This window comes from Eleutherodactylus coqui, chromosome 2, assembly GCF_035609145.1.
Source record: "Eleutherodactylus coqui strain aEleCoq1 chromosome 2, aEleCoq1.hap1, whole genome shotgun sequence".
NCBI lineage: Eukaryota > Metazoa > Chordata > Amphibia > Anura > Eleutherodactylidae > Eleutherodactylus > Eleutherodactylus coqui.
The window spans coordinates 92,808,870-92,953,048 of NC_089838.1; the positions used below are offsets into that span (position 1 = coordinate 92,808,870).

The window sequence follows — 144,179 nt, forward strand, 5'->3', positions numbered from 1 at the left end:
AAGAAAAAAAGATAAGTGACAGGTATGTGCAGACGCCAGCTGGGCACATGGTCAGATTCTGCTTCGGGATCCGACCCATTCATGTGCAGATGGCCTTGAAGGTGTGATTTCGATGTGTTTTTTTTTTTTCATACTTTACCTTTTTATTTTTTGTCCCACTAGCGAACTTAACTATCAGCATTTATCACTCTAATGTAGGGTTCCCCAACTCCAGTCCTCAGGGACCGCCAACAGGTGATGTTTTCAGGATTTCCTCAATATTGCATAGGTGATGTAATTATTGTCGGTGCCTCAGACATTGCCACAGGTGTTCTTACTATACGAGATCCTGAAAACATGACCTGTTGGTGGTCCCTGAGACCTGGAGTTGGGGACCTTTGCTCTAATGCACGACTAGACTTCAGTGTAGTCGTGCATTGGAAAGCCTATGCGGTTAGCCAGAGGCTGAGCCTTATAATAGACCACTGCAGCTGGAAGACCCAGGAGGTTATATCCAAGTCTCCTGGTGCCATAGCAACCCATCAGGACCCCGTGATCACATCGCAGGGGTTTGATGGGTGACAGAGGGAGCCCCCTCCCTCTGTCAGCCTTTTACATGCCATGGTCGTACTGTAAAGGGGTTTAAACACTGGGGATCTGAGGTTTCTTTGGTCCCAGGCGTTTAGAGCAAGTGCCTGGCTGTTATCCAACAGCCACGCACCCGTGTAGGGCTTCTAATGCAGGCATGTAAAAGCCCCTTAACAGCCCCCGTTAAGTAAATTTACCGCTATACTTACAAATCTTCACAAAATCTTTAAGGCTTAATAGATCAAAAACATTTGTGTCCAGTGAAAGGGTTAAAAGGCAAATTTCTCTTGTGGCAACCCATTACAATGCGATAAACAAGATACCATAATGCTTTGTGTTATAGGCACCAGATTTAATGAAAAATCAGACAATATAGCAAACATAACTGAAAATTAGTACATCAGGATTTGCCCATCAGGCAACTCACAGTTTCAGAAAGTTTTATGAAAAAACATAAGAAATAAATACAATGTATTCTACAACTTAGCAAGAACATAAAAAGGAGGTCACATCTGTGAGGAAACAATAGCCTGAGCATCCTGTGCATGAGAAGACCTCACCCCCCGGGTTGTGGACCGCGCTGAACAAATTGTCCATCTGAAGTCTTGTAGCCACTAAACCACAACTTTACCTAAAGGATGAGGTCTTTCTTCTGCACCCCTCAAAGTTCTCATAACATTGAAAACAAACAGCTCATTTTATAACCATTTCATTAAAAAAAAAACAGAAACACACAACAACTTTATACAACATAAAAAGTAAACTAAAAGCCAAAATCACATCATTTATACACAAGCACATAAGGATAAAATAAGTAGCTGCCCAAAGAAATAAAAAGGTGCAAGACGGTCATGTGACAAGTACACTTCACTAGCAGGTCTTAATAAAAAGTACTTAATCCGTTACAATAAAAGAATATAAAAGTAACAGTAAGATAAAGCAAAGACACGCTGGGCCTCATCAGCAACAATGCTAAGAAACAAAACAAAAAAAAATAAATCAGTGTTGCCATAACAACCAAACCTGCTGTCCAACTCTTGCAATGGGCGACACTGACTTTGTTAAAACAATGTATATGTATGAGGGCCATTATATTTTGGCTGTGCCTATAATAAAATATACGGAAAAGAAAAGGAATTAGTATTTTTAAGCAATACTTTTGGGTTTAGACATCTTGGAGTCATTTCCCACAATGAGGACAAATTATTATTCAGCCTTATTGACTGACAATGGTCATGCCAGCGAAGGGCTGATACGGAAAGCAGTAGGAGAGATCAAAACTGGTAGAAAGAAAAAAAGCGGAGTACTTGCCCGTGGCAGCCAGACTCTACCTTTCATTTTTCAAGGGTCGCTTAAAAGAAATGAGAGCAGTGAACAGATAGGCTGTTCTGGACAACTACGCCACTTTTCCTTTGTGCCAGTGTAGTTACATCCCTTATTGTATGATTAAAGAGGTTGCCTGCTTACTGGACAGCTCCGCTTCCATACAATTGCCTGCATAAAAACAAACAGACTTATACTTGCCCCTCTGTGGCTGCTGGGATCAAACACTGTAGCCCCACTGTGGTCCCAGTGATTGTTGACACATTATGTCACAGGAAGTCAGGTGACTGTTGCAGCATCACATTCTTGAACTCCTGGCATCATGACGCTCAGGATGTGAGCGCTGATGCCAGGAGTTCAAGAACGTGATGCTGCAGCAGTCACCTGAATTCCTGTGACAATGTGTCAACAATCACTGGGACCACAGCGGGGCTACAGCGTTGGATCCCAGCAGCCACCTGATTTCCTGTGACATATATTCCATAAGCCTGAGGAAGAACCCCAAGTAGGTTTGAAAGCTTGCTATAACATCACGTTTTTTTTGTTACCCATTAAAAGGTATCATATCTACAAGATAACTTGGTTTCTCTTGCTGAGAACAAATCACATCTGTTACAAGAATCACTGTGGCCGCAGTGCTGGATCCTGGCGGCCGCGGAGGGACAAGTATAGATCTGTTTATTCTTTTACTGCTATTGAATTAGAGTTGTCTAGTAAGCGGACAACCACTTTAACTCTTGCTCCTAGACGAGAAATCCCTGAGTGTCAACTTCCAGCATCAAAGCCAAAGTAGATGAAAAATACTCAGATGAGCACCTCAAACAGCATCCAATGTGATGCTGTGAGGAAGCTAGATGGTAGACATCTGGATACCCTTGCAAACCCCTATCCAGGAGGAGTATATGGACATCATTGAGAGGGCTCTGCACTATAGACCAGAGCAGAGAGCCACCAAGCAAGAGTGGATATGTTCTGGCAGACTCCTCCCAGCCCTCTGGTCCCAAGATGAAATTTTGTGCCGAAACCAAAGGCAGCGGTTATTTCACCTGCTGTTGCCCTTCTGCTCTGATGGTTCAGTGTCCTATTTTCAGCCTACAGAATGGCCAGCGCAATCCTCAGACTACCTAATCATCAAAGTGCACTGATAGTGTTAGACTACCAATGCACTATACTTGCTTTGATTGGCCAGCACTGCTCACGTGATCAGCACTAGCCAATCAGAGAGCAGTGCAGTGTGTATTAGGTAGGTAGAAAATTGAAGTGGTCATCTTGGATAACTGAAAACAGGATCCTGAACCTGCATTGGTAGAGAAGAATGCCAGCAGGTGATACTCTTTCTCCTTTGGCCCCAGAACAGAGAATTATCTCAAAACTGGAGGCTCACTTTACTAGTCCTCCATTTCTGTATGGCGATTGCCTGAGATTCCAGAAGCCGGACCTGTGGTGATACAGCTGCCACGTTATATGAGAAACTGTAAAAATAAAAACCCTCAGTCCTTGCAGTGTGCCAGACTGCTGGAAGCGGCCGGTTCATGTTAAACATGTTCTTTAGCGCAGATCTGGACGTTATATAATGGGAATGGAAGGAGGAACAAACTTGCAGTGCAATACTGGCACATGTCAACAGCTGGCAGCTTAAACTTTAGTTTGGCAATACTAGTTGACAATGTGCCACGCTTGAAGCTAAAGAGAAAAAAAAATTAAAAAGAATGTTTCCGACGCACTCACACACGATATTGCTTTGGCATCAGCAACTTGCAGGAGGCTTTTACAGGTTGCCCATTACTCCAAATGCGGGCACTGTGAGCAGGGGACATAGCCCACTCTCTTCTGCCAGCATCTGTGACTTTTTGCCCATGAGAATTCCAGTCATCTCCACGCGATCTTCACTGTACAGATGTTGAAACCCATCATAAAACTCATCTGTCTCCATGACAAGTGTGGCCTCGTGGACAGGCTTGAAGTCTTGTGTGACAGTCTGGTCCCCTTTCACAGTTACAGAAGGAAGACAATAAGAGACTCGGTCCCCAATATGTGTCTGAATGTCATTTTTGGCAGGAATGAAAATGTAGACGGGATTGGATGGCGTTTCAAGGCGTCGATCAACCAGTTCCTTACAGCGGATGAACTTGGCGTTGTCCACCTGTAGAACACGTATACTGATTAGTTCCCAGAACTTCATACGGTTACAGATTTTTAATAGACGGATACAAGCACAGAAAAAGCTCAATATTTTGCTAGACATGTAAGCAATAAAGGGATTGACAATCAGAAAATTATCTATTGTTTATAACAAGTTTTTATTTTAACTCTTTGGGATTTTTTTTAACCCTTTCCAATCCACTGCCTGATGTCTGAAGACATTCTGATTGAAGGCTGAACAGCTCCGATGTCGGAAGACGTCCGCCGGGATATTCTTACTGTATATTATTGGCCGCTCTGTTATCGGGGGCCTCTCCAGCATGTCCCATAGCGCAGTACTAGCTCTAGCCAGCAGATGGCGCTATTGTGTAATGGCAGAAAAAGAGAACCCCCTAGGTAACCCTGAATCTAAAATTGGATTGCAAAGGGTTAATGTCCCATGTCGCCATATATAGTTTTTTCTAAACCCTAACATTTTGCAGTTTTCATTCTGGCCACTAGGCTCAATAATCAGCGAATGTCCCTTTTACACGGGCTGAGAATCTCATGATTGTCGTTTGCCTGACGGAACAAGTTGATCCTAGATGAAACATTGAACAATCAGTGTTTAAACGGCACAACAAGTGCCTGAACCGGCGATTATTTTTATGCCGGCTGAAACTAAACGACGAGCGAGAACCTCATGATTCTCGCTAGTCAGTCGTTGGCTCGTGTTTATGTCTACTTGCTTTGTATGGCAGCCTCACGGACCACAGAAACAGTAGTGGCAAGTGTTTTTTCATTACATTCCCCTGAAGTAAGTGAGGTCTGTCAGAATCCGTGACGAATGGAAGTCATGATGCTAGCGTGTGCAGAGCCATGTAAGACCTACATTTTGTACAATCTAGTACCGGGCCTACTTGTCAACTTTGCAGTGTCAGAAGTTAAACTGGTCCAGTGTTCCCCAACTTCAGTCCTCAAGTAACCACAACAGGTGATGTATTCCTTAGAGAACATCTAACATTGTTTTTTTCCAGTAATCTGTACATATGAAGACATGAAACTGTCTTAAGGAGAAACAGACATACGTCTCATCTTCCAGTAACCCCAGTCTACCTCCTTCCCTGCCTGCGGGCTGTCTGGAAGGGTTGAGAAACTTCCATAGTCTTAATCAGTAAGCAATAATATAGTAAACAGAAGAAGGGAGGCGGCGGAGCGGGGAGACATGCGGCTGTCTCAGACTAGTGTGTATAGTACATTGGTATGTGGGGACAGCAGGAAGCTGCCCTAAGGTAAAGGTGAGCAGGCAATACTTCTACTGACTGCATGGAACAATAGAAAAGGAAAAAAGTATTAAAAAAAGAATAAAAACTTCCAGCTCCAAGTAATACACACTGCAGCTGCCTGACGAGTGACGGTCTCTTGTGTAATAAATATATTATATTACCAAGTAACACAAATGTGAAGAATATTATGGTACGTTTACTGGTGGATTTTCTTAACTTCAGTTACCCTTTAATCTTAATACACACATGCACACTTTAAAAGGGGATGTCCAGGGTTAGAAAAACATGGCCGCTTTCTTCCAAACACAGCACCACGCTTGGCCACAGGGTTGTGTGTGGTATTGCAGCTGAGCTCCACTGAAGTGAATGGGAGCTGAGCGCCAATAGCAGACAACCCACGGACAAGGGTGATGTCATATTTGGAAGAGAGCAGCCATGTTTTTAACCCTGCACAACCCCTTTGAGGAAGGCGCTACATGGAGACATAAGGCGTTGAGGCAGAACAATTATCATTAAATAGATGAATTGAACCACGATCATTCAGTCTAAACACAAGCAGATAATCGTTCACTTTTTGTTCGTCATTCATTTTCTGCAGGCATACAAGTCGTTGGCTCGTTCATTTCTCGTTCGGTTTAATCAGCGCTCGCTCACTCTTTCTCAGTCACTTATACAGCGAATGTGAATGATTTAACGATGTGTCTGCTCATATGAACAGGCTGCATGAGAGCGAACGAGCTAGCGGTGACATGACTGACGCATTCAAACGATCTGACACGATCATCTGTAGAACCTGAAGACTGGATCAGATTTTATAAAGTCTTCTTTTTCTTCTTCTCATACCCATTTCATCTGCCAATCTAGTGTATGGTTGTGATCGGTCATGTGACAGAGGCCGACAAGGTCGTAACTTTATTTTTCGTTTTATGAAACCCCACAATTACCATCTAAAGTAAAAATGTTGTTTTTTGATAATGGAGGTTTCTACCTACCTTTATTTTCTTCAGCAGTTCCATCATAACAGGGAACCACTCGGCGGCCATCCTCTCCAACTCCAAGGTGATAATTGCCAAGGCCAGCGTGGAGCCTCTGAACTGCAATAACTGGTGGCACGCCATGCAGTGCTGCAGCTGCCTGGTCAAGAGCGCTACGTGGAGGGAAGGATTCATCTGAGAGAAGCCACCAAAGAGATGAGGCCAGTTGGACATCACCATGGCATGGAACTGTAGGGAAAAAGCAAATGTCTACATGTCTAGGTCAACTGTCTTCATTTTTGCACTTCTGATGACCAAATGTGGCAAAAGCAACACGCAGCTCACATCAGGAAGGCTGAAATGTGGCCACCATTCACGTGTTCATACATTGTCATTACCCATTGGACTACTAAGCTTCTAATGAATGTAACTACCATGTTCTCTGGACACAACCAATTGTATGTGTTTCGTTCCTTGGCTACATTAGTGATCCTTGCTTATGCTCCGATTTAACCCACTAAATCCAACATTATCAGCAGGCTGCTGCAAGCAGATCAGGACGCGAGGCGAATAAGAGACGCCATGTTTCAGTTATTACTTAATCAAAAAGTTCTCCCTTTATACAAGTAAACTTACTGCCTGGGGAGGGGGAGAGGGGATTTAAAAACCAATTATCCAAACTGTACACCCTTGTACAAGTGAAGCAGGAATTGTGTCATTGTAGCCAATGACAATCAGAGAAGACACTAGATTCCCATTCCTTCAGTCTTAGAAATATGTAATGTATGCGCACAGAAAGATACAGGGATATATAGTCAGGACCACGCCAAAGCTTTCCAGCTATGTTCTTGATCAGGGTATTCTTCCACCATACGCCAGGCCAATCTACACATACCAGCATGTCTCCTGCTCAGAGAAGCGGGTAAACAAATGGAAGTTCTGCCGCCGCATGAAGAGCGCCGCCCCTCTAGATACAATTTTGCCTTAATAGTTTTTTCTGCTTGAATAGGAGTTACTTTCCAGCAGAGAACGAGTCGCAGACATACATTCGGGCCTCCACCCTCCCATGAGAATACAAGTGCCGGTACAAGGACACACTAAGCTTCAGGCCTTCTTGGTGACAGATGTATAATGTGTTGAAAAAGCAGACAGCTTTGTATGTACAGTGTTATTCGAATGAAAAGCAGAGACAGAAATATTTTTGCAACATGTTAATATTTCAATAAGTAGAAAATTTAAGAAAAATTTAGAGAGTGGAATAGATTTTTTTTTAAATTAAAAAGTTTTATTTTTGTCCAACTAAGTCAGTGACTTGCAAAGTAGCTTCTTCAGTCTAGACCTTGAGTAGCAGTTTGTGCATACATGTGTTTATCGTGTACAATCATACTTCTTTCAGTTACATATCCTTACAGTGTTCAGGAAGTCCACTGGGGTGGATGTGTACAGATCCCACTGCAGTTTATCCAGTATGATTCTCTCCATCCTTAAGATCTCTGCAGAGGAGTACATGCAGCCACTCTGCACCGCAAGCTTCTTCACTGATGGGATTAACTACAAGAAATAAAAGTTGAGACAAAACGTTTTACTCTCTGTTGTATTATTGAAAAAAAACAAAAACAAAAAAAGGTTTGGTACCATGTTAGCCAGCAGAATAAAATGTGATCATTCTCAGTAAAGAAACCAAGTAATCTTGTAGATATGATACCTTTTAATGGCTAACAAAAATAAATCACGTTATAGCGAGCTTTCGGATCTCTCAGGACCCTTCCTCAGGCATTAAGTCTGAGGAAGGACCCTGAGAGGTCTGAAAGCTTGCAATCATGATATATTTTTGTTAGCCAATAGAAGGTATTGTATCTACAAGATTACTTGGTTCGTCTTGCTGGGAACAATCACGTATCATTGAAAGAAACAGAGTTGAGAGCTGCAACGCATGCATGGTATGGAGACCGGTCAGAAGTAAGAGTTACTAGAACGTAATGAGACCTATTCTATGGAGCACGGTGCGACCCATACACCACTATAGGGTGGAAATTAGAGATGAGCGAGCGTACTCGGAAAAGCACTACTCGCTCGAGTAATGTGCTCTATCCGAGTATCGCTGTGCTCGGGTCTAAAGATTCGGGTGCCGCTGCGGCTGACAGGTGAGTCACAGCGGGGAGCAGGGGAGAGCGGGCGGGAGAGAGGGAGAGAAAGATCTCCCCTCCGTTCCTCCCCGCTCTCCCCTGCAGCTCCCCGCTCCGTGCCGGCACCCGAATCTTCAGACCCGAGCACAGCGATACTCGGATAAAGCAAATTACTCGAGCGAGTAGTGCTTTTTCCGAGTACGCTCACTCATCTCTAGTGGAAATATGAAAGTTAAACATTTGTGTCTGCAAGTTCCTCTGCTCTGAGGGTTTTATCAGCACTTCCTCCTTTATTTCCGCAAGGGTTTCTTCTTATCTCCGTATCAGAATGTTCAGCTACATTGTAATGGCCTCTGAAAGTCTCAAACTGCCATCATGCTCCTCCTCCACTCATTGTCCAACTGACTAGTCTATTTTCAGCTTAAACAGGATTAGTTCTTGTACAAATGGGATGTCCAAGCCCGAAAAGGTTTCTAAAAACTTACAATGGAATAAAAAGACTTAATTCCCTGCCGCTACCATGCCTACACTCCCCCCCCCCCCCCCCCTCCCCAACTATCTGTTCATTCGACTCCAGCAATGATCTGCAATATCATGTGCCCACTGCAGGCAATCACTAGCCACAGCAGTGACCCTAGTGGTGTCGATGCAACACCACCACGGCCAGTGACTGACTGCAGTGGTCAAGTGTCAGCACAACGCAGCATTGCTGGGGACTGGTAGCCAAAGACGGACAGGACCACAGAAGGGGCAGCACGTGGATTGAGAAGACATTTGTTAGGTTTTTTTCCCCCCTTTCTATTTTTACTTTTGACAGTCTGCATTAATAGGATGTTTACCTTTTGGATCGGGTCACACATTGCTGATTTGTGGCAGATTTAGTTGCAGATCTGCAGCAGATTTTACCCTTTCAATTTAATTCCAATTAAAAGGGGGAAATCTGCACCAAAATCTTGTGTAAATTAGTGACGTGTAAACGTACCCTTAAGGTGCAAGATATGAAAACACCAAATACCGTCTTATAAGAGTAGAAATACAACTTGTAGAGTCCTAACAGACAGTATGAAAAGATCTAGTCATACCTCATCCTCTTCATTGGTTTTGGCTGCGAGGTACAAGCATGTGATGGCGATGCACTGAAGATATTTCACCTGAACCTAAAAGTGGGAAAATACAAAATCTTACAAGGCGTTTGCGTGTGTCAGCCTAGAAGGGCTACAGTAGGCTTACGCCGGAGTGCGACTGATTCCTACTAGGACTGTCTATTAGAAGTGACTGTAGGATCCGGCAATGTGAAGGGCACTTGGGGCTCAGTATTCACCTTTACCGATGCTAGAATGCGATTTAGAATGCTGACAGCCAAGCCAAACGTTTCCGGGTAGAACTGGAAGCGCAACTTCATTCCTTCCATCCACAACACGGTGTGTTCATATTCTGTGGGAGAGATATCTGTGCCCTGGAGGGACAAAATCAGATTAGAGAACCAGCATGACGAAACTGTACGAAGACGACAATTACCAGTCCCAACTGTAACCACATGGCCTAGAGTTAAAAGGACAATGTCATCGCGGAACTAGGTTATGGTGCTGCTCTAGGTGGGGGGGAATTGTGGTTTTTATACTCATCCATTTCCCATGGTGTCCTCCCATAAAGTCCATGCATAGTCTGAAATTTCAACTTTTTCAGACGGCTTTGTGTGTGTTCTCCTATAGGGGTCTATGGGAGGGTGGGCGCACAGTGGGCTGAGAAGAGTCAAGGTTTCAGACAGTGTACAGACTTAGTTTATGGTGCAGTTCCGTTGCGACACTGCCCCTTTAAGGCCGTGGTTGGGAACTACTCTAGGTCGCAGATTGGTTCAGGAAGCAACAGGGACATTTTCAGTATTCTGGAATTTCCCAGCAGTGCACATACCTTGATAGTGGAGTATAGAAAGCATGGCACTTTCCACTTGCTGGCTTCTATGAGAAGTGCATTCTCCAGCAGGATTTCCAGGCGCTGGCCTTCCGACAGCCCCGTACACTTCATGGCTGCTGCTGCTGCTGTCAACCAGTCCAGTTTCTACCCCAAGCATAGGTACCTGGAGAGCAGAAATGGTAAAGGAAATAAACCTTGTTATTTGTATAGCACCAACTTATTCCGCTTTCAGGTCATTTATTTATAACGCCCCCCACCAAGCTGGGTACTCATTTACCAACCTCGGAAGGATGGAAGACTGAGTCAACCATGAGCCAGATACCTGCACTATGTGGGGATTGAACCTGCAACCTTCAGGTTGTGAGCGAGAGCTTAGGAGTGCATCAGAAACAAATCATTTGTACGTTCCAACACGTGCATATCAGAGACCGCTTAGTTCTGCCAGGTCTGCATCACCCTTGGCATAGCTTCCTAAACTCTTCTGGTTGGCTTCCATGATGCTCAGAGTTCGAGTCAAGAGACCCGCAGTCAGGCTGGGACCCCCATCCATATTACTGATGAATAATCCGCCCGGCGGTCATCAGCCTGAGTAGTGCGGATGGGAAGTGTGTGGCAAACATCCACTGCATCAAGTGATATACTGTGGATTTAAAATCTGGGTTGCACCTAAAACAACACCTCCCATCTTATCATGTGGGGAGCGGATGTTGGCGCTACGGCAATAGAGTTGGACCTTTTCACCGATATCTGGTAAATTTGTTGCCATGCGACAGAAGGCAGCAGAGAGGCTATGTGACAAAATGGCGTCTGCCACGAAAGTCCGTGGTAGGATATAGCTGCAGACCAGATCAGCTCTGTTAGCGACTACTGTACCTACTGGGGGAGGTTTCCCCTCTAACTGGGGCTCCTATGGATGCCCCAGCTACAGTGGAAAAAAGTGTACAGCCCCATTTACATGCAACGATTATTGCTCAAAATTCATCCAAACAATGGCATAGGAGCGATCATCGTTGCGTGTAAACGCTGCCATCATTTACTTTTCAGCTGAACTATGATTTTAAGGCGATTTCTGCACAGGAGCGCTGATTACATTGTATTCAGACGACAGCCCGTGCGAGAACAATGGTGTTGTGTGCAGAGCTCAAACCGCATGCTGGGCTCTGCAAACAGCTCCCAGGGGCTCATTTACACGCAAATGAAGATTATAAAGCGCTAATTGACATTAGTCTCCATTAACACTTTATGCAAGACGAGCGCTAAAACTGTCAAGGCCTAACATGACATCACGGGGGGCATAGACATTAAAAAAAGTTAAAAAAAATAAGTAAAAACTAAATATTCATATATCTATCCCATCGCTGATGCCAACCTAAACCATCGCCATACGCACCGCTGAAGAGAATACAATAGAGCCATAATACCCCCACACGGGTAAAATCCCTAACACTCTGGTCCTTAAGGGGTTAAGATAATAAACGTCCCGCTATCATCGCCAAGTCCCACGGTACAATTGGTTTACACTGCATACATGATGCGCCGGACTTCCTGTAAGGCTCACGGAGAGGAGCTGGTATGGTGTAGGACCCCTCCAGCGCGGATTCCTGAGTGCTCTGCAGCGCCCCCACAGCTGCGCGGTGCTGGTAGGCGCGGGGTCTCTGGTGCCAATCGACTTCTCTGCCGATTACGCCCATTGAGAACAATGAGCTCTCATGTAATATACGCCAAAATAACATCCGTTTTTTTGATATGTGAGCGAGGCAGCGCAATATATGTCCTATAGGAGCCTACGGGGCATTACTGCACACAGGGGCAGCGCCATAACGTCCTGTATACCAGCTATACATCCCGGGGCTTCATACTTGGAGGTCACCATGACAACAGCATCACCTGCTGAAGGGGTTACAGGAGGGTAGCAGCCCGGGCACACCTGTGTATGACCCGCTCACCTCTGCAGGGCTCACAGCACACAGTCCATGGCGCCCATCCTACTCCGTCCAGTGCACGGCTGCCGCCGCCCCGCAGCACGGCGCCTCCTCAGTGGGGCTCATCAGCCGCGGCGGCAGCTCCCTCTCAGCAGGCCGGGACCGTTTTGTTTACCCCGGGGTTTGAAAGGCACAAACCGCTCCCGGGACACGCCTCCGGGCTGACGTCAGAGCATGGGCGTGCCCTGGGAGAACGTCACCCTGTTATGTAAGGACAAGCAGGAAGCAGCTGCAGGCCTTGCTGCATCCATAGTGCCCCTAGCGGCGAGCTGCGGTGCTGCACTCTTCACCAGACCTGCCGTTATGAGTATCGAACAGGGATGTCGAACTCATTTTCTCCGAACTCATTTTCACATCACCCGTGGGCTGGATTCACACGAACGTATATAGGGTCGGCGTGAAAACCGAGCGATATACGTTCGTGTGAATCCAGCCTTAGGGCAAAAGCACACGTCCGTATGCACAGCTACGCTTGCTGATACGGAGCGCAATTACCTCTCGGAGTATTCAGACGCCTCACTATAGCGGGCAGGGAGATAGGTACGAGCTGTCCCGCAGGCACTATTAACAGGCGAAAATACCGCTAGTGGACACCAAACCATTGAAATCAATGGCTTCGTTTCGCCCCGTTATGGGGCCGTGATTATCACAGTTGAATAATAGGACCAAATCACGCCAATGTTAAACAGCCCTCAGGCGACATTCTCACGAGCGTGAATCTCGCACGAATATGAATTCCTTTCTTTTCAATGGAGTCATACACCGAGCGATACCATGTCCTATTTTTTCGTGTCCCTTGGAACACATCGCTAATTGTTTTCAATGGGGGGGGGGGGGTCAAACACATCACATGCTGTGCGACGCAAATGTGATGTGAGGTTTCCAATGGAAATCAATGGGAAATACTCGCCAATCCTCCGATGTGCGTGAAACAAGCGCCGCAGGAGCAGAACTTCAGAGAAGCGATCGAGGCGTTTTTGCATGATAAACATCTTGCATCTACGGGTAAAACGCACGTTGACAAGCGCAATATCTGGCCAAGTGCCCGACCCGATATCGCTCTCGCCCGTGTGAATGAAGCCTTAGGCACGATATTGTGCTTGCAAACGCGCAATTTTTACAGCTATGAAAAACGGTTTTGATTTTTTAAAAACCGCATCGCTCCTGTGAAGTTGTGATCCTGAAATGCGTGTTTCACGTGCGAAAAAGGATCACAAGTGTTTCCATGGAAACATCGTATCACACGCACACACATCACACGGCATGCAATGTCTTTCAAGGTCCCAGTGAAAACCATAGACGAGGCGTTCCGAGGGCGCCAAAAGATAGAACACGCTGTGATTATATTTTCTTCGCAGCAATGATGTGAGAAAAAAAATATCGCTCATGTGACTGAATCCATTCGTAGAAATAGACTTCATATTCGTGCGAGTTTTCTGCGCATCCCACAAAACTGGCGAGAGAATATCATTTGTGTGAATGCGCCCCCTGATGTACGGGCCGCACGCCTGGAGTCTGACACAGCAGACATGCAGTGTATATAGATGCCCGCACCGCCGACAGCAGTGATAGGCTGGTGAGAGACATTAGATATTTCATGGTGGACTCTCATAATCTTCTGTCATTCTTACCTACTTAAAGGGGCATTCTTGTTAGACGTTAGAGGCCCAGAATAGCGCTGCAGCCCCCTCCTTACCATTCCCATCGGGAGGAGATAGCTGCAGCACCGCTCTGGCCCACTACATAGCGGACAGAGTTGTGCGTCTTACAGGCACCACAGCCCCTTGACATCAGTTGATCGGCGGGCGTGCTGACCATTAGACCCCCGCTGCTCTGATGGCCTATGCTGAAGACCGAAAACCCCCTTAAAAGGTTATTCTGATACATTTTTAACAGGTCATCAATAGATAATCGTCGAGGACCCACCACTCGGATTTCTGCTATTTGATGATTCCTGGTCCTGCTGTCGCTATGGTCAGCAGAGGAAATAGAAAGCGCTGACCATAGTGCAGCGGCCCGTGTTGGTACTGCAGCACAGCGCCAATTGAAGTCAATGGGAGCAACGCCTGCAATACCAACCTTGGCCACCGCACTATGGTCAGTGCTTTCTTCTACCTGACCATAGAGACAGTGGCACCAAGAATCAGCTGATTGGCAGCGATCCGAGCCGGGGTTCCTCGCCGATCATCTATTGATGACCTGTTAGTCATCAATGGCAAAAGTACAAAATGTATATCCCTTAACCCCTTAAGGACCAAGCGCAGTAAATATACAGCGGTTGGTCCTGGGCTTTAAACCCAGTTGATAGTATAAGTACAGCGTGAGATTAAAGCCACTGCTCCTGCAATCAGGGACAGGTCAGGTTCTCGGCTGTCAAACACAGCCAAGGACCCAGAGGAGAAGCAGTTTGTAAAAGTGAAGCATTGTTTAAATAAAAAATGAAAGTGTTTGTTCCATTATGCCACCAGGCGATCTTAGCAGACCCAGATCAGCTCTGTTAGCGACTGATGTCACCACAGGGGATGTTTTCCCCTGTAATTGGGGTTCCTGTAGATGCCCCAGCTACAGTGGAAAAGTATGAAATCCAAAAAAATAAAAAAACTATGTAAATGACCCCCAGAGGTCTTGTATTATGTAATGGTGGACACAGATGGTATAAAAATAGCTACAAAAATAAGTCAAAAAATTAAAGAATAAAATAAAAATATATTACTAAAAAAGAAAATGATCTAAAGCCGACGCCAACCAAAACCGTTACAGTATGCGCCCTGTAATCCGAAACTATACATATTATACAAAACTAGACATAGTAACCGCTGCCACTGGTCAGTCCGCGGTCCGCTGTAACCGCTGCCACTGGTCAGTCCACAGTCCGCTGTAACCGCTGCCACTGGTCAGTCCGCGGTCCGCTGTAACTGCTGCCACTGGTCAGTCCACAGTCCGCTGTAACCGCTGCCACTGGTCAGTCCGCGGTCCGCTGTAACCGCTGCCACTGGTCAGTCCACGGTCCGCTGTAACCGCTGCCACTGGTCAGTCCACGGTCCGCTGTAACCGCTGCCACTGGTCAGTCCACGGTCCGCTGTAACCGCTGCCACTGGTCAGTCCACGGTCCGCTGTAACCGCTGCCACTGGTCAGTCCACAGTCTGCTGTAACCGCTGCCACTGGTCAGTCCGCGGTCCGCTGTAACCGCTGCCACTGGTCAGTCCACGGTCCGCTGTAACCGCTGCCACTGGTCAGTCCACGGTCTGCTGTAAACGCTGCCACTGGTCAGTCCACAGTCCGCTGTAACCGCTGCCACTGGTCAGTCTGCGGTCCGCTGTAACCGCTGCCACTGGTCAGTCCACAGTCCGCTGTAACCGCTGCCACTGGTCAGTCCACAGTCTGCTATAACCGCTGCCACTGGTCAGTCCACAGTCTGCTGTAACCGCTGCCACTGGTCAGTCCACAGTCTGCTGTAACCGCTGCCACTGGTCAGTCCACAGTCTGCTGTAACCGCTGCCACTGGTCAGTCCACAGTCTGCTGTAAATGCTGCCACTGGTCAGTCCACGGTCTGCTGTAAATGCTGCCACTGGTCAGTCCATGGTCTGCTGTAAATACTGCCACCGGTCAGTCCACAGTCTGCTGTAAATACTGCCACCGGTCAGTCCACGGTCTGCTGTAAACGCTGCCACCGGTCAGTCCACGGTCTGCTGTAAATGCTCCCACCAGCCAGTCTAGTGCAAACTATTTGATTGGTCAGTCCACAACGTAGCACAAATGCTGCTGCTAGTCAATGCACAGTCTGAAAACTGCATCCCATTAATCCATTCTGAGCATTGTACTTTACGAGGATATTGTGGCTGTAGATGCAATTGAATCCAGGATGTTGCAGGGTTGGCATCCAATCTGCGGATCCACTCTTATGATTTACATATGGCTGTGGATGAGCCTTAGAGAAACCAGTCCAACACCGAGTGTGAGGGCCCCGACATAGAGAACCCTATATCTCAGCATCATGGACCATTGTCAATGTGATATCAGGGGAATATTTTGAGAAAATATAATCAAAACCAGTGACCAAGAAAATTCTAAGCAGTTATTAATAGAACTGTGCTTTCCCAATAAGGGTGGCACCCCGTGCTGAAAATATAGATGGACAGCCTATTGCTAACATGCTAATGATATGTGAGAATACTGCAGGCTTGGGTGTTGTTGCATTTAGAATATTTAGAACACTGGATTGTTATCAGCAGTGTCCTGCCCGTGGGTGGTGGAGAACTTGACATGCATTAATATATTATTATTACTTCTTTAATGTTTCATGTCCTCCTGTTCCTTGTATACTCATTGGTATACAGGCTCCATATATAAAAGACACATAGAATTGTCTCTTAAAGTGGGACTACAAGGGTACTGTGAAAGTGTTATAAATTAGTACCCATTGTACGGATCTTTGCATGCAGCATTGGTGTGCGCTTGTGTAAGGGGGAGGTATAGGTTATCACTGTTTAATGATAGTATGATGTAATTTTCATTGCATTGTACTGTCTCTTTAAAAGGGAGCAGGTACAGAGGAACAGAGCAAAGCAGAAAGAAGAGACAGGAAACATCTGAGGGGCTTGGTGCAGGACAGAGGTTGAAGCAAGACTCTCTTATGGTGTAATGCAGTGTCACATATACTAAGTATCTTCCAGGAGAAAGGGATACAGCCTAGCAGGGAGTGCCAAGCTATTGCAGAGACATATGCGCTGTCTCTGCAATAGATCGGCATTCCTACTTAGCCAGTGAATGCTACGTCACAGTGACGTAGCGTACATTGACGGGCAGGAAGAAGAATGTGAGGAGTGCATGCTTCATAAGAAGGAGAAAAGGATCCAGCTGACCAGAGGTGAGGTGACCCGGGGAAATGGAGAAGATCAGCGAGGAGAAGATGCGGTAAAGAGTCTGCCAGGGAAGGAATAGGTGAGTATAGAATTTTTGGTTTTAATGACAATACCCCTTTAAGGCTAATTTCACATGGGCAGGCGCTACATTAGGCCATGAAACTCAACCCGAAATCTCGCTTGGAGCTAGGAAACGTGCGATGTCCTTGTGGATGCAAGACTTTTATGTGTCAAAACGCCTCTCACCACTTCAGGGAAGTAGCGAACCTCCAGCTCGGCTTGCAGCTGCACTGGAGGATTGGCAAGTGTTTCCTATTGGAAACCTCACATTGCATCGCACTCGCATGCATCTCGCATGCCTTGTAATGTTTTTTTTCCGGCCCCATTGAAAACATTTGCACAAGGAAAAACTACAAGCAATGGGATGAAACTGAAAGGAAGGAGACACAGATTAACATAGTATGTCAGGCAGATATTAGAAAAAACTTTGACAGTAAGGGTGATCAATGAGTGGAACAGGTTGCCACAGGATGTGGTGAGTTCTCCTTTTCAAACACACTGGACAGACATCTGGCTGGGATTATTTAGTTAACCTACACTGAGCAGCGGGTTGAGCCCGATGACCCTGGAGGTCCCTTCCAACTCTACCACTCTATGAATGTTGCTGTGCAGCCCTAGCCTTATAGAAGACAGCTAATTTCCATCAGTGTGGAAACTGAATACAATTTCTATATGAATTTTCTCCCATAGTTAAGATCTCAATCATGGGACTGAATATATACAGTCTCTACAGGGACAGTACAGGTGAGTCGTGTATATAGAAGTCTTACAACAGTCCCCTAGCGCAGTCCCCCAAATCTCTGCTTGAGCTATAGTACATAGAAGCAGGCTCATCTACACAGCTATATAAGTGTAACAGTACTCTTACCTCTCCACTCAGTAGAGCTTCTTCTCAGCTGGCAACATATTCAATAAACCTTAACAAAGTATCAGGACCGAAGACACCATGAGAGTGAAGACAATACAGAGCGAGGATGTGGGAGTGAGTAACATGACAGGCATCAATGTGATGACATTCTCCATTAGTTATTAGCTTTGTCCACACCTATTAATCATTCTCCGCTGAGCAGATGACTAAAGCACACACCTGAACACTGACATTCCTCCATATATATATACCATCATCATGGTAAATAACATGGTCATCTCACAGCAGCCGCCATGTCTTTATTGCATCGTGTCATAACCTATTTGTTACTAGGGCTCATTCCCAGTGATAGATGAAACACAACTGACCACATATTTACAAAGTCACTTATTATCCCAGTGCTAAAGTGACAGAAACAATAATCACCTATCCACTGGGATCCACCCTTCTGGTGATTGGTGGGAGTCCCAGCAGTCAGATCCCCATGATATAGCATTTATGTCCTACCCAGTAAATAGGTGATAAAGGGGTATTTTATTCAGAAGAAATTAGCGCATTCCTGAGTTTCCTGATAACTTTTCCGAATAAGCTGCCATGTGTAAATGAGAAATAACACTATTTCTGACTATTATATGACTTCTATCCTGTATTCTTCTCTCTGTAGGGTGTACATCTGATTCTTCACCCGCTCAGGACTGGTGGGAGGAGCCTCTGCTACGCCATGTGTGCTGTGTTCTATAGACTGTACACTGAGAATTGCAGCGATCCTGATTTTAAAATGTTTTCATTGAATTTTTTTACATTTTTGAACAGAATTACCAATTAATTTCATGACATGTATATGTCACATCCATACAGTACGCGCTGGTTCCGTAACCAGAAATACTCACACAAATACACACACGGAACACCAAGAGAAAGTGAACTACCAACTGGACTCACGGGCAGACATACACAAAGACTGACAAACACCCAAAACACTCACCTAGCATACTGCACACATAAACAGATGGAATAGATACAGTATGATGTAAATGATCCAAGCAGACAGGACATAGTTCACATCAACACACCAAGGAATGCACAACACGCAGAACAGAACTGTTCATACCCCATGTCCGGCCAGCTGCTCACACACACAGAACACGTCACTGCTCACACCATACAGAACACCATGCATGGAATTGGTTTCTGCGAGTGTGCAGGAAGAATCGATTTCCCATAGCATGCTATGGACAGTATTTGCTGCGAATCCACGGTGCGGACGCCCGCCACGGATTCCGCAGCAAAAATCTGTTTGTGTGCAGGCAGCCTAACCCTCTTACCTCTAGTTTATTGTTCAGTCAGGGCATGCAATTAGGCCTCCTGTCCATGGGCGAATTTTCACTGCGTTCCCCGCGATGATATTCTGGCCGCGGGGAACGCAGTGAACGCTTTCCCCGCTGTCCACGAGTGGAGAATCATGACGATTTTCCACTCATGAGATTTAAATCGCAGTATGCTGCGACTTGCCGTGATTCTCCACAGTGAGCCCATCTGTCAGATCACAGCTCTCAGCCGTGCTGCATACAAACTAGCATAAGGCAGCTGTAAACCCCCTAACCTTCTCTTAATCATGATACTGCATCCGTTTTTTGTATGTCCACTTAATAATCTGGAAAGACAGCTATACGATGACATTACAGTTAATGCTTCCATTTCTCTTGCTTTAAAAAAAAAAAAAGTCTCAAGGAGTTTTATGCAGACGGTTCTCGGCATGGCACCAGGTGGAGGTGGTTTATCAGGAACTCTATGAGCCCTTTACACAACAAAGAAAGATGACAAAGTATCTATCCCAATGGTTGATTTCATCCGTTCCTCAAGAAATTCTCTTGGATACAATCCACCTATTCTGTTTTCCAGATTATTTGCTTAAGGGTGCATTCCCACGAACGTATATCGGCTCGGTTTTCACGCCGAGCCGATATACGTCGGCTCTCTCTGCGGGGGGGGGGGGACCTGGAAGAGCCAGGAGCAGGAACTGAGCTCCCGCCCCCTCTCTGCCTCCTCTCCATTGCTAACACAATCCTATGGCAGCTTCCAAGGGCGGAAATTCCGTGGGAAATCCCGCTGCGGAATTTCCGCCCGTCTGCAGGCGGCCTTAGACTTTTAGTAACTTTCTGCAAATCATGTTAAAAATCCAACATCCTCTTTCAGGCTACCAACCTGAGCAAATAGGGAAGCCAAAACAGTTCTGCTTTTAGTCAAAGAAAGCGAGAAAACCATTACATTAATGGTTACATTACATTAAACCATTACATTAATTTTGTGCATCATCTTGTATATCCAGACCACTAGCTTGTGCTGAAATGGTCTGCATAGTTGTATTCGCAGAGGTAGATGAAGCATATAAAAGAGGGTCATTCTTACCCTTCTCAGCAAAGTGAGATAATGTATCCCATCAGAGGAGGCAAAGAAAGCTGTAGATGTTTCATGAGCATTTCTTACCAGGGTTGCAGGAGGAGTTGAATTGGCGAATTCCACCAACCTCTTTGCTGCATCTCTCAGTAAAGCAATCAGAATGGTCAGAGCATTCCGTGCATTCCACCCAATCACTAAGCTTAATATTCAATATCACTTCCAATGTTGCACAGATCGCTTCAAAGTGCAAAGTATTCGCAGTAGTGTTCGTAGATTCCTGCACCTGAGCGTCATCATGAAGCGCACATGCACCACTGGTTTGTTTCCTCTTCATCATTGCAGCTTGGTTGAACAACAGTCAGGCCTCACTACAGACCAGACTCAGCTATCACTGCTCCTCCACAACAGGAAACTTGGTGCAACACAACCAAGGGCCCATGGACCAGGAAGGCAGCTAGCACAGTACAGTTAGGCCTCCTACAGACGGCCGGGATGATGGGACTCATGCTCCTGCAGTGACCCAGCGCTCACCTGCTCTGCAGGCTCCTCCGCTCTGCTCTGTGCTGGCGGCCGACCAGCCGGCACATGCGCACAGCGGAGCTGTCGCATCACTAGTGACGTTTTTGTGCGGACCTCCGTGAGGCTCACACAGAAATCAGACATGCCGCAATTTGTTTACCGCGTGTGTTTTCGCGTGGTCAGATCACGACTGTCTGCATAGGATTTCACTATCTAATGCAATCCTATGGCAGCGGGCATGAGCTCAAAATCTGCGGGAAATCCTGCCGCTGAATTTCCACCCGTGTGTATTTGGCCTTAGAAAGACCGCCTCAGGAAGAAAATCAAGCTAGCATAACAAGTGGGAGCCCCCCTGGTGCATCTCCACTGGTCACATCACACTGCAGGCTTTCTGTCTATCTGTAAAGGTCCATTCACATGGACGTACAGATACTCCCCTACTTGTGAACAGGTTCTGTTCCAGGAGTCTGTTCGCAAGTACATTTGTTCGTATGTCCAAGCAAATGATTGTATGAAGCAGGATCGCGGGTGGATCCCGCTTAATACAGCGTCGGGTGCTGGCTGTTCTTACAGCCGGCACACAGCGGCACCAGTTCCGACGAGCCGCACCGCTCATTGGAATTGTTAACACTTTAAATGCCGCTGTCAGCGGTACTTAAAGCGTTAATAGTTCTGACGAGCGGCGCGGCTTGTTGGAACTGCTGCCGCCGGGCGTCCGCTGTAAGAAACAGCCTGCACCCGACGTTCAGGGGGCCCGTACAGCGTCCCACGATGAGATCGCGGGATGCTGTGCGGTTGCTTGGCAGCCGGGGACCTCCTGAAAGACCCCAGGGCTGCCTATGCAGAGTGCCTATCAAGCGCACGGCTTCATAAGTGCTCTGCATAGGCAGCCTTAGGGCCTTTCAGAAGGCCCCCGGCTGCCTAGCAACCGCACAGCGTCCTGCTATCTGACTGGACAGGCTTGATTACATCATAGTGTGCAGGACAGATTGTTCGCATCTTGCGAAGTTCGTAACTCGAACGTTCACAAGTAGCGGAATAACTGTACATATGCAAATCTTCATTCATATGTGTGCTGTGCAAAAAAACCTGTTTTTCCAAAATGACACAATTGCCACCCTAGATGAATTCGTTAAGGGGTCTAGTTTTCAAAATGGGGTCACTTGTGGGGGTTCTCTGTCGTTTTGGTCACTCAAGGGCTCTACAAGTGGGCAATGGAGCCTAAAACACCTTCAAGCTAAATTTCTGTTCTGAAAGCCTCCGGCTGCTCCTTTTGGTTTGGGACTAGAGATGAGCGAACGTACTCGTTTCGAGTAATTACTCGATCGAGCACCGCGATTTTCGAGTACTTCCGTACTCGGGTGAAAAGATTCGGGGGGCGGGGGGAGGCGTGGCGGAGCGGGGGGTAGCAGCGGGGAACAGGGGGTAGCCCTCTCTCTCTCCCTCTCCCCCCCACTCACCCACGGCGCCCCCCGAATCTTTTCGCCCGAGTACGGAAGTACTCGAAAATCGCGGTACTCGGGCGAAAAAGGGGCTTGGCCGAGTATGCTCGCTTATCTCTATTTGGGACCCATTGTGCATAGAGACATACCCATTGTGGCCCTATTACAATGTTTCTAAACACAGGACAACAAGGGGATCCATTTTGGGGTGAAAGTCTTCATTCATATTTATGCTGTACAAAAAAAAAACTTTTTAAAATGACACAATTGCCAAAAAAATGAAAATCGTAATTTTTTCCTTCTGCTTTGCTTAGATCAATTTAAAAACTTTGGCGTCAAAATACGCAGCACACCCGTAGATGAATACGTTGAGGGGTCTAGTTTTCAAAATGGGTCCATTTGTGGGGGTCCTCTATCGTTTGGCCGCTCAAGAGGTCTACAAGTGGGCAATGAGGCCTAAATCTCCTTCAAGCAAAATGTCTGTTCTGAAGGCCACCGGGTGCTCCTTTCAGTTTGGGCCCTGTTGTGCATACAGAAATAATATTACACAACGGATATGTTTCTGAACACAGGACAAACAGCGGTATCCATTTTGCAGTGCAAATCCTTATTTTCATGTGCACTATAGAAAAAAAAACTGTCCTTAAAATGACATATTTGCAAAAATATGACATTTTATTTTTTTCCTCTAAATTGCATTTAGGCTCAATGTCCACGGAGAAAATAGATTTATTAAACCCATGCGGGTCTCCCGCACGCGTGATCCGCGCCCATAGGGAATCATAGGGCACCCGCAAGTAATTAAATATCTGCGAATGTCATTATTGCCCAGTGTGTGGATTGTATGCGCAGGAAAACAACAGCAGCATGCTCCATTTTTGTGCGGTCAGCCGTCTGGATCCACGGCACAGATGCAGCTGTAACTGCGTCTGTGCCACAGACCACGAGAAAGCAGGAGTTTAAAAAAAAAAGACAGCAGAGCGCCTGTGCGTGGCTCGTGCTGGCATCCCGAGCACATCCGCTGTGCAGAAGACAGAAGATCCGGAGGAGAGCTGCGCAGCGTCCGGACAGGTGAGTATAATGTATTTTCTGGTCTCATGACTGCGGGCCGGGTGGAATCCGGTGCAGGATTCTGCTCGGGGAAACCGTGCGGGCCCGTGTACATGAGGCCTAACTCCTTAAAAAACGTGGGGTCAAAATACTCATGACAACCCTCAGGAAATATATTAAGGGGTGTAGTTTTTAAAATGGGGTCCTTTGTGAGGGCATCTATCATTCTGACACCTATGATCCTTTGCAATCTTTGCTTGGTGCAGGAAAACAAAGTGTTCCTCAAAATGTTCAGAATTAATGTGAAACTTATACGTCTCCTAAATGGTTAAAAGAAAAATTAAGTTTCTCAAATGTGCTTCCAGAAGAAAGTTACCAGATTGAAAAATATATCTTATCCAAAAATGTGTACAGTATCTTTGCACATATTTGAGATGTTACAGTTGAAAACGTAAAAAAAATACAATTTTTAATAAATATACCCAAATTCTATTGGTCTATTTTTACCCCCTAAATGAAGTACAATATGTGGCAAAAAACAATGTCAGAATCACTTGGAAATGCAAAACCTTTATGGAGTTATTCTATGTTTAAGTGACACATCAGGTTTCCAAAATTTGCCTTGGTCATTATGGCGCAAACAGGCTTGGTCACTGAGGGGTTAAAGGAGTTTTCCGAAACTATTTTAAAATTCTCAGGGGGCAAATAAATGACTAAAAAGAAAAAAACGTATACTCACCTCTTAAATGTCCCTCTGATCTGGCATATGGAACAGAGCTTGCTCCATATTTGGTGGGAGCCTGCTGAGTTAAATAGCTGATACCTGCCAGCAATGGCCGTTTAACCACTTAGATGCCACTGTGAATACTGACTGTGGCATCTAAGCCGTTACACAGAGTGCAGTCCCCCTGTCCCCATGTGGATGGGGGATGTCAGTGGGAAAACCCCTTTATGCCGGCCTCCCTTACCTGGCATCTCTGTGGCATCTGTACATGCTGGTAAAGCAGATGGGTACTACTGTTTTTGATAAAGCTCAAGAACAAACAGAAGGATGAATCCAGCAAATACATAGATGGGAGGGTTAGTCTTTGGGTTTAGGATGCCTCCCTTCTGCATCACGTGGGTGGCATGGGACAGTGGCATCTGGTAGGGCATCTACCATAATGCTGGGTTCCCACAGGTTGGTTTCACCGCGGAAATCTCGCAGTTTTGCCGCAGCGAAAAACCGTGAGGTTTCCGCAGGATAAGTACAGCTTCAAAACCCACGGCACTTGGTTTTGGAGTGGCTTCACCACATGCTTTTCTGTTGCCGCTGGCTCTCCCAAAGAGAGGAGCGAGGGCGCAACGGAAAAGAAAAAAGAATTGACATGCTGCGTCCCAGGAATCTGCGCCATTTGATGCCGGTTTTGCCGCGATAGATTGTCCACCCCGTGTGGACGAGATTTTTGACAAATCCTGTCTACATGGCTGGCTAATCCTGGGAATAATGACCGCAGGGGAAAATGACGGCTGGAAATTCCGCGGCAAATCCACCCTGTGTGAACCCAGCCTAAATGTGCCAACGCTGAAGGGAGGGGTGTTGGTCACTTGTCAGGTTTTATTTTATGAAACGATCACTTTTCATTCCCAATTTTAGGGCTCGCTCACGCAAGTGTATTAGCGCCGCGTATTATGCGCACAATACGCATAAAATATAAGATCGCATGAAGGCGCGGCGACATCTCCTATGTTGGTCCGTATTACATATCGTAGAAACCGTCTTACATCAATGGGCGTGCGTAAAATATAAAATCAATGCAGTGTGTGTTTTTGCGTGCGTAAATGCGTAGTGTATTTGCACACACAAAAACAGGAGGGGCCAATATACGCGGGCGTGTGCGATTTTCAGTTGCATAAATACGAAGCCCATTTTTGCAGCCAAAATGCGCTTACCCCACTGTAATTAAGCCTGTGGCCGGCCCTACATTTGCGCGCGCCTGAGCGCTGCATTTTTGTGGAATGAACAATGCTGTTTTGTCACGCATCGGCGTATTTTACGGTGCTTTTTGCATTCGCATTTACACACGACAAACAAAGAGGCACCAATTAAAGTGGCTAATTAGTTTCAGATGTGTTCTTTTTCCAGTGGAATTATGTAGTTTTGCGCGTCACCTTGCGCATTGCGAGCACTTTTGCACGTCCCAATGTGCAAATTACAGAAATATTAAGAAACCCAATCAATGTGTTCTTCTTTCCGCATTTTTTGCGTGTCCAATTACGAACATGTGAAGCAGTGTGATGTCACATTTATTAAGGTCACGGTACGGCCATGACAGCCTGGGCCAGTGTTCCATGACATGAAATTATAGACTGGAAGGGGTTAAGATGACGGTTCACTAGTGGCACACCGACCACCCGGCCCAGTACCAGGGAGGTTCGGGCCTTCACGACGGTCACCATGACAACTGCTACACCCAGCAGCTTCCAGCAGCACAACACTGATATCCCAGGAACAGACGGCCCGAGCTGCCTTCCTATTGGTCGGCTTCGTGCCGTCGCTCACGTACTCGCACACATTCCTCCCTGTGTGTTTGCAGTAGGAAGAGAAGCTCTGTGATTGGACAGTCGTATCCGCAGCAGATAGTCATCCTTCTCAGGCATTGGACAGAAGTCTTGTCCCTCAAATCAGCTCCGTGAGCTCGGCGCATGCGTGTAGCGAGTGGCTGAAGTGCTGGTCCAGGGATTTAGCAACCCCCGGCCACGGTGTTTGTGGAGCAGGAATCACGTCCAGTGCTCGCGGGCTGTCCGGAGCCACCGCAGAGATGCCGGTAATGAGGGGCCGGGGATGTGACTGGGGGTCTGGCTTTGTGTAGCTGAGGTAGCAAATCGTCCATTCAATGCAAGGCCTCCCCCTCCCTGTACATCTCTATAGTGATAGGGACACCTCCATAGGAGGATGCCCCAGCATGTTAGTGCCAACACAGCCTCTATGGTACAGGGTATGGGCGGCCTATCTATGTAACATTGTGCAGAGTACAAAGTGGCAGGAAGGCGAGGGCACCGCGCTGCAACTTGGGCAATTGCATCACGCGTGTAATCGGGCGATTATCTCAATGAAGTGTGATGGATTTTAGGAATAATTAAAGGTCGCTGTGAGTGACCCCGCGCTCCCAGGTCTCATCAGTTTTAGGAATAGTTAAAGGTCGCTGTGAGTGACCCCGCGCTCCCAGGTCTCATCAGTTTTAGGAATAATTAAAGGTCGCTGTGAGTGGCCCCGCGCTCCCAGGTCTCATCAGTTTCCTGTCACTGTTATGTTTTATCCGCAGATCAACAAAGCCGAGAAACCAGAGTCCTGCGACAACGTGAAGGTGGTGGTGCGATGCCGCCCCCTCAACGAGCGCGAAAGGGCGATGGGTAGCAGGATGGCCGTCAACGTGGATGAGATCCGAGGGACTATCGCCGTCCACAAGGTGGACTACATGAACGAGCCTCCAAAGACGTTCACGTTTGACACGGTGTTTGGGCCTGACAGTAAACAGCTGGATGTCTATAATTTAACGGCCAGGCCTATTATAGATTCTGTGCTGGAGGGGTATAACGGTACGTGTGTGGGGGGGGTTACCTCCCTTATGCCTACATGGTGACTTCTCATCCAAGTCCACTCATTGTGAACACGACTTTGATGTTTCTTGATTTACGGCCATTTTTTCCCTTTTTTTAATGTTCATAGCATTTGGTTCTATGCACTACGGCACGTTGTACTGATCCTATTTCTGATCGGCAGGGTCTAGCCTTAAAGGGGTTGTACTACGTCTAGCTGTTTTTCTGCAGGAAGTAGACAACTTTGTACATTGCGGCCCAGGCTGGTCCTGTTGATGTGATTGGGACTTAGCCTGCAGTACCAACACAGGCCACTGCAGAATGTACAGTGCTGTCTACTTCCTACAGCTAGAAGTTGGAACACCTTTAAAGGTCATTTGGGCAGAAGTTCTGCATTTGTTGTGATCTTTATTTTCTCTTAGTCTATCCTGGTAGAGCCACGATGAGTCTATGCCAGGCATGGTTAATGCCATGTGAGCCCAGTTGATGCATACGATTAGCTTGGAGTACTCTGTCAGTTAAAGGGATTGTCCAGACTGTTACTATTGTTTACCTATTCTCAATAGTTGATCAGCGGAGTCCGATGTTCAGGATCCCCGCTGTTCGCCAGGCCCACTATCTGCAGACAATGCTGAAAGCAGATAGTGCTGTCAACTCTTCAAAAGCAGTTTGGTACTACAGGCACAGCTCACATTGAATTCAACGGGAGCTGTGCTTACAGTACCAAACCAGGGTGCAGCAACACAGACAGCGCTATCTTCATCCAGCACTGACAGCGGGCCCAACGATCAGCTGATTGGCGAGGATCCCAAGCTTCGGACCCGGCTGATCAATTATTGATGACTTCTGAGGAAAGGTGGACAATAGTAACAGTCTTGACAAACCCTTTAATTTACATATAATGTCGGAAAGGGGAAAAATAGGACACAGCTGTAAACACCCATTCTCCTTAGGATAGGCCAAAAATATCACAGCAGTGCAGAGACCCCTTTGTTGTTTAGCAGGTACAGCGCCGTACATTTAGTAGTGGCTACGCCTTAATTGTGACTGAGCTGCATTGAGCAGCAATACCAGGTATAGCCACTACCAAATGTATGGGGCTGTACCTGCAAAACAATGAATGGGGCCTTCAGTCAGCTGTTTTATGAGGAGCTATACTGTACTATACTAGGAAAGATCAGCCAATTGTGTTGGTGAGCGATGAAATGCTCGTTGGTCAGCTTTATATCTCCTTGTGTAAATAGGGAAATTTGCAGCTGGTCAATGACAGCTGTATGGGGACAAACGATTGTGTTACCAATCAGTCGTCCCTATAGAGCAGATAATCTGCCCATGTACCATCAGCATCAGCGGCCGATAGTCATCCCAGTGACTATTGCTTTCAGGGCTTATTCAGACGACCATATATCGGCCGGGTATTCACGACGGCTGATATACGGCGTACCTCTTTGCAGGGGCAGGAGGCTGGAAGAGCCGGGAGCAGTGCTCTGAGCTCCCGCCCCCTCTTCGCCTCCTCTCCACCCCTCTGCACTATTTGCAATGAGAGAAGGCGGGGCATGGGTGGAGCTAAGTGGCGAGACTTAGCTCACTCCCGTCCAGCCCCCTCCCATTGCAAATAGTGGAGAGGGGGCAGGAGCTCAGAGCACTGCTCCCGGCTCTTCCAGCCTCCTCCCCCTGCAGAGAGGGACGCCATACGCCATATATTGGCCGTCGTGAATACCCGGCCGATATACGGTCGTCTGAATAAGCCCTCACACAGTGTTGATGGTTGTTCAGTGAAAGGAGAAGGAGCACACTGGAGATCTCTTCCGCCACCCGCCTCCATTCACTATGAACAGGTAGTCATTCATAGATGAATAACTGCCTGTTTACACCAGCCAATGGTCGCTTAGTTTTTAGGTGGGCTAAAAACCAAGCAAGCAATTTCTTGCTCAGTGCCCTGTTGGTGGCTGTGTGCATAGATGGAAAACCGTTGTTTCCTGCGATTTCTCGGGCGACATTTGCCCCATATAAAGTACCCTGACATGCTCATTATAGGCCAGTGGTTGTAAGCACGGGCAAATCATCTGGACCCTTACACCCCAGCAGTAAACCAGCAAACAGTTTGTGTGCTGTGTCATATGTAATGTACCCCCTAGACTCCTAGATGCCTCATTAGCATACAGGAGTATGCTAATTTACTAACTAAATCCTCACTTACGCACAACGATTATCGTTTAAACAAACGAAAAACTGAATGAATTAACAACTTTTTTTGCATACAAGTGCTGAGCATTTAAATGTCCAGATAATCCTGTGAAAACCTCTCCATGTCCCTTATTAGCTATGTAAACACTGTATATGTTGTTTGCTCAGGTGGGTGGGTGTTTATGCGAGGAATCTCTCAGTGGGCAGGTTTTTAACTAGTGTGAAGATAAGCCATTGCCTTCTGCCAGCGGGGTAAACAAGTAGTCATTGTGTTTTAGTAGGGCAAACAATCGCCCCTTCCTGCAAGTCCTTCAGTCTTTCAAAGACTAAACAAATGGCATTTAGACGAAGCGAAAAGCAAACAGACTAACGACCATTTTTATGCAGGCTGAAACTCAGCAATAAACTATAAATGAACGAATAGTGCATGATGGCTGCACGTTTACACGTAACGGTTATCACACAAATTCGTTTGTTTCAACAAATTTTGAGCGATAATTGCGTGTAAACGGGCCTTTACTGCGGTGAAACTGAGTTGTGGGATGAGAATTACATGTTTGAAATCTGCGGCTCTTTAGTCATCCACACATTATAGTCATGGGGGGGGGGGGGTTATGGTGATAGACTCCTTTCTTAAGAAATAAATTGTGAAGTTTATGCTCTGATCAGGTGATGGTACATTTTATTTTTATTGATCTCAAGGAGCCTGACCTTAGGGGTCCTCCGGTCTTGGATGACCTAGGGGTCCTGAGATCTCTCTGCATCAGGTGATGTGTGACTATGCAACACCCTCTGTAAGACATACCTAGTAACTTATGCCCATGGTGTCAGGCCCTAGTACTTGGTTTACCTCCCCTTCTAATTCCCTCATGTTAATGTGTATAGGTAAATATTGTTCTCCTAAGATTACACTCCAGAAAATGATAGCACGGTCATTCCAACAGAAACAACGTTAGATTAGTATTGCTAATTTTTAAACCAAAGATCAGGGTTAGGCCGGCTGCACATGGCCGTGACGGGCTCCGCCGCGAGCCCGTCACGGTGCCCCCCAGGAGACCCCAAACTTACCTGCGGATCCGGCGTCCTCGCTCCCACATGACGCTTCCCCGCCCACCTCCGCCGCGTCATGTGACACGCCCACCGCGGGGAAGCGTTTTCACGCTATCTTCCGCTGTGCTACAGCGAGAGATAGCGGGAACAGACGGCTTCCATTGACTGCAATGGAAGCTGTCCGCGCGTACACCCGTGGCAAATAGAGCATGCCGCGGGTGAGGACGGGAGATTTCACGGTGCGGAATTCCGCACTGTGAGCATTGTGCTATTAGGTTCAATAGAACCTAATAGCAGCGGGCAACGCAGCGGATTTCCGCCACAAATTACGCGGCGGAAATCCGTTCGTGGGAAGGAGGCCTTAATATTCAATATAAATACAGCTTTAACCCTTTCCAATCCAATTTGTATCCTGGTTTTCCTAGGGGGCTTACACTTTTTCTGCCGTTATACAACGGTGCTATATGCTGGCTAAAGCCAGTACTGCATGAGGTGAGACGTTGGATAGGCTCCGACAGCAGAGAGGCTGGCAATATACAGTAGGAGAACCCCGATGGACGTCTTCCAACATCGGAGCTGTACAGACTTAAATCATAATGTATTTAAACGTCAGTGGATTGGAAAGGGTTAACCTCCTCTCACGTTACCACATCCACATACCTGGTGGGAAGGGTTACCTAATAGGACTAGAAAAAAAATCGTAAAAATGTTGAAACAGAAGGAAAAAAAACGTAATAAAAAAAAAATATATTGAATAGTAAAAAAGCACACATGTAATCCGCAACTAATTATGACATGTATAATAGAATTATTTTGTTGTTCATGGTCAATTAGCAGTGGACCCCCAACGATCAGCTACTGTTCAGTCCTGGAAAGGCCCTTTAAAGATGGAAGAGGTTATCCAACTTCAAAAAAAAAAACAAGACCTTAATATGTATAAAACACAAGGAGATACTCGCCTATTCTTTCCATCAGCAGTTTAGCCCTGGAGCTCCTCCCAGTCTTTGTTTACAAACAGAGAACATGTGACCACTTTGGCCAATCATGTGGTACTACTGGCATCACCACTCATTTCTGCAGTCACATGCTGTATGGAGAACTGCTGGAGCTCCAGGGTGAAGAAATGTGTATATAAATATTGTTTTCTTAACCTTTAGGGCTCATGCCCACGGCCGTGATGGACCCCGCCAGCGGAATATCGCAGCAGATTCCGCCACAGCGCCCCCCCGCCCTCTTAAAAAACCCCCACATACTTACCACTCCGAATCCTCCGTACATATACCGCATGGAGGGCTGGCACATATGCGCAGTACACCTCCTAACGCGCCGGCAGTGTCACGCGATACTTCCGCTGTGCTTACAATGGAGGTATCGCATGAAGGACTGCTTCCATTGACTACAATGGAAGCCGGCCGCACGTATTCCCGTCGCATTTAGAACATGCCGCGGTTTATTTCACGTGGTGGAATTCCGCAGCGTGAACATTGAGCTATTAGGTTCAGTAGAACCTAGTAGCTGCGGACAAGTTGTAAACAGCTATGTATGCATAAAGTTTAAAAAAGTTATGCCAATAGACTGCTGTGAGATATATATTTTTTAAAAGCCTGTGGTCCTTAAGCGGTTAAATGAGTGTTTGAAAACAGATCTTTGTGGTCCCCTATGGCAGTACAGTCCTGCCAGGTATGCTGATATTGGGGAAGGTTGTAGGTCTGTTACTGTAAAGAATCCAGATGCCAATAGGGGTGTTTTTTACTAGTCAGTGGGATTCCATCTGGGGTTCAGTAACAGGTGCCAAAAACAGCATTGTGACTGAACCCCTGAACAGGTCCAGATAGAGCCACTCACTGTTATTACTGAAACTTTGGTGTCCGTTTCACAAGCGCTCCATTCATTTCCTTTATAAGTGGAGTATAAAATAGCGTAGCCAACCACTTTATTCTGTACTCCAAATATAACGGAAGCAAATGGAGCCCCTATAAGACAGGTGGCCCCTGGTTCAGGAATGACAGTGAACAATGCCGTTACAATGCTGTCTCAGCACCTGTGATAGAACCCCCAGATGGAAACGCTCCCCTAACTGGCCATCAATCTCACTAATGACATCCATTCCCCGTAAGCCATGCTGATGAGACCTCTGTAATGCGGACCAATTCCCTGTCCTCGGCTCTGAGCCGCTCCCTGCATCCGCCTCCTGCAGGATGTCTGTAGCACATTACTGCCTGGACATCAATGTCACTATTGTAGCGGCTGAGCGTCCTCTACTCCATTAGAAGTCTGCGCACAATGTGTGCGAGTCGCTGAGCTCAGATTGTGTTGGTGATGATGCCCAGACAAGACACAACTATTCCCTTTGTTTCTGTGGTCTTGGCGGAGAATATTCATTAACCCTCGTTTATTCTATTTCCCTTATTTTTATCAGAAGTCTCAGATTTGGGTGCTGTTTGTTGCAGCCGTCCTTCATGTATAGAAGACAAACTATAGACTGTTCTAAAACAAGGCAAAGAAAGTGGAATGAGCCCAATAGACTAGTACATTCTCCTCGGACTGTCGCTACGATGTGTACTGCACGGTATGTGGCACTGCGGTGTGTAACGCTTCGGATTTTGTTTCCTAGGTACGATATTTGCCTATGGGCAGACTGGTACAGGCAAAACCTTCACAATGGAGGGGGTGCGAGCTGTTCCAGAACTAAGAGGGATCATTCCGAATTCATTCGCTCACATTTTTGGACATATAGCAAAAGCAGAAGGAGATACCCGGTAAGAGTCGCTTGGGAAGGTTTTTGTTTTTACCTAATGCCTATTCTCATTTATTGCAAGACATGAGCATGCTACAGACTGCCTGAAACTGGTCTCTTGTGGGTTATAAGCCTGCAGTTCAAATATTCCCATGATGCCGAGCTTTTTTACTGCTCGCTAAAACTAAACTTTTTTGTTTGTTTTTAAACGTACAGAATAGGCAATTCTAAGCATTTTTGCAGTAGGTTTTATTAGCATGTTTTGTACACTTTTTTATAGAACACCCCTATTTAGTTATGTAGCTAGGTGAAGAAAGCGCTGAGAAATCCATCCTCTCCTAACTATATAGCAGAAGGGGGCGCTCCAGCTGTGCCTGCACTGTTGTCTCTACCGCAGCTGCAGGCACAGCTGTTCCCATATAACACATTATTAATAAAGCCTGCTCTATATATTTTATTGATTCGTACAAACCTACTTGTATCTGGCCCCAGCACTGTGAGACCTGACAGCTTTCTCTAACCCCTTCCCACCCCAGGACATAAACTTGTGTCCTGGATGGGAAGATGTTCCTGTAAATAGACGTAAAATTACATTTTATGGATGGTGCGAGCTAGGAGGGTGAGGCTGTACTATCCGCAATGGGAGCTGATGTAATTGATAGCCAGCCTCCTGCTGTTAACCTCTTGCATGCTGCAATTTATGTTGATCGTGGCATGTAAAGGGTTCATAGAGGGATAGTGCTCCCTCTGTGAGGATCTGCCATGGCCTGTGATTGCTAGTGATTAATCATTTCAGTACAGAAGTACCACAATGTATTATAGGAGCGATCCTAGGATTGCAGGTTCAAGTCCCCTACAGGCACATAAAAAAATAAAAGAAAAATGGTTATGAGAATAAAAATGTTTTTGTTTTTTTTGCATACTTTCACCTCTTTAACAAAAATAAATAAGCAAAAAAAAAACCATTTGGTCTCTTTGTATCTGTAATGGCCCCTGTAATGAATTAAACACAATTTTTATCCTGTACGGCAAACGCTATTTTAAAAAAAAGTGAGCTAAAATGCTTTGTTTGTTCATTGCGCCTCCCAAACAAAATATAATAAAGGGAATCAAGAAACCCATATTAGTCCCAAAATGCTACAAATAAAAACTACAACTCGTCATGCAAAAGACAAGCCCTTATAGAGCTGTGTCGATGGAAAATAATAAAGTGATGGGACTTTGAATGCAGCGGTGCAAATAAAAATTTGCAAAAAAAAAGTTCTTATTGTGGAAAAACCTTAAAAATATATAATTTTGGTATTATCGTAATCGTACCAACTGACAGAAAAAAAATTATCATGTCATTTATGCTGCATGATTAACGCTGTAAAAAAAATCTAAAAAAAACAATGGCAGACTTGCCCTCCCAAAAATTTTTTTTATAAAAGTTATGCAATGCACAATATGTACCCACAGAAAAACGAGCCATCATAGGGCCATGCTGACCGAAGGTTAAAAAAGTTATAGCTTTCGAAAAGTGGAGATTAATATCCCTAAAAAATGTTGTGTCCTTAGGTCTGAAAAAGGCCATGTCACTGAGGGGTTAAAGAAAAAACATAACATTTTACTCCATAAGTCTTTCTTCACACACTTTTTCCGGGCATTTTCCATGTTCTAAGAAGAATCCTATTCAAAAATGTTAGAAAGATAATGCCAAACCCACAGCCTGCTGCAGCTACAAAGAACGCCACTGACTCTAAAATAAAAACCACGAGCTGACTGCAGCACATAGAATACTTCCATATGGCTTTCAGCTGACATCTGCATCTGACTGCAGTGTTTTTACCTAAAAGAAAAAAGTGTCAAAAAGGAACACCAAAGACGCAGCGTTTCTTTTAAAGATGCTCTGTGCGCAGTCACCCTGTAGAGGATCAGTCCACTTCTAAGGGAGATGAGATACATAAAATGTTACTAGGACTTTACTTATCTTGAACCAATTTTAGCTTCGGGTATTTTTCAGACTGTAGGACGCCCCTGATTGGCACGCAAACGGGCTTAGATAACAGAAGATAAAGGAAATCTAGTTCATCCTGATTAACTTCCCTTATGGTCTAAAGAAGTGAAGGTGTCATGAGTTTTAGAGATCTAAGGCTAAAGAAGAGTTCTTATATATTGCCCTGCTGGCCTAGTGTAAGTAGGAGGTTTCTACCAGGTGGTTTACTTATGTCCTTGGGGATCCAGCAGTTTGTCCTGGCTGAAAACTGATTGGGTTTAGCTTCCCTTTCTGTCCTGGTCTGATAATACATGCAGAGAGGACTGTGCGAGTGTGAACAACTGGACAGTTCTCTCTGCGACATGTTTAGCTTCCCTTTCTGCTTTTGCAGTAAACCTGTAGTTCAGTGCCTGTCCAGAAGAGCAAGAGGACTGGGGGGCTATAAACAGTCACACAGTGGTGAGCTCTGCTGGTTCAGTAAGGAAGTGATCAGGGGGGTCTGGTGTTGCTGGACCACCTTGTCTCTGGAGTATGTAATGCAGGAACTTTTTTTTTTTTTTTGCAAGATTTTTTTTTTGCTTGCTAAAAAATAGGTCTGAAAAATACACTGCAGGTTTATTATTTTTTCCATGCATGCTCAGAGCTCAATTCTGCTGAATTCCAGTTTGGAGAGCCTTGTAATGTGGGAACTCGAGGCCTGTGTACTACATACAGTTGTCTGTTCCATCAGCTGCAGTGTAAGTTGTGGTTTTCTTAAACTGAGTGCTTGTATTCTAGGTTCCTCGTCAGAGTGTCTTATTTGGAAATTTATAATGAGGAAGTACGTGATTTACTTGGGAAGGACCAAACTCAAAGATTGGAGGTAAGGATAGCGTAAAAATATACAGGAAATAACTTTTCTTTATGGGATTCTGCAAAATGCTTCAGCTTAGACTCAGCAAAGCTTGCTGTAGACAGCCCAATGCTGGTTAAACATGTATTGCCTATCTGCAGGATGGATGATAGATGTTTAATCATTGGGGTCCCACCACTGGTACCACCAGGGATCACAAGAATAACACATCCAGAAACTTGAAGGAATGGACTGGCTGTACACAGGCTTGACTGCCACTCCATTCACTCCTGTGGGACTCATCTGAGCAATGTCCTCCGCTGTCTCCTTGACCTGCCTTTAAAGGGAACCTGTTATCAACCATCAGCACCGTAAACTAAGTTCTGGTACTTTATAGTTTAGATGACGGTGAGTCCGGGGAGCCTCCTTTCATACTCAACCGGTCTCTTGTGGAATGAATAAGCAATTGGACAGGAATAGTGTTGTGCTTGCTGGGTCCTCCCTGGGGAGTTCCTCCAGCCTGGTGATTGGGAAGGGGGCTCACTGGACGGGAGTTCATTGAGTGGAACACAGATTATTGTTGAAAATGTTTATTTTATATATACACAGGAAAGAGAACTATTTGTTCTGATGGAGGCAGACATTAAGTCTGGTGATGTTAAATATGTCTCTGTTCACAATGCTTTTTTGTTACTGCTTACAGTTCAATATTCTTTATTTAAAATCTGATTGTAATTTTCGTGAAAGTGTAATGAAATCCGTGTAATGAAATGCAGGCAGCGAATTGGGCACTTCGCATTTATCATTTAGTTTCAGCAAGACTAAAAATCCTCATTGCCTCGTTCACTTCTGGTTGCAACTAAACACGTTTCTCGCTTCATGTTTCACAAATGAATGTGAGCACATAAGCCCCCTATCCACGGCGTTCCGGTACCCGGAGGCGGATCTCCACCGCGGGAGCCGCCGCCCGGGAGCAGGAACTGGCAGACGAATCTCCGCCGGTCAGCCTATCTCAATGATTCTCTGCTCGTGAACACGGGGACGGCGCTTTCCATAGCAATGCTATGGAAAGCTTCACACGGCATTATTCGGCATAGACAGGGGGCCTAAGTGAGAAGTGAGCGATTCTCAACAATGATCTGCCTGTCTAAACAGGCTGAACGGGCTCGATCGAGTTGGAGGTGACGTCACCTGCCTGTTCAAACAAGAATTGGCTCTTCTAAAAGGCGTAGTGATCTTTTACTCTGGTGGCTTACCATTTTTGCCCTCTCTGCTATTTGCCCTCTCTGCTATTTGTAACATTACACCATGTAGTACTCGGTCCCCCAGAGCAGCAGCCGCTTCTCTCTGCATTTTGCCACTCTGACTAATAAAGCCCCCTTTGTCCACAGGGCATATAGACAAGAGTGGTCCGGATGGGGTAACCCCTAAAATAAACTTAGTTGGCGTACTGTCTTTTGTTTCCTCGTATGTGTTTCTGCACAGTACTGAATGCCATTTGCCATTGATTTTGTGTTAGATTTTGTTTGTTGCTGGACAGTTTGATACGCTGTAGCGGTAGTAGATTTACATGCCACCATTGAGCTATCTTTTACTACAAGCGTAGCAGTTACTTATTATGTTGAAGTATGTTGATATACATGACCTATTAATAAGAAGCACTTTGTCTTAGGTTAAAGAGCGACCTGACGTTGGAGTTTACATTAAGGACCTATCTGGGTACGTTGTAAATAATGCTGACGATATGGACCGGATCATGACTCTGGGGCACAAAAATCGTAAGTTCTACCTGTGAATACCAGCTTGATTGGAGCTACAGCATTTTGAAGTATTTTAATATAGATCTTCTATGTGATTTGTATGCGAGGGAGAAACTGCCATGTGTGATTGTGCCTGTTCAGGTTTTTCTTTATTGTAATGCTAATTAGCACATCCTATAGGGTGCTAGATTGTTGATCAGTGCAATTAGCGCTAAGCTGTATGCCCGTTAGTACGCACTGTGCATTGGGCATAGAGGGGGTGTAGCACAGTCATGTATGTACACTGAATGATCACAGCTGGGGTGTGACATCTTGTGATCAGTAAAGAGGTACAACGTGATGATCTGCTCTCAGATAATGTGCTGACCTCTCCTCTGCGCATCCGTCATGGATAAACGTGGGGACTTGAGTGACTTGGACTGCGGGCAGATTGTTGGTGCTGGAGGTGTGGGGTCCGTATTTCTGAAGCAGTTGCACTTGTTGGCTGTTCCTGAACCATAGTATCAGGAGTCTGAACCATGGGCAGAAAGCCAACAGAAGATCAGTCGGTGATAGGCCACGTATGGTTGATCCTAGAAGGAAACGTCAGATGGCACGTCTGGTATCTCAGCTATAGTGTGTCATAATGGACCAACTGACCCAGCAGTACAGCAGGGAAGTTGCGCAGATTTCCACAATGCCCATGCGGTGTACCATGTGTTGACTGCGGTTCATTTGCCAGAGACTGACAGGGGTGCCCCTGATGACGCCTCACATGGGCCCAGAAAAGATGTCGGTGGATCTTGGACACATGACAGAAAATTGTCTTGAGAGTGACAGGTCCCGCTTCCTGCTCAACCATATGGATGGCCAGCTCCACATCTGTCATTCAGACCATGAAGCCATATTCCCGGGGTGTACTCTTGGGTTACAACAAGCTGGTGGTGGCGGAGTGTTTTGCTAGCATGGCCTAGGGCTGTTGGTTGTCATACCACAATCCTTGAATCACTTAGCTGTACAAACTGGCCATACATGTCCAGTGACAGCGGGCGAAGGGCGAACAATCTTTCTGTACACTTTCTTTCATGAACAAAAGCAATTTATCTTCAGAAAGGCCTCCTGCAGACCGGCGGAAATTCCACAGAGGGCGGTATTTTCTGAGGGATCCGGAGGCGGACGCAATGTGTATAGGCAACTTAACAGCATGACTAGTATTTCCAGACCCCCGCACCCACAGATCTGCTCCTCCTCAGTACATTTTCTCATGGTGTCTTTATTCTGCGGAAGTGCTAAGATATAAGACTATATACATTTGGTATTGCTTTAATAATATCCATTCACAGAAGATATTTAACGCATGGTTATTATTGCGCAATAATAATGAAACTAAAAAAACGGTACTCTAATAATTTGAAAATTGCTGTTTTTTTTTACATTGCCCACACAAAAAAGAAATGCATGAGAATTTTTCCCTGCATTTCATGTACCCCAATATGGTGCCATTAAAAAATACAAGTCCTCCTGCGAAAAATTAGTCCATATACAGCTAAATCAAAGGAAGACCTCAAATGGTTTCACACTTGGAACCCAGAGATGTACAAATGTGCTGTCACCTCGAGGCCCAAAATGGCCGTGACCTGAAAGGGTTAACGCTGTGCTTATTTTTCTTGCTCATTAACAGTTTGCAACCCAATTTTGGATTCAGGGTTTCCTAGGGGGCTTTCTCTTTCTGCCATTATACAATGGCACCATCTGCTGGCTAGAGCCAGCACTGCGGTATGGGACATGCTGGAGAGGCCCCCAACAACAGAGCGGCCAGTAGTATACAGTAAGAATACCCTGCCGGATGTCTTCTGACATCGGAGCTGTACAGCCTTCAATCAGAATGCCTGAAGACGTCAGACAGTGGATTGGAAAGAGTTAGAGGGATTCCGTTGTGCTGCACAAACTACAGGCAGCATGGATGTGAGACAGATGTTTGTTGCCCCCGTGTATGTTTTATAGTGAAACTCTGCAGAGTTTCAGAATAAACCCACTTTGAAGTTTGAGTTGGAACAGAGCTGCAGGTCATTCAGCCACCCCATCCTGCTCCTCCCCACCTGCTGTCCGTCGACTGACCGCTCTCTCCCCTTCTGTGTATGGGAACAGAGCTGTCACTGCATGATGCGTGCATGGAGAGGCCAGCGCAGCCCGTCCCCGTGACTCAAAGCTGAGTCAAATTTCAGAAATTTTTTTTTTTTTTTTTTAAACACTGAGGTGTTTCAAAGAAAGTATACACATTGGCAATTGGCATATCTGCCCCGGGTTCCTGTGCCTGTGGTTGGAGCAGCATGACCTGACGATAAAATCCCTCTAATTGTACCTAGCCATAAACTGTTGTTCTCTTTCCACAGGTTCGGTTGGAGCCACAAACATGAATGAGCACAGCTCCCGCTCACACGCCATATTCACCATCACTATAGAGTGCAGCGAGAAAGGCACAGATGGCAATATCCATGTGCGAATGGGGAAGTTACATCTTGTAGACTTGGCGGTATGTAGAATCCCAGATTTGGATAATTCTTCAGTTTACTGAATGCACGGTTATATTTACAAAGGCGAGTGCGCTACCAGAGAAAATCAGACCGCTATCGCACTCGTAAACGGTTTGTTGTTGTTATCGTTGCTGTGATTGTGATGCATTGCTGTAAATGCAATTTTTCGGACCTGTGAAAAAAATTGCATGTTGTTCCAATTGTTAAAATGGGGGGAAAAACGCATTGCACTCGTATGCAAACTGCATGGCATGTTAGTGCATTGTGTATTTTTTTTTCCTTTTTTTTTTTTTTCTATTCCCCCCCCCCCCCCCCTTCATCCAACTTAATGGGCAATTCATGAACAGAATTGCTCAAAAATCGGACATGCTGCGCATTGGTTTTTTTTATCTCGTGCGGAAAAATAATTTGCTTACCTAAATTAACCCATTAAAAACAATGGGTTCTTTTCACAAGCGACTTCTGTGCATCTTGCAATGCACATAAACTGCGTGTGACCCTCGCCTGTGTAACATCGCTACAAAACGCATGTATGTGAAGCCCATGGTTTCCAAATGGTTCTTTCTTATGAGAGATGTATTGTAGCCTGGTACATTGCGGGAATACAAAAAATGTGGCCTGCTCTATACAGCTGCGATCTGCTATTTTGTAGCCCCTGTTTCCCTATGGAGCCTCTTTGTTTATCGCATCACGTAGCACGAACTTGCGATTTTCGTGCAATGCAATTTTAACATTAGAAAGTCCTATTCACTTTCTCACTATAAAATCGTAGCGACGCAATGCTACGTTTCCTAACAAAAAAAACATCATTGATGCTACAAAATCATGTGTACATAACAGCGATACCGCAGCGATTTTGTAGCAGCGGTATCACTGTCACCTGTGTGAGAGAGGCCTGAAAGCCAAGATTTGACCAGATAGAACTGGAGTTACAGCCATTTGAAGTGGGGTGAGGAATATTGAAAGCTGTGTGTGGACAGCTGCATCTACGTGTTTTTGCAGAAAAAAAATAAATTTCTTTTTCCCCATTACGCAATGCTTTAAATATTAAAAAAAAATAAAAAGAACCAAAAAAGCCACATGATTGGTATATTCGCATCTGTAAGAACTAGTACTATAAAATATTACATTATTTATCCAACACAGTAAATTCCATTGGAAAGAAAAAGGATTTTCCCATTTTAATGTGACTGTTATATCTCAATAACGTATATATTTTTCTCTTGCTTCCTCAGGGTTCAGAAAGACAAGCCAAGACAGGAGCAACTGGACAAAGACTGAAAGAAGCCACAAAAATTAATTTGTCTCTTTCCACACTGGGCAATGTCATCTCTGCTTTGGTCGATGGAAAAAGCACTCATGTGCCGTACAGGAACTCCAAGCTCACTAGATTGCTGCAGGATTCTTTGGGTGGAAATTCTAAGACCATGATGGTAGGAGTCGTTGACTTTGCTTACAGACAACGGATTCAAGTAGCACATAATATCCAGGTCTAGCGCAGTGGAGTTTATTGCCTATCCCTGGTGGTCTAGGGTAGTAAAGGGGTTATCCAGGCAACCTTTTTTTTTACCCCGGATAACACCTTTAATTTCTAATCCTGCAAGGGAAATGTAGTAGTTAATGCCAGCATCCTTAGTGGTCTGTGGCAATAAAGGGGTTAGTGTCATCATTTCAGATTTATTTTCACCTTCCATCTGACCCATTATCAGCACAATTCCATTGAAAAACAAACTGAAATCTTTTGGGGTGGAAAAATAATAACAAAACTAAGATAATGTGGTTGTATAAGTGTGAACATCCTTTATATTTGGGGATGGGGTTGTGTTCAGAAGTAGCCAATCACATTTAAACTCCTGATAAATAGTATTTATCAGGAGTTTAATCAGTTTTATCAGTTATCTGTCAGTACTCCGCTGCCGTTATTACAGGGATTCTGATCTACCCCATATAAAGTTCAGCTCTTCTAGGAGGATTTTCCTGACATTTCTTTAGTTGCATTTTTCAGTAAAGGCCGTAAAGCGTTTACAACACATCAAAGGGATTTGATTGTTGAAAGGTATCAGTCAGAAGAAGAGGATCAAAACCTTTCAGTGGCCTTACATATACCTGGGAACACCGTGAAGATGGTCATCAAGGATTGGATTACATTTGGCACAAGGTGCATTACCAAGAACTGGATGTCTCTCAAAAATTGATGAAAAGACCGAAAGAAAATTGGTCCGGTAGGCTGCCAAGAGGCCTACAGCAACATTAAAGGAGCTGCAAGTATTTCTGGCAAGTACTGGTTGTGTAGTGCATGTGCCGACCATCTCCCGTATTATTCATATGTCTGGGCTGTGGGGTAGAGTGGCAAGATGGAAGCCTTTTCTAACACAGAAAAACATCCATGCTTTGCTATAACCTACATCAAGTCTGCTAAAAGTATGTGGAAGAGCAAGTCATGGTCTGATGAGACCAAGGAGGAACTTTTTGGCCATAATTCCAAAAGGTATGTTTGGTACAAAGTCAACATTGTACATCACCAGAAGAACACGATACCCGCAGTGAGGATGGTGGAGACAGCATTATGCTTTTAGGGGCTGCTTTTCTGCTCCTGCAACTGGGGCTTTAGTCAAGGTGGAGGGAATTCTGAATAGTTCCAAATATCAGTCCATTTTGGCACAAAACCTTCAGGCCTCTACTAAAAAGCAAACCTCCAAATCAACAAAAGGATGGCTTCGCCAGAAGAAGATCAAAGTTTTGGAATGGCTCCTCCAGAGCCCATTGAAGATCGGTGGGTGACCTGAAGAGAGCGCTACACACGAGATGTCCTCGTTATCTGACGGATTTAGAGCGCTTTTGCAAGGAAGAGTGGGCAAAGATTGCCAAGTCAAGATTGCCATGCTGATAGACACCTACTGAAAAAGACTGAATGCTGTCAAAGGGTTCATCAACAAAGTATTAGTTTAAGGGTGTGCATATTTATCCAACCACATTTTAGTGTTTTGTTGTTTTTTTTTAAATTTTCCACTCTAAAAGATTTGATTTTGTACAGATAATAGCGGGTCACATCGGAGGTGGAAATACATCGGAAGTGAATCATCTTTGAGAGATTTTTAAACGTGACATTTTAGCGGGGGTGCGTAGACCTTTTATAGCCACTGTGTATAATATAGATATATATTTTTATTATAATGTTTTTGTTATTATATGTATTTTTTTCATCCTGTCCTGCCTTACAGTGTGCAAACATTGGCCCAGCAGATTACAATTATGATGAAACAATCAGCACTCTCCGTTATGCAAATAGAGCGAAAAATATCAAGAATAAAGCCAGAATTAATGAAGATCCCAAAGATGCACTTTTACGACAGTTTCAGAAAGAAATTGAAGAACTTAAAAAGAAACTTGAAGAAGGTAAAAAGTAAATTGGTATCTGAGAATGAATAACGGATATTGTGCTAAAAAGTGAATGAAATATCATTCGTTCTGCTTGTTTAGGGGAGGAAATCTCTGGCTCTGATGAAAGTGGTACAGATGAAGATGATGATGAGGATGGGGAGATTGGGGAAGATGGAGAAAAGAAGAAAAGACGAAAAGGTAAGATCCCAACAAATAAATCCACATGCAACTTTCTTTGTATCACCTTTGCACTTGTCCTGACCTGTGAAAAAAATGAGTGCTATCATGTTATCTTGCAGCATATATCCAACTATTTACATAATGGGAGAACTCCAGTCAAATCTACTTTACTAACTAGGGGATCACCCACTGACAGAGGTGTATTTTCCCTCGGGTACATTTAGACACAAAGATGATTGCTCAAAAGATGGCTTTTCAGCGATCATTTAGCATAATCTACAAATTGGTACTATTGCCTATTAGTACCAATTAGTAGTGTCTTAGCTGCCAGGAGCTGAATGTATTCAGATGACCGCCCGCTCTTCTCTGAATAAATTCCTTTTGTTCTGCTGGCGGGGCTGACAGCTGACACAATGTAGTCAGCAGTTCTCAGTGGTATCTGGGCAGAGCACAGCATGTGGTCCATCTTATCAGCTGTTCTGCTGAACTGAAATTCATCGTTTGGCAGAAAACCGAAAGATGGGCTCATTTACACGCAACGATTATCGCTGTAAAGACGGCTTTTGAGCAATAATCGTTTTGTCTAAATGGGCCTTTCCTTTCGACAACCATAATGATTTCTTTTGGTTTTAATTTAAAAATTCCGTGCTGGTAAACGGTATATTCCAGCCCTTCTTTATTATATAGGGAAAATGATAACTAGTCTGTTATCTGTATGCAATATACACTCTTGTGTATTTAAGTATTGGTAGCTATTAACAGGAGCAGGCCCCTTGTGTACTACATATATAATACAAAAGGGCCCTTTATGCTAATTGTGATGGTATCCAAAAGAGACAACTCATTTTTGATGTTCATTCACTTTAGGACATTAAGAGTTAGTAAATGGGGAGGCGAAAAGCTATAAAGATAGCTGACTGATTTCACTGGTTGTTGGGTAATGGTACAGGACTTACTAGCAGCTGGTCCACTGAGAAAGCTACACTCATAGCGGGCAGGTCCTATCAGTCAGTGTTATATTTGGGCTATGTCCACATATTCCATGTCGGCACTGAAACTCCACTACAAAGCAGAATACGGTGCAAGCAAATGACATTTTAACAAGCCCCATTCACAAACAGTGTAAATAATCTGCTGCAGATTCTAGAGCAGTGTTTCCAAAATCCAGTCCTCGGGGACCCCAACAGGTGCACAGGTGATGTAATTCTTGTCGGTGCCTCAGACATTGCCGCAGGGGTTCTTACTATAGGATAGCCTGAAAACATGACATGTTGGTCCCTGAGGATTAGAGTTGGGGAACACTGTTCTAGACATAGGGCACACTGCAGATTTGAAAATGTGGAGTATCTGCATTTGGTGAAATCTGTGACCAAATCTGCAGAGAAATCCACTACAAAGCTCTTTTACAGCTTCTGTTAACTCTTTGCTGCATACTGACCTAGCCAAGACATTAGCGTTTGTTCCCTGTAGTCAGTATATTAGGTGTGTGGAACTCCAGAGTTGACCCTGATTTGGAGATTAAGAAGTAATACTCCTAATGTTCCAGTGACTGTAAACTGGTTGCTGCCTACACATGGGGATGGTGCATATGTCTGACTGAGTGAACTTTGTCTTATGATCTATCTCTTTAGACTTGCGTAAAGGAAAGTTTCACCTTAAAACAAAAGTAAGAACACTGATGATGATATGACAGAATCCGATACATCTGTTAGTCTCCATAGTTTAAATTCTGACAGCGGAATTTAAATTCCATGATCAATGTTCAGGGGTCCCGAAGGGTGCTGTGCGGTTGCCATGGCTGCTGGGGGCCTTCTGAAATCCCCCATGGCAGACTGCCTATCAGATCATGGTATAATGTAATGCCATGATGCTATTGCATTTACATCCTACTGCAGGAGCGATCAAACCACCACAAGTTTATGTCCCCTATTGAGACTAAACAAAAACGAAAAAATTAGTTTAAAAAAAAAAAAAAGAAGTTATAAAATTTGATTATTTTTTTTTCTTTTAATCTTTTAGACATATTTCTAAGAAAAAATGTAATAAAAAATTATCAAAAAGTTGTATGTACTCCCAAACCGTACCAATAGAAATTACAGGACATCCAGCAAAAAACAAGCCCTCGCACAGCTAAGTTGATAGGGAAATTTTTTTTTTCTAGTTAAGCACAGATGCAATTGAATGGGTGGGGTTTACCTGTGTAACGCCCTCCTCCATTGTATACACTCCCATGTTATTAGGTGTACGTTTATTGTATACATAGATGGACTGAATGTATGTCATACATCTGGATTCATCTGTCCACTGATTGCCGCTCTGTAAAATGGTGTATACAGTATAAGTTTCGTGGTGGTAGGCATTCAGTATCATGATACATAAACCTGTCACAAGTAGACTTTGCCATTTGTAGTAACCTTTTTGTATACAAATGTGTAAGTCTGATGTATAGTTCACAGTTGAGAAGTCGGACATCGGCTGCAGGTAAAAAGATGAGCATGAATATACTCCCTGCTTAATAATTAAATTTTCCTTTTAGAATATGTCATTTTAATTTTTTTCAAACAAACCGTATCCGGTATATATTTACAGCTGGTGTCGTTTGTGTCAGCTGACCTATTTAATTGTATCACTTCCACAAATATTCTGTTTAAAACCTAAAAGTTTTTTTGTAAATTAATGACTGAGCACTAAAGTTACCATGATATTAGATTTTCCCATAGGTAACAAGAACTACGGTGCATGGGGAATGAGCCACACGGACAAAGGGCAGATACACACTGGGTGACACTAGAATGTATGGGAGTTTTCACTATAGGCTGTATGTCTCTACTTTTGGTTAAATACTAGAATTCCGTGTTAAAATCTTCCGCATTGCTGTTAATTGGGGTATGCAACCACAGAGGTGTCCACTTTTTCAATTGATCCGCCTCAAAAATCTTGTAAAAATCCACACAAAAATGGTGTAAGCTATGGCTGTTTTTGGTTCGGATCTGCACTAAAAGTTGCAGAAGGGATTATGCTGTGGATTTTGGTTCTGATCCGCAATGTGTGAACGTACCCTTAGGGATATGTTCACATGGTGAATTTGCCACAACAAATTCCTTTGTCTGAACATACCCGTAGAGGAGACGCTTTTGTGTTTTCTCTTCTTTTCTGACTGTTACAATGTAAAAATGCTCATACACATTAGACTAAAGTTGATGAAAATAGATGATTTTGACCAAAACGGTCATTCCTCTGGTGAAATGTAACAATGCCTGATGACTGTCATAGTCTGGAAAGAAGTCAGTCACATTTGAATTTTTCATCCACAAACGATTTTTCTGTGAAAGATTGTTTCTGTTAAGGCCCATTTACATGTAACGATTATTGCTCAAAATTCAATCAAACAACCCAAAATGAGCGATAATCGTTAAACGTAAACGCAGGCATCATGCACTTTTCATCTGAATGATGATTTTAAGGTGAACTTAAAATCCATAGTTCAGCTGCAGCGAGATGAAATGTCTCTCAATAGACCGCATGCTGTGTTCTCCACAGTAGTCGGGAGATTAAATTGTAACCTGTTGGCAACCCCTATGAGAACAATGCAGCTGTGTGTACAGCTGGGTGTGTGATTAATCACAAGCTGGGCTCTGCAAACAGCTTCTGGAGGCCCTTTTACATGCAAATGAAGACGATGATAAAGTGTTAATGGCAATTTGTGGCCATTAACACTTTATGCTAAAAGATCGCTAAAACTATCAATCATTTTAAAGATTATCTTTGCGTGTAAATGGGCTTTTACAGTGTCCTCTAATAAACATACCATTGAAGAAAATCCGGAGTCAGAATGAGAAATTTGTCCCATTGTTTCATTAATATCATGTTTGATTCTGACAGCTGCTAATGTTCCAGAAAGATTCCAGAGCGTTTTTGAAAAAATGTGCCTAGGAAAATAGTTTTTCGTCCAGCATCATTGGCCAGCTTGAACAATTCTAATGTCCATTATGGACTAAAACATGTGGTGTTGCATCCGTGAAATGATCGTTCACGAGACAATGTTGTTCAACCATCAGCCTACTTCTATCTAATGTGTATGGCCACTGTAAGATGCTGGCTGTTTCTTCAAGCATATAGTAGTTATCATTTAAAATATTATTTTTTAATCTACAGAACAGTTGATTTTTTTTCTAATATATTTAACAGCTTTAGGATGCTTTTAATTGAAAATCACTATTGCACTGCTGCCGACTCATATTTAGCTATGCAGCTGAGGAAAGCTGGTGGGAAAATCCATTTTCAGCTGAATACAGCCAGTTAGGGCTCATTCATGTGACTGTGATTTTGGCATGTAACTGAAACACGGTGAATGGAGTCAATGAAAGTCAATGGAATTTTATTCATCTGTTCACATTAGCGTGTAAACCCTGCCTGTGGGTACACACGAGAAAAAGGTCACAGCATTTGCATAACACGCAACGTTGGCCCCATGCTTTTATATGGGCAGCATATGCAACACTGTATATACGCAATACATTGCGGGGTTGCTTATGAATCGCTGCTTGTACACAATAGATTGCATATGAGCAGCGATTCATAAGCAACCCCGCTATGAAACAGAGCAGGGAGTTTAAAAAAGTCACACTGCACATGACCGCGTGCGTGGGATATGCAGTCATGCGCAGTGCACTCGCTGCCATAGGCGGTCTCTGCCGGCTCACACTGACCGGTAAAACGTGTGGTACTCCCTCAGCTTTTTACAGATACACTCGTGTGAACTGCATGCCTGCAGACTGCTGTCTCTGTTATCTTATCTCTCTGGCTGTGAAGAAGAGCTGAACATGTCCAGGTATGAAATCCCTGTGATTGCTTCCTCATGGAAGAAGGGGCGTACACTTTCCTACAGGTTATAGAGCAAGACATACTTACCTTGACATTGTTTAACTGTGCCTAAAAGGTGGAAGTTGGCTTCACTAAACCCTAAAGATTCCATGAAACCGTTGCTTTCCATTGGAGATTGCACACTCTTGCAGAAAGAAGGTCGCCTCACTTTGTCATCTGGTTTCAGGGCTGTAATAATTGCAATCTGTAGGGTTAACATCGCAAACATTTGCGCAGAATCCCCCACGCAGTCCGCTGCAGGATGTTTAATTCTCTGTTTGCTGTGATGGTGGATTTCTGTGAACTTCGTATTAAACTTGCTGAATTATTGCAGTATATTGTAAATACAATATACTGTAATACTGAAGTACTACAGTGTATTGTATAAGTGATTGAACACTCAAGTTTAGGTCCCCTATGAGACCTTAAAAGGAGGGGAAAGAAGTAAAAATAAATAAAATAAAGATTTTTTTTTTGTTTGAGGCCCCAGAAGCTAAAGTTTGACAAGCCATGATCGAAAGGACAAAGTGATAATATAGTGAATTTGGAAGTGTGTGCAGTGCCCCTACTGTTTACCATCATATGGGATTTCACCTTATTGATGACATCTAGTATATCCCGCGACATATCTTTTTAAAGGTTAAAGCCTGGCTGCTTTCCAAATCAACCATAATTTATGATTATTTGTGTTTTGAGGTGACTTAAAGGGCCACTCTGGCGAAAAAGCCTTTTTCCATCCCTGCCTCATCACTTAATTGGCTGTCACTCTCTGGATGCCTCCTATGTATATTGCAATCACTTCCATGCAGTGCAGACTCCTGTATGATGCTTATCAGGCACCATCTTGCTGCTTGAATTTCTCCCTACTTTCATTTTCACTATTCTCTGCTATCACATGCTGATGCATCAACGCAGCATTACACTATCAGCTAGACGCTGTACTATCTCTCCCATGCAGGTAGGACAGTTTCATTATCATTATCTTCTATATTCTCCTAAATAAGCTACAGACCATAAGTGTACTGTCTGGAGGATGAGCTGTAACCTCCCCTACTATATCTGTGTAACAGGACCCTTTCATCATCCTCATCAGTAACTGTCGCAGTAACTGTCTGTTATCCTCTGTATGAACAGCATGTATGTTAGGGTCCATCACTGGAACTATACTAACTGCAAAACTGACTGGTTTAAGAACACCCAAACCCAAGTAAATCTGAGTTGGTCAGAATTGAGATCACATGACGTTTTTTTAGGAGAAAGAGGCTAGGAGTTTCATATAGGTATAACAAGCCAAGATAATATTAGCTGATTTATATATAACTGGGGGGCTAGTTAAATAATGAATGCAAAAAAATATTACCGGAGTGTCCCTTTAAAGTGTACCTATATTTTTCAGGTTGTTTTTCAAAATAGGCTGTTGTCCATGTCCATGAGAGAGAAAACTTTTTCTGGGCACTGTATGACCTTTTATATGGAACTTTTTCCAGTTTTCCCATCTGAAGGGTCTATATCTAATTGTCAGTTTTTCCTGAGCTGGTGGGTGTAGACTGGCTGCTCTGATGTCTCCATACCCTGCATGCAGAGGAGAGGAGATTTTGCTCCCCTGTCACTGTCATATACAGAGAAGCAGCAGCACAGAAGACGTCTTAGGCTGCCTCTCCACGGGCGATCTTGCATTGCGTTACTTGCGGCGATAATCCGGCCGCGAGTAACACAGTGCACGCTTTCCATAGCGCAGCCCCCTGTCTACGAGCAGAGAATCATAGCGTTTCTCCGCTCGCGGGATTCAAATCGCGGCATGCCGCAAATTTGCCATGATTCTCCGCGGTGAGCCTATCTGTGAGATAAGCTCACCGCAGAGAACTGACAGTTCTCCCCCCTGCTCCCCTGCTGTGGAATAGCGCTAGCGATATTCTGCAACGGTCGTGGACAGGGGGCCTTAGACAAGTACTGTGCAACGTAGATGTAGCTGTGAGACAAAAACCACTGAGAGCTTCAGGAGCACATCCGTGTGAGTCTCTGCTTCTGTCTCTCTTCACCTGTGTATAGACTTCTATGGGCAGCATGAGGCGCAGCAAACAAGGACCTTTTCCTGTAATTTACCATTTCTGTGAAAGACGGACTTTGCATGACAACAGACAGTGGACAGGAAATAAGGGAGAATCTTACAGGCCAGCACTTTACAGTGATTTTATCTATCAGCAGAAAAACAACATTTTATAGAAAAAAAGTGAATTGCGCTTTTGCTAGTCATCACATTTGCTGTCACATAAGCACCACTTTGTTCAAAGTCCAGGGTCATGACCAGCACAATAGCAAGATGTTTGGACATACTGTATGTATGTACGTATTGTTGCCGTCTTGATCTGCATCTGCGATGGTATAGCATTGCTCCTGTCTGTCTTCTCATGTGTGATCATCCATTCTTCTGGGGCCATCTCTCTCTTCCAGGCAGCAGCAGCAGTAGCAGCTCAGACTCCACAGTGATAGAGAGACCAGTGGATAAGTACTTACCTAGTGAGTGGCAGCTTCTGAGCTATTGCTTTACCAAGCCCCGTGCATCCCCTTGAGTTGCTGCACTGCTGCCTGCATTTGATGCAATAGAGATGAGTGGAAACCCTAACGCATGCTGTCCTACCGCAACCACTTTGTTTCACATCCTGAATTTTTGAATGCTGCGCTATTAAATTGCTCCCTTTTTGCCCCGATTAATGCCTTCTCCCTATGTGGCTTTTAGTTTTTAAGCATCTGTTTACCCTTGAATACTGTTTTATATATTTACATGATTTTACTATAATATGTCAATGGAAAGCAGAGCAATTACTTTGCTATATGTATACTGATCTTGAGTTATGAGCTGTATAATAGTCCAGAGCTTGGCTGCTACAAGAATCAATCAATACCATTTGACTGACACCCCCCTAAGTGTTAAAGGGGTTCCCTGGGATTATAACATTCATGTTCCATCCTTAGGATAGGCCATCATTGTTATAGTCCCAAAATGATTGTTATATGTAAGCTATGCGGCACTGTAGCTGCTCAACTTAAAGGGGTTGTCCGGTTATACACTATTGATGGCATATTCTTAGTATGACCCGTCTATAGTAGATCAGTAGTGGTCGGACTCCCTGGAACACTGCCATTCAGTAACTTTTTCAGTGTCCTGTACCTCTAAGAATGCTACATTATCCCCTTATTTTCCTTAGACCTGGTATCATGTACCCTTTGTATTACATAGACTATCAGGAGATGCTATCCAACAATCCTTTCTTTGCCCTAGGTCACCTGATATTTTGCCAGTAACCCCTTCTCTGCTATAGACCACCATGGATATAAACAAGAACCCCTTCACTGCTCTATATCTCCAGGGGTTGTATCATTAATCCTTTCTACAAGCCTGGACCATCTGGGATACTAATATCCCCTTTTCTATGTCCCAGAATTCTGGCAGTAACCGCTTCTCTCCTACTGACCACCAGGAATACAGGCATTAACCCCCTTACTTCCATAGATCACTAGAGTTGTAGACTTTAAAGGCGCTGTATACCTTTCCATTCCTTTTTTTCTTTTAATTAATGTGTTCTTGGAAATTAAGATTTTTTTGTAATTGGTTTTCATTAAAAACTTCTGATTGTTTTATTGCTATGCTTGTATTTTTTTACAAGGCACTGCAGACTGAAGGGCTGAAATCCTAGCAAATTCTGTCAGTCAGAGTAAACTGATGGGTTGCTTCTCAGCTCCTTCCCTGTCCTGCTCCCCTATGCATTCACTGCTTTTCCACTGAACTATTACAGAGGGCTGTATGTCAGTGTTGGGGAATGATGGAGACCTGGAGGACAGAGAGCAAAGAAAGCTACTATTACAGAGGGCTGTATGATAGTGTTTGTTGATAGTGGAGGAAAGCATGGAAGATAAAGCTACTATTACAGACGGCTGCAATTCACTCTAGGTGAATTTTCTACTCCTGTCAGCAGTGAAGGGAAATGATTTCCATTCAATTCTGTCATTTTAGGACATAAAAATGTAATCAACTACATTTTTCCGTCCTCTGAAAATGACAGAAGCTACATCCAATGGAGACCAAAGCGATTTGCCTCAAGTCCATGGTTGTATCCAGGGCTCCATCTGAATACAGTTTTCAGCGATTCAGACGGAACCCCAGGACAGAAAGCCACAAAAGAAACAATAACGCTGTGTGAAAAGTCCCTAACTCTGAATTAGTAAAAGATTAGTAATGCAACGTATTTACAAAATAATGCCAAAGGTGAACTAATTTTTGGAAATATTTGTTCCTTTAATCAAGTGAAATATTTCCCTAATGGGACATGTGCTTGGAATTAACTGGCCTTCTAGATGAAAATTCAAGCTTATCCAGACTGGGGGAAAACTCATACAAATGTATAATGATTGGCGGTGTCTCATTGTATGTGTATCACTAGTATCCAGATTAGGGTAGCTTTACACGGCAAACTATGCCCAACACTCGGGGCGGCTGGAAATTTCTCTCCTCACTCTCCCCTGCTCCTCTCCATTCACTTAACACAACGGCCGGTCAGTACTGAACGGCTGCTGTTTATACTGAATGATTATCGTTCAGGATTTTATGCAGCCTAAACGATAAATGATGAGCGTTCAGTGTAAACAGCAGCATTCAGTACTGAACGGCCGCTGTGTTAAGTGAATTGAGAGGGGTGGGGTAGAGCCGGGAGAAAAATCTACTGCAGCCATCCCGGCCTTCTGCTGGCCACACTGCGAGCCAGTGATAATCACTCCTGTGTAACAGCGCGGGAGCGAGTACCTGTGGGGACGAGTGTTGGGCATCGTTTGCCTAACATTCGCCCCGTGTATATGGGGCTTTAACTGCAAACCTGTTATTTATGGTGTTAGTCACCTCACAATGGAGCATTCAATGCAAATGCCCCTTTATTTCCTTAGACTAAAACTAAAGGCCCATTTACACACAAATACAATCTTTAAAACAATTGAAAGATTGACAGTTTTAGCAATCGTTTTGCATAAACTGCTAATGGGCACTAATGTCCATTAGCAGTTTATTCCCTTTATTTCCATGTAAATCAGCCTTGAGCAGCTGTTTGCTAATTCCAGCATGTGGTCTGGACTTTGCACTCAGCTGCATTGTCTTCGCAGGGCTACTGCGGGTTATCAGCTGAATACAATGTAAACAGTTGCACACATGGAGAACATAGCATGCGCTCCCTGTTATCTCTCTCCGGCTGAACAATGGATTTTAAGCTCACCTAAAAATCAGCGTTCAGCCGAAGAGTAAAAGCTGGAAGCGTTTACACATAACCATTATCGCTCAAGAGCCATCGGTTGAACAAATTTTGAGCGATAATCCTTGCATGTAAAAGGGCCTAAATAGGTGTCCTATGATCTCAGGGTGAAGCATGGTGCAAATGTTCATGTTTAATGTATCACAAATTTTACTGTATTCTTTAACTAGTTTCAGTGGTGTGAATCAAATACAAAATGCCATAATTAAGCGGGCAGCTTATTTTATGGAATTCTTCTGGTGATGGCCAACCATCTTCATCAATGTTCATCGGACAAGGAAGTCGGTATACATAATGGATCACTTTGCACTCTAACAGGGAAATCCATTCAAAATGATGACGCAATATGTCATAGATACAAGTTGGGTCACACTGACTTTTTGGAACGAAAGGGCTTGAACTCCTTGGCACTCTTCTAGTACTGAATATCGGACAGTCAACGGGAATTAAAGAGCCTTTTTTTTTCATTTGAAAATCAGTTGTGGTCGGAGATGAGACTCATCTCTTGTATGACTTATCAGAATATCATTTTGCATGAATTTCTCCTTTAAAATAGCTGAAATATCATCTGCTTTCAAGCATCATTTCAGAAAATGGTAATGTTTAAGGAAAGAAGATAGTTGCTAACCCACATCTGCGGTTTGAAATTTGTGACTCCTCTATGCAGGATACAAATTTACCATTTGAATTGTGAGTTACAGATTTTCTTAGAAATTCTTGCTACGTGCACAAAAACACGTCCTATGCTGGTCCCTTTTACTAGGTGCATGGAGTCCATGTAATTGTTTGCTGCCTCTACAATGTAGGTGCAGTTTTACACCAGTGTTTCTCCATCAGCAGGTCATGATTGGATGAAGAACAGCTGTAGCCATTGCCAAAGCACTGCCAATAATTATATCGCCTGTTAAGTATTAGTCCAGCTGTACACGGCTGGATTTAAAGTGCGGAATCTGTGGTGGGCATTTGCCAACACCTTCTGCAGCAAGTCCAACGCATAATACGCTATGGAGATTAGCTTTTTCCTGCTCATGAACAGATATCGATTTGTGATTTTCCACTCGTGGAGGAAAAATCGTAGCATGTTCTATTTTTGTGCAGGCTCCACACCGACGGCTTCAATTTGAAGTCAATGGAAGCCATCCAACCCGAAACCCTTCCGCAATGAACATTGCAGAAAGGTCACAGGACCCGCCTCTTTGCTTAGCAATGGCGCGGGAAATTCTGTACTGCACATGTCTGATGGCTCGCATCCGGACCATCTGCAGTGCAGAAGAAAGAAGACCGCGCCAGTTCCGCAGGGTCACCAGCTGGGCACAGGGTCGGACTCCGCTGCAAGTTCCCGCATCTGGAATCTGACCCGGTCATGTGCAGCCACCCTAAGGAGATCCTGAAAACATGACCTGTTGGGAGGGCTTGAGAAACACTGGTTTGTAACACTATGTAAGGCTGCGTTTACATGTGGCGTTTCTTGTTGCAGTTTTAAATTGCATCAAAAAACTGCATGTTTTTTACATTTTTTAAAACATGTATTGTTTAAAAACGCCTGCGTTTAAAAAAAAACAAAAAAAAAAACGGTTCTAATTGCAATCAAAAACTACAACAGAAAACTCCACGTGTGAACATAGCCCAAGTGCCTCAATCACTAGTTAACGGGTAATGATTATCCTGCGGATGTCAATACTTGATAGCTGCTTCTCCACATACGGCTTTATGTTGCAGACATCTGTTGCAATCTGTGAGCCAACCTGGCAGTAAGCGTTCAGTGTCCCTGAATTTTTGAATGATAATCGTTCCTTATGAACGACGGCCTGTTTAATGTGAATGGACGTCGGTGGGCCGGAACGATCCCCAGCATTTCCAAGTGTAAACATACAGTACCCCCACTTATCTGCTTTGATTTGTCAAAAACAGAAGCCTAAACCCCAACCAGTATGCGCTACAGATATGTAAATAACGACTGATAATCTTATATAATGTACTGTATTTTTGGAACTGTGTTCAGCAGGAAGTGATTAATAACTGTCCTTTATCTATTGCATCGTTTCCAATTTGCATTTTGTCTATCATCTAATTTTCCTTTTTTGGCATTTCTACATAATACAGTAAATTACTACAGCCTTCCGTTTAGGGTGATAGCATGCTGATAAGATAAATATACCGCAGTCGCTGTCCAAAAAGTCTTTATGACTTTGTATTACAACAAGGGGCTTAATTCTGATGCAAAAGTTTAAGAAAAATGTGTTTTTGCATTAATGAACCCAAATGCATAAAAATTGGGTAGAACTAGATTTTCGTAAGATCATCCAAGGATCTAATGTGAATGGGGGAGGGTGGGGGGAGTTAACAACTGCCTCTGTACTAACAGAAGTTCCCACTCATAGAGGTGACGGGTTAATTCCCTCATTCTATTGAAGTAAACATGGACGTTCAGCAGAGCATGCATGCTTTAGGGGGGGGGGGGGGGGTGAAAGAAATAACTTTACAGTGAATGAGCACTTGCCACATTTTGGGTTATATTTTCAGCATTACTTTAAAAAAACAAAAAACGCCATTTTTATAATAAAGGAACAAAAAAGCGCTCTATAGGGCAAGATCAAGAGATCACCGACAAAGAATAATAGGACAGCATTCGTCTTTAAGGGTTGCTCTGACAGCGTTCTCGTCTCTATCGTGCTGGGATGATCGTCCGGGGGCCACGTACAATCCAACCCCAGGTGAACTGAAGGAAGAAGAGGAGGACCATGGCACTCCTGCACAGGAAAGCCCAACAGGATGAAGGAATTGCGGGATTTGATGAAAGCAAAGTTCCCGCACCGAAATGCGTCATCCAAATAAAGGATTGTCTTTCATCCCATTTGGCTTTCCTGTGCAATAACACATAACACTGTGGTCCTCCTGCTCCCTACAAAACACCATATTTCTCACAATTGTTTTACTTAAAGGGTTATTTGCAGCTTATAATGTTTGGTGAGGGTCTGGCCTCTGGCTGTTTTCTTTGTCTTTTCCTTTCTGCTGTGCAGAGAATTACAACTCAGACCCCATTCAAATGGTCTGTGTTGCAGTTTTAAATACAGTATGTTTGGTGAAATATCCACAGCACTTGGGTAGCACTGCAGCCCCCTTATTCAGATGAGCTTTTGGAGTTCCAGCATTTGAACCTTTGAGATGAGTGAGTAATTTTATGCTGTAGCGATATTCCTTCCCTTACTACAGCGAGAAACCCCTTTAAAATTGCAGTTATCTACCAAAATTTAGGTTGTATATAAAGATATGTAACTATTAGAGATGAGCGAGCGTACTCGGAAAAGCACTACTCGCTCCAGTAATGTGCTTTATCCGAGTATCGCTGTGCTCGTCCCTGAAGATTCGGGTGCCGCTGCGGCTGACAGGTGAGTCGCAGCGGGGAGCAGGGGAGAGCAGGCGGGAGAGAGGGAGAGAAAGATCTCCCCTCCGTTCCTCCCCGCTCTCCCCTGCAGCTCCCCGCTCCGTGCCGGCACCCGAATCTTCAGGGACGAGCACAGCGATACTCGGATAAAGCACATTACTCGAGCGAGTAGTGCTTTTCCGAGTACGCTCGCTCATCTCTAGTAACTATAACTATGCTGGCTGGATACGAAACAGCGGAACTCTGCTTCACCTTTAGTAGTTGCCTTTCCTGGATAGTAACAGTGTCTCCCAGTACTCAGATACAAATGTAACAAAGTTTAACTTAAGTGTTAACTTTCTGTAACAAGTTATCTTAATACAACAAAATCCATTAAGAAACTATTGAAACAGCAAAAACTGCGGCACAGAACCTAACACGTTAAATGCTACTAAATCTGTACCCCTGGACAAAAAAATGGCTTAACAATTGGTTGCCACAATAAATATTTATATGTATATATGAAGCAAGTAAAAACGCAGATGCAACTAGTGATTCACTTTTAGGTTACAGGGTCAGAGGCTAAAGGTAACTGGATGAGGATAACAAATATAATAAAACGGGCAATGGAGACAAGAACAGATGGTATGGAGCAGTAATAACAACTAGAGAAATGCTGATCTTCACACTTTCTCTTCTTTCTTCACTCTTTGACACTGTCCCTAAACACCAGACTCCACTGTCCCTAAACAGTTCTAAGTTGTCCCTATCAATGAACATGTATGAAATGTTCCTAAGGGCAGTGGGGCCCTGAAAAAAAAAAGCTAAAGCAAATGCTGAAATGAACTAATGGAGACCAAAAATTGCTTTGAGCAAACTATAATTAAGTGGATTTCTCTGGGATTCCTGAGACTACATTAGAAATATCAAGCGTCAACACTGATATAATTTTACTTAAAGTAGGAGTGAGGGAGATGATGCATTAATTTCTCCATGCTGCAGAAGAAAACTATGAAAGAGAGAATCAGCTTTAAGATTTTTGGACTGAATGGTGAGAACAATCTATCCTAGAAAAGAACAGGGCCTATCTAGCCTGTCTGGAGTTGAGCATCTAAAGGCCTATTTACACCAGGCTAATCGGTGATCGCTTTAGTGATAACCGGTGCGTGTAAATGTGCGCCCATGGTCCGCTTTTCGGGCACTGCTGGCTGATCGTTAAATTCAAGCAACCTAAAAATCGTCCTTCACTCTTATCAGTAGTTCTCTACGGGGAGTGTTGATAGGATTGTTTCCCGTGGATAACGGGCTATTAACTGCATTCAGGGAAGGCTTCATTTGCACACCTAATTGGTACTTAAGTAGCTGAGTAGCTACTTAATAGTTTATGTGAAATGATCACTTAAAGCTGTCGCTCAAACTGTCATTTGAGCGATCTTTGAGCGATCATCTGCTGGTGTAAATGGGCCTTTAGCTGACTCTATACAAGAGATTCTTATGTACAGTATAAACAACAGGGATCTCCCTTATGATCTTCAGAACTCTTTTGTTAAAGTTCCCACATCAGAGGTGTCTACCTCAACAGTAAATCGAAGATTAACATCAGCATGTTGCTGAACAAGACCAGAGGAAAACAATGTCTTGAGCATAGAAAATATTTTTAAGGGCCTTCAGGAGACCATACAGCTGGAGTCGTAATTGAGCAACTATAGATAAAACAATCTAATGAGTCTCCTATAACTGTTGGCAAATCTCAAAAATCTATGCACATCCTTGAAATTAGTAGGAAGTACCCAATCCTTGATGGCTACCACCTTCATTGGCTCCATCAAACGCTTCTTTAGATGAAGTAATGTAACCTAATAAGGAAACGCATTCCACATCAAGCTCACATTTTTTCATCTTGGCAAAAAAAAGTAATTGAGAATGATGCTCTTCCACAGATAAAAGATATATTGCACAAATTGCCGCAGGAAATCTCTGAACACATCATTCATGAAGTCTGGATGAATGGCATTCTAAAATACTCATAATAGCCATTTTGGGTATTAAAGACCGTCTTCTATTCATCCCCTTTACAGATCCTGACAAAATTATAGGCTCCCCTAAGGTCAGTTTTAGATCATGACTGCTTTTTTTTTAAGCTGGTCTGGTAATTCTTTGAGCTGTGGAAGCAGGTAGTGATCATGAATGGTGGTCTTATTCAGTTCTTTGTAGTTTACACAATGACAAAGATCGCCACCTTTCTTGGCCACAAAACCAGGTCCAGCTGGGAACTTTCTCCATGTTCTCGATTTATATTGCTCCATTGCCTGCAGGTTCGGGCAAGGAATTAGTCCTCCCCTGTGGGAAGCTTAGAACCAGGAATTTAGTCAATAGGACAATCATAATCTCTATGAGGAAAAAGAATATAAGTAGACTTTTCAGATAGAACATCAGCAAACTCATTGTGTTCTGGAGAAAGCCCTTGTAGACTAGTGGCAGTGGCAAGAATAGGGAAATCAAAGCATCTTCCTGTACATGCCTTTCCCCATTGGGTTAATTTTTTTAAAACCCCAATCTAATAGTGGCACCTCCCACTGATAACTTAAAGGTTATGGACACCTTTTGGGGAATCTTTTTTTTCCCCCTCACTTAAATGCATGTATTTGGGGCTGACAATATGTTTTGAAATGGGGTTTTGTTAAACATTTTAAACAATTTTGTCTTCTGCAGCTTCAACCTATCACTGTATATAGACCCTCCAGTGGTTTTACAGGGGCCAATGGTTGCCTGAGTCATCGCTCAAAAGAGCAATTATGGGTGAACGTCGTCCTGTGCAAACATTTCATCCAGCAGGGCTAGTGACCAATTGCTTACTTGTCTTGCCGAAGTTGCTTGATTTTTAGCTGACCTAAAAACCAAGCAACTATCTTCCCTTGTAAACTGACAGCAATTCATCTATGAATGGCTTCCTTTTTACTGTAAATGAAGGCAGGCGGCCAGAAAACATTTTTGGCGCACTCTGCCTCCATTTAGTGATAATTGTTGGGATGACTGTTGGCACTTAAATGCCCATCAGCTGTCCTGTGTAAAGCCACCCTGGATGCAGCCCTTATCTCTTCTCTCCTGCTGGTTTATCACCTCAACAAAGATAAACTTTGTTGTGGTCCTAAATTAGCTGATAAGAATGTGCATGAGAAGAGATAAGGGCTGAAAACAAAGTGTCAGTCCAGAACCCTGACAGATCTTCTTTCATAAATAGAAGCGTTTATTTTTGCCTTTCAACACAATTCAAAGTCAATAAACAAAAGAGAAATCTAAATCAAATTAATATTTGGTGTGAGCATCAAACCTTCAAAACCGCATCAGTTCGGTCACTTTGGTAAATGACAAAAATAAAGTATAAGAATTTCTAATTTTGAAAACATTCTTACTTTGCAGAATTTTCCCACACCTGCCTAAGGCCCCCTGTCCACGGGCGTTGCGGTATCCTGCAGCGGATCTCTGCTGCGGGAGCCGCCGCCCGGGAGCAGGAGCTGGCAGACAGATCTCTGCTGTCAGCCTATCTGACAGATAGGCTGCCCACGGAGAATCACGGCAAATCGCAGCATGCTGCAAATTACTAGCCGCGAGCAGAGAATCGCAATGATTCTCTGCTCGTGGACAGGGGGGAAGCGCTCTCCATAGCAACGCTATGGAGAGCTTTTACTGCGTTCTCCGTGGCCGCGGGGAACGCAATGAAAACCAGCCTGTGGACAGGCAGCCTAAAACTTTTGCACAGTACTGTACATGCATTTAAGGGAAAAAAATGACCCTCCCCACTGTATAATCGCATCCAGAGCTTCACAATCCTTCTACGTCACAGTTTAATTACATCCAGCACCTCAGCAACTCTCAAACCTCTCTTCACCCTCTCCCACTGCAATATGCTTGTTACTCTTAAGTGCATATCGGCTGGCCGTTTTCACGGTCGGCAGATATGCGCTGTGATCTGATGCATTGCATTCCAAGGCATCAAATCATATGGGCATATTTCTGAGACTTAAAAACCAAACCAAGCAAGCCAATATAGCACCAGGCGATTTTACGTCGAGCCCAAAACTTAGTCCTGGAACTATGTTTTGGGCTGAGATTACGTCGGCCACTGCATGGGCTCCTATGGGAGCCCATGGCAGTGGCCGTAGGTGGGAGGGAGTTTAGCAGGGAGGGTGTGGCTGCTAAACTCCCTCCCTCTGTTCTCCCCTCCCCGTGCAGGCTCACCTCTGTTCCTCCCCGCTCGTTCTGGCAATTGGAGGGGGGATCGGGCGGAGCTATGCGCCGGTCCCCCCCGAGTCCTCCCATTGATGGCTATAGACAAGGGGCGGGACATGGGCGGAGCTAAGTGCCCACCCTCTCCCCACCCCTTGTCCATAGCCATCAATGGGAGGAGGCGGGGCAGACCGATGCTTTTAAACGGAACAGATCGTTCAACCGAGCAAAAGTGAACAATAATTATCACTCGGTCTAAATGCGAGACAACGACTGAACGACAAACGAGAATCATTCACTTCTTGCTCGTCGTTCATAAAAATAATCATGGCTCGTTTACTTGTCGTTCAGTTTAATCACTGATTATTCAGTCTTTCACATTCACTTTTGTGAAACATGGAACGATACTGAACGATTCTCATTGAATGAGTCGATAATGAATCTGCCTGCCTTAATGGGCTGCACAAGAGCGAATGAGCTAACGATGGCGTCAATGGCTCTTTCACTTGTGCAAACGAGAATCATTTAGTCTTAAAGGGGCCTTACACTTTTCTGTAAGTCTATGGACATCTGGCATGGACAAGCAGCTTCTTGAGTAGGAATGCTCCTCTCTGGTAAGGATGGAGCTTGCCTGTAGTGCTTACTCTCATCCCACTTCCTGTAGTGCTAATGGCCAGCAGCTAATTAATCCCTAATGTGGCTAATTCTGACTCCCTGGCCATGAGTGTTGCGGCACCTCTGGCGGTTCCAGAGGTGCCCCAGGCTGTCATGGCACCCTGGTTTGGAATCACTGATGTAGAGGTTTTATTTAGTGTGTAACCATTGCACCCTGCTGCAGAGCAGGGTAAGGAATGGAGTTTAAAATATTAAATACCGGTTTGTTACGGTCTCACCACTATCCTTCAATTTTACATTTGCTTCAGATAATTATCTTATTTAATCTATTAAATCCTAGCCAAAAGCAAACTAGCGGCTCGTTCTGCTAGATACAAATAGTCTTCAGTAATGTAACTTTCTGTTTTTTTTCTCTCTTCATGCTAATGCTTCCTACCTGCGATATAATTGCATCTACTACTTAATGCAAGAACAAGCAGGTTGGTGGAATGGGTTTGTGCTCAGTTGTTTTCTAAGTAGTCCTCTTTTGTGGTCCCCCAATCTGGTACTGAGCAATTAGAACTTTTATCTTATTGTTGGTTTTCCTGTGGATTCCAAAAGACAATGTCCATGTTATTATTTGTAAAAAATACTCAATCCTCTTTGGTCCTTTTGTATCAGGGCACTAAGTAATATTATTGAACGTCAGCAGTGTGACATGTGTAATGATGTCTAATACTAATGAATCTGCACCATAACAGGTGATGCTTGTGTGGTGTGGGGCTACTTAATATACCTTTTGTAATGAATGAGTACACATTTTGGTTTGGGTGTGTTGCAACCTACATGATGGTGCTTTGCCCCTTGATAGTACCGTAACAACGAATATCCATGAATTAATTTATCATGTTCATGTTTGTTCCATAGGCAAGAAGAAGGTATCCCCAGATAAAATAGCAGAAATGCAAGCACGGATTGATGAAGAAAGAAAGGCTCTCGAAGCAAAACTTGACATGGAGGAAGAAGAGCGGAATAAAGCTAGAGCTGAGCTAGAGAAGAGGGAGAAAGATCTGCTTAAGGCACAGTAAGTATTACAGACGGAGAGTAGCTCCTCTAATGTTCTATTCACTGTAGGGTCTCATGCACACGGGCAGATTTTTGCTGCGGAATCCGTGGCTGGCGTCTATCTCTGGGTTCCGCATCAATGATCCTCCATAACATGCTATGGCAAAGTGATTTTTCATGCCCACGAGTGGAAATCAATTGCGATTTCCGGTCACGGATGGAAATTCTCAGCATGCTCGATTTCCCTGCGGTTCACACACGGGCGGCTTCCATTGGCCCATACGCAATTGTCACTCCGGATGGGCCGCGGATTCTGCTGGAAAAGTAGTGGTTTAAAAGGATAAAAATCTGTAGTGTGCATGTCCGACGGCGAGCTGTACAGACCATCCGCAGTACAGAAAAGACAGCAGACACCGTTGTAGAAGGCCGCCAGCACACACAGGTACACAGAGTCACCTGCTGCGGTCAGGGCGGGGTTCCGCAGGTAGAATCCAGACCTACCGTGTGCATGAGGCGTAAGGCTGGGTTCCCATGAGATGGTAAGCCCACAAAAATCTTATGGAATGTCCGCAGCAAGATCGCATGGAAATTTTATGAAATTTCCACAGCAGAAAGGCTGCTTCAAAACCCATGCCATTTGCCGTAGGTTTGAAGCAGCTTTTCCGCCTGTATTCCGCTGCAGGAATCTCTTGCCATAGAGACAAGAGAGCCCACAGTTGAAACGGCGATACAATTGACATGTCGCAGATTTGAATTCGGCGCTGCATGGCAGTTTCCACGCAGTTTGTCCGCAGTGGACTGTTCGCAGCGTGTAAATGAGATTTTTGCAAATTTTGTCCACTTTGCTGCTTAGTCTCGAGTCTAAAAATGCCGGTGGAATTTCTGTGCAGAAACTGTGGCCCGTGTGAACCCAGCCTAACGTAACAATAGCCACGCAGCACTGAACAAACAGGATGCAACTCCTGATACTGCAGCAACCATAAGATGGATTGGTTTTTCTATTACTGCTGTCATACATACCGGGGATGCTTTAGGTTGCTTTTTTTTATTGAACTAGTAATAGTTCGATTAGTAATGATAATGGCTACCTATCCAGGAGGCATATTGGCCTTTTACTCCCTACTTCGGCCCTAACAACCAATCAGGTTGAATCAGCAAACCCAAACAACCAATCAGGTTGAATGAGACAACCCAAACAACCAATCAGGTTGCTGGAATTGCTCCATAGTACTGAGCTGGAGAGTAAGAGGCGTCCAGGAGGAATGTTCTAGTTGTGCACCATCATTCAGTTTTGCATGTGGATTCCGCTATTCAGTTGAAATAGATGAAATCTAAACTAAATCCACGGCAAGCCCATTATGGGCAGAAAATACTATGAATTTGCTAATCTGTAAGATGTTCTTGCACACATCATATGCGGATCCCATTGATAAGGCATTGTGGTATCTTCAGTATGGAATCCCTGCCAAAAATTGCCACAAAATCCACAGCATATTAGGAAACTAAATTACCAAGAAATGATGCTTTCATTTCCTAACAACTCTTCTCTTCCTCCTCATCTCAGTTACTCAACATTTCTTATCACATGCCGACTATCAGATAATTTTTTTATGATTTCCTTCATGATTCTTTTTTTTAAATGTAGACCAAAATGATTTTTTTTTTCCTTTTGACATCATATTTGTTCTGATCATGAGGGTAGATTAATATTCCATCCCCCACACCTAAGAAGAACAGTCTGCAGCTGATACTTGTGGCTTTATCGAGTAATTCATAAAAAAACCATGTAGTTATCATGGTGATTGTGCGGAAGCACAGCAGTGATGGACAGGCTCCTGCTGGAATGGTCGGGATTGGAAGTTACTCAAATACCACCCGTTTAACCCCCTTTAGATTCAGTGGTCAATAGTGTTATCTACGCGGTTGAGGGATCCTTCAGTGACCAACATCACTGCAGCAATCCTATATAATGGCAATGACCAATAACCAGGCAACTATCATTGCTATAGGATACCCCCTTTAAAAATATAAACCTTTGTTCAAAGTTACTTTAAGACCATTATTAACCCCAATAGACACACAATATGATAATAAACAAAAAATACATGATTGCCGTCTAAAGGCCCATTCAGACACAACAATTATCGCTCAAAAGCCATCTTTTGAGCTATAATCGTTGTGTCTAAACGCGCAGCCATCGTGCACTATTCATTCATCGCTGATTTCAATCACCGATGACTGTTATCAGCGCCGCGCTCTGATTTTCTCAGCGGGCAGCGCTGATAGCATTCTCTCAGCTTGTATCCCGCTGGGACTTCTCAGCAGAGTACCAGCTGAAAGCTCCGAGAACAAATCAGCTGTGAGCGCTCCTGCTGTTTCTTGGAGCTAGCAGCTCAGCAGGACACAGCTTATAACTCCCGAGAACAAAGCAGCTGTTTGCATATATAAAACAGTTGCTGTTCTCTGAGTTATCAGCGGTGTCACCCTCTGCCTGCATTTAACTCTTTAAGTAGCTAATTAGCTACTTAAGAGTTATTCAAAGATCGCTAAAAACTGTCATTCAAACTGTTGTTTGAGCGATCATCTTTCAGTGTAAATGGGCCTTTAGCATGAAGGGTTATACAGCAGGCATTACTGCAGTACTCACAGACTGTTGACTCAAACTCTGATGTTGATTGTACTACACATATACAACGTTCGATGAACAGCCGGCCTACATTGAAGGCAATATACTGACCCTATACAGGACTTACGATCACCGCGCCTAACTGTGGGGCGATCACCCTGTCAACTCCCCCACTCAACACAGCCTAACCCTGCTGTAACCCTACCAAGACCAACACCACATCCAATGCCAACACATTTCTCCTGTATAGGTAGTTGGCAGGGTCATCAGGGGATATTCATAATAAGTATATAGGGGTCAATAATGTTTTTAAAGTATCTTTGAATAAAGGTTTACGTTTTTAAATGGGTATCCTTTAGCAGTGATAGTGATCCTTTATTAACCCCATCACCCTGTCTCCTTTACAACATGATTATGGCTTGCCAATGGTTGTTATTGGCAGCCAGAGGCCTAACATTTGCCTCCACGTTTGCCATGCAGCACTGACCTAATGCAGTGCACTGCAGAATTGCAGTGTATTATGTAGGCAATCGATATTACATCTTCAAGTTCTACTGGAACTAATAAATATTGTTTAAAAACACTGTAAATAGAATAAAATGCAAAAACTGCTTTATGGAGAAAACAAACAGGAAAAAAAATGTACAAAATCGGTATCCCCAATAGAAAAAGTTATGACTCGTAGAATATAACATTTACAAAATATATATATTTTTTAATACTTTTATTGTGCTAAAGTAGTAAGCCATAAAATGATATAGATTTGGTATCGCCACAATTCTATTGACCAGCAGCGTATGTTTACTTGTCACCTATAAATACAAGGTATTGGTTAATATTTTGGCTAAAATACACAAGCTACATCAAAGGTTCTTGTGAGTCTCTACACTAACGTCAATCAAAATCACCATTTGCTGCACATTAATTTCTGGAAACCACCTGTGGGGTCAAAATGCTCACTATGCCCTTAGATAAATTCCTTTTGAATGTGAGTTTCCCGCATGGGTTACTTCTCCGGGATTTCCACAATACTGGTAACTTCTACATGGTACCCAAAAACCTTTCCAGCAAATCTGTCCAGACAAATAGGGCTCTTTCAGTTCTGAGCCTTGCCATGTGCCCAGGTAACAGCTAATGGTCACATTGGTGGTATTGAGGTACCCGAGAGAACCTGCATAACAATATATGGAGTGTGTCGTACCGTTTGCAATACCTGGGCACAACTTATGGACTTGATTATGTTGGCTTCCGAAAATTCACGCAATGCATTTTGAATGTGAAAACAAAGCTTCTATAAGAAATAGTGAGGATAAATGTTCCTGCCATAAGTAAAATGTAATCATGTGCCTTTGTCTTGTAGACAGGAACACCAGTCTCTTCTTGAGAAGCTTTCAGCTTTGGAGAAAAAGGTCATTGTTGGAGGAGTGGATTTGTTGGCCAAAGCTGAGGAACAGGAGAAACTTTTGGAAGAATCCAATCAGGAGCTTGAAGAGCGGAGAAGGCGAGCAGAGAAACTTCGAAGGGAGTTAGAAGAAAAGGAGGTTTGTGGTTAAAAGTTGCTAGCAAATTGAGGCGGTGGGAATTAACAGTGAGAAAAGATCCGCAATTCTAATGATCTATTATTTATTTAGTTACCAGTATAAATTGTCTGCTGTGTCGGTCTAAAGTCTTGCCACTAATATCAGTATGTGTATTCAAAATGGTTAATCACTTAAGAGGGTATTACTGAACTTTTCTTAAAGGGGTTGTCCCGCGCCGAAACAGGTTTTTTTTTTTTTTTCAACCCCCCCCCCCCCCCCCCCGTTCGGCGCGCGACAACCCCGATGCAGGGGTTAAAAAAGAACACCGCACAGCGCTTACCTGAATCCCCGCGCTCCGGTGACTTCTTACTTACCGGTTGAAGGTGGCCGCCGGGATCTTCTACCTCCGTGGACTGCAGCTCTTCTGTGCGGTCCATTGCCGATTCCAGCCTCCTGATTGGCTGGAATCGGCACGTGACGGGGCGGAGCTACACGGAGCCCCATTGAGAAGAGAAGAAGACCCGGACTGCGCAAGCGTGTCTAATTTGGCCATTAGACGGCGAAAATTAGACGGCAACCATGGAGACGAGGACGCCAGCAACGGAACAGGTAAGTGAATAACTTTTGATAACTTCTGTATGGCTCATAATTAATGCACAATGTACATTACAAAGTGCATTAATATGGCCATACAGAAGTGTATAGACCCACTTGCTGCCGCGGGACAACCCCTTTAATATATTGATCTTTAGGAAAGGCCATCAACGGGGGCGTAACTATAGGGGATGCGGTTGCACCCGGGCCCAGGACCCTTAGGGGACCCATAAGGCCTCTCCTCTCCATATAGGGAGCCCAGTACTATGAATAAAGCATTATAGTTGGGGACCCTGTTACAGGTTTTGCAGCTTCAAGTTACGCCTCTGGTCATCAATATTAGGTCAGTGCTACTTTTTAGTGCCACTGCATCGAAACTTCCATGCTTCCCAGAAAATAAGCCCTACCCTGATTTTATTTATTTATTTTCTTAGTTTCAAAGGGTTTTATTGTGTTTTGTAGTCATTCGTATGATAGACTTATAACATTCTAAAGTCCCCTCGCAGGGGCCAAATATTGCCATCAAAAATAGTATTTGCCTATAGCGGCTAATAGATCACAGAATTATAGGGTTAAAACAAAACAAAAGGGTCAACATAGAAAGTTAAACCAATAGGTCGCCAAGAGTCCACATCATTGTTTAGAAATATCTGAATAATGTATATATTTGTATCTGGTCACTAGAATAAAAGCTAAGTAGATAATATAATATGGCGCAGTCCTGGGATCTCTATACATTCAATCCAAGGTTGCCAAATTTTCTGGAAATTCGTCATCGTGTCTGTTCTAATCGCATGAATCCTTTCATATAGCAAAATTGATATTCTATCAAGCACCTCTGAAAAGGAAAGGGTAGGTGATTTCCATACGGAAGCGATGTGAATTCTTGTAGCCATGCATACATATTGTATCAGTTTATGGGTTTGATACCTAGATCGTGCGGGGCGATCCCCCAGCAGGAACACCGTAGGGGATTTGGGAACCGGACCCACAAGCATTTGGTTGAAAAGATTGTGGACCTGCGACCATAGCCTTTCGACCTCCGGACATGTCCACGATATATGGAGCATATCTCCCCTTTCTTGGCATCCCCTAAAACATAGCGGGGAAGAGGTTAGGTAAAGATGGTGCAGTCTCTGTGGAACTAGGTATGTGCTATGTAGAATTTGGCTACCTTTAGAGATCGTGGTACAACAATGCTGCCATCTATCAGAGGTCATCTCAAGCTGTAGGTCCACTTCCCATTTTCTCATAAACATAAGTTTCTCCCCCGGCAGAGGTTGGTTTAGCGTAATGTATATATATGAAAACATTCCTTTCTGAGAAGGGTTTCTGGCACAGATGGCTTCAAATGATGTGGGCAAAAGAGGCATGGAGGTGGGCGCTATAGAGTGGATAAAATTGAATATTTGATTAATTCTCATATATTCCTGAGGGGGCGGCTTAAATGTGGTTACAATCTGCTGTATGGTGAAAAGTTTTGATTTAGTGTAAAAATGTTGTAGGGTGGTTATTTGGTTACCTATCCACCATTTAAAATGAGCTAGGTCTTGGCTTGGTGGAAATTGCGGATTATGAAGTACTGGTAGCATGGGAGAGATCTTGGAGGACAGATTGTACTTGAACCGGGCACTTCTCCACAGCAGGAGGGAGTATTGACAGCGGGCTCATTTTCTGTAGTCCCTGGGGGAGTGGCCCCGAAGACCAAGTCAGATATGCTATATTGTGTGTGTAAATACAATCTTTCTCTATATCCATCCATAGACTGCCTTTTGGGCCTTCTGACCCCACTACCCATTGGGCTATTTGGGCCACCTTATAATATTTACTTATATATATATTTTGGGGAAGGGGGGTGGGCTTGAAATGGCTACACCTAGCAGGCGGCATTCGGGTCCCTCACACTTGGCTGCGGCGCTCTTGCAGTCTTCCGTGTAGTCTTGCAGTCTTCAGCGCTGAGAGAGCATTCTCTTCATGGTAATGGGGCTTGAATAACCTGCCTCCAGCACGAAATTACTGTGATTGGCTGAGCCACGGCACTCGTGATCCAATCAGAGCTGGCGTGATGAATCAATCACAGCCATTCAGTGAATGACCTCATTGAATTGCTGTGATTGGTTCATCGAGCCACGTTACCAGGAAGAGAATGCTCTCTCAGCACTGATGACTACACTGAAGACTTCCGGAGCCCCCCAGCCCAACAAGAAGGATCCGAACGCCGCCTGCTAGGTGAGTATTAAGACATCACCTGAAAATAAGACACTGTGCCTCTTTTCGGGCAAAAATTAATATTTTTGGGGTACCATGGTAGCACAGCTTTTTAGATTGTGCATTTACCGTGATTGGTACTGCAAACTCAGTCCCTTTCAAGTCCCTTTCAAGTGAACCATTCCTTGTCACTACATATTGTACGGAGCTGTGCTAGGTCCAGCGCACAGCTGGTCTGGCATATAGCTGATTGGCATGGGTACTGAATGTCATCCCACACTGATCTGTTATTGATCACCTCTCTTAAACATGGGTCATCAGTATTAAAAATGGCTTGGAATGCCCCTTTAAAGTTCTCTCTATGTTTAGGAGTTTATAACTACTCCCTGTTAAGGCTTTTTCTTTTCTTTTCCACAGCAAGAGCGGCTGGATATTGAGGAGAAATACACAAGTTTACAGGAGGAGGCACAAGGTAAAACCAAGAAACTGAAGAAAGTATGGACCATGCTAATGGCGGCAAAGTCGGAGGTTTGTTAATCAGTCAACCTATAACTGTCTTGCTTGACACTTTAGGACCATATTACAATAAATGTACATTCTGGCTGGGCCAAAATCCTAAAACCGTAATTCTAATTTGGTTTTCTAATGGCCATCATTGGTGGCATACTAGGAAATGTAATTTTGGACAGATCTATATTTACCATATAAAAGTATTTTAATGCGCAAGTATACCAGCTTATTCACACAGGTAAGTTTTCAGGCCGTGCGCTGTCTATGTATTCCTTTGACAGCACACAGGCCCTTCATGGCATATGAGGCCATTCACATGGGTGATTTTTCATGCCCGTGTGAAAAAATCACTACATGTCATATTCTCATCCCTTTTCACAGACAAGATGACTTGCAATGTACATTGTTCGTACAGATCTAATGCGATGAGTGTCTCGGCTTATCGGAGCTGTTGCAGGCGGGTGTCGGCTGTAAGAAACCGCTGACACCCGCATTGTATGAACCGCGATCTCCCTCCACACAGACCCCGAACCTCCAGGATGTAAATATACGTCCTGGTGTGTTAAATGGGTTCATCATTGTTTCTCGTTTAAATACTTTGACTGATTTGGGTTTAATGATTATTTGTCCATTTGCATTTCTTCCACAAGGGGTCCTTCATGGTTTATCCTATATATTTGTGCTGAATGCCGTATGTTAAGGCTACACATATTGCATTTCACATGAATGTAGTGGAATAATACTATGATGTGGAGGGCCAGGCTGGACTCCAGCTTATGTTAATAGATAGACTAATAACGTTATTGGGCTAAAAACATTAGTTGCAATGTAAAAACACATTAAATAAAATGAACGGTCGATGTGGTCATAAATCTAACTTACCCTTCACAGTTAGGATTAGTTTAAAACATGCAAAATGTATTAGGTAATTTAAAATTAAAGACACTAATGGGCAACAAATATGAATTATTTTCCAATATCCCACTGGATAGGAAAGATACGAAGAGTATATTAACACAGGACACGACGTGTGTGCTAGAAAAGCTGTTGGTCGTCTGTGTTAGTGTTCACTCAACAATATAGTTCAAAAAACTATGTTTCTGGATTAAACAGTTCACCATCAGACGTATGATAGCTGGTGCACATGCATTGATGTTCCTCATAGAGTTAGTTGCTTCATACAAGCTCTAGAGAACGGCATAATAGCTTTTTGACAAAGATGCATACGCTTATCTGATGTGGTTTACTGTTAAATCAGTTATCATAACTAGGTTTCCTCCTCGGAGCGAAAACTCTTATCAAATTTATACTCGATTTTGAGACACTTTAATGTGTTTGATTCACAAAATTATTTGTATATTTATTTTAACTCTTAACTCAACGCGTTTCTCCGCAAGATGGCAGCGGTTCATCAGGAGTATACAGTTTATGAAAGGCTGGTTCGTTGGATGATTGGACTGGATTGTTTACGGAAAGATATATACCGTGACCAGTCTATTTGTCCCAATAAGGGTGAAATCATGTATCCATGTATATATTCTGAGCCTGGAGTATATCAGTGCTATAGCCTATTGAGAACACGGCATTGGGTATTAGCCCAAAAGAAATTTGTTTGAGGACTTAATGAGAGTATTGCTACTGGATGGAGTCACGAACATACGTGAGGGAGGATGTCTCTTGGATAAGCTTAGTCAAGGGGTGCTGTAGGGAGAACTAGCACCGGCTGTCTTATTGCTTAGTTGGTGACTCTAATACGTAGCTACTCAGGTCTCATAGATGGTAACTTATGCAAGCATAATGGAGATTCTCTCAGCCAGAAAAGACCACTCAGATGTATATGGAATACTGGCAAACAGAGTTCCAATTTGCCTAAAGTTTTAAGATATCTGCACCACAAATTAGGTGTGCAAGATTAAAGCTTGAGGCTAAGTCCTAAGGATACTCAGTGCTCAATATAGGAACCCACTAAACGAACCAGACTAAAGTTTGCTCATTTAGCCTTGCATAAACCCGAGACCTTAGATGGTGGGCCTGTGCGGGTTATTTCATAGCAAGTGTGAGAGCACAAGAAACATAGTACAGAGAGCAAGCAGCAGGCTCCAGGGTATATATCTTTCCGTAAACAATCCAGTCCAATCATCCAACGAACCAGCCTTTCATAAACTGTATACTCCTGATGAACCGCTGCCATCTTGCGGAGAAACGCGTTGAGTTAAGAGTTAAAATAAATATACAAATTATTTTGTGAATCAAACACATTAAAGTGTCTCAAAATCGAGTATAAATTTTATAAGAGTTTTTGCTCCGAGGAGGAAACCTAGTTATGATAACTGATTTAACAGTAAACCACATCAGATAAGCGTATGCATCTTTGTCAAAAAGCTATTATGCCGTTCTCTAGAGCTTGTATGAAGCAACTAACTCTATGAGGAACATCAATGCATGTGCACCAGCTATCATACGTCTGATGGTGAACTGTTTAATCCAGAAACATACTTTTTTGAACTACATTGTTAAGTGAACACTAACACAGACGACCAACAGCTTTTCTAGCACACACGTCGTGTCCTGTGTTAATATACTCTTCGTATCTTTCCTATCCAGTGGGATATTGGAAAATAATTCAGATTTGTTGCCCATTAGTGTCTTTAATTTTAAATTACCTAATAAATTTTGCATGTTTTAAACTAATCCTAACTGTGAAGGGCATTTATAGTAAAGAAAATGTGGGATTCTTCCTGTCTCTGTGAACCATAAATCTAACTTACTCCTATCACATTTTTCCTGATAAAGTGATGCTCCAGGAAGAACAGTAGCTTCAAAGTTGTACAGACTGTTCTAATAAACCTGTATCCTAATGACCGCTTCTCTCTGTATATGTCCTATTAGTGCATATCAGTTTTATATAAAGTGCTCTTTTGCTTCTGACCTCTCTTGGAGCCAGAGGGGACAGCCACAGCAAACTCTGGGCCTGTGCATGTATGACATGGTTGGCCATTTATTTTGTTGTCCACCTGCTGCTGCAAGGGAAGTGTATGGCTGGCCTGCAGCTTCCCTCAGTGATTTGAGCTGATTACAGGGGGTTTATACTGTACTTGCACACAGATATAGCATATAAAGGTGTCAGGCCGCATAGTACGTGTAGTGCACTATGCAGGCCGACAACCTGCGGTGATAAACTGATTTTTGGGCCTTAGCAACATACATGTACAGTACAGCATAATCCGCTGTACATGTATGGCCCCCGTGCTATACAGGCTCCAGTGCTGATCCCACAGTGTGTACAATGAAGGCCGGCTGTACTGGTTAGCCAGGCCCCTGCTGCGGTGACCAGGAGCAGATATCTCCATAGATGCCCCCGCCAATGCAGAGCCTGACACTTTCAGATCCTAATAGGCCACCATAAGGGCAACATAATAAAAAAACTGTCAGATTTGTGGAGGGTTTGTACTCCCAGAGTATGGTGACACAAGATTTTGAAAAAAAAAAGTTAGGGTACTTTTTTGGGGGCAGTGGGTTGTGCAAAAATGGCAAAACAATAAAAATGTAGTTAATAAAATCACTATAATGTCATTCATACCACAAAGTAAAAAGATAAACCATGCCGGTAATGCTGTTCGCTTGTCCATGCTGCCCAGCAGAAAAAGATTTTAACAAATTAGCCCCTACACATTTCCATAGACAAGAAAAATAATGGCTCCTAAATATGGCGATCCACAAACAATCTCTATGAAACACGCTTTTACTGTGCAGAATTAGTAAAAAATATATAAATGTTGTATGTCATGTAATCATACTGACCTGTACAATAAACTTACCACGTCCTTTATACAGCACAAACACAGATGCCAGTTTGACAACTTTGAGGGTTGCAGTCAGAGATGTAACTTAAAGCTCCCTGGGCCCCAATGCAAAACCTGTAACAGGGCCCCCAACTATAATGCTTTAGTCATAGTACTGGGCTCCCTATATGGAGAAGAGGGGCTTTAGGGTCAGTATTTAAAATGGGATGATGGGTTTCTAATATATAGACCCTTCAAAACAGATTCAGTCCCTATAAAATAGATTTTTTTAAATGTTCTTCAAAATTTGAAAAATTTACTTAAAATTACTTAAGTCTTCCAACATCCTGAAAAAATAGAAGGATATTTTAAAAAATGAAGCCAACCTAAAGATAACCTATGGTACATGTTATTTACTAGCTATTTTGTGCGGTATGACTGTTTTACAAGCAGAAAATTAAAAAGTTTGAAAAATGAAAACTTTTTCAAAATTTTCTCAAACTTTTTGACTTTTTTCCTAAATAAATGCAAAGCTTGTCAAACTAGATTTACCATAAACATAAACTACAGTATGTCATGAAAAAAGTCTCAGATAAAGTTCTCCAAAGTTACCAGCACAAAAACGTGTCAGAAATCACGAATTGGTCCAAAACTGTCTGACCCCAGGGGTTTATATTGGTAGTTGTTGTTCTGAGACCTCTGTGGGCTTTGTACAGTTAGTCTTATACTGTACATAGATATGCTGCCTGCAGGTTTCAGGTCCGCTGATAAGTTTGTGCTTGATAAAGATCTATCATTTACTCATTTCACAAAATGTGAATAGGAAATGGGGTCTTTGTGTCTAGAAGGTTGTCACGATGCATCACTAAATGTGCATTCCATGTAATACTTTACACACGTCTAGGTTTTAGACATTAGCAGGTACTTTACATACAGTATTCTTATAAGTGATGGCCTACAGAAGCCTCTCCGAATAAAGAGAAGCCAGTAGGACCGTAGTTCTGACTCTGGAACAAGTTCATTTAGCTACACATATGAAATCAGCAGGATAACAGTGCTTGGGCCTCACTACGTGGTACTTGGAATAATGCCTCACGGACTCCTCAGATGTGGCTACTGCCAACCTTATCCACATTTCTTAGAGACTAAAGGCCCATATAGACACAACGATTATTGCTCAAAATTCGCTTAAAAGCCATTTTTTGAGCGATAACCGTTGCGTCGAAATGCGCTGCCATCGTGCACTTTTCGTGCACTATTCGTTCATTGCTGACTTTTTGCAAGCTTATTAGCTTTATTACGACTCTTATTAGCGTACATGCTGAGTTCTCAGGGGGCAGCACTGATAACATTCTTTCAGCTGGTATCCTGCTCGAACTTCCCAGTGGGATACTAGCTGAAAGCTCCGAGAACAAAGCAGCTGTTTGCATATACTACGCAGCTACTGTTCTTGGAGCTGTCAGCGGTGTCCCACTCCGCCTTTATTTAACTCTTAAGTAGCTAATTAGCTACTTAAGAGTTTATGCAAAGATGATCACTCCCAACTCTCACTTAAACTGTGGTTTGAGCAATTTTTGAGCAATCATCTTTCAGTGTAAATGGGGTGTTAGTGTGCCTTTTATCTTTCATCATCAGATGCCCAAGCAGCTACTCCTATACTTCTTCCACTTAGTTTATGACAATTGGACAGCACCTTGAAGTGACTTATTGCATATATAATAAATACATATATAGGTAAGGGACTCACCTGGTGCTCCCCAGAGCCCAGGTTCACTTGGTATTTATGGTACTTTACTCCTGTCCGTATCCAGAAGGTCTGGAGAGACGCCTGAGAGAGTATGTCCACAGGTCCTTAGTGGACATATGCATATATAGAAAATATGTTCCAAAAATAGAAAATATTCACCAAGCGCTGAGAGATTTTTTTTCTCTATTTTTGGAACATATTTTCCACTTCTTTAATGGCACTAATAGGTGGTGAGTAATGAATGGTGAGTAATGTTACAGCGGTGCTAGAAATTGGCTGATCGATGGGAATCCTCAGCAGTGGAACCCCACGATCAACTATTAATGACCTGTTCTGAGGATAGATCATCAATAGGAAAAGTCCCAAAAGTCCTGGACAACCCTTTTAAATTTCTTTCATCCAAAATGATCATGATAGATGTTTTTAGCTGCTCTGGGCTCAGTAGTCCAAGCAAGACAATGAAGTCTACCATATGATACTGTTCAACAATTGGCAAGTCAGTGGTTACGTTCCTGTGTTACATTTTTTTTGTAGATGGCTGACTTGCAGCAAGAACACCAAAGAGAAATAGAGGGGTTACTGGAAAATATCAGGCAGCTGAGTCGTGAGCTCCGACTTCAGATGATCATCATTGATAATTTCATTCCACAGGAATATCAGGTAACACAATAACTAAAGTGTAAGTGATGACAATCTGTGTACAGCGCTGTGGAAAGTGTATGCGCTGTATAGATGTGTACAATGAAAAAATAAATGGGTTGTATGTTCTCTGTAAATCCACATGCTCTAACATAACAGCTGTGTCCCTTAGCGGTAGGTCACATGTCCACGGATATAATTGAATTGCGGAATCCGCGCCTGTCAACCGCATGTGCGATCCGCAGTTCAAGCAGCCCATAGACAATCATTAGGCATCCGTAGGTAATTAAATACCTGCGGATGTCAATTTTCCCAATTTGCGGATCGCACGCGCGGTTGAAAAAAATCGCAGCATGCTGCATTTTTTGCAGATTCACACACGGACGGCTTCCATTGAAGTCAATAAAAGCTATCCGTGCTGTGGATCCATGGGAAAGCAGAAGGTTAAAAAAAGAATGCACTGTGCATGCCTGCAGCGTGCCGACTGACGGACCCACCTGGATCCGCCGTGCAGAAGAAAGAAGATCCAGAAGGATGTAAATGATTATTATTATTAAACTGTATACATCTACATCTCTGCTCTTGGATCGGAGGAAATAACATTGATGAATCGACTTTTCAAACAATTTATTAAGAGGGTTTTCCTTAGGAAGCTATTGCAGACCCATTCTTACCCCACCTCTATGTTTGTATACTGTTATAATGAGGATCTAATATGTATCGGTCCACTTATGTACGAAAAGCCATCAAAACCTTCAAAACGTATTCATGCTAAATACATCTATAATGCTCTTTGTGTTCAGGACATGATTGAAAACTACGTCCACTGGAATGAAGATATTGGAGAGTGGCAGCTGGTAAGCAGACTCCTTAGTTTACAGTAATGTGTCTTCTGACCCTCCAAGATCCTCTAACATGTAAATTTGTATCTTTGTAAGAAATGCGTTGCATACACTGGAAACAATATGAGGAAGCAGACTCCGGTACCGGACAAGAAAGAAAAAGACGTAAGATGCATCCCACCATAGTAGAGTAACGTGTCCTATGTATTTTATGACATCGCATGTTCCCTGTGCGGAGGAGTCTCGGGGTATACAAAGATGTGACCTGCGTCTTCTGCATGTATGTGTATACAGATCGCTGAGAACAGTGTTCCAGTGGTACCAGTGATGTGTAAATGGGAAGGGAACACACCATACGTTCCATGCTAACCTGTGTCCTGTAGTAAGAAGTAAATAGAATGAACTTAAACAATCGTTTTGCATGGGCGTCAGGTCCTCAGATATTTATCAGCTCTTATAAGCCCCATAAGCTAAAGTTATGGGCTCATAGGATCTTGGGCGCTGAGTCTGAAGGTGCCACTCACATACTTATCTATCTTGCTGTAGCCCCTCTGTCCATCCGCAAAGCCGTCACAGAATACTTCCACATGTACCCATAATGCACACATAAATAGTCTGCGGGACAATGAACAGAGGACCTACGGTGGACAGTGGGAGAATGATGAGTAAGATGACAGTGACACTCCTGGTCTCAGCGTCCCAATTCCTGCAAGTCCATAACTTTATAGTTTATTTAACCCTAGCCACTAACTTTTGATTGTTTTACCCCAGCTCTTATCTGCTTTTGTGCGTTCATTAAACATTTCTGCACCTTGCTGATTATCACCCATGTATAGAGGCTGAATCTAAAGTTGAGGGAGATACATATACACTATGACAGAAAATCACACCTAAATCAAAAATGTAACTATGGCTTGGTGAACACGAGCTATGAATGGGAGTTGTGACCGAGAGGTTTGTGCACAACTCGCATCGGGCAGCACACGGGCACTAGTCCACATGCTGTCCGATTTACATGGACGCAGCACATTGGCACGCATTGGCATGTCCTATTTCTCATCCATGAAACGGACAGGAATAAATCTTATTAAATAAAATGAAGTTAAATCCATGAGCAATTCATCATAAAATAGGTAAATAAAACATTATTTCTAGATGTGCCACTTATTCCAGGACACTAGACATTTAGGTACGAGTTATAATGAAAAAGGTTTGGTACCGTGTTAGCCAGTAGAGTGTAATGTGATTGTTCCCAGCAAGAGAAAGTAATCTTGTAGACATAAAAAGGTGTCACATCTACACGATCACTTGGTTTCTCTTGCTGGGAACATTTCGATAGACATTTAAAAAAATTTTCAGTACATAACAATAAATACAAGAATACACATGGGTACATCAGTGCGCTGTTACTGGGGGCTTACAATCTACAAGGGAACGTGACAGTGGGTGAGCGTAGAAGCTGCTCTATGGTAGTGTAGGGGCAGAAGGCTCTAGACAAAACAGGAGAAATAAAACCGTGCCAGCGGTGTATTATGGGGCTCATGATCAGGAGATAAAACCGTCATTAGGTGAAGGATCCACGGTATGACCGAAGTCTTCCAGCACACAGCACGTCTATGTACAGCTCCGCACTGGTTTTCATTATGGCTGTCCTACCAAACTGGAACCAGTATATTTCCATCTCTTACACTATGATGTTGGGCGGAAATACATTGTTTTAATTCCTTTTTAACTTACCATTAGTTCAGCCAATAAACATTGTGGCAGATTATCTACTTTAATTTGTTTTGTGGCCAGGACATACACAAACCTGAGTTTTGAAATAAAAACAAATAGTATTCTGTCTCCATGCCTATACATTTTCTGAAGGCAGACACTTTCCTATAGGAACTCCACAATCATGTAAAGGAAACCTAAGAAAGGATGATGCATTCCCGTAGAGCAAAGAAAGAAAACAAAATACCAAACTTCTGAAAACTGTTTATTGTTGACCAGTTGCTAGTGGATTAATTGTGTCTGTCTGTGTATATCTTACATAGACCTCCTCCTTAGAGGTGACTGAAGTTAGTTTGCTTAATGTTCCCTCAGCCTTTTGAAGTGGATTTGTCCCATGTGTATTTGGCTTACACCGAGGAGAGCCTTCGTCAGTCCTTAATGAAGCTAGAAAGGCCTAGAACATCAAAAGGAAAAACAAGACCCAAAACAGGTCGCAGGTATGTGTTCGCTTCCTTACCATGCTTAAGGCACGGAGCCGATGATATTAGATCGGTTCGTTTAAACCAGGAGATTTCAATCTTTTTTTTTATCTCCCTGAAGCCTCATAGCTGGAACATGGCGATAATGCCCGGGCCTCACTAATGGCCACAGACTAGGCGAAAATGGAAATTTGTCTTTGGTCGCCTGTATGACTTTTAAAATAAGCACAGGAGGAATAAATATTACTAAATTGGAGATTTCTTCAGCAAGACAAAGACCTGTTTAGCATATGATCATTTCTGTCAAAACTGACTGCATAGCTGCACCTTGCCAACAGTCGGTGGTCCCCAGTGACGCCTGCCCCCCTCTTTCAGAAACACTGATTTATACCATTGGTTTCGATCCCAGTTATCCAAGTACAGAGGAGACACAGGGATATTAATATACAGTAGATCACACCTGATGACAGATTTATCCAAGCGGAGCACTCCAATCTCCCATCGAGGCATGTGATATCTTGATTACTGAGATTATAATGAGTTTTACAGTAGTGTGTCCTTATCCTATACCACAGTGCTATACTGCAGTGGCAGTGCCCATGTACCCTTATTCCATCTGACAGGTCCACCTTAAATGTGTTGCGGCAGAATTGACTTAATCATCTATCCAACAGACCACAAGAACAGGGGTTTCGTGTCCCCCTGTCCTCCTCACTGTACACTCTGTAGTGAGGGGGAGTTTGAATAAAGCAACATTGAAGCATACGCTCTGCCGCTCCATTCACCTTTATGGAACTACTGGAGATGGTCAAGTGCAGGTGCATGGATATCTCCAGCAGTCCTCCTTTATACAAGCGTAGTCACAGACCAAAACTTGCCTATTCAGGGCATAGTTCAGCCCTCCTTATGAGTGTATTTGCACACAGAAGCACTGTGTGTTCATACGGTCAAAAAATGCAAGAAGGGACCAATGATTTTTTGGTGTGAATATGCAGTGAATACATATGTGCCGTGCGCATTCACTGCATATTTGTGCAGTCCCACTCGCTTCTATGGCCTATTTCAGTCCATAATACTGACCAAAATGGGCCATCCTGCGTTTTTTCATGTGACCGAAAGTGCGTGAAAAATGCACATTTATGAATAAACCGATTAAAATCAATGGGATGTAGTCACTCCATATTACGTATGTAAAAAATAAATGTGTAATACAGTACATATTTACATGCATAAAAATGAGCCCTTAGTCTGGCTGTCACCGATTGGTAAGTCCTGTACTATCTATTCTGTGAAGATCTGATTTCTCGTCCGTATCATTGGGGGCCACAGCCTAGACCATGGGATATAGCCACTGCCCTAGGAGGCGACACTAAGCAAAAAAGTGTTAGCTCCTCCCCACCTGGCTATATCCCCCCTGCAGGCACTCAGCTAATTAGTCTTTAGCTTAGTGTCTGCTAGGAGGCAGACGTGGAAAGAGCTATTCGCGGAATCCGGGGAGTCGGGGCTTTTCCCTGGCTCTACTGGCCTCCCGGGGGAGACGCAGGCAGAGGGTGTCTCCACCACTACTGCGGCGTCTCACCCAGAGAAGAAAAAGGGGCCCGACCATGCAATGCGCATCTGAGTCGGTCACCCGCCAGCCATAGGGCTCCCCCTCCCTGGAGTAGCGCACTGTCTGACGGTGACGCGTAGGGGGCAGCACTGCTGGAGCGGTCGACGCACGGACAGGCTGTGGCTCCCAGGACAAGACACCCCGCTTGGGACTCCGTACGGACAGCGGCGGCGGCAACATCCTGTCTGGGACTCCACACGGACAGCGGCGGCGGTAACAGTCCGTTCGGGACTCCATACTGGCGGCGGACGCAGGTTACCTTAAGGAGCATCGGGACGGCAGCAGCAGCGGCAGCTCTCCCGGCCAGGGATAGAAGCGGACATGTTGCAGGACGCCGGGGCGCCGGCTGGCAGGCCACTTCCGGGCACGGCGCTCCGGGGGGCGGAGCGCCGTCGTCACGGCCGGAAAACGTCACTTCCGGGTCGCGGGGACGCTTCCGGGGCAGGCCACGCCCCCTCCGACCGCGGCAAGTTTAAAAGGGGCAGCCGGACAGAGGAATGGCCACTCTCTGCAGCTGGACACTTCGTCTGTCTGCACCTCTGAGCCCAGCACTGCGCAGCTCTCTGAGCACACAGCAGCCGTCCAGCCATTCAGCCCTGCAGTTTCCTTCTGCTACGGAGAAAGCACCCGGACAGCAGCAGCACCTCCGGTCTCGGGCACCAGCAGCGGTAACAACTCCGCAGCAGTCCCTGCCACAGCACCTGCCGGGTCACCAACGCTGCGAGATCGTGTGGTGTACCCGCGTCGACTCCTGACAGCATCCAAGCGTCAGGACCAGAGGCTCCAGCTGGACCGGGGGAACCGCAGACCCAGCTGCTACACCGGGTAAGCCCTGCCCAAGGCAGCACTTCGCGGTGTTCTCCCCCCGCCCTCCCCGTCCCCCCTGCAGGCATTCCTGTAACGGTACGTAGCTTACCCGCTACCTGGAAATTGTTTTCTGTTGCCACGTCTGACCCTAGATCAGAGGGTTCCAGCCCGGCCAAGGGGAGGGTGAAGCATTACGCTTGCACTACCTGCAGCGTTAAGTTTGCTTGCGGTCAAGTCGACCCCCGCTGCGCTAGATGTGCCGCGGCGCGCGCAGCTCCAGGGACCCCGGTGCCCCCCGCCGCCCCTGTGGAGCCAGGGCCCGAACCCCAATGGGCGAGGTCCCTGGCCGCAGCCGTTTCTGGCTTGGCCACATCCTCTGCGGCGATTTTACGCCGGTCAGAGCCCAGCTCAGACGCGTCCTCCTCGGAATATGCACGAGGGAGGGCACACAAGAGAAGGAGGTCCCGTAGCAGCGAGGACACTCCCCATAGATCGCGCCACACCAGGAGGTCGTCTAAATCCTCCAAGTCCAGACGATCCAGGGACTCTCATGGCTCTCATGGGTCCAGGGAGTCCGTGCACACTTACCACAGATCAAGGCACTCTTCACGGTCCCGGTATTCTGCGAGACCAGCCCGGGCTCGCCATGAGTCCCCTCGAGCGTCTTGCTCATGGGCGTCCCAGGACACGGCCCAAACGGCAGGCGAGGGCAGTGGGTCTGAAGACTACGACCGCTCTGCAGGCTCGTCAGTTTCGGAACTAGACGAGGAACAGGTGTCGCGCCTAGCCAGTCTAATGGACGGCCTGGTAATATCCATAAGAGAAACCCTCCAAGTAACGGAGGAACCAGTGGAGACGGCTCCTTCCACGTTGTCATTTAGACGGCAGAAGAGATCGCGGCAGGTCTTCCCAGACCATCCGGATTTTTTGGAGGTCCTTAACAAGGAATGGCAGAACCCGGACAAAAAATTTAGGCAACCCGGGAAGACTTAGGAAATTACATACCCATTCCCAGGGGGTCTGAAAAAGGGTTGGGCGGTACCTCCGGTAGTCGACCCGCCAGTGTCACGACTGTCTAGAAGCACAGCACTGCCAACAGCCGAATTAGCAATGCTGGCTAATCCTCAAGACAGGAAGCTGGATACGTTGGCAAAAACCGTGTTTCAAGCCACAGGCACTGCCTTGCAGCCGATTTTTGCGGCCGCATGGGTCAGTAAGGCGTCCATAGCCTGGGCCAAACAGCTACGGAGAGACATTGTAGCAGGTGCTCCACCGAGTGAGTTGCTCGAACTGACAGACAACGTCATACAGGCAAGCAAGTTTGTATGCGCAGCAGAACTAGACGCAGCCAAGTTCGTTGCCCAGGCATCCGCTGCATCGGTTGCGGCAAGGAGAACTCTCTGGCTGAAAAGCTGGTCAGCAGATACAGCATCCAAGATGGCTCTAACGAAATTGCCATTCGAAGGAAACAGGCTGTTTGGACCTAAACTGGATGACATGATAAAGGACGCCACAGGCGGCAAGAGCACGTCGTTACCACAAATGCCGGCAAGAAAGGAGAAGGTTCCATTAAAAAGGAAAACGTTTTTTAGATCCTTTCAGCGTTTTTCGTCCCGTCCAGGGTCAGGGCAGTGGTCCCAGTCTACAAAAACCCCGACGGACGCAAAGAGGGGCCCCTCTTTCAAAACAAGACAAACATGGCGATCCCGACCCGGAACATCTAAAACGGCGGGATCAAAGAGCGCGGCATGAGATGCTGCCCCCACCCAGTGTCACCAGGGTGGGGGGAAGGCTCTCCCAATTTCGGGAGACATGGGGGAGGCGCGTGAGCGACAAGTGGGTGCAGGAGATTGTGACATCCGGGTACGCAATCGAATTCACGACTCTCCCACGGAATTCGTTCTGCAGGTCCAGAGTGCCTACCACCCCGGAAGGAGTAGCCAACCTACAGCAGGCAGTGCAGAACCTTCTGGCACAGGGGGTTGTGAAACCGGTACCGGGGGCACAAGAGAGGCAAGGGTTCTATTCGAATCTTTTTCTTGTACCCAAAAAGGACGGCAGAGTGAGACCGGTGCTGGATTTAAGGAGGTTGAATCAATTCATCAGAACAAAACATTTCCGGATGGAATCAATCAAGTCCGTGATAACCTCCATGCAACCGGGCGAATTTCTGTCCTCGATAGATATCAAGGACGCTTATCTCCATATCCCGATTCGGGAAACACATCAAAAATTCCTTCGTTTCGAAACACAGGGAAGGCATTTTCAATTTACGGCGCTGCCATTCGGCCTGTCTACCTCTCCAAGAGTTTTTACAAAGGTACTAGCAGCAGTGATGGCGCTACTCCATGCGGAAGGTATATCAGCCATTCCATACCTGGACGATATACTAATAAAGGCACCGTCGTGGGGCGGCAACATCAAAAGCCTACACGTCACGATGAGGATTCTAGAAGAATTCGGCTGGATAGTGAACCGCAAAAAATCATGCCTAATACCGACACAACGCTTGGAGAATTTGGGCATGATATTCGACACCAGCCAGCACCGGGTCCTGCTACCCCAAGCAAAGGTAGACAAGCTCCGACAGGGGGTCCGGTCCCTAATACAGGGGAAATCGCTAACCCTCAGACACTGCATGGCTATCCTGGGCCAGATGGTGGCAGCATTCGAGGCGGTTCCGTTCGCCCAGTTCCGGTCGAGGAAGCTACAACACTTGATACTGTCACGCTGGAATGGGTCCCGGCTGACCCTGGAACAGCGAATCCAGATAACCCCTCAAGTCCAAAGGTCACTGAAGTGGTGGCTGGAACCTGGGAGGCTTCAGGCGGGACGGCCTTTGGGCCCAAATCGTTGGATAGTAGTGACGACGGACGCCAGCCTTTCAGGTTGGGGCGGAACACTGGGGGACCAGTCTGTTCAAGGAGTGTGGTCTCAAAGAGAGACAAGGCTGCATATAAACATCCTAGAGTTGCGGACCATCTACCTGACACTTCGGGCCCAGTCTCAAGAGAAAAAATGTACGCGTCCAGACGGACAACACCACAGCGGTGACCTATGTCAACCGACAAGGGGGAACACGGAGCGCGTCGGTAATGAGCGAGGTAGCAGGCATACTAACGTGGGCAGAGAAGCATCTGAGCTCGATTTCCGCAGTCTACATTCCCGGAATAGAAAACTGGGTGGATCCCGGCGAATGGGGGCTGCACCCGGAAGTTTTTCGGACGATATGCCTGAAATGGGGCACACCAGACGTGGACCTCATGGCGTCCCGACTAAACTACAAACTACACCCATTTGTGTCCCGAGCGCGGGATCCACAAGCAGCGGCAACGGATGCGCTGACCATTTCGTGGGGGGGAGTACAAGCTCCTATACGAATTTCCACCAATCCCTCTCATACCGAGGATCCTAGGGAAAATCAAGCAGGAAGGGCGACCAGCGATATTAATAGCGCCAGACTGGCCAAGGAGAAGCTGGTACGCGACCATCATAGAAATGCTGTTCGACACACCGTGGCATCTTCCAGAGCAAAGAGACCTGCTATCCCAGGGGCCTTTTCTACACCCGAATTCCAAGTCTCTACATTTGACGGCTTGGCCGTTGAGACCGAGGTGTTGAGGAGAAAAGGTTATTCGGAGAAGGTTATTCGGACAATGATACGGGCCAGAAAACCAGCCTCATCTGCAATTTATTATAGAGTCTGGAAGCGCTTCTTCACCTGGTGTGAGGAGAGGCGGGTACAACCGATGCAATTTTCGGTGGCCAGAATTCTTGCATTCCTACAATCGGGCCTCGAAGTAGGATTGAGGGTAGGTTCGTTAAGGGGACAGGTGTCGGCATTAACGGTACTGTTCCAAAAACCAATCGCAAATAGGATGGCAGTACGTACATTCCTGCAAGGAGTCGCCCATACGACGCCCCCGTTTAAACCCCCGGTCCAAACTTGGGACCTTAATCTCGTGTTGGACACTATGACGGACCAGCCGTTTGAACCGCTGAAGGAAATTTCTATGCGACTACTGACCTGGAAGGTGGTATTCCTCGTCGCTATCACGTCAATCCGTAGGGTCTCGGAGCTGGCGGCTTTGTCTATACAGGCGCCATATATATGACCTTCCACCAGGACAAAGCGGTACTAAGACCATCACCCGAGTTTCTACCAAAGGTAGTATCGCAGTTTCACATTAATGAAGAAATTGTCTTGCCTTCTTTTTGTCCAGATCCAGTACACAAAAAGGAAAAATGCTGCACCACCTGGACGTAGTAAGGGAGCTGAGGATCTATGTGAAAAGAACAAAGGAGTTTCGTAGGAGCGACACCCTCTTCGTTATTCCGGAGGGGACCCGAAAGGGCTTGGCAGCCTCAAAAGTCACCCTATCGAAATGGATAAGGTCCCTGATAACAGAGGCGTATCGCGCCTCAGGACGCTCGCCGCCATTTCGGGTTACGGCCCACTCCACACGGGCGGTAGGGGCTTCCTGGGCAGTCCGTCACGGAGCCTCAGCCCTTCAGGTGTGTAAGGCAGCCACCTGGACTTCCTTACATACGTTCTCAAAATTTTATAAGGTCCACACAGCTGCATCATCTGACGCCGCTCTTGGCCGGAAGATCTTGCAGGCGGCGGTCGTTGACCGCACAGCCGAACTTTGAATGCCCACCCAATATATTGTTTCGGAACTGCTTGTGGACGTCCCATGGTCTAAGCTGTGGCCCCCAATGATACGGACGAGAAACAGATATTTTTGGTATAACTTACCGTAAAATCTCTTTCTCGTCGCGTTCATTGGGGGCCACAGCACCCACTCCTTGTTTATTTAGGCGGTTTCATGTTCTAATTTTCTGCGGGGCACGCACTCACCTGGCCGGCACATCAAAGAGCCGGGGCCGCCAGGCGCGGGTGAGTACGCGCTCGTCCCTGCAGGCTCTGGGGTTGGATCGCGCGGCGAGATTTCTCGCTGCCGGATCCGACCCGCTCGTCTGCAGGCGGCCTAAGCTAAACTCTTTATTGGAATGTAATACACAGTGGATGAAGTTCTAAAAATGGTCACTAGATGGCAGAACAATGTAGTTGAGCAGGAAGGTTACCGACATGACCCTATCTGTACTGCTGTTTAGTGTTTGTTGTAACCTGCATGAAGCACTTCTCTTCATTCTTACCTTAGCATATCAGTATTTTTTGAGTTTCATTCACAAATACATTAACAGAAAAATGTTATTGAGTTCTGAGTGTGATTTTTTTTTTTTAATTAATTAATTATTTTTTTTCATTTAAAACCAGACAATATTTGGCAATACTGTATTATTGTCTATGTAATAGTGCTATGTATCGCAGAAATGTGACATGATGGATAGAATCTGATTCTTGCACTGAATTCAGCACCCCAAAATTAGTTAAACCAACCTGTTTTCAAACCAGATACAGAAAAACAATTTTGATTTGTTGACCAGTGCTACAAAAAATAAAAAGGTAAAGTCCCCTGGTGCAAGCACCGAGTCGTGGCCGACTTGTAGGGTGACGTCACATTGTGATGGTTTCTTGGCAGACTGTTTGCGGGGCGGTTTGCCAGTTATACTAGAGCATAATGACAAGTACATCACATGATGTAATATCAATCTAATTATATTGCTTGTATCAGATTTCAGCAGTATTAATTGCAGTATCTCCTAATTCCTTCCCTGTAGGAAGCGTTCAGCAAAGCCAGAAGCAGTGATTGACTCGTTGCTACAGTAGCTGCATTGGACTGCGAGGGGCGCCGTGCGCCGGCAGAACGGCGGTCTGAGATGGTTGAGATGTAAACTGCAGGAGGTGGATTATAATGGATACCGTGTGTAGGCTTTGTATGATAATCCCTGTAAACCTGCGTCTCCTCATATTGTGACAGGCCTCGTTATCATAGATTCATGGCATTATAAGTTTCATTTGCTGACATTTCATTAAAGGGGTATTCCCAGCTTAAATCCACAGTATATGCCATAAATGTCTGATCAATGGGCTCCCACCTCTGGGAATTGATCCTTTCAGACTTTTGTGGCATATTTACACATGGGATTAACCCTTTAACATTTCATCCTGGGTAATGGGCACAATGTAAGACACTCCCTTATACTTCCAGGACATATAGCATTCTGCAGAGTTAGAATGTTCTAGATTTGGCCTTGAGTTATCCGTGGAAGCGTACATGCATGGACGGGATACGCCAAGACCGGTCTACCCCTATGTTCATTTCATTTCAGTTTTGTTTGCGATATTCAAAATGGACATGGGCAAGATATGCTGAGGTTTGTAGTCCCACTGCATCTAGGAAACACATGAAATACACATTCACTTTGCCTCAATCCTTACAAGTTTACAGGAAGTTTTTGTGCCTGCAGTAAGTCTGGTTTCCTCGCTGAGCGTCTCCTGAAGAGGAATATTATAAATGGAGCTAATTCTTAATGAGGGATCATTATCTTCTTCCAGCAGTAGGGAGCAAAGGGGATGCGTAATCAGAAAATGACCTATTGTATCAATCCAGTTATTATGCTATACATATTTTTTTAGACTTCTTATATATTAAATATTCTTACAGGTTTGCGTTTAGCTAGCCCAGCATGTTACTCCTAGCAGTGATGCACCGCATGGTAGCGCCACCCTAAAAAGTCGTAGATTGTTCTATCATTCGGGGAAACCTCTTACCAAGGTAATGTCATCCTATGTACAGCCACAATGTGCCCAAGTCCCAGTCTATAGGGTATCACTCATACAATGGTATTCACAGAGCTTCATTATCTTGTACGTCATATTTATTTACAGAGGATCTGTTATGTTGTGAAGTCAGCGGAAGTGTCTCTACCGCTGTGCCGCCGCCGCTGTCCGCTGACTCCTGTCTCCCAGCACTATGCAGCCAACATGACAAGTCCTTTTTAATGTATATTGTGGGGATACTTTGTGTCCTGTTGTATAGTTTTTTTTGTTGTATTTTTATTTTTGTGAACTACTTGTTTGTCCATTTTTCTACTTCCCGTTCACTATATTGTCATTGCTTACAGGAGTGAGAGTTTGCTGCCTATAGCATATTATGAACCATGGGGTTATACACCACTAGAGCAAATTATTCATTATATGCTTGAAACTGGAGAAATAAAGAGTCCAGCTAGTGTGTAAGAGTAATGTCCATCAATAATCCCCACTAACCTTACACTTTATTTAGCATTTATTTACGTATTATAATATAAACGGCCCATTTTGATGAAATGGTTAATCTAACCAGTTGGACAAAGTACCCCCTGTTGTTGGATGGAGATGGTTCGGATCATTGCTGCCTTTATAGATCTCTGGCCTGGAGCTGTCATACCATATCAGCATTTCCTGATTTATTTGATAGTACTTGTACATATCCAGAGTAGGGAAACCAATCCTGCAGCCTTCAATGATTTTGTCTTCCTCTGCACGCCTTATTAACCTCTTAGTGACTGCGGTGAACATTTGCATTGAACAGCCTGTTCTTTCATGTATTTGTCCCATGAGTGTGAACAGGGCTGTGGAGTCGGTAGAAATGTGCAGATTCCAACTCCGGTGTAAAATGAAAATATTCCGTAAAGCCCGATGTCACCATCTTACTACAGGAAATGTATTCTAATTCTTCTTATGAAGGAGTCGGACGTTTGGCTTACGACTCCGCAGCTCCAGGTATGAACGAGTTAGACCAGAGAGGTAGAGGACAAGCGAAGTGTGTGAATATACAGCTACCCATCATTGTATGGCGGTACAGGCTAATGTGACTGCTGAGATCTTGTATTTTGCTCAGATTACTGTTTCCATAGATGTTTTGTTTCATCTGCCATCAAACCATTTGCTCCACATCATTGTTACATTTCACGTTGTTATACTGTACATTTTAATTGGTTTACCTACTTTATCACTTTCTTCTCTCTGTGTGAGTCTCACTTGCGTTGAAATAAATTCTACTTGTATTTGAAACTTGTGCGCGGTGGATTATTGGGATGGTTCGTTATTCCGATATATTGGGGAGACGGTCCTATTGGTTCTATAGGAATCCTGGGCGCGTACTACACTGTCACCACGTTCCTGTGAAGAAGCCCCTTGGTTACATATTACTTTCGTAATACACTCCAATGTAGGCTTTTGGGTTCTAACATGTAAATGTGTATTTGCTGTGTACTGCGTATTTACACGCATGAAATATATGCCCGTAATACGCGGGACACATACGCCCTAGGGACCCATTTACTTGGGTTGAGAATTGGTCCACTATAACTAGCGCTGATCGACAAAGCATTCCTTCGCTGCCGTTCATATATAGCAGATGATTGGATTTATGGGGACACTTCATCATTAATACGGTCATTCTGCCACATCTGTCATTGGTCGGCTACACATCTGCCTGTTTACATGGGGAGAAGTGCAGCCAACCAGTAAGCATGTTTTATGTTTGCATAAACAAACAGATCAGCCGTTTGCACATTCAGATGAACCGCTTACCGTGGAAGCCCATGTTCATGCTAGAGAATTGATCATTGTAAGTTCATCTTATAGGAAATCTGTCAGCTCCTTTGAGCCCCATAAGTTAAGGGGCACTTACCATTTCAGACAACTTATGCTCATCTACTAGCTCATGTTAGTCTTATCGTTTCTGTAATATACTTCCTTTAAAAATGTTGTTGCTTTAGCACTGTAAGTCACTTTTGAAGTGGCTGCCACTAGAGGTCTCCCTTCCAGCTTCTCTGCACTCCACTCTCTGTCTTTAGGTAAAGAACTTCTATAGTAACAAGGACATATGGATGTTTCCATAGCAACAGGGGGAGGGCTTTGTTCACAAGCCGCAGGCTTACAGATCTGCAGACACTGTGATAATAATCTCTGCCTGTTCTGCTATTAGGGCCCTTATACACTGCACAATTATCGTTCAGATTTTTGCTGGATTGGTGAAATCTGAATAACCATTTAGTGTAAATGCTTGCAGCGACAGACCATCAAATGATAATTTGTTTGTTTGTCTTTTAGATCACGCAGTCATGACAATCAAACAACAATCGCCCCATGTAAACAGGCAGGCATTTATCTATGAATTTATGGATGACTGCCTGTTTACAGTGAATGAAGGCGGGCAAGTGGAGTAATCTCTGACCGGCTCCCCCTCCATTCACTGAGCGATGATTGCTCATGTGTGAAATAAACAGGAGTGATAATCACTGAGACAACAGTCGTCATGTTGAAAAGGACCCTTACAGAATGTGGTTTTGTGCCTTTGTGTGTACACATATTATAGTGGGCTTAATAACAATTTGGTCAAAATGTCTCTAAATGCCTGATTGGCCTGGGAAAGCAGAGGGATGGAGGCATTCAGGTACTGCTTCCCTGTTAATTGGGTCAGAGACAGTGCAATGCAGCCTGGGAAGTAAGAGCAAGGAAGACAGGACAGTGTACTACTGGCAAAGTGTTAGGCTTGCTATATGCCCCCTCCCTGAAAATGGACTGCAAACAGCAGGGCAGTAGAATAATGGGAAAGACCACCTGAATAACAGACATGAAACCGAGTACAAACTGCAGCAAATTAGTGGGTAAGGGGAACCTGGTGTATTTTAGAAAATGTTGAAACTCAGATACGCGTTAAACTTCAGGCCTCTCACACACATACGTTCAGAAAACGCCACTCAGAATCGTGGCATTTGTGCAGCGATTTCGATCGGCGTTTAGAACGCATGGTACAGCGTTTAACAGCGCTTTTTAACGCACTACATCAGTGATTTAGGTGCATTAAAGGGGTTGTCCCGAGGCAGCAAGTGGGTCTATACACTTCTGTATGGCCATATTAATGCACTTTGTAATATACATTGTGCATTAATTATGAGCCATACAGAAGTTATAAAAAGTTTTATACTTACCTGCTCCGTTGCTAGCGTCCTCGTCTCCATGGTGCCGACTAATTTTCGCCCTCCGATGGCCAAATTAGCCGCGCTTGCGCAGTCCGGGTCTTCTGCTTTCTTCTATGGAGCCGCTCGTGCCAGAGAGCGGCTCCGTGTAGCTCCGCCCCGTCACGTGCCGATTCCAGCCAATCAGGAGGCTGGAATCGGCAGTGGACCGCACAGAAGAGCTGCGGTCCACGAAGGTAGAAGATCCCGGCGGCCATCTTCAGCGGTAAGTATTGAAGTCACCGGACCGCCGGGATTCAGGTAAGCGCTGTGCGGGTGGTTTTTTTAACCCCTGCATCGGGGTTGTCTCGCGCCGAACGGGGGGGGGTTTAAAAAAAAAAAAACCCGTTTCAGCGCGGGACATCTCCTTTAAACTCGAAAACTGAGAAAAATAGAACAGATGGCACTCGAAAATTGTGGGTTAGAAACGTCGCATTGGAGCGCAGGTCTGCGAGGCCCTATTGAAGTCAATGGGAGCGTTGTACTACAATTAGCACGGCGATCGGGACGCGGCACTAATCATGGTAAAAAGCGTCCGGTGCGAGAGCGGCCTAAGGGCTTCTAAGAGCTGACCGGCTGAGTTTACGGATGTGAGCATTATACACTATTTATCAATAAAAATCAAGCACCTAGAAGGAGATGTAACTGCATGCCGAGTTTTGCAGCAGGAGGACATCTCAGGCAGATCAAGAAAGGATCCGCGTTAAATATGCATATCCACACACAGTAAAAACACTATGGATTTTGCAGACCAAATACACATTTGCCTGTGTGAGCCCTAAAAAGAAAAGAAAAAGTATTTGCAAGACCTTAGTAACATCCAAAATACAAACTAAGGGCTCCTTCCCACGGACAGATTTCTGCCACGTAATACGTGGCGATAATCCGCCGCGTTGCCCGCAGCTATTAGGTTCTATTGAACCCAATAGCTCAATGCTCACAGTGTGGAATCCATCGCGGAATTCCGCACCGTGAAATCTCCCGTCCTCAGCCGCGGCATGCTCTATTTGCCGCGGGTGTACGCACGGCCGGCTTCCATTGCAGTCAATGGAAGCCGTCCGTCACGCTATCTTCCACTGTAGCACAGCGGAAGATAGCGTGAAACCGCTTCCCCGCCCACCGCCAGCCGCATCATATGACGCTGTGGGCGTGTCATATGACACGGCCGGCGCGTCACATGATGCTGCGGCGCGTCACGCGCTCTATTGCGCATGCGCTGAAGCGTCATGCGGGATGAAAGACGCCGGATCCAAAGGTAAGTATTGGGGTCTCTGGGGGGCGCCGTGACGGGCTCTGCCGCAAAATTCCGCGGCGGAGCCCGTCACGGCCGTGGAAAGCCGGCCTTAAACAATATAATACGTGACTCAGCGAAAACAACAACAAAAGAGCAAGAAAGAAAAACCCAAGAAAAAGGAAGATAAATATTTTGCAAACTCCCAACTCCACCATCTCCATTAGGCCTCATTCAGCCGACCGTGGTTTTAGCGCATTATCGGTCCATGAAAAGATTGTGTCTATTAGAGCCAATGGTTTCCTATAGAAGCGATCACATGAAGGAGTTTTAGACTCACTAAATACTTGCACCTAACAAAGATAGGACATTCGACTGCAAAGCTCACATCTAAGGTCCGTGGTGCGAGAAAAGATAGGACCTGACCTATCTCTGGTGCGTGATACGTGGGAGTTTCCATAGACTCCTCTGGGAGCAGGATAACACGCACCTCCAATCGTGTGAATAATAGTTTATTTATTATTACTTAATAGCTGTAAATCACCCGTTCACACGTTCTTTAGTGCAGTACAGCTGCGATATTTTCACGTGCCAATACTGCCCTAAGACCACGCTAGTTGCAGAAGACAAGCGGCCCTGCTTCTCTTTTGCATCCTCCGCTCGGAGCGCAAGGTGATCACTCAACGTTTGAGCGATCATCTTGCACTGTAAATGACACGATTATCGCTCCAAAGTCGCTCAAAAGACATCTTTTGAGCGATAATTGAAGTTTCTAAATGCCTTAAAGGAACACCGATATATACAAAAGAGCAGAGTCATGGTGTGATTAATTTGCATTTAAAAAGTGGAATAGGGCAAATAAATCCCTCAAGAGAAAAAATGGCATTTAAATAATGTTGCCATGTAAAGTGACAGACGTAAGGTTTGTGGTGAGATGGTGATTACTGAGAAAGTCACAGGTCAGGCTGATGGGTGTGAGGTATCCATAGAATGAATCATAAACCCACATGTTAAATTAAGCCCTTGTGTCAATGTCTTGAAAGTTCTTATGAACTCTGAATTTCCATATTCTCTGTCTCTGCTGTTGTTACTCTGTTGTTATGACCTTTGAGTGTTTAGATTTTTGAATCCTATAAACTGTAATCCGGTCAATAGAAATGATTCCTCAGAGGTATCCAGATTCATCCTGTAGTTTCTGTATTCTGTCCACCACATTGGAGGATATGCAGGAGAAAGTGTCAGTAATTTCATAGTCCTGCTGTGTGTTGGGCATGTGGACTGTGTTTGTTGATAGGACGTGGATAGAGATCTTGCATGTTCTGCTGATACAAGGGTAAGTGCCAGTCTCTGATGGTGATGTGTGGGCATTCGTGATGAGAAGATTGCTTAGGTTCTGTGGGTGTCTGTATTAGAGGACGGGTAAATCTGGGAATATTTAATAATAAGCCTATTATACCTATGGAGTGTGGACTGAAGATCCACAGATGTTCCTCTGGGGGCTGTATGGGACCACTAGAGGAATCCTGCTGTTCTCTTCTGTTTGTCTTCCAGAGGCTGCTCTGTCAATCTGTTCATCTATAACCAGCGGATGACATCCCTGTTGTAGAAATGTGTTCATCAGAGATTAAATATTGTTTTCTGTCTTCACTCTCTAAACAGATCTGGATGTATCGCAGAGCTTGCCTGTAGATGATGGACTTCTTTGTGTGTCATGGATGAAAGCTCTTCCATCCATCCTTAATAGCTTTGCTTTTTTTACCATCCCAGCCATTGGTTTGAGCGTAATGACAAACATAAATGGAGATAGCAAGCAGCCCTATCTAGATTTCCTCATTGGTGGGAAAGTATCAGATAATCTCCCATTACGTTTAATACATGCTACTGGGCTATTAGAAACATAACCCATTTTATATACTTCTTATCTCATTATGCTTAAGACTGCCCAGATAAAACTCCATTCAGCTCTGCCAAAAGCCTTGATAGCATCCAAACAAAGAATAGATTTTTCTTTAATTCCTATATTCCCCTCTTGAATTTTAACAAGTGCTCTTCTAATATTACAATTTGTAGGTCTGCCGGAAATAAATCCTGACTGATGACGATGAATCAATTATCCTAAACTTGTGCAGAATCAGATTACGCAAACGTTAGGTAATAATTTTGCATTAGTGTTGAACAAAGACATTGGTCTATAAATCTCTGGGTTTCCTTACCTCTGCAGGTATCATGATAATATTTGCTTCCCGGAGAGAGTTACACATAATAATTCTTTCTGAAATGATTCCTCCAAAACAGCCAACAATTTCCCTAGTAGTACATCGACAGAGCCTAGAGTCCTGCCGACTAATTGGCTTGTTCAAATGAGAAGTTCAGAATCGTTCAGTCTTTCACATTTGCTGTGTAAGTGACTGAGAAGGACTGAAGATGCAGTGTTGAAACCGAAAGATCCAACAGAAAATTAACGAGTGAAAAGTGAACGATTCGTTTGTCGTTCAGTCATTGCCTCGTGTTTAGACTAAATGATCATCTTTCACTTTCACTCCTTGAACGATAATTGTTCCACCTAAAAACACCCTAAGGGCTCCCACACACTTGCGTTTTTTTAACGCTATGTTAAAGCTGCATTTTCTTAACACGAATGTCAATGTTAAAAACGCATCGGAAGTTTGTGCTTTGCAATTTTTGTGCGATGCGTTTTTAACATTAGAAAGTCCACGTCACGTCTGTCTTTTGAAATCTGTGGTTCTACAGGTTCTCTGGAGCTTTCCTATTCAGGTGTGGGGGATTGTGCTGGCTGGGCGTGTCTCCAATCAGCCAATCACTGTAGGTCAGTGTCACGTACAGGAGAAGAGAGAAGAGGTGACGATACCTAACGATCCCGCCTCTGTTCCCAATTAATCATGGATCGACTATCCGAGTGCACTTACCGCTACCAACTGTCACGGCAGAGCTTCAATTGATCACTCTATCAGTATTGCATGCTTGGAGTTATTAGAATACAGGCTGATTTGTATCCAGCTTTTCTGGGCTTCTGCAAACATGCAAAGTGAAAGCTCAAATCACACCTGATCCGTTCTAACACACTCTAGCGCTCTACAATGCCGCTCACAATACACGCTGCCACGACCAGTTTGTTACAGGTAAACTGGAACCCAGACTTATGAATTATGAACACAATCTTCAGAGATATGATTCCTTTTAAAACAGACAAGGCTGACTTATAAATTGTAGATATATTCTAGAAAAGACTAGCATTGCAAAATATAGATACGTACAAAAGATGCACAAAAAAAGGTAAACAGAATGATATTGTTCGAAAAATCTTTCAAACGAGTAAAAGTGAATGATAATCGTTGAGTCTAAATGCAAACCAACAGCCAAACAATTGTTCACTTTTCTCTAGTCTTTCATTTTCTGCAGGCATAAAAATCATTGTTTGTTCATTCACTTTTTGCTTGATTAAGGCCTCTTTTACGTGGGCTACACAATCTTACTACAAAATCATCGCTACAAAATGCATGTATATGAAGCTCATGGTTTCCAATGGTTTCTTGCACAAGTGATGTTTTGTATCCTGGAAGAACCCATTGGAAACCCTGAGCTTCGCGTACATGTGTTTTGTAACGAGATTTTGTAGCCCGTGTGAAAGAGGCCTAATGCCTCATTTAGACACAACGATAATCGTTCAAAACATGTCGCTTAAGTGACTTTTAAGCGATCATCGTTGTTTCATTTACAGCGCAAGATGAGCGATCACCTTGCACTGCCAGCCGAGGATGCAGAAGAGAAGCAGGGTGTCCACGCTTGTCTTCTGCATACAGCTGTTCTCCGCTCCGAGCGCCGGCTGTTATACAGCCAAGCGCTCGGAGCGGAGGATGCAGAAGACAAGCAGGGTGTCCCCGCTTGTCTTCTGCATCCAGATGTTTTATGCACAGAGCGCCCGGCTGTTATACAGCTGAGCGCTCCGTGCCAGGTATGTAGAACAAAGCTGGACCGCTCTGTTCTCCATACTCAACCCGTTATCAGAAAGTGGGATACAGCTGAAACAATAGTATCAGCTGTATCCCACTGTGAATCCCTGACCAGGCTCATCGTAGTCTTTCAGCACGCTAAAAGACGACTATGAGCGACACGGTAACAAAAACTGAATGATGTAAATGCAGTTACACACAACAATTATCACTCAAAAGACGGCTTTTGAGCGATAATCGTGTCTAAATGGGCCTTTAAACAGCGCTCATTTAGTCATCCTTATTTGCCTATACAATGAATGTTTGAACGAGCCAACGATGAATTGTATAAACAGGCTGCATGAGCTAACAAGCCAGCGATTACATAATTCGCTCGTTCAAATGATAAATCTGTTCGACTAAAAGTGACTCTATCCAAAATGGATAGGGTATAATATGATGAATTATTCCATGACACCTATTTTATGTGTTTTTAATAATACACACATGGTCACTTTAATCTCTATTTGTATCCTCCACGAATCTAACCAGGCACGTTCTTTATCCAGTTCATACAGTGCAGTTTCTAACACCATATAATTGCTTTGAATTAACCTTAACCTGGCCAAATTTATCTCCATGACCGCATTAAAATCCCCAATGAATAATGAGATCGTTGTTGAATTTCACCATGGGGTGATTTCCATTTAGATGTTTTTAGACTATGACAGCAGTGTGGCAGAAAGTCTTATCCTATAGATCTTGTTTGGTTTAACTATTTACAAAATTAAGAATGTTATAGTAATAAATTTAGCCTTTGAAATGAGTAAGGCTTTGCTAACCACCACTGCGATCATGCCGTCATTTGTGAGAATTACTCGAATCATCCATATCAGAACTTTCCTCTGGGCAGTAATTACTATCTGAGCATTTCCCACTTTGCCCTGTTCCTTTTAACCCCTTCCTGACCACCTCACATAAGCATATGGCATAAAGCAGAGTGCCAGATTGCTGAGATTCTATAGATTTACAGTCCCCCTTTCAGCAGGCTTCCTGCTTCTTCAAAGCTCCTATTAATTAACAGCATTTAGTCCAGGTACCGCCATCAAAACCTGGATCAGAAGCTGTTAATTATAGCCATAGCAGAAGCTTTGAAGAAGCAGGAAGCCTGGGATTGTTAGGTCCTGGCAGCATGGGAATGATGAGCTCCAATTGTGAAGCCCAAGGGAGGGAATTCCCTCTACACATACACCGGATTGTAGGCAATCAAGAAACCACTGTGAGAACACAGTATTGGGGCACAGATTGGTTTTGAATCGCCAAGGGCGTCCGACAGGGCTGCATCCTGTGATCATGTGGAAAATGGACCTAGACAAATTGGAAATCGGGGTGAGAATTAGGTGGCAGAAACATCAACAATCTGCATTACACGGATGACACAACTCTGCTTGCAGAAACAGAAGCCGGTCTGAAGCTGCTAATATGTAAGATTAAAACTGAAAGTGAAAAAATGGGCCTTTACCTGAATTCAAAGACTAAAATTTCAAATCAAAATCAATAAGGAGGCCAACGAATGCATGCAAGACTTCACCTTCCTTGGTTCAAAAATTCACCAGGATGGAGAATCTATGCTAGAGATAAAACGTAGGATAGCACTGGGGAGAAGCGCGATGGTAAACATGAAAAAGTAGGGATATCGGCATCACAACTAAATGCAGTATATTTCAAACCACCATTTTCCCCATAGCCATGTATGGATCTGAAAGCTGGACTGCAAAAAAAAACTGATAGAAGAAGGATGTTAGGTGCACTGTTCGGACATAATCTTCTGCTTCTGTGTCTGGCAGGCAAGTGCGTCGTCCTGCTTTTCCTGTTCACTGAACTTTCATTTATTCTCTTCCAGCGCTCATAGGGTTAATTGCTTCTGGGCTTCCTGCTCAGCTGATACATCTTTTCTAATCAGCACCCAATATAGCTGCCCTGAGCCTTTCAGTCAGTGTTGTTGTGTTATTTGTGTCCATAACTCCATGTTTAGCCGTTGCTCTGGCAGTTTCCTTGCTACCTTGATTTCTGCTCGTGTTCCGTGTCCTCCGTTTGTGTATCCAGCTGTCTATTATCCTCGTGAGTCTGCCTCTCTGTTCATCCCTGTCAGTCTGTGCCTCCTTTGTTCCTGTAAGCCCCGGTATTGTTCTGTCGTTTGTTTTATAATTGTTCTGTCTCATCAGGGTCAGTCAGCGCCTAGAAGTAGACCGTGGGGACGTCCTTATCTGGACGAGTGCTCCGCCTATAGGCAGGGATTTCCCTCTCCTGGTTATTAGTTATGGGCAAGATACTTTTCCTAGTTTAATCTGCGTACGGGGTTCGTACATCCGGTATCTTACCTTCCACGCTGGCGTCGGCTGTCAACTGTGCTGGACTGAATCATCACCTGCCCGGTAGGTTGACACAATGGTTCCACATCCACCGTCATTACAGAGGGTTGATGCGTTGGATGGGGTGCTGATGAAAGCTGCTGCAATACCCTGGACAGCGAGAGGAACAAATAGAGAAGTCCTGAATCGTATAAGACCCGATATATCACCAGAGGGCAGATGACTGGGCTCAGGCTCACATATTTTGGCCATGTATTTTGGCCATAGTTGCTAGAAAAATCTATAATGCTTGGACAGATCAGTGGCAAAAAAAGGCCCGACCGACAAAGAACTCGATGGCTGATACTGTCAGAGCCGATACTGGCATGGATATCACCCCACTGAAAGAAAGAAGCAGCGCAAAACCGAAAAACATGGAGGGAGCTCGCCTTGAGGGTTATGAACAACTAAACAGCTAAGAACAACAGGCATGCTGGGAGGACTCCATGCGCATCCTCTCTGTATGGCTATGAATACAGATACTGCTAAGGGTCCTTTTAGACGAGCCAATTTATGGTTTGAATGAGTGAATAATGTCAGAGCTAGCTCGTTCACTCGGGCAGCCTGTTAATATAAGCAGATACATCGTTGGCTCGTTCGCTCGGGCAGCCTGTTAATATAAGCAGATACATTACTGGCTCGTTCGCTCGGGCAGCCTGTTCATATAAACAGATACATGGTTGGCTCGTTGGCTTGGGCAGCCTGTTCATAGAAGCAGACACGTCGTTGGCTCGTTCAAGCAAGAAATCATTCAGTCATTCAAATTTGCTTTGTAAGTGAATGAGAAGAACTGTACAAGCGCCGTTTAAACTGAATGATAAGTAAATGAGCCAATGATGGCTTCTATGCCGGCATAAAATGAGCAACGAGCGAAAAGCGAAGGATTATCGTTTGCTGTTCAGTCATTGGCTCCTGTTTAAACTGAATTGGTTTTCATTCACTATTGCTCGTTTGGACTGTTTGTTGAACGATAATCATTTCATCTAAAAGCACCTTTATGCTAACAGTGATCTAATAGGTTGTTACTAGAGATGAGCGAACCTACTCGTTTCGAGTAATTACTCGATCGAGCACCACGATTTTCGAGTACTTCCGTACTCAGGTGAAAAGATTCGGGGGGCGCCAGGGGGCGGGGGGAGATGTGGCGGAGCGGGGGTAGCAGCGGGGAACAGGGGGAAGCCCTCTCTCTCTCCCCCCACCCCACTCCCCACTGCAACCCCCCACTCACCCACGGCGCCCCCCGAATCTTTTCGCCCGAGTACGGAAGTACTCGAAAATCGTGGTGCTCGGGCGAAAAAGGGGCGTGGCCGAGTAGGTTCGCTCATCTCTAGTTACCAATCAGTGATCGGTATATGGGGACAGCTTGTAACACACAGATAATGTGCTCCATGCTAACCTGCGCCCCCATAGTAAAGAAAAACACTAAAACATCAGAAAAAATAAAATAAAATGTAAAAAAGTAAATGCTGTGCGGCATGGATGCCTTTGGCATACGTTTCAGGTGTTCATGCATTAATGCATCCCTGTCATGTGGAATGTATGTTACGAAAAATGTCAAATATTCATGTAAAACCTTCAGCCATCATTTTTCTGTTTAATGCTGAGACCCGATCTGCTTTTGTGCCTTTACTAAAACATTTCTGTACTTGGATGATTATTAGAGATGAGCGAGCGTACTCGGAAAAGCACTACTCGCTCGAGTAATTTGCTTTATCTGAGTATCGCTGTGCTCGTCCCTGAAGATTCGGGTGCCGGCACGGAGCGGGGAGCTGCAGGGGAGAGCGGGTAGGAACGGAGGGGAGATCTTTCTCTCCCTCTCTCCCGCCTGCTCTCCCCTGCTCCCCGCTGCGACTCACCTGTCAGCCGCAGCGGCACCCGAATCTTCAGGGGCGAGCACAGCGATACTCGGATAAAGCAAATTACTCGAGCGAGTAGTGCTTTTCCGAGTACGCTCGCTCATCTCTAATGATTATCTAAAGCTAAGGAAGAAAGGTCGATTTATAGCTAAAATCGTGTTTGCGCTTTCGCCACTACGGCGATGCTATACATTACACTATATACACGTGTGAAGTCGTTGATGTCATTATACACAGGAGAACTAGAGGATTTTGGGAGTAAATATTATTAATTGAACAAACTACCTTCATAAATAGGATTGAAAAAGGAGGAAAATTGTATTTTTCCCCTATTTCTGAATATTCTTCTCTAAAGAAGACCCACAGAATTAATTAAATATTATTCCCTCCAATTATAAATAATAACAATACGTCCCTTCCCCCCGAAAAAAAGAATCTAAACATTTTGGGACAAAGGCCGTTGTCACATGGGCATAAGTGCATTTACATGCACATTTGCCCAATGGGCGTTGCATATTTATGCGCACATGTGTGTGTTTTAAAGTGCTTTTTGCGCCTGCAAATCCTGTGCATTTTCATGCCCAAAAAACATGCAACCAGGGTCCTATTCATTGGAATGCGCAATTAGGGTAATTTAATTAGCTCAATATGTGCTCTTTACCTGCATAAATACTCAGAAAAATACAGCATGCTGGGTATTTTTTTTCGCAAACAAAATGCGTGCGCAAAAAATGCTTATGTGAACGAACTTATTGCAGTCAATGGGTTCTATTCACTGTGTATTGCATGCACAATTTTTTTAATGCGTAATATGCCGCGCAAATACGTTAGTGGAAATCTAGACTAAGAAACAAAAAAAAATATCACCTTTAGGGCTCTTTCACACGAGCACAGCCTTCATTCATATGGGTGTATATTGGCTGCGTTTTCACGGCCGGCTGATATACGCCACCCATCTGATGCATTAGTTTCCAATGCATGTGTTTAGATGGGCAATTCTCTGCTGCGTAAAAGCGCCTGGCTGGACAAGATAGTGCATACGGTGCGCATTCCGATCAGGTGCTTTTACACAGGCCAGAAAAGATAATTCTGGATATTTTCCATCCAGAATACGGCTAGTGCCATAGACTCCTATGGGAGCCTATGACAGCTGCTGAGAAGGGAGGTGGGAGGGAGTTTAGCAGCGTGACAGGGAGACATTCTGTTAACCTTTCATTGTTGAAGATCAACAAACAATTCTACCTAACTACTAATCAAGCTGTTCTTTGTTTATTCATTTGTTTAAATTTAGACACGATGTTTCCATTTTCTGCAGTTTGAATCACATAGGAAAAACCAGCTTACTGCAATGCTATTACAGTGCGGGGTGGGAAGATGGAAGTAAATGCAAAAAGATTTGATCAGTATCACACTAATTTATATCGTATGGCAAGAAAAAAAGAGGAACACAAATGTAAATGTCACATTCTGTAGCAAGAGACTGAATGAGTGAAAAGATATCAGATCTTTATATTGAACACAGAAGTTGCTAAGAAAAGCATAAAAAGTCTGCAATATTTAGCGATAAGGGTTAGGAAGTTATACAACCTCCTGCGTCACGGTCAGTAACTGGAAAGGTTTCCACCTGAAATGTGGCAGACAAACCACAAACACTTTTCACAAAGGATGGAAGGCCTCAAACTGCAGTACTTTGTATCAGTATTTGTAAGCCAAAACCAGGACTACAGAGAAACAGTATAATGGAAAGATTTTCATCTTTGTATATTGGATCCGTTCCTAAGTTTGGCTTAAGGCCCATTTACACGGATGAATCATCGCTCAAAATTTGTTCAAAAGATAACTTGAATGGCAGTTTTGAGCGATCATTTTGCATAAACTACTAAGTAGCTACTCAGCTACTTAGTAACTTATTTGTGTGCAAATGAAGCCTTTTCGCTGAATGCAGATAACAGCTGGAGGTCTGTTATAATAATAATCTTTATTTGTATAGCTCCAACTTATTCCGCAGCGCTTTCAGGCATGGATAATGCAAAACAATACAACAATTGCAACAATTACAATGTGAGATACATTGGGTTAGACACAAATGGGTTGAAGGTGGTACAGGAGGTGCAGGGGGTGGGGAACACAGGCAATAGGAAATTTCATGTACAGATCATTTATCAGAAGGCAAACAGAGTGGGGCTCCATAGGGAGGGGAGGGAGGGACTAGGTCAGGAGATTTGGTATGCTTCCCTGAAGAGGTGCGTTTTTAAGGCACGTCTGAAATTTCGTGCATCGGGAATTGTCCGGATGCTTTGGGGTAGAGCATTCCAGAGGATGGGTGCTGCTCTGGTAAAGTCCTGTAGGCGAGCACGAGAGGTTCGTATTACAGGGGTGTTTAGTCGGAGTGTGTTAGCCGATCGGAGTGAGCGGGCTGGGTGGTGTACTGACAGTAGGGAGGCGATGTATGGTGGCACAGCACCATGCAGAGCTTTGTGAGTGAGGTAGAGGAGTTTAAATTTAGTTCTGCAGTTGATGGGCAGCCAATGCAGCGACTGGCATAATGCAGAGGCGTCTGAATAACGACTGGATAGAAAAATGAGTCTAGCTGCTGCATTTAGTATGGATTGGAGGGGAGCGCGTCTAGTGCAGGGGAGGCCAATGAGTAGCGAGTTGCAGTAGTCAAGCCGGGAGTGGATGAGGGCAACCACGAGCGTCTTTAGCGTGTCCGTGGTTAGGAACGGACGTATTTTAGCAATATTTCTGAGGTGCATGTGGCATGTTTGGGCCAGAGATTGGATATGGGGGGCAGAGGAGAGGTCAGAGTCCAGTGTGACCCCAAGGCATCAGGCATGCCGTCTGGGGGTTATGATGGTGCCAGACACTGGAATGGAGATGTTGAGGGGAGGTCGGTTAGAAGATGGAAAGACAAGGAGGTCAGTTTTAGAGAGGTTTAGTTTGAGAAAAAGGGAGGACATAGTGTTAGAGACAGCAGACAGACAGTCGGTGATATTTTGGAGGAATGGTCCAGAGATCTCACGAGAGGAGGTGTATAGTTGGGTGTCATCAGCGTAGAGATGGTATTGGAGGCCAAATTTGTCGATGGTTTGTCCAATTGGAGCAGTATAGATAGAGAAAAGAAGGGGACCAAGGACCGAGCCCTGGGGTACCCCAACAACGAGAGGAAGTGGAGCAGAGATAGAACCAGCAAAGGAAACACTGAAAGAGCGGTCAGAGAGGTAGGAAGAGAACCAGGAGAGAGCAGTATCCTTTAGACCAATAGAGTGGAGCATAGTGAGAAGGAGATTATGGTCGACAGTGTCAAATGCAGCAGACCGGTCAAGGAGGATTAGTAGGGAGTAATCACCTCTCGACTTTGCAGTCATCAGGTCATTTGTTACTTTTGTAAGGGCAGTGTAGAGAGCGGAAACCAGACTGGAGGGGGTCGAGGAGCGAGTTGTCAGAGAGAAAGCGAGTAAGGCGGGAGTTGACCAGGCGTTCCAGTAATTTGGAGATAAAGGGGAGGTTTGAGACGGGTCTTTAGTTGGCAGCATCAGTCGGGTCCAGGGTTGGTTTTTTAAGCAGAGGGGATATAATGGAGTGTTTGAATGAGGAAGGGAAAGTGCCAGAGGTTAGGGAGAGGTTGCAGATTGTGGTGAGGTGAGTAATGAGAGCCGGGGAAAGGGAACGGAGGAGGTGAGAGGGGAGAGGGTCGCTAGCGCAGGTGGTGGGGTGGGCAGCAGAAAGGAGCCTGGAGACTTCTTCCTCTGTCGTTGGTTCTAGCATAGATAGTAAGTAGGTGCTGGGTGCAGTGCTGATGAAACTGGGATCAGGGCTAACCATGCAGCTTGAGATTTCTTTTCGAATGTGGTCGATTTTTTCTTTGAAATAGGCAGCTAGTTCTCCAGCAGTCAGGTCTGTCGCAGGGGCCTGTTCCTTGGGGCTGAGGATGGAGTGAAAGGTCTCAAGAGTTGTTTGGGGTTGTGGGATAGTGAGGAGACAAGGGAGGTGAAATAAACTTGTTTGGCATGGTGAAGGGCTAGGTTATAAGTTTTAAGCATGAATTTGAAGTGGAGGAAGTCTGCTGGCAGCTTTGACTTTCTCCACAGCTGCTCGGCGCACCTAGAGCACCACCGGAGGAAGCGCGTTTGGGACGTGAGCCAGGGTTGCTGTGGTCTGCGTTTGACGGCTCACATCACGGGCGGTGCCACTTCATCCAGGGCACGGCTGAGGGTGGTGTGGTAGTATTCGGCTGCCAGGTTAGGGCAGGGGAGGCGAGAGATAGGCGATAGGGAGGACTGAATAGTTTCGGCAAACTGTTTAGTGCAGACAGACTGGAGGTTCCTAGAGGAGCGATAGATAGGAGGGTCAGGAGAGATGCTAGAGTGCCTGATGGATAAAGAGAGAAGGTTGTGATCTGAGAGTGGAAGTGGGGAGTTAGTAAAGTGAGAAGCAGAGCAGAGACGGAGGAAAACTAAATCGAGAGTGTTACCATCTCTATGAGTGGGGGAGTCAGAGATTAGTGATAAGCCAAGGGAGGAGGTAAGTGTTAAAAGCCGGGAGGCAGATGAGGAGCTAGAGTCGTTAGTAGGGATGTTGAAATCACCAAGGATGAGGGTTGGGATTTCACACGATAGGAAGTGGGGGAGCCAGGCAGCAAAGTGGTCTAGGAACAAGCGGGTGGGACCTGGGGGGCGGTAAATAACTGCGACACGCAGAGGCAGTGGGCGGAAGAGTCGCAGGGTGTGGACTTCGAAGGAGTGGAAGGTAAGCGAGGGAGCTGAGGGATTGACCTGGAAGGTACAGTTTGGGGAGAGGATGATGCCTACTCTTCCGCCGCGTCTGTCATCCGATCTGGGAGTGTGGGAGAACTGCAGGCCATCATAGGACAATGCAGCGGGGGAGGTAGAATCGGACTGCTGTATCCAGGTTTCCGTGAGGGCGAGCAAGTTCAAGTGTTTACTGGTGAAAAGGTCATGGATAGTTGGGAGTTTGTTACACGCAGATTGGGAGTTCCATAGGGCGCATTTGAATGGGGCAGGGGAGGCATTTTGGTAGAGAACAGTTATCTGCATTCAGCTCCATTGTTATCAAGCTGGCTGATAGAATACTATCAGCACTATCCCGCGGAGAACTCAGCATGCGGTCTAAAAAGACCGCAGGATGTTTTTTAAGCTGGCTTGAAGTCAGCGATAAACGAATAGTGCATGAAAAGTGCATGATGGCAGCGCGTTTAGACACAGTGATTATCGCTCAAAAAGATGGCTTTCGAGCGAGAATCGTTGTGCCTAAATGGGCCTTTAAAAATCTTGATACAAATTAATGACCAAAAACTTTTATGGTCAACTTGTGGACAAAGCATTAAAGGAGTTTTCTGGGCATTAACTATCCTCCGGGCAGGTCATCAACAGTTGCTGCTCGGGATCCTCGGTGAATTGCTGATTGACCGGCGCGCTGTCAGAGCAGCGAAGTCAGATGTCGTCATCAGGGTCAAAGACCAAAGCGTTGTAGAAGGCTTCGCTCCTAATGAAATTAATGGGAGCACTGCGTCCTATTACATTTTCGCGTCAGACCCCTGTGTTGATCAGAAGAAAATTAATCCCTCTGTTCTCACAAGAATCCTGTACAATTGTTTCAATGTCATGCAGAAGATCTTGTAGACTAAGGCCCAATGTCCATGGGCGGATCGGATTCCACATTCGGGAGCCCGCAGCGGAATCCAACCCTGCCCGTAGCTGAGGACACTACATACCCGTCCGGGTCTTCTACATGCCTGTCCGGGTTTTCTTTTTTCTTCACTGCCGATTTGAAGAAAACTCACGTCCACAGTGAGGTTTTTTTCTTTTTTTTTTTAAACTCCTGCTTTTCCCGCTGGTGCCCCACGCAGATTCTGCCAATCCACCCAGGGACATTGGGTCTAAATAAAGGCCCTTTTACAAAGAAACAATTTTAAAAAATGGTTCCAATGAGCGATAATAAATGATTAGGTTTACTCTGAACAATTTTCAACAACCAAACAATGAATGATAAATCATCTTTTGCTTTTCATCTATCGTTCATTTTATGCTGGCATAAAAATCATCGTTCCAACAACGCCCTGTGATCAGCTTCAGTTTCTCTTATGAGGTGCTCATTCTCCTTTAAGACAGTCTCCCTTTGGTTTGAAGGTGCTATCTTCTTCTGACTGACTGTCAGTGCAGCCAACTGCTTCATTAGGAGTTGCCTTTTTTCCAGCTGCTCCTGCATAGCCTCTACATGGGCTTTCTGCTGCTGAGCCATGGTCTCCTGTTGCTGCACCTTCTCTTGTATCAATTGCTTCAGCAATTCCTCCATACTCCTAGAGGCTGTCTGCATTTTCACTGGCGTTTTTGGGCTGGGACATTCACCGCTTGTGCTCGCATCCTTCACCATATGTAGCAACACAGGGATTAATTCGCTCACATCAAAGGTAGACACCAATGGGTTAAACTCCAAATGTCTATTTATTTTAAACTTCACCGCAATAGCAGCTTACTTCAGCACAGCACTTTATGCACGTAAACTTAAATGTCCATTTACTTCAAGGTTTTAATAAACAGTCCAACTGTGGTTCTCACCCACTCTCCAGGGCAGCTTCATACAGTTGTCTTCAGGACTTACTCTGTTTTCCCTCAGGACGGTTTCACTCCAACCTTCCTGAGGCACACGAACAGTCTCTCCAGCATCCAGGTCTCTCTCCCAGGGCCAGAGCTGCCCAAGCATCCCGCCAGGACAAGGTCTCTCCGCCTGGTCACAGCGTCTCTCTCTGCTTGCAACAGGTGTCAGGTTGACCAGAAGTCTGGTCGCAACACAAGTCTGGTTCTCCCAGACACACACACCTCCTCCTTAGTTCCACCTGTCCCTTTACATAGCTTGCTGGTTCAGGTGGATGATCTGGCCTGGAGTATTATTGGACCGCTCTACATCACGGAAGCTAACAACCTCTGTGACATACATCTTCCATTCCATACCTGTGGGGTGTTTTTCCTCTTGTCTCAGGCACCAGACTGACTGTCTGTTGCCCCCTACAGGCCACTCTCTGCAGTGCACCCCTACAATATATTAGATTATTACAAAATTTAGAAACAAATCTGTAGCAACAAGAGACAATAGACTAGGACATTTAAGAATTCAGAGCTAAGTATGAAAGTGGATTCCCAAGTGTGGTATACAAATCTCGTAATAGAACTAATACAGTATATACAATATATGTATAAGAAAAAGCTCATTGTGAACTATGTGGCAAAGACCCGGAGACTGTCCAGACCTGGAATGAAGGAGAATTATGGAAGCTGGACCAGAAAACCACAGGATAAGAAAGCTAGAATGAGAGATTGTGTCATCAGTTGTAACATCGTGCATTCCCATTATACAAATGAGGTCTATAACCCGTGGAGCCCGAGTCACAGGAGCATCCAACTTTCAAGCTCTAGTGTGATTTGTAGTTTCAGCAGCTTTTTCTTTAGTTTATGTTGTATGTTAAGTGATTAATCATCTAAAGGAATCATCTTTGTACTCTATCTTCATGAGCCAGAATAAGCAACCGTAGATGTGCGCAATACAACTCTGTGGAGGAGATTAATCACTGGAAATTTCTGTAATGAGGTTAGTGACTGATTAATAGTAATAGCTACTGTGTCTAACAATAATCCATGACGGTTATTTCATAGGTTATGCGTGTGACATACAGCAGATACTTTCATTAGTTGTCAGCACAAAAGAGAACAGTATTCTCTCCAGCTGAGGGGCGACCCCATAACCATGTATAAATATATCAGGGGACAATACAGAGAGCTCTCCCATCATCTATTTATACCCAGGACTGTGACTGTAACAAGGGGGCGCCCTCTACATCTAGAGAAAAAAAGGTTTCCACACCGCTATAGAAGGGGGTTCTTTACTGTAAAAGCCTGTTGCTGTCATGTTTGGAGCCTTCTATCTATCGCACTCCCAATGTATTCTCATGACTAAGGCAAGTCTCACACAGGTATTTACAAAAACATAGCATTTTTAAATGCGGCGTTTTACAGCATTTTGGAAAGGCATTTCCAAACGCATTCAAGAACTTTTTTAATGCACCCCATCATTGCAATGGTTGATGTGGTGCGGTAAAAAGCGCTGCAACACACTAAAATAGAACAGACAGCATTCAATTAGTGCGACATAAGAAATACCACGCTAAAACGCTCGTCTGAGAAGCACAATTGAAATCAATGTAGGCTCTGTATGCTGTAAAATACGCATGTGTGAGAGTGGCCTGAAGGCTGCAAAGTATCCCACTGTCTAGGCATACAGCCTTCTCATCTGTCTATAGATCCTAAGCTGATCCCCCAGGGGTAATGTACAAACTTTTTTCATACAGTATATTTTTCTATATGAGCCTCTTGGTGCGCCTCATTGTCAGTGGTCACGGTACTGAATGCAGCTCCTTCCTCCACCGCTGTCTAAAAGGGTAGTGTCACCCCGAGCGCCAATGCAACTTTGCTTGCCCAAGGAAGAGATGGCACCAGGATACAGTATGGGAATAAGATAAATGGCAGAGGCAGCGTGATGCTCAGGGTAATATTCTGTTGACAAACTTTGGGTCTGGGCATTCCTGTAGATGTTACCATCTACCTAAACACTGTCGCAGACCAAGTGTACCCCCGTATGTCAACAGTATTCCTTAATGGAGGTGACCTCTTACATCCTGCTACACTTCATAAATTGCACAGGAATGGTGTGAAGACACACGAACGAATTGAAGGTGTTGACTTATCTGTTAAGTTTACCAGATCTGAATCTTATTGTGAATCTGTGGGATATATGGAAAAAACTGTCTGATCCACGGAGGCTCCACCTAGCAAATTACAAGACTTAAAGGATCTGCTGCTTATGTCATGGTGTCAAATACTACAGGACACTTGAGAGGTCAAACCTTGACAGGTCAGAGATGTTTCGGCAGTATAAGCAGGATGTTAATGATGATGATCAGTTTATATAATTGGCATTTTCTGTTTTAATATTCAGTGTGGCTCAACACTAGCTATTATTACTGAAAATAGTTCACAAACTACAAAAGGTTGGTGATGTGGCTCCAAGTCCCTCCAACAGCAGGCTGAGGCACTAGATACAGTGCACCAAACTCTGGTTTTGCTAACTATACATGTATAATGGAAGTTCACAGCACCTATTAGCGTGTTTCCTTGAACATAAGACCTGTCTTATATTAATTTTTGCACCAAAAGATGCACTAGGTATTATCTTCGGGGGAGGTCTTATTATTCTTACCTAGCAGGCTCGGTCCAGGTCCCTCCTGCTGCTCTCCACAGCTCCGACTTGTCCTCAGCCGCTCATACATAACTTCCTGGTTATAGGATTCATAAATCCCACCTTTAGGAAGTGATGGCTATGATTGGCTGAGCAGCAGTCGAAGAACCAATCAATGCAGCGCTTGATGAACTAATACGATGGCTGTGATTGGTTTATCCAGTGCTGCATTGATTGACTGAGCAGCGGCTGAGAACCAATCAACAGCCACTGCGTTGTAGAGGCGGGATTTACGAATTGGCTGAGCCACGGCCAATCACAGCCATCACATTGGTTCGTCAAGCGCTGCATTGATTGGTTGAGCAGTGGTCGAAGAACCAATCGCAGCCATTGCTTCCTGGAGGTAGGATTTATGAATCCCGTATCCAGGAAGTGATGTTGTACGAGTGGCTGAGGACTGCGGGAACCGCGCTGAACCTCTAGAGAGCAGTGGGAAGGACCTGGACTAAGCCAGCTAGGTAATGTATTCTTTTTTTATGTAGTGTAACTAAGGCTTATTTTTGGGGTAGGGCTTATATTTCTAGCCTCCTCAAAAATTAGGTTAGGGCTTATTTTCAGGGGAAACAGGGTAGTTTAACTGTTAATAGGCATCTTATAGGTGTCCTTGCTTCTAATGCATCTGCCTAATGCAATGAAGCATACTTTGTGCGGTAATTATCTAATTTATTTCTTGTGGAAACAAGTTATCAGACTTTGGTCAAAATAAGAAAAATTTAAGGAAACAAAAACATTTAAATTATTTCTGTAAATATTCTCTTAAAAGATTTATCACCTGGATTACTTTATCTACTTTAATTGAAAAATCATTAGCTCCAAAATAAGTATCTAAATATAACTCAACAAAAAATGAAATAAAACATTAAAATACCTTCTGAACATAAATATCCCCTTTCTATGTAGTTCAGTAAATCTGATGTCACAGTCATCAAAGAAAAAACTGTGGTTAACCAACAGTTCTTCTTTTGAAGTTATCCAATCACTGTGGGTTGTAAAGTTAACTTTTTGACCTTACATTGAATTAAAAAACATGTTATATATGTTACACACGTATTGTGTAACATATATAAAGTGACCTGGCTCACTATAGGAGCTGGGTCCGAATAAAATCCTACCCATAATCCCGCTTTACGCTATATGCCACCAAGGTAGAGGTTTATGGGAAGGCACCACCATGATGGAATCTCCTTATCAGGAAGTATGGCATCAGCTCCTCAGGTCATTTACATACTGCGTACACAACCTATATAAGGTTTTGGGATTTTTAAGCCATTGTTGTCTGGTTGACTTTCTAGGAAAGAAAGTACAGTATTTAAGTTTACACTTCTATATAAATTCCAAAGAAGAATTGATGGTTAACCACAGTTTTTTCTTTGCTGCCTGCTACATTAGATTTACTGATTTGTAGAAAGGGGATATCCATATTCACAGAAGTCGTTTAAATGTTTTAAAGCTTTTTACATTTTTTTAAATGAACTATTACTTATTTTTTGAGCTAATGATATTTCCATTAAAGCGCATAAGGTAATTTGGGTGATATGTCCCTTTTAAAGGGCCACACTGGTCATTTTTAAAATTCGTTCACTATGCAGTTAACCCCCCCAGTGTACATAAGTCTTCTAGTGTTACCTTGGTTAAGGCTGATTTACACGCAACAATTATCGCTCAAAATTCGTCCAAACGACGGCTTTTGAGCGATAGCCATTGCTTGTTAATGTGTACCCATCATGCACTTACTGTGCACTTTTCGTCCATCGCTGAGTTCAGCTCAGCTTAAAATCTGTTGTCCCTGGTAGCAGGGACCGCACACTGATTTCTCCGCAGGCAGCGTTGATAACATTGTTTCAGCCACTGTTCTGCTGGAAAACAATGGTGCTGTAAGCAGATAACAGACCTCCTGCTGTTACCTGCTTACAGCAAAGGGAGGCTCATTTGTACGCAAATGAAGCTAAAAAGCTACTTACAGTAGTTTATGCATAATGATCTCTCAAAACTGTCATTCAAGCTATCTTTTGAACGAATTTTGAGCGATCATCTTTGCGTGTAAATGGGGCTTTAGTTATTCCTTTGTATCTGAAACTCCTGACCTATTTTTCTTCACATTGTCATGTAATCTCAGTTCTGATCATCTCAGATCTATTTGGGTTTATGCTGTCTGACACTAGTCAATTTCATAATCTGAGTGATGCTGCTGCCTGAATCCTACCTTAGAAACTGCCTAGAGTAGGACACAGACATTCCTATCACAGTTACTAATGATGATTGGAGGCTCCACACAGTTATAATAGAGGAGAACATAGCTCATCCTCATAGCGCAAAATCCATTCAAACGAATAAAAATGCCTGAAAATCATTATGTTTAAATGCAAAGCCATCGTTTACTTATTTGTTTACCTTTCATGTATTGCTCACTTTTAATCAGCATCAAAATCATTGCTGGTTCGCTCACTTCTCGCTGCGTCTAACCGCTTGCTCCCCGCTTCACACAGAATGTAAAGCGCTGAGCAAGAAGTCAGCGAGAAGTGAGCGATACTCAGTGCTGATCTGCCTCTCTAAATGCTCTGCATGAGCGCTAACTAGCAGTAACGTCACCTGCTGGTGCAGATCGTTATCCCATGTAAATGGGGCACTGGAGTCACAATTTAATGTGCAATAACAGAAAACTCCTTTCATTAAAAAGCCAGTCCAGGAATATTTCTAGAAAAATCATTCGTTATCACCCACCCCCCTCCACCCCAGTAGATATATCAGCTAGTGTTACCTCAGGTGGTCATGTGATCTCAGTTTGTCCAGTACAGATCTATTTGGGGGTGATATATTTATTTTGCAGTCAGAGTCTCCGTCTGTGTGATGCTGTTACATCGAGCTACCACAGAAACTGCTTACAGAGGGGCACAAGCACTCCTTTTACAGTTACTGCTGGTAATCAAAAAGCTCATGTCACGCAGTTATAATAGAGGAGATCACAGCTCATCCTCCTGACTGTATACTTATGGGCTGTAGCTTATTTAGGCGACTATAGAAAATATAATTAAATTGCCCCCCTTGCAGGCAAAAATCAGATACCATTAACTAATGCTGCGCTGCTGCATCATGTGATTGATTGAAGGTGAAAGTAAAAAGTCTCATAGCCTAGTAAAGAGGCCGAAGTAGCATTGAAAGCTTGCAAATATAATTGCTCTGTTTAGCCAATAAAGGTATCACCTCCATAATACTTCTATAATTTTTACAAACGTATTTAACGCCTTAACAATCAGACACTTTTTAGGGATTTTACCCATGTGGTGTTTTTTACTGTCCTATTTTTTTTCTTCAACTACCAAAAATATTTTTGTTGTGTTTTTTTTGGGAGCAATTTTTTAATATCTTTTTTTCACTGACTTTTTCCCCCTCCGTTTTTAGTTTTATTAGGGATAAAAAGCTAAAAAATGATTTTCTTTTAAATTTTATAAATGTTTATTTTTAAAATTAGTATATTTACGCTAAAATAGGTTCCTAATTTTGGTTTTGGTTGGCGTCGGTGGTGGTTAATTTTCTTTTTTTTTTTAGTTTCAAAATAATTTTCTTGAATTATTTACTTTTTAACAAACTGAAAAGTTTTAGCGAGTTCCCCGCACAGGGGGTATCTTAGAAACTGTGAATTAAGGTACACATTCAAAAACCACAATATAATCAGCTGATGCTGTGCAGAACAAACCTCTTTTTCCCTTTTCTTCTCCCAACTGTCCAATCCCCTACCCCCCCATCCGTATGCAACCCCATAAGATCTATTAGATGCAAGGCAACTCTTATCACTGGTATTGCTGATCAGGACCCTGCAGCTCTGCTGTGATAGGGGGCACCCAGCAGTCATGTGAAAGCCAGGTCGCATAGCAGAACAAACATTTCCACTTTAGCTTTTTAGCATATAGCGCTCATTGAGCATTATGTAGCCTGGAAAGGAGAAGGCAGAAACAGTTACAAACTGCTTCTCCCTTCTTCTCTGGATCATCGACTGTGTCTGACAGCTGAGAACCCAACCTGCTCCTGCTTGATTGAAGGAGCAGAGGCTTTACTCCTGCACCGTACTTCTATTGTCGACCGGGGTTGAAGCCCAGGACCAAGTGCCGTAAATCTACAGCGCTTGGTTCTTAAGGGGGTTAACATCATATAAACCAAAAATCACAACCATCTGAAGCATTGGATTCCAATGCATTCATTCAGATGAGCGATTTTTAGTTGCATAAAAAAGTTGCGCTGGAGATTGTAGGACATTGGCGACCGAATATCGTGGCCGATTTTATACACAGTCAGAAAAGACAAGTCTTACCTTATCTTTCGGACAATATAGTCTAGCGGCTCCCATAGACTCTTATGGGAGCTGCAAAAAAGGGGGTTGGAAGGAGTTTAGCAGCGTCCAACACTGGGAAAAGAAGAGAGCTGGTTCTATTTTGGCATTAAAAGCCTTTCTAAGGGTTTATGCCGATCGAGGGTTTATATTTTTGCTAATACGCTGCAGCTGCTCGTGTGAATTAATGAGAAAATGCAAACCTTGATCCGATTGGGGCTATTCTTCATTCACGAGACTTCAAAAGTTGGAATGCAGACAAAGTGACACTTTTCTGCCTGGTCTGTGCATGCGCTCTTCCATAGAGCTGGCTGAATAGAGCCACTTTTGTAAGCACTCTAACTTTTGTATGAAACGGTGCTCCCAGTTCACAGACCTTAGTGACCCACTACTCCATACCTTATGGGGCTCAGAGGTTAGGAAACGGGTAGCACTGTTTCATACTAATCACATCCCTCGTTCCTGCACACTGGGTGAACAATGCTATGTCACTACTTTATTAAGCTTAGATTTGTAAAACTGCCCATGTCACTGATACTTATACCTTGTCCCACAGCGGCATTCTACTTGACATGAGGGAGGAATTCTTCGAGACAATCCGGCGCTGCACTCTGCGGGTCACCACAATGCAGAGTCTACTAGGGAGCATCCTTGACGAGTTGGTCTTCCTCTGACACTGGGGAGAGGACTTACTGGAAATGAGCTTTCAGGTTGCTCCATTTTATTGGCGGCACAATGTTTCATTTCCAGCATTTGCAGAACCCTGAGGATCCTTTGTTTCGTTGAAGTTGAAAATTCCGATTGGGCCTGCCTCATGGTGTTATTGTGCTGGGCTACGAAGTACTGTTTCCTTGTGTCCCAGTTTAAAGTGTTTTCTTTTGTATGTTGTTTTTTTTTTTACAAATGTTTTAATGTTAAAAAAAAAAATCTAGTAAGACTGCGTTTGTCATTTTTTTGTATTTATCATATATAAATCAATAGTACAACTTGTACAACCTTACTCATAAAAGTGTAGATCGATCTGCTCAGTTTGTCTGGTTCTATAAAATGTTTAAAGGGGGGTCTGTCAGTTGGAACAAGCTGTCCAAACTGCAGGCAGTCTGTTGTAGAGCTGGAGGAGCTGAGCAGCTTCATATGCAGTTTTGTGGTGAGTTTCAGTTTTTGTATTCATTTATGTCCCCGCACATCCTGGCCATTGCAGTATTTGGCTTGTGATGTGCAGAGATATGAAAGAATTAGTACAACTTGAGCTCAGCCAGCTCTATAACATGGTTCCTGCACACTCCCTTTAAAGGCAGCCATGTATAGGAAAAGCATCACATACACATATCATTCCAGTGTGCCATGACACTGCGCCAGCCTTGTGGAAATATTCTCTATTGTGCTCACAACAGTGAATGGCATCATCACAGGTGGCTGGAGAGGTAAGCTCCCTGGTACTTCAGCACACCGCTCTCCCTAGTTGGTTTCCATGTTGTCCACATTTTCAGTATTGAGCATTGTAAATGGGGAGTATAACAGTGTATCATGATATTACAAAAAGTTGTGCAAGACACAACAGCCCAGCACTACCTTGTCTATGGTTTCTAGACTGATTGAGTGTGGTGTGAAATATGCAGAAGTGGCTGGCCACAATGCAAAAAGCGCTCTTCACCACGTCTCACTCTTTGGCCAAAGTCCAATTAATACCTTGCATTAATTATATATTACTCACATGCAGTGCGGCTTTTAAATGCCTGGGGGAGCCCAGGGTGGCAGTACCAATGAGGTTCACTTATTGAGGTGTAGGGCAACCCGCTGAACTAGTATGGCGTCATTAATAGGTTGCTGGTCTGCATGGTGCACGATATGTATCAGACTGGTCTGGCACTTTGTATCTACACCAAGCAGCCAGTTAGTAGTGTTAATTTGAATTGTCTGAATTGTCCTGAGTACAGATTGTTCTGGGTCTCAATTTTATTGGCAACATAGAAACCTTAACGGGAAATGTCAAACTTTACATTGGTATGGTACGTATCTGATAAGATTTTTTGATAAAATCCCAATAAGTGTAAAAGAAAATGTATGAGATTGATTTTGCTCATGAAAAAGACAAATTTGAGTAGTTGTTGGAATTCACAGTGATGCCAATCATGAGCGCAATTCAGTTTGTTCTTTTACGTAATTCTGCCCAACTACTGATCACTTGATGTTCCATGTTTGATATCTGCTCTGTATTTACACAAGTGGAAAAATGTATATATTGTATTTCATAATAATATCAGAACTCTGCTGTTGATATTTGTGTGAGATTTGTAAGGAGAAATTACTGGGTTGCTTTTCGTAGGATTTGAATATGTTGAGTATGTTTGCTTTCCAAAGTCTGTTTGGCTCCTTTCTATATACTGTAGTTTAATTAGTACTCTACACTACAGTATTCTTGTAGTAATGGGTTCTGAATATTAAAAAATGGATGAAAATATATGTCAGAAATGGCTTGAACTAATAAACGCACCACCCAGGAGTTGTGGAATTGAGAACAACAATGAAGCCAATTAGGGTATTTCTACAAATTGCAGTAATGATGCCACAGATTGTCACACCATTAGCACTGAGTGTGGATATACAATATAGAAGCCCCACTAATCTGTAAATGGGCATATCATGGGTAATAGTACACCGACGCAGGATTCAGGATACAATGCAGCAGATGGAGTAACCAAAGTTTACAATATTTATTTATTAACACAAGAATAGAAATGAACAATAATATGACAATAATGGTTGAACAGTTACATTTTTACTTTCAAATACTTTGTCACTAACTATTGCTAATCACTGTGACAGTAGGGTTCTTTTTAAACTTAATTATTAATTATTTACACTGGGAAGAGCCCACTAACTAATTTTAAACATAAAATATAACTTTTATTCACTCTGTTGACTGTGGGAGAATAAATTAATTTCTGCACGATACACAAAAACAAGTTGATCGTGCATAATTTATATACTTTTTGTCCACCAACAGAATCTATTGATATTGGAACTACAATGTTGATACTTTACTGATCGTAAATTGATCATTTAGATTGATATATATCTGTGTATGTTTGTCAGTGAGCTCAATTTTTAACAGAGTGAATAAAAGTTATATTTTATGTTTAAAATTAGTTAGTGGGCTCTTCCCAGTGTAAATAGTCACTAACTATTGCTAACTAAATCATAGGAATGATACGAATTGATACACAAAAAATGCATAAGTGCCAGAAGCACAGTATCCAAAATGCTGCACAAAGACCCGTGCTGCAGACAAAGAGACAAATCACATAATGTAACATAAAGCTAATCTTTAAGAGATTAATACTCTATTTTTATTGGCATGGACTCCTGTAAACATAGCATTCGAGCTCCATGTTATTATGTAAGCTTGTCTCAGTCCATGACTGTAAGCAATGACAGTTTGCTAAATTGTCGAAGTTCCTTAGCGTGGCACCTCACTATACAAAAGGCCTGTTGCTGTTTTTGTCCCCATAAGTGTGCACACCTATTGTTAGAATCAAGGCCAGTCTCACTTATGGTTCTGTGGGGTGGAAGTCGTTGCTACTACCAGCTCAGGATTGTTTATGGTCAGGAGTGCAACTCTACAACTGATGTTTTTCGCAGTCCAGTAGCTTCCATCAGGTTGGGACTGTAGCTTGGCCACTCTCTTTTACTGTTGATTCCAGGCAGCAGGGAGTATCCAGTTGCTCAATTAAGTCCCACTGTTCTCTCCAAGCTGCCACTTCTCTAACAGTCTCGGACTCCACCACTACTTCTCTCCCAATCTCTCATGGGCAACAGCTCCTCTGTAGTCTATTATGCCCTTCTTTAGCAGCACTGCAGTAGCATCTCCAGCTCACTGTATCACTGTCACGATGTGCTCATGGGGCCTGTAGTTCTATGTTTTTTTAAGAGCACACTTCCACAGGTGTGGGATGATTGAGCTGAATTTGTTTGTATTGCTCCAGTCGGCCAATCACCACTGGTCTGCTGCCCATAAATGTCAGTTCCTCTAGCTAGAGGGTGCGGGTCATTTATTTTTCTTCTCATTCCTATCAGAACCTTGGTGTATGGAGTCATGCATGTTTTGCTTAATGTTGCTACATGCATGAGGTTCTGGGTGGGATTCTCTTGTCTGCTGGTGTGAATGGTGTCCTGTTCAGATTGTATGCCATTTACTATCTATGGCAAGCCAGATCCCTAGGTTCTAGCATGGTGCCATCCATATTGTGACAATCTCCCTGCTTGCGGACAGGACTCCATGAGGTTTGATTTGTCTTGATACAGTAGGGACTGACAAAACAACAAGGACCCTTGTCATGGACTCGTGAGCTTAAGTATCTGGACCAAAATGCAAGTATCTTGACCATACCTCATACTTACTTTAGTTGTTCCATCTGCTTATGCGTGTTAGTATTATAGGTAAGTGTTTTTGCATTTGTCAGTTGTTGGCTGTCTGCTTGCAAGTTCCATTTACTGTTCAGTTTGTTTCAGTGTCTGTGAGCATTCCCCTCCTATTTGCATTCATCGTTGGTGTGGTGAGTATTGCGCTCAAGGCGAACATGACAATCACACCCGGCTCTTTCCCGTGGAGCAGCAAAAATTGCCACCAGAAAGTTCCCAAAGAGTATGATAAGATCTATTGTACTAAAATTTGGCACAAATTTTGTTGCGCACAGTGATTTGGGCACAATTTTTGGTGCATTTTCACAGTCAATCTCCATAGCAATTTAACCTTTCAGGGTGAATCCCTTACAGACATATGGACATATATGACCTATTTGTCCATTAAGTATAAAGCTGATTAAAGCTTCATAGAGATGCCAGTATTTTGCATCAATATTTGTTAGGTCACAGAAAAGGAGACTTTTTATCTAAGTCAGTCTTGCATATGTCCAGTAACCTGAATGAGCGCCATATTGGTACACCCTTACGTATAATGTACTATCCTTAATGAAGACTGCTGTGAGAAGGTGCAGGGGTGTTTCCAAGCGGTGTGGAGTATAAACAGGTGTGCTCAATTGCTTGAACACTATTTAAGGGATAGAATGTGTGGATTGCAGTACTACTCTGAAGAAGGCTGGTCGGAATCGCATGTCAGGTGTTTAGTCCCCACATTATGGTGGAACTCTGAGGAGCCTTATATTACTAATAGGTATTTAAAACTCTCTGCATTACTTGTAACATGCAATTTGCTTTTTCCTCCTGGGTGGGGGTTATACTGGAGATGCATTGATGGCTATTGCCCTGGACATATCTAGTGATATACATCTATTTGGATTTGTATTATGCTCTCAGGGACTCATATCATTATGTATGGATTTTTTGGGTTTAATGTGTTTTTATAATTGCGTGTATTTCTGTGTTTTTTTTCTTTGTATGACTTTTCTATATGTAATATATATATTTTTATAAGTGCTGCACTCCGGTTTGTTTTTCTTCTGTTCAATTTCTAATATATAATAGTAGATACAGGGAAGTGTGGACTTTTGAAGTATATTCTTTGCTTTATTTCAAATTCATGCTTTACATAGTCAGGCACGCAAAAAGAGAAGAACGCGATTCAGCCTAACAGCCTTGTTCACCTTGATACTACATATTGCTGCCCGTTTTTAAATACTAAAAGCAATTAACACTAATTAAAAAGCACCTGACCCTTTAACCCCTTCTACACATTGTTAAATGCCTGTTCCCTTCCCTCAGAGCATTCACTTTAACATTTTACATATCACATGGACCCTTTGGTATTAATATAATATTATGTGATTTAAATTTAGACTTCAACAGGATCATCAATACTAAGGATAAGGGATAATAACCTATTATAATGTGTACTTCCACTTTCTTTTACTTAACAATCTATTGTAAATTGTGCAAATTTGTAATTATATTTTTTATATGCGATAAAAAGAGTTTTATGAATATTGTCTTTCCAGTATCAATTTCTTCTTAAGAATAGTAAATAGGTAGCCAACTCATAAGAAAAAAGCTGTATATTACGTGCAGCATGAAGATCCATATATAAAACACAAATAATGTACTCGAGTATAAATAAAATGTATAATATATAGCAGATTGATAATAGAAATAAGTTTATGTATGTCTCATTTAACATAAAACATTCAATTGACATACATTAACGCTTAAAGGGGTTGTCCCGCGCCGAAACGGGTTTTTTTTTTTTTCAATAGGCCCCCCGTTCGGCGCGAGACAAACCCAATGCATGTGTTAAAAAAAAAAACGTTTAGTACTTACCCGAATCCCCGCGCTGCGGCGACTTCTTCCTTACCTTACTAAGATGGCCGCCGGGATCTTCACCCACGATGCACCGCGGGTCTTCTCCCATGGTGCACCGTGGGCTCTGTGCGGTCCATTGCCGATTCCAGCCTCCTGATTGGCTGGAATCGGCACACGTGACAGGGCGGAGCTACGAGGACCAGCTCTCCGGCACGAGCGGCCCCATTCACCAGGGAGAAGATCGGACTGCGCAAGCGCGTCTAATCGGGCGCTTAGACGCTGAAATTAGACGGCACCATGGCGACGGGGACGCTAGCAACGGAACAGGTAAGTGAATAACTTCTGTATGGCTCATAATTAATGCACGATGTACATTACAAAGTGCATTAATATGGCCATACAGAAGTGCTGAACCCCACTTGCTTTCGCGGGACAACCCCTTTAATGTGATTTAATAAGCGTTACCGCATACGGTTTCTGTTGCCTGCAAATAAAGGGGAAAACGTGCCCAAATAAATAAACAGGTCTTATAACATTGTCAGTATAATAAAAGATTTCATTGCTAATGAAGAAATTGATACGGGAAAGACAATATTCATAAAACTCTTTTTATTGCATATAAAAAATATAATTACAAATTTGTACAATTTACAATAGATTGTTAAGTAAAAGAAAGTGGAAGTACACATTATAATAGGTTATTATCCCTTATCCTTAGTATTGATGATCTTGTTGAAGTCTAAATTTAAATCACATAATATTATATTAATACCAAAGGGTCCATGTGATATGTAAAATGTTAAAGTGAATGCTCTGAGGGAAGGGAACAGGCATTTAACAATGTGTAGAAGGGGCTAAAGGGTCAGGTGCTTTTTAATTAGTGTTAATTGTTTTTAGTATTTAAAAGCGGGCAGCAATATGTAGTATCAAGGTGAACAAGACTGTGAAACGCGTTCTTCTCTTTTTGCGTGCCTGACTATGTAAAGCATGAATTTGAAATAAAGCAAAGAATATACTTCAAAAGTCCACACTTCCCTGTATCTACTATTATTTGTTGAAAAGACCATTGGACCGAGTGGTGTATGGAATGTGAGTATAATGTCTTTGCACTGAGGAACAGACAGATCAACGGGCAACAGCAGAGGTGAGATACTTTATGCTATATGCAATTTCTAATATACATGTATTCAATATTCTGCTCATATACCTTTCTTATACCGTGCAGTAGCCCCACCTTCAGAGTAGATTGGTATAGTCTATGGACCAGTCAGACCAGAGCAAACAGTCTAAATTGAAAAAACTCTCCTGAATTTCTTTACCTGACAAAAGCTTTAATCCAGATCAGAAACACATTATGCCTGGCTGTCCTATATTAATGTATGCAACAAAGTGAATTTTTCTGCATTCCCTAGAATTGATCATCCTGCGGTTTTGAGCTTTTGGGGAATTGCTGAATTTGGTTGTTAGACTTGTTAGTATATGTATCTCTGTTGGGAATTGACATTGTTTAAACTGCTGAACTCCATCTTGTATATTGTTTAGGCTCATTTCACACGGGCGAGTGTGATATCAGGTCAGCTAATGTTAGGGTGGTTAGTTATTCCTTTCTATCTGAAACTCCTGGCTTCTTTCTGCTCAGATGGTCATGTGATCTCATTTCTGGCCAGCTCAAATCTACTTGGGGTTATGCTGTCTGAAACTACTCCATTTCTTAGTTTCACAGTCTGAGTGATGCAATTGCATGAATCCTACCACAGAAACTGTCTTGATGGGGATACAGGCACTCCTATCACAGTTACTAATAATGATCACACAGCTCCTGTTCACAGTTGTAATAGAGGAGATCACAGCTCTTCCTCCTGACTGTATACTTATGGGCTATAGTTTATTTAGGTGGCTATGGAAGGTAGCAGGCAGAATGATACAGTCTCTAGTTAATGCTGTGCTGATGCATCATAGGATAGATTTGAAAGTGCAAGAAAAAACATTTACTCTCAAGATAGTTTCTGATAAGTATTAGACAGGAGGCTGCAATTTATCCAAGTGGCTTCAGTACACAGAGCACACCTCCAGACTGTGATGGGCAATCAGGTGGTGGGAGCAGGGATGGAAAAATGTTTTCGCCAGAGTGTCACTTTAAAATGAATTGTTGAACATGAAGAGCAGTGCAGCATAGTAGTTGGAATGAATACTAGAATGCCAGAGAAAAACCCTCATTTTAGGTCCAAGTAAATAATCCAAAGAATCCACAGCACCCCCAAGGTATTAAAGCAATTATAGTGTATTCATCACTGTTTGCATAATTCCCATCGACTTCTGTGGAATTTATACAGCTTAGCAGAAAGAACTTGTCTGTTTCTGTAATCCGGACCACCTCATAAAGCTAAGCCAGCAGTGATGCAGGTCCAGACAATAGATAGATGCAGGACCTAGAGTCTGAGATGAGAATACCAATTTTAAAAAAATCTATATAAAAATAAATTTGGTACTGTGTTAACCAGTAGAGCAAAATGTGATTGTTCCAGCAAGAGAAACCAAGTAATCTTGTAGATATTATACCTTTTGAACCTACTTCACCGCTCACCCACGCCGGCAGCCAAATCTTTAGAGACGAGCGGACAGGTACTCAAATAAGGCACTACTCTTTCGAGTAGCTTGCCTTAGCGAGTATGCTCACTCATCTCTAATATACACATAAAAGGGCACAGACATGGCATGATTAATTTGTACTTAAAATAATACCAGAACAGGATGAGCAGAGGAGTAAATACTTAATTAGTCCACTGATAAGGAAAATATACTGACACAAAAGTGTCTTCTATATGGTTCTATATGGTCTTCTATATGGTTATGCCAAAGATGTCCTCTAAACTTGATGTCGACTGAGCCTTAGACCCAATGTCCACGGGCAGATCTGATTTGCACCATAAGGAAGCATGTGGATTTGTTTTACTGACCGTTTTGGTCCAGAAAATAAATCACAAAATGCTCTACTTCAGTACGGTTCCTGCACGGATGGCTTCCATTAAAGTCAATGAAAGCCGTCCAATCTGCAGCCTATCCACAATTGAATTGCGGACGTGCCGCAGATTCCGTGGGAAGAAGTTAAAAAAAACTCCACTGTGCATGTGCGGCGATGCACCAGTTGGCGCTTTCGCACACATCCCCAGTGAAAACAATAGAAGACCTGGACAGGCACGCAGAAGACCCGGACAAGTAAGTAGGGTCCTTGGCCGCAGGCAGGGTCTGATTCCACTGCGGGCTCATGCATGTAGAATCCGATCCGCCCATGGACATGAGGTCCTGGGGCTTAAACAGATGAGCATGTTGGTTCACCTTATTGTAAGCATTAAAAACACTCCTGCAAAACATGACAAAGCGAATCCATTGATTTTAATGGGTTAGTTGTATGTAGTGAGTGTGTTTTTACTGGCAATTCCTGCACACGAGAAAATGTAGGACTTGCCCTATCTTTCTGCGTGTTATGCAGAAAGCTGCTATAGAAGCCTATGGCAGTTTAAAAAAAAGAAGGGGAAGGGTAAGACTGTGCAGACAACCCTTGCTTGCGGTGAGCGTATTTGCACATACATTTGTCTGTCGAAGCCTTTAGTCTTAAAGTGGTATGCCCATTAGGCTAGGGCTACACAATGAACACATGTGGCAAAGATAAAGATCACAACTTCTACATCACAACCTAATGTAAGTGAAGGTGGTTCTGATGCACAAACTGCAGAGACCATCAACCAACATCACAATAAATCCAGACTGTCCGTGTGTTGTCTGTGTATTTCGCGGGCAGCACACGGACCTATTATAGTCTATGCGGCTATACACACTGCAAGTTTTCACATAGGGAAAAATAGTTGCTGCATGTCTTATTCTCGGCCATGTTCATGGATGACAATAGGACATGTGATGTGCATTGTCCAATGTGAGTTGCACCTGAGATTCTTGGGCACAATTCTCCCTCACCCATGTGAATAAGGCCTGTTTCACACGGACTACACAATCTCACTACAAAACGCATGTATGTGAAGCCCGTGATTTCCTATGGGTTCTTTCAGGCTATAAAACATCGCTCATGTGAAAGAACCCATTGGAGACCACGGGCTTCACATACATGCATTTTGTAGCAGTGATTTTGTAGTCCGCGTGAAAGAGGCCTAAAGACTAGAGCTTCACAGCAAAAGTCACTATGTAGCCCAAGCCTTTGGGCAGATTCACACGAGCATATGTGTATTTGCACACATGGGCGCAGCATTTTTGCAGAACAAAGGGTTTTTTTTTGCATGGGCATCAGTATATTTTACTGTACTTTTTGTGCACACAAGGCATTTGCACATGCCAAGAAAAAACCCACTGCTGCTCCCAGCCCTTGAAATAACTCATTAGTCTAAGGAGTTTAAGATGTGTTCTTCCCCTTGTGCAATTATGCAGTGTTTCCCAGATCTCCTAGCGTATTATGTGCACATTTGAACATCCTTATTGACTTTTATGGGGACTTTTGGTTCTCAAATGCTCAAGAAAATAGACCATGCTGCACAACCAAAAGGTACAGGAAAAATGTGCATATGACCGAACCCATTGAAATCAATAGGTTCTATTCACTGCATATTGCGATTGTGTGAATCCAACCTTAAGCTGACATTTGACACTGAGCACTGGCCTAAAGCGTTTTATCAGACCCCTTTTTTATTGATGATCTATCCATAGTATAGGTCTTCAACATCAGATCAGCGGGTATCCAACGTGCTCGCGCCGCACAGGTCGTCTGCGCATGCGCAGACCAGCTGTGCGGTGCAAGCACGCTGGAGCAGCCCCTTCAACAAGACAGAAGAGGCAGACTGCGCAAGCGCGTCTATTCGAGCCAGGAGAAGGATTCGGTCGGCGCCAGGGAGACGGGGACGCCAACACGGGGGGGGGGGGGGGGGGACCCCCTGTAGGTAAGTATATAACTTCTGTATGGCCAATGTTTAATGCACAATGTATATTACAAAGTGCATGTATATGGCCATACAGAAGTGTTTAACTTTACTTTATTTTGCGGGACAACCCCTTTAACATTATTTCATGATTGTGACAGTTCAGGGTTTCGAGTCAGGCAAATTGATAAAATTACCTCCCGTAACTTGCGTATGGGCTACAGGTACCCATGTCATCACTAAGCGATGGCGCGGGAAATACAAGCATTCAAAAAAAAACAAACTATACAGTGCATGACCGATGGTGAGCCGCCGCTGTCAGCCGCAATACAGAGAAAATAAGGTACGCAGGGTTGCTGCAGGCCTCCCGAAAGCGGAATTGGGTCCATCCGTGTGAGCCCGGCCTGAAGTCGTATTTAAAAGTAAAAGCTCCACTGTAAGCTGAGACGTTCTGCATAAACAAAAATAGTAAAATGTTTAATTGGTTTAAAACAATGGACTAGCTGCCTGGAATCAACAGTAGGAGAGAGTGGCCATGCTACAGCCCAAAGCTAGTGGAAGCCACAGGACTGCGAAAAACATCATGGAGATCAGTGGTAGCATTGCACTCCTGACTACGGACAATTCCGGTCTGGTAGTAGTGACGACTCCCTCCCCATGGAACCATAAGTGAGGCTGACCTCAATTCTAACAATAAGTGTGCACACTTATAGAGATGAAAATAGTTAAGCTACAGGCCTTGTGTATAGTGAGGTGCCACACTAAGGAACTTCGACAATTTAGCAAATTGTCATTGCTCACAGTTATAACAATGTTACAAGCGTGTAAGCGTACAGAATAACCTAGAGTTTGAAAGCTGTGTTTCCAAAGACCATGCCAATAAAAAATAGAGTATTGATCTCTTAAAGATTAACTGTATGTTACGTTGGGTAATTTGTCTTTTTGCTCTGGTCTGTGTGCAGCATGTTTTGATACTGTGCTTCTGGTACTTTTGCATATTGTGCTTAAAGTCATATCGCTCCTATGATTTAGTTAGCAGTAGTTAGTGACAAAGTATTTACAAATAAAAATGTAACTGTTTACCCATTATTGCCATATTATTGTTCATTTCTATTCCAGTGTTAATAAATAAACATTGTAAACTTTAGTTACTCCATCTGCTGCATTGTATCCTGAATCCTGCGTTGCTGTCCATTTACAGATTAGTGGGGCTTCTATATTGTATATCCACACTCAGTACTAATGGTGTGACAATCTGTGGCATCATTACTGCAATTTGTAGAAGTACCCTGATTGGCTTCATTGTTGTTCCCAAGTCCACAACTCCTGGATGTTGCGTTTATTAGTTAGAGGCATTTTGACATACATTTTCATCCATTTTTTTTAATTCAGAACCCATTATTACAAGAATCCTGTAGTGTAGAGTTATAACTGGGCTTAATAAACTACAGGATATAGAAAGGAGTCGAAACACCAACCCAGTAATTTCTCCTTAAGAAATCTCACATTAAAAAGGTGTTCTGTCATATAAATGATATCAAATACAATATATACATTTTTCCCCAATTTTATATACACAGAGCAGATTTAAAACATGGAACATCTAGTGATCAGTAGTTAGGCAGAATTACTTAAGACACAAGCCGAGTTGCCCTCATGATTGGGATCACTGGGAATTCCAACAACTACTCATATTTTTGTCTTTTCCATGAGCAAAATCAATCTCAGAAATGTTCTTTTACACTTATTGGGATTTTATCAACAAATCTTATCAGATACGCACCACACCAGTGAACACTCAGCAGAAGTTACTTCTAGTGTAAAGTTTGTCATTTCCCGTTGAGGTTTCTATGTTGCCTATAAAACTGAGACCCAGAACAGTCTGTACTCAGGACAATTCAGATCTACACCTTGAAAGAAGCAAATTGACACTATTAACTGACGATGAGAAACTTACTAAATGTTGTCTGCCTTGCACTCTCCATCTATTATGTCTTTACTGCACCTACCTCTATGGCTGCACCTACCCGTAAGCCTAAAACTAAACCTACGACTGGACAAGTGAGAGAAATTATTCATGAACTGGGAAACCTGGGATCTGCTTTTGAGGTATGTAGAATACATGTGTGTGAGCGTGTTCTTGCACGTGTACAAATCATTTTGGATATTTATATACTCTGCATTTTCAGCATTCTTATATTATTATGTTTTCTTCTAGAGTACTGCATATATACGATCCTTGAACGAGGTAAGAACTTCAAAGTTGGACAATAGAAAAACTGCTTTAGTATTTATATTGCAATTTTCACACATTTTTTTTGCTATGTTTATTTGAGCTTGTGAAAAAACATGAATTTCATGCTTTTTTTTTTTTTTTACAAAAGTCTTTTGGGTGGCATTAACAAAAAAACTGTTTTTTTTCCCCCAAAATATCTAATAAAGAATTCCCTATTTGACTTACAGCTGACAATTAAATGCATTATTTCTGTACTGTATAATGTACTACAATAGTGCATGTACAGCTGGATTCACTAGTGTAGTGCCTTATCATGTATCTTATAACAGATCTTGATTAAATAGGTTGTTCTCTTTAGGCAATCTTTTTTTCTTAACCTGCATCCTCAGTGATCACCTACAAGCTCCAATGGGACAATTAATCATTACAGGGTGTCAATAGAAATCAAAGGGCTATCTGTGTAGAAAAGCAATGTTTTTAGCTGTTCTCTTCTCCAGCTTATTGATAAAGGTCTAGAATTAGAGATCAACCCTACAGAATGGCTTATTAAAAAATGGGGTTTCTAAAACAAACAACCTCTGGAAAGTATGTTTGTCCAATAAAGAGGAGCTTTATGTTATTTCTTATGTGTAAAGCTATTGCTGTGAGTTTGTAATATTGGGATTTGTAACTGACAAATACAAGATACAGTTGTTAGGATTATGGAAGCCCTATAACAGGGGTGTCAAACTCATTTTCACCAAGGGCCACGTCAGCCTTATGGTTGCCTTCAAAGGGCCGATTCTAATTGTTAATCGTAAGACAGTATAGTAAAAGTGGCCCGATTGGTAATAAGGTCCCCCATAGCGGCCAATGGCGCATGCTATTATATATATATATATATATATACACACACACACACAGGCGCACACTATTATTTTTATTTATATAGACAGGCACACACTATTATACACATAGAAGTCTATTGTAGGGCTGTCGCACACAATCCTCTCACAAACCAAGGCGGGAGGTGTAATAACACACTTATTTCATGCAAGCTTACTAGGATGTGGACTAATCATCCAATTCTACTCACAACATATTGAAATCATGTAAGCAGCACGAGGGGTTTAATTTATCCACAGCATATCTCCATAAAAAGCATAGTTCTTGTTTATTCAATCCATTCTTTGCATTTTCTGCCGCAACGTTTTAACTGCTTGCCGCAGTCTTGATAAAGACTGCGGCAAGCAGTTGAAACGTTGCGGCAGAAAATGCAAAGAATGGATTGAATAAACAAGAACTATGCTATTATACACAAATACGCACAGACACACACTACTATACACATATACGCACAGACACACACTACTAAACACATATATGCACAGACACACACTATTATACACATATAGCACAGACGCACACTATTATACACATATACATGCAGACGCACACTATCATACACATAGCACAGATGCACACTATTTTACACGTACATGCACACACGCACACTATTATACACATACATGCACAGATACACTATTATACACATACATGCACAGACGCACACTATTATACACATAAATGCACAGATGCACACTATTATACACATACCTGCACAGACGCACACTATTATACACATACCTGCACAGACGCACACTATTATACACATACCTGCACAGATGCACACTATTATACACATACCTGCACAGATGCACACAATTATACACATACCTGCACAGACGCACACTATTATGCACATATATGCACAGACGCACACTATTATACACATGCACACAGACGAACACTATTATACACATACATGCGCACAGACGCACACTATTATACACATGCACACAGACGCACACTATTATACACTATTCTTGCCTATGAAAATTGATGAGAATAAGCCATACTGTGATTTCTCTCATACAGACCATCGGTCCATGTGAAAGATTGTTAGTCTGAATAGCCTGATAAGCTATATTGGATACATGTGAACTATAACAGCACACTGACCCATTACACGCCCCGTCTGAATAAACTGATGTAATGTATGGTTATGTAACATTCTTACTGTAATGTAAATGATCATAAATGTGTTATGCTTGCAGACTAATTCTATAAAGGAGCTATCCTGCAGAGCACATGGATCCATCCAAGCACTAAATAACCAGAAGCTGAAAAGACTGGAACGCTTACTCTATTTCTTCACTGAGGTAGGTATCAATTAATTCAATCAACATCGCACTGTATATTTGGAATGTTTTTCTCTACCATATTCTGCATAGGGAATGGGTTAATCCACTCACTACCAGATTTTTGAGTCTTGGAAAACCCTTTCCACTGTAATTTAATCACATTCTATTTAAATATCCCTTTTTGGACACCAGTTTATAGTTACATATAGATAATCTGTAGAAAATCTATATAAATAGTTTGCATCATTTGACTTGCATTGAAAATAAGAGGATTGGGCATGTTGAAATTCATTATGTCTGACCCTTCTTTCCCTGGCACCCACTGTGAGGGAAAAATGTCAGACAGGTGGATGTGGGCACAGTAAATAGAGCGAGCATCCTCAAATAATGGTGCAAAAAAATAGAATTTTTTTATTATGCAACTTTAGAAAATGCATCATTTCAGGTCAGTGACCCTATTTCAAGCTAAATCATGAGGCATCAAGGCGTGAGGGCAGGAGTATATGTCATAGGCACCGCTAGTCACCAGGGATGTGGATTCGCCCTACCAAACACCAGTTTGGCTGTGAGCTAATTGAGGTATCAGCACCTGGGAAACCCTGGTTTTCACGCTTAACCACTTTAAGTGGGATGCTGGCTTTGCTGAAGGGTACCCAGGCCATTACACGCACAGATAGTACTTGTGTCTGTCTGCTCAGGCTACACTGGGATGAGGCTTGAAGGTCTGAAGTGCTATGTAGTAAATAGACAGACTTGAGTCAGGGTTGGCAGCACTGGTGCATGAACGTGGTCCAGGCTATTAGTCAGGGCAGGCAACAGGCAAAACAGAATCCAGGACACAGAACCAAAGTCAATGAGTATCCAATCCAATCCAGGCAGAGGGTCAGAACCAGGGACACAAACGAGGGCTTTTTCACAACTTGCAGGATGAGACCAAATTGCTTAGGCACCCACCCTTAAAGGAGATGTCCCGAGGCAGCAAGTGGGGTTATACACTTCTGTATGGCCATAATAATGCACTTTGTAATGTACATTGTGCATTAATTATGAGCCATACAGAAGTTATAAAAAGTTTTTTACTTACCTGCTCCGTTGCTAGCGTCCTGGTCTCCATGGTGCCGACTAATTTTTGGCCTCCGATGGCCAAATTAGCCGCGCTTGCGCAGTCCGGGTCTTCTGCTGTTCTCTATGGGGCTCCGTGTAGCTCCGTGTAGCTCCGCCCCGTCACGTGCCGATTCCAGCCAATCAGGAGGCTGGAATCGGCAGTGGACCGCACAGAAGAGCTGCGGTCCACGAAGATAGAGGATCCCGGCGGCCATCTTCAGCGGTAAGTATTGAAGTCACCGGACCGCCGGGATTCAGGTAAGCGCTGTGCGGGTGGTTTTTTTAACCCCTGCATCGGGGTTGTCTCGCGCCGAACGGGGGGGGGGTTTAAAAAAAAAAAAAACCCGTTTCGGCGCGGGACATCTCCTTTAAGTGTGTTTTCCCAATTCAGAAGCTGTGGAAGCAGCATAGCTCCCTGTGTTAGCTGAGCCAATCTCAGCTATTTCTGCCATCCTGGCTACCACATAATCAGCAGTGTTTGGATCTAGGCCATGTTTGGCTAAAATTAACCTAAACGGGTGTTACCATCTCAAAGTAACAGAATCCATTTATGAAAATACAAAAGATGTAAAATGTTGTACAAGGGTTCGCAGAAACATTTAAGGCTGTTTATACTGAAAATCAAAGATGAAGTTGGGCATAAAGATAATCCCTACTTTCTGTATAACGTGGAGTAGATTTTTTTGTGTAACCTGAAACTCTGCTAATATTTAATGTTTGCATTGAGGATGCGCCATACATATTATTGGGTCCTAGTTACTTGATGGATGCCAAAACTGTGTATACATTTTTCACTACATAGGAAAGCATAGTCTGCTGCACTTTAATATATAAAATACAGTAAAAAAACAAAAAAAACTCATATACTGCACAATATACATTTTTTTAACAATGGATTCGTGCGGCAGACAAACTGTATGCCATGGTATGTCCATATTGTGACATACATCACAGCCTTTCATTGGTTATATACATTGGGAAATACTGCGATTGAGGGTGTAAATAAAATGTATATAAAGCCCAGCACATAGAATCATACAAGTGGTGGTTCCCTAAGCATTGCCACCCTTAGGAACCTGACTTTACATGGACAGAAGGACTGACAGTATGCATCAGTATTCTGGCATAGGAAGTGATCGGTTGTCTATAAAAGTCATCTCAGTCCACTTTCTCTTACCAAACCAATTACAGTTGCAGTCCATATGCACTACAAGCTTTTACTGCTTTTAGTGTGTGTTCATACTGGCACAATGGGGTCCATTTTTGCAGGATCCACGGATGCCGTATGACTAATGCATGTAAACTCATTTTGCAACATTTTCACTTAACAATGGATTTATCATATTTGCAGTTTTTTATCTGGGTAGAATAACTCCACAAATTAGGCTTTTCTGCATATTAACCCGAGGGAACACAACTGCAGCATCATGCACATTCTTTTGGGGGGGGGGGGGGGGCATACATTTTTTTTGGGGAAAAGCACATGATTTTGGGGACAAAAACTTTTATGTGGCGCATACTTTTTAAGAAGTCAGTCATCACCAATATGCCTTTTATATAAAGGATATCGGTCATATTGTGCATCGAAAAGACTATGATATCTCTAGATAAGAGGCTTAATATATCAAAGTCTGAACAGATTGTCAAGCAGGTTAGATTCATCACCAGAATACTCTTTATTCTAAAAAGTCATACTTACTTCTGATATCACAAAAGAAAAATACAAAGCGCCTAGACGGATCGATGTAGAACTATAAAACCATGGGTTTCACTTAAGTGAATGCTTTCTTTTATTTTGTGTTTTAGGGTAACTGCGCGAATGTTACAGATGGCAAACATGAAAGCGAGGAAGACATCAACTCCTTTATTCATACACTGTTAGAAAAGTTCAAAAACTACTTCAGCTTACTGAAGAAGTAATTAACTAAAATGCATGTATTTATTTTCAGAAGAGTTACATATTGTATGGATATAACTCAAAATGATCCAACTTTTCTATTTATTTATTTTTTATTTATGGTTATTGATATTTAATAATTATTTCTGTGTAAAAATGTAGTTAAGTAACTTCAAAATAAATAAAAATATATTTGTAACCTTTAAGTTGATTTAAGCTGTTTTCTTTAGTCTGCGTGAAGCTACTCATACCTCATCCAATAACCTCTTATTAGTAATGTAGTAATTGATTTCAAAATAGAACAAGAAAAAAGTTAAATAAAACTGAAGTTATAAATGTCGGGTTGTTCTACATGGGTTTCCAGCAGCGCAGCATCACAGGTGTGGGATAATTGAGCAGGCTGGGTGTGGAGTTTCTCCAGCCAGCCAATCAGAGCTGGTCTGCTGCATAGATATACCCGCTCCTCTTGCTAGGTGATGCTGGTCATTTTATGCATTCTGTTTTATTCACACTCTGAGCTTGGTGTTATGCCTGTTTAGTCTGAAGTGTTTCTCTCACCTTCCCTGACGACGGTCTGGACACCTGTATTCCCTGTCTACATCTTTTGCAGACACCCTCTTCCCTTCCTTTTGATAGGTGCAGCCTCCAGGCGTCTGATTTCTTGTGTGTTGTCAGGTGGGTGATGCCTGATACTGTTCCTTTTATGTCAGTTCGATGTCTGACTCTTTCCCCTTGGTGTGACGACACTTGCAGTAGCTATTCTTTGATATCTGTATGCATGAGAGTTGTAAGTGAGGTTTCCCTTCACCCCAGGGGTTTTGCTTGCATGTTTGTTCTGTGTTGTGTGTAAACAGTGATGTGTTTATTGGGTCTGTGCAGGTGGCCATACAAGGTGTATGAACAGTCCTGTTCTTACTTGTGTGCAAATTCCTGGTGTGTCGGTGTGAGCTGTGTCTTGTCCTGATGTGGTTCGTTTGCCATCTAGGGCAAGCTAGGTCCCTAGGTTCCAGCATGTGATCGTTCCTTTCGTGAGGATCGCCCCAAATGCAGGCAGGTTTCACGTGGTAATTGTCTTGTGAGAGTAGGGACCCATGAGACAATGAGGACCCTTGTCGGCGGGCCAATTCACGAACTAATGCCTTGTACTTTTATAGTTATTCTATCTGGTTATGTGTGCAGGTATGCTTAGTATGTGTTTTGGTTGTCAGTACAGTGCTTATGTTATGTCTGCCAATGAGTCCAGTACGCAGTTCTTCCCTTTCGTGTTTTGGTGTAGATTTGTTTAGTATTTTAAGTATCCAGCAAGCGCATCCTATTTGGATGCGATACCATCTTTGCGTTCATGCTGAGGCATGGTGTGCCCAGCGGACGTGATAATAAATATAAGTATCATGCCCACAATGCATCAGCCATAACATAAATATATACTTGCCAAGTGTTACAAATCCCATTATGTTCAACAGTACACCTCTCAGTGTCTTAGCATCGGCTTGGCTTTCACCTTGCCTATGCAGAATCAATTTAGTTTTAACACATTTTTTTTTTCAATCTGAATTTAAGATTCATTTACAAACTAGAGGAACCGCAATGGGGAGGTGGTTTGCCCCCTGTTTTGCTAATTTATATATGGCGTGATTTTGAGCACACTGGAGAGGATTAAGTTGTGCAGTGCTAATGGAAAGTAGAAGCTAAGAGTCCATTCATACAAGAGAAGCAGAGCGATGCCCACATCTGCCCGATATAGCAAGAGAGCGGCCGACATAGGTAGCCGGCCTGACAGTTCCTTAAGAGCGGAAAATTCACCCAGAGTGAATTAGAGTCCTCTGTAATAGTGACTTTCTCTGCTTTGCTGTCATTCTGATCTCCCCCACAGTCCCCTGGCACTGTCATACAGCCCTCTATAATATCTGAGTGGAAAAGCAGTGCATGCATTTTAACAACTGGGGAGCAGAGTAGGGGAGGAGCTATCTGTTTACTCTGACAGAATTTTCTAAGATTGCATTCCTCCAGTCTGTAGTGACTTGGAAAACAATACAAGCATAGAGAGGAAACCATCAGAAATTTCCAATTACAAAAAGTCTTGCTTTCCCAAAACACATTGATTTAAAAAGAATACAAAAGTGTATATAACCTTTAACAAAAAATAGTGATGGTTTTTTAACCATCTAGAATCCATCTTTAACCCCTTCCCTCCATATGACGTAAGGGTACGTCCTGGAGGTGGGGTACTTCCGCAACTGGACGTGCCCTTACGTCATGTGAATAGCACGAGATCAGAAGAGATCTCGTGCTATCCGGCAGTGGGAGCCGGCTACCACTGATAGCCGTCCTCCCGCTGTTTATCCCTTCCCTGCCGCAATCTATGTAGATCACGGCATGGGAAGGGTTCACAGAGGGAGCGTGATGTTATCAGGCTCTCGCGATACAATCGCAGAGAGCCCGGCCGGTTGCCATGGTAACAGGATGCCACCTACAGGTGTCCTGTATTACCATTGCCTATGATCGCTGTAATAAGTGATAAGGCATTGCAGGAGAGAAGTCCTGCAATGCCGTATCATAGCAATCATCAGTGGTATGGTGTAAGTCCCCTAGAGCAGAGGTCCCCAACTCCAGTCCTCAGGGACCACCAACAGGTCATGTTTTCAGGATATCCTATGGTAAGAACACCTGCGGCAATGTCTGAGGCATCGACAATAATTACATCACCTGTGCAACACTGAGGAAATCCTGAAAACATGACCTGTTGGTGGTCCCTGAGGACTGGAGTTGGGGAACACTGCCCTAGAGGGACACAAATGGTGCAAAAAAAAAAAAGATAATAAAAATGTACAAAAAAAAAAAAAAGTTAAAAAATACTTTTTGGGGGCTTTTTCTCATATTGGCATAAAACCCCCCACATGTTTGCTATCGGCATGTCTGTAACAACACATATGCTTTTATCCTGCATGTCAAAAAGCGTAAAAAAATGCTAGCGTAAAACAATTTTTTAGCACTTTGCCTCCCAAAAAACACAATAAATGTGATCAAAAAAGCTGTATGTACCCCAAAATGGTACTAATAAAAACTACAGCTCGTCTCGCAAAAAATATGTCCTGACAGAGCTCCATAAATAGAAAAATTAAAAAGTTATAGGACTTTGAATGCAGCGATTTAGAAAAAAAAAAGATTCCCAAAAAGGGTTTTTACTGCAGAAAAGTGGAAAAACCTAAAAAAAATAAGAATTTTTGTATCCTTGTATCCTTGTAATTGTACTACATAATATGCAGTGAATAGAAGCCATTGGTTTCAATGAGTTCATTCACATGATGTATATTTTCACACAGCATGACCTATTTTGTTGCGTACTACGCACCCCAATAGGCCATTGAAGTGAATGGGCCGCGCAAATACGTAGTGAATGTGCAGGAAACCGATGTATTCACTGCATATTTGCGCACCATCTCAGTGGGCCCATCTGCGTTCTTTTTTCCGTGCCCAAATATGCAGGCATAAGCGATTTTCGATTTCGCAAATACGCAGCGTATTTGTGCGACCGAAATACGATTACACCCGTGTGAACGAGCCCTAATAATGACCCCTATCATAGGCGTAGCGTCAGGGGGTGCTGGGGTCGCCATGGCGACCCGGCCCGTGAGCTCAGGGGGCCCCGGAGCCGCCCTCCGACATACCCCCATGCACATTCAGTGCATTAATGGCTGACCGTTCTTTCCCCCGCATGATGCGGCAGTCAGAACAGCCAGCCTGAGAGGAAAAGCAGGGAGGTACTTACATGGGCCGGCAGGGGAGGAGGGAGGAGGTCACATGGGACGGCAGGGGACAGGGATCATGTGCTGCCCCCCTGCTTCCTACTGAACGGGGAAGCTTCTGAGTTTACCTCTCCTGCTGCTGCTGTCACATGGAGGAGAAGTGGACCGAGCCCTGGGGTAAGTGTGTATATCTGTGTGTGTGTGTATATGTGTGTGTGTGTGTGTGTATATATGTGTGTGTGTATATCTGTGTGTGTGTGTGTGTATATCTGTGTGTGTGTGTGTGTATATCTGTGTGTGTGTGTATATCTCTGTGTGTGTGTGTGTATATCTGTGTGTGTGTGTATATCTGTGTGTGTGTGTATATCTGTGTGTGTGTGTATATCTGTGTGTGTGTGTATCTGTGTGTGTGTGTGTATCTGTGTGTGTGTGTATATCTGTGTGTGTGTATATCTGTGTGTGTGTGTGTGTGTGTGTGTATATCTGTGTGTGTGTGTATATCTGTGTGTGTGTGTGTATATCTGTGTGTGTGTGTATATCTGTGTGTGTGTATATCTCTGTGTGTGTCTCTGTGTGTGTGTGTGTGTCTCTGTGTGTGTATATCTGTCTGTGTGTGTGTCTCTGTGTGTGTATCTCTCTCCCTCTCCTTCTCCCTGGATTTACTGTATTTATTTGCACCCTTTACACACAATTAAAAACTGCATGCGGTTATTAATAGTGTCTGCAGCTCCTTTAGGGTGACTACCCACTACATTTTTTTTTCACGGCGAAATTTGCAGGGTTTTTTTTTTCTGCAGGGGTCTATGGGACATGTAATGCTAAAATAACGATCGCGGAAAATCGCAATTTACCGCGAAATCGTGGTTTTGCGCGATCGTGATTTTAACATTACAAGTCCCATAGACCCCTGCAGAAAAAAAAACCGCTGCAAATTTCGTCGTGAAGAAAACCTCTAGTGGGCAGTCACCCTAATACCGTACGCGGTCTTTAAATACTGCATGCAGGTTTTTATGTGTCTTAATTGTGGTTCTAAAGTGCAGCATAAACATGACCCCCCTGAGGCCGCTCTCACACGTGTTCAGAAAACGCAGCTTGAAATCGTGGCATTTTTACCGTAATTTCGAGCAGCGTTTTCGAACACAGGTTACAGCGTTTGACAGCACTCTTCAATGCACCCCATCATTGTGATGGGTGAGGAGGTGTGTTAAAAACCACAAAAATGCAGGAACAGAACAGACAGCTCTCGAAAATCACAGTGTTAGAAACACCATGTTCGAGCGCTAATTTGAGTAACCTCATTAAAATCTATGGGAGTGTTGTACCGCGGTTAGTACGGCGCTTGGGGCGCTTTGCTAATAGCGGTAAAAAAGGGTGTGTGTGAGAGTGGCCTGCAGGGCTACAAACAAATTTTCATGTAGTGCAGGAAATGCATCATGTTTGGAAAGATTACGCCAAGGGGCAGATCATGTATGCAGCACGATCTAGGTATGGGTACGGGGACGTGTGGGGTGGAGGCCCGGGGTGGGGGGGCCCCGAGCTGAACTTTTGCACCCGGGCCCCTGAGCCTTTAGGTACACCCCTGACCCCTATAGTGGTCGCAGTAGTCATATTGACTCTCATACTGGCCCCAGTAACAATATTGACACCCTCAGTGGCCCCATTAGTAATAGTGAGCCCCACAGTGGCCCCAGTAGTAATAGCAAGCCCCACAGTGGCCCCAGTAGTAACAGGGTACCTCACAGTGGCTCCAGTAGTAATAGTAACCCCCACAGTAATATATACCCCCTCACTAGTAATAACCCCTCAGCAACATCATCCCCAGCAGTAATATTAACCCCCCCAGCAGCAGTAATATTAACCCCCCCCAGCAGCAGTAATAATAACCCCCCCAGCAGCAGTAATATTAACCCCCCCAAGCAGCAGTAATATTAACCCCCCCAGCAGCATTAATATTAACCCCCCCCAGCAGCAGTAATATTAACCCCCCCAGCAGCAGTAATATTAAGCCCCCCAGCAGCAGTAATATTAACCCCCCCCAGCAGTAGCAATATTAACCCCCCCCAGCAGTAGCAATATTAACCCCCCCCCCAGCAGCAGCAATATTAACCCCCCCCCAGCAGCAGTAATATTAACCCCCCCCCCAGCAGCAGTGATATTAATTAACCCACCCCAGCAGCAGTGATATTAATTAACCCCTCCCAGCAGCAGTGATATTAATTATCCCCCCAAGCAGCAGTAATATTAATTAACCCCCCCCCCAGCAGCAGTAATATTAATTAAACCCCCCCAGCAGCAGTAATATTACTCCCACCCCCTAGCAGCAGTAATATTAACTCCCCCCCCAGCAGTAACATTAACCCTCCCCCAACCCTTATACTTACCTGCTCCCTGTAGTCAGCGCCGTTCTCCTGCTGCTCGTGCTGATCCCGGCTACACTCTGACAACAGTGTGTGCGCTCGGCTTGCTTCCTCCCCGAGTCCTCTCCTGCGGAACTGCAGAGCGGGGGACTCGGGGAGGAGGATCCTGGCTGCACACTGACGTCAGTGTGAGTCGGGAACAGCGGTAATAGCGCGAGTACCAGCAGGGAGCTGCGGCACCCCAGCTGGTAATCGCTTCAGTGGTGAGCGGCGTCGGCACACCACGGGCCACATAACACGAGGCAGCGTGCCGGATTCGGCCCGCAGGCCTTGTGTTTGACACATGGGATGTACCCAAAAATGGCACTGATAAAAACTACAGTTCGCCACGCAAAAAATTTATATGGCCATGTTGATGGAAAAATAAAAAAGTAATGGCTTTTGAAAAATGGAGATTAAAATCTGCCAAAAACCGTTGCATCCTAAAGCCCAAAATAGGCCACATCCTTAAGGGGTTAAAGAGCCATGCCAGTGATTTTTTTCCCCATTTATTGTGTAACTACCCCCCCCAGTACATATAAGTGGGCTAGTGTTACCTTGGTGTTAGTTATTCCTTTCTAACTGGCTTCTTTCTGCTCAGATGGTCATGTGATCTCATTTTTGACCAGCTCAGATCTACTTGGATTTATGCTGTCAGATACTACCCAGTTTCACAGTCTGAGTGACACTATTGCAAGACTCCTACCCCATAAACTGTCTAGATGGGGATACAGTCACTCCTATCATAGCTACTAATAATGATCACACAGCTCCTGTTCACAGTTGTAATAGAGGAGATCACAGCTCATCCTTCTGACTGTATACTTATGGGCTGTAATTTATTTAGGTGGCTATAAAAGGTAATGATAATTAAGGTTCTCCCAGCAGGCAGAATGGTACAGCCAGTGTTTTCCAAACTTCAGTTCACATGGCCCCCCACAGGTCATGTTTTAGGATACTTTATAGTAAGAACACTTGTGGCAATGTCTGAGGCACTGACAATAATTACATCGCCTGTGCAATACTGAGGAAATTCAGAAAACATAACCTGTGGGGGTCCATGAGGACTCGGGTTGGGAAACGCTGCCGGCATGCTGTGCTGATGCTTCATAGGATATGTTTAGAAGTGAAAGTAAAGGTTTTCACTCTTAAGATTGTTTCGGATAAGTATTAGACAGGAGGCTGCAATTTATGGAAGTGGCTGCAGTACACAGAGGACACCTCCAGAGTGTGATGGGCAATCAGGTGGTGGGAACAGGGATAGAAAAATGAGTGGTCCTTAAAAATTAATAGTTGAAGATAAAGAGCAGTGCTACATAGTAGTAGAAATAAATACTAGCATGCCAACAAACAAAACCCTCAGGTCCAAGTAAATAATCCAAAGAATCCACAGCACCCCCAAGGTATTAAAGGAATGATAGTGTATTCATCACTGTTTGCATAGCTCCCATCGACTTTTGTGAAATTTACATAAACAGCTTAGCAAAGAGCACTTGGGCTGTTTCTGTAATCCGCACCACCTCAACCACCTCATAAGGCTAGGCCAGGAGTGATGCGGGTCAAGAATATAGATAGGTGCAGTACCTAGTTGTGGGTCCTGCATGAATCTGACTTTTAGAGCATACCCCATGGATATACAATAAAAGTATGAGATGGAAATACCCCTTTAAAAAAACTATACTGACACAGGGCCTATGGATACACCAAAGATGTCCTATAAACTTGATGTCAACTGAGCCTTAATCTCAAAGTGGTATGCCCATTAGGCTAGGGCTAAACGGTCAACACAACCTAATGTAAGTGAAGGTGGTAATGATGCAACTCACAAATTGCAGAGACCATGAACCAAAATCCCAAAGACTCCACGCTGTCCGTGTATTGTCTGTGTATTTCGCGGGCAGCACACAGACCTATTTTACTCTATGCAGCTATACTTAATGCAAGTTTTCACATGGGAAACAATAATTGCTGTATGTCCTAGGACGGATTCAGACAAACGTATTTGCAAAGAGACATCAGCTTGTAAAACTCTCGCCCGTAGAACGTGACAAAGCGATGCCTTCGATTCCAATAGATTCATTGAGAAGAGCATGTTTTTTCCTTGCAAAATCTTCATCTGCAAAAAGATGAGGTCCGGCTCTCTCTGTGCTTCTAAGGGCGCCCACCCACTGGCGATTTTTTTCCCTGCGAAATTCGCAGCATTTTTTTCTCTGCAGGGGTCTATGGGACTTGTAATGTTAAAATCGCGATCGCGCAAAATCGCGATTTCGCGGTAAATTGCGATTTTGCGCGATCGCGATTTTAACATTACAAGTCCCATAGACCCCTGCAGAGAAAAAAATGCTGCGAATTTCGCAGGGTAAAAAAACGCCAGTGGGTGGGCGCCCTTATGCAGAAATCTGCCATAGACTTAAATGGCAGCTCGAAATGAGGAAGGGGGTGGGTGGGGGAGATACCAAGCAAACAACGCAGGAAAAAGAAGATAGCTCGCTCTAATTAGGCATTTAATTGCCATTCTATTCCATGGGAATGATGTAAAACATAAGCGTGTGAACCGCCATTTCAATAACACAAAAAAATGATCGATCTGCAAGCACTGATGCATCAGTTTGCTTCTTGTCATCTCCTAACTTTGATACAAAAATATGTTCCGTAACGGCGAACTTATTTATCCATATGCTCATCTAAATGAGCCCATACTTTCAAACATATTCATTAATGACAATAGGGCATGCGCTGTGTACCTCACATACTGCTGGTCTGTTACTAAGTGGATGGGAGAGGTGAAGGGATCCCTAAAGTCTAAAGGCCCAAGTAAGACCGCATACTCTCCCCCCACTACAGTTACACCTTTGGCCCTACCCTTTGTAACTATTTTTCCAAGATTACCAGAAAAACAGATGAAAGCACACCTAGCAAAAAAAATCGAATTAAAACGCATAGGCCTATCAGATTTAAAGCCCATAAGCTTATACAGGTTGTTTGTATGGCCGCAAGGATCCACATCGCCTCCAGATGGAAATCATCGAGCCATTCTTTTTCAGAGGTGACGAACAGGATCTCTACAACTATGTTATACGAAAGGATCCATGCTATCCGGACGGATACTTTGACAAATTTTCTAGCTACATGGCAACCTTGGATTAGCTATCCTGCAGTCCCAGGATTACATAGCATTTCTTCTTGAACTTAAAAACCTCCAATAGAATCCGGCTTTAGACTTCCAACAAACCATACTGGGGAGATGATGTGGATCCTTGACGATCCCCTGTTTTGTTCCCCTTGTTAAACCCTCCCAATACTCCATACCAGGAGTAAAAGATTTCATTAATACCCAACTGGTACTGGATTGCCAAATCTTAGCCCCCTGCATGGGGACACAAGAATGTATACTACTGTTTTACTCCTGAAAATACCTCAATAGAACCACTGAAACTAAAACGCATAGACCTCCTCTATAACCCCTCTAGCCCACCTTTCCATCACCAAACGTGGTGTGCTTTCTACCATTAAAGGTAGGTAGAAAAAATGTTCATTCAATCTGCTGGCTATCTAGGAGAAACAGAAGGACCATCTAGTATATCTCCTCAATATTGCATAAGTAGACAAGACTAGTTTACAACTTTTAGTCTAATCCTTAATGTAATTGTACATTTTGAAAAAAAAAACACAAGTGCTTCACGTTTAGATGTATTGGCTCACATTAAAGGGGTTGTCTCGCGAAAGCAAGTGGGGTTATGCGCTTCTGTATGGCCATATTAATGCACTTTGTAATATACATCATGTATTAAATATGAGCCATACAGAAGTTATTCACTTACCTTCCCTGCGCTGGCGTCCCTGTCTCCATGGCTCCGTCTAATTCCAGCGTCTAATCTCCCGATTAGACGCGCTTGCGCAGAAGGGTCTTTTCCCTTCGGCTCGGTCCGGCAGTGGCGGCGTTCTGGCTCCGCCCCCTTCTACGCGCCATCGCGTAGCTCCGTCCCATCACGTGTGCCGATTCCAGCCAATCAGGAGGCTGGAATCGGCACACGTGACGGGGCCGAGCTACGCGATGGCGTGTAGAAGGGGGCGGAGCCAGAACGCCGCCGCTGCCGGACCGAGCCGAAGGGAAAGGACCCTTCTGCGCAAGCGCGTCTAATCGGGAGATTAGACGCTGGAATTAGACGGAGCCATGGAGACGGGGACGCCAGCGCAGGGAAGGTAAGTGAATAACTTCTGTATGGCTCATATTTAATGCACGATGTATATTACAAAGTGCATTAATA

The 144,179-nt window shown here is 43.8% G+C and overlaps 2 protein-coding genes across 4 annotated transcripts; one reads left to right on the top strand and one right to left on the bottom strand.

The window, feature by feature from the left end:
- Positions 1-898: 898 nt before the first annotated feature.
- Positions 899-18,230, bottom strand: CCNI2 (cyclin I family member 2). 2 transcript variants are annotated; one of them, XM_066591212.1, is made up of 7 exons: positions 18,086-18,230; positions 10,309-10,474; positions 9,719-9,853; positions 9,480-9,554; positions 7,682-7,822; positions 6,290-6,520; positions 899-4,033 (listed from the first exon to the last, which is right to left on the bottom strand). In XM_066591212.1, the coding sequence occupies exons 2-7, from the start codon at positions 10,420-10,422 to the stop codon at positions 3,659-3,661; spliced, it is 1,071 nt and encodes a 356-aa protein (XP_066447309.1). In that variant the 5' UTR covers positions 10,423-10,474; positions 18,086-18,230; the 3' UTR covers positions 899-3,658. The 2 variants fall into 2 exon arrangements, with proteins under 2 accessions (XP_066447309.1, XP_066447308.1); XM_066591211.1 differs by lacking the exon at positions 18,086-18,230 and adding an exon at positions 12,258-12,461.
- A 7,948-nt stretch (positions 18,231-26,178) lies between these two features.
- Positions 26,179-90,139, top strand: KIF3A (kinesin family member 3A). 2 transcript variants are annotated; one of them, XM_066591215.1, is made up of 17 exons: positions 26,179-26,303; positions 26,802-27,075; positions 32,927-33,071; positions 35,802-35,886; positions 37,529-37,634; positions 39,989-40,128; positions 41,365-41,562; positions 43,351-43,525; positions 43,610-43,708; positions 62,960-63,116; positions 67,084-67,264; positions 70,463-70,573; positions 76,619-76,744; positions 77,527-77,580; positions 77,662-77,730; positions 79,654-79,778; positions 87,862-90,139. In XM_066591215.1, exons 1-17 carry the CDS (start codon positions 26,298-26,300, stop codon positions 87,908-87,910), a joined length of 2,100 nt encoding a protein of 699 aa, XP_066447312.1. In that variant the 5' UTR covers positions 26,179-26,297; the 3' UTR covers positions 87,911-90,139. The 2 variants fall into 2 exon arrangements, with proteins under 2 accessions (XP_066447312.1, XP_066447310.1); XM_066591213.1 differs by lacking the exon at positions 26,179-26,303 and having other exon boundaries at positions 26,787-27,075.
- Positions 90,140-144,179: the final 54,040 nt, after the last annotated feature.

Bases quoted from the DNA above. Each gene is read 5' to 3' on its own strand.
- CCNI2 (XM_066591212.1), bottom strand. From the start codon at position 10,422: ATGAAGTGTACGGGGCTGTCGGAAGGCCAGCGCCTGGAAATCCTGCTG. The intron at 7,823-9,479 runs GTATGACTAGAT...TATTTCTTGTAG, and splicing joins AAACCAATGAAGAGGATGAG to TTAATCCCATCAGTGAAGAA. The intron at 6,521-7,681 runs GTAAGGATATGT...TTTTCCCTACAG, and splicing joins CAGTGGACTTCCTGAACACT to TTCCATGCCATGGTGATGTC.
- KIF3A (XM_066591213.1), top strand. From the start codon at position 26,787: ATGTTTTATCCGCAGATCAACAAAGCCGAGAAACCAGAGTCCTGCGAC. The intron at 27,076-32,926 runs GTACGTGTGTGG...TTTGTTTCCTAG, and splicing joins TGTGCTGGAGGGGTATAACG to GTACGATATTTGCCTATGGG. The intron at 77,731-79,653 runs GTAAGATGCATC...ATGTTCCCTCAG, and splicing joins CGGACAAGAAAGAAAAAGAC to CCTTTTGAAGTGGATTTGTC.